Raw genomic sequence first — 136,196 nt, 5'->3', positions numbered from 1 at the left:
TCAAATCAAACCAACTGTAACCTAATACATAATAGGTCTTTTTGATCTTTGTAAATAATGCCAAATTTCGTAGTAGGCATTACTTCTTTAAGGTCGAAATGAAAAAGGATTCCACACATTAAGCTGTAGGTTTTCATACCTTGATTTACACACAGAAATTGGCAATGAATTTTGGTTGAAAACTTACCGTGAAATGAATGACCAATGCTTCATATTTAAACTGATAGATATATACCAAAATAAGCATATCTTTCATTTGAGACACTATTACACAGCTTGTGGTTCCTATCGAGCATGTTTATCCTATTTCATTGATAATGCGTTTCACAGGTAATCAGAAAGCTTTTAAACCAAGGCTTATGGTCAAGCTGATGTCATCTATTAGATTTTGAAGATGTTATCATGACTTGGTTAATAATTTAGGCCGTATATATATAACTCAGACCACTAATACGTTTTTTGGTCCTAATGCAACATTTCTGTTGTCTTTTAATTGTTATTGACATGAAATACGACAAGTTTGTAAAGTTTTACTAGTCACAAATAAAGGCAACAGTAGAATATCGCTGTGCAAAAGTCATAAATCGAATTTTAGAAGACGAATCCAGGTTACAAATTAAAACCGAGGGAAGTATTAAAAGACATTCCAAACGACTACAATATGTGACACTTGTCAATCAGTACAAACCTCAAATAATCCACATGGAAACATTATAAATACTACCCCCTAGTTTTATTAAGGTTAGAGACCGGACAACGTGTTTGTTGAGGGCTACTAAGAGTGAAGTGCTAAATGCAATATAAGGAAATAACTTTGCATATAGTACACATTAGAATGAATAAGTCCCTGTAATCAGACCAGACAATGACATTGCATCATAAGAACAGTTAGACTAATCAGTAAATATATATAATTTCTCATTACCATTGACTACCAAACTATTACTTAAATACAGGAGAATTCAAGGATCCAGACGTTTCCTAGGATAACAAAGGAGAAAAAGACCAAAATCAAAGCCACAGTCAAAATTAAAGAATAAGCTATTACATATAAGATCACAAATAAAGGCGACAGTAGTATACTGCAGTTCAAAAGTCATAAATCGATGGAGAGAAAACAAACCCGGGTTTCAAACTAAAACCGCAAAACAACATTATATGTCTAGTATTTATCACAAATACATATATAATGACGAAAATATTGACTGAAAATGGAATGAATGACCACTAGGAGTAAAAGATGAATTGAAAGAATGATACAAAGAATGTATATAAACTAAACGCTTAAAAACTTGACATATGTTCGATACCTATTCATATCCGTTTAAGCAGTTTATGAATGAACAATACTTTAAAAGATGTTCAGAAGAAGATGGAATAAAACATGGCTGATTAAAGTTGTAAAAGGCATGTATTTTGGTTGTAAATGGGTTTTAGTCCAGAAATCGAAATGAACACTACACAGAAAGAATTAGAAACACTGAAAACGACTTTATTGACAAATAAATACAAAATTCATACCACAAGCGATAAGACATCGAACAGTGATTACTAAAGAAACATCATAACTAAATACATGAATGTTGAATTATATATACCAAGATACGTCGTATATATAGCAAATTATTATGGGAATTCACATTCTAGAATAGGTCACGTTTGGTACTTAGCAGATAGACGCCGTAGGTGGTAAATCTCAATCTAAAACGTGGTAAAAATCTCGTTAGTTAGTAAAGACAATTACACATCGTAAAGATCAACCAATTCGTGCCCATTAGATTTACAAATATGTTGTCGATTAAAACGTCAAATATTTTGATAATATCATCTTCCGTGTGGTTCTTCACAAAATTAGAATTCTTATAACCCAAAACCAAGAAATTTATATCAACGATTCCCATTTTTATAGAAAGAGCTTTAATGTGATGGTTAAGTCAATCTTTCAATAGAGCATTGGGAATAGTAGTGTGAAGCGTAGAAAATTCAAAGGATTTAATGTTGCTGCAAAATTGCAGAGATTGTGATATAAGACTTAACAGAAGACCTTAAGAGTTTTTGAGAATCTGATTGACACTACTGGTTGAAAATAAAGTCACAAAAATACTGAACTCCGATCAAAATTTCAAACGGATTGAAGGTCCCTAATCAAGTGGCAAATTCAACAGCTAAAATGAATGAATAACAACCGTCATATTCCTGACTTGGTGCAGGCATTTTCTTATGTAGAAATTGGTGGATTAAACCTGGTTTTATAGCTAGCCAAACCTCTCACTTGTTTGACAGTCGCATCAAATTCTATTATGTTGACAACGATGTGTGAACAAAACAAACAAAGCCTGATAATAGGTAAAAATATGAAAAATAGGGGTACAGTGTCAACGTTGTGTTATAATCTCAATCACATTAAAACAAAAATATGCAACAAAGAAGCACAAAAAGGCAAAAAGACAAAAGACTTAAGCAAAAATGAATGACAAGAATAAACCAAAATTAACATGAGCTTTTTGTATTTTTAAGTTATCTATTTCCATCTTAGTTTTGAATATGTATGTCTGTTGCATTCGTTTGCGAGTTCTGTTCATGGACAAATGGCAAAACCGAGCATATATATAGACAAATGGTGTATACAATCCACTTAAAGTACATAAATAATTATCGTAGGTACCAGGCTTATAATTTTGATACGTCAGACGCATTAGACTCATCAGTGACGCTCAGATTAAAATAGTTAAAAAGCCAAACAAGTATAAAGTTGAAGAGCATTGAGGACCCTAAATTTCAAAAAGCTGTGCCAAATACGGCTAAGGTAAGATATGCCTGGGATAAGAAAATCCTTAGTGATGTAAATAGTTATCAAAGGTACTAGGCTTATAATTTTGATACGCCTGACGCGCGTTCGTCTACATCGACTCATCAGTGACGCTCAGATCAAAATACATGTAGCTAAAAGCCAAACAACTATAAAGTTGAAAACCATTGAGGACCCAAAATTCTTAAATTTGCCAAATACGGCTAAGGTAATTTATCCCTGGGATAAGAAAATCCTTAGTGACCTTAGTATTTCCAATAATTCTTCTTTTGCAAACAGTTTATTTATAAAAATGACCATATACTAGTAATCGATATTCATGTCAACACCGAAGTGCTGACAACTGAGCTGGTGAAACCCTCGGGGACGAAACGTCCCATAGCAGTGGTATCGACCCAGTGGTGTAAATAGTTATCAAAGGTACCAGACTTAAATTTTGATACGCGAGACGCGCTGTTTCGTCTACATAAGACTCATCAGTGGCGCCCAGATCAAAAAAGTGAAAAAACCGAACAAGTATAAAGTTAAAAAGCATTGAGGACCCAAAATTCCAAAAAGCTGTGCCAAATACGGCTTAAGTAATATATGCCGGGGATAAGAACGACTAATTCTTACTTTTGCAAACCGTTAATTTATAAAAACAAAAATTACCATATTATTATTGATATTCATGTCAACACCGAAGTGCTGACTACTGGGCTGGTGATACTCTAGGGAACACATGAACACTAGCCTGATCTCAGAGTGAACTCGTGTGCATTTCCTGCTTTTTGCAAGACAACCACTGTTTTATTATGAAAACTCCTCTTATTCGGATAGAACAATCACACGGGTGTCATTCGGTTTAACGAGAGAAATAATCGTGAAAGAATATCTAACGGGGGTCAAGTATTGCGAGACGATCGTGAAAGCTCTGGTACCGGATCGTGAAAGAATTTTAACGTAAATTCTAGTTCAGAATTTGTGAAAAAATCGCTCAATTTTCAAAACGCGGAACAAATCCCAACAAAATTTATGTCTGTCAAAATGGTTCAATTTCCTCAATATTACTGTGTTATGAGATAAAGAAAATATGGAGTACTTTATGAAAAAACACAAAAGGCGCAATGCATGTCTATGGATTTAATTTTAAAAAACACGATATTTGTACCTATAATGGTCATATTTCAATATATCATAACATATTTGAAATTTAATCTTTGGTGTATCTGATAGTACAGTAAAATTAAAGTATGATCTTCCCTTAAATGTGTTAATCTGTTTATGAAAACCTTGATTTTTGTTGAATTTTCATCAAACTTGATCGTGAAAGATCAGGCAACGCATTATTTTGATCGTGAAAGATAATGCGTGACCAGACTTAATACTAGTAAATAGAAATCAATATTTCTATTACCATTTGATATACCTGTAACTGGTTGAAGCCTGTAACTATTTTGATAAGAATGAACATTAAAGCTATTATTTGTTTTATAATTTAACTCTTTACCTCGAAAGTTAAAAAAAAAAAAAAACTAAAAACGTATCTAAATCAGTGTGAAAATTTCAGCTCTGAGAATCGGTCTCGAACATATCAGGCAGACTGCCACTGTTTGGCCCATGATATGGGTATGCAACGTTTAAATCAAAATGTTAAAGTTTAACATCAATCAAAAACTTATAGCAAAAACAGCTAGCATCTTTCTTAACAATTTGAGATAACCAACATTTTGTGCAACAGTAATTTCTTAAGTTCTATTTATCTTTATATACAACGAAGCAGATGTGGATTGATTTCCAATGAGATAACTATATACTACAGACAAATGAATACCAGAACGCAAATGCTTAAATGTCTCTTCTGCTTTACTTATGATAGTATATATAGTTGTTGACGGTCTGTAATATACTTAACGACTTTAAAAGCGCAACACTCATTTTTTTTAATTTTATTTTAACAAATCTTGTTTGATTCTTTTACAACTACTTTTCATGCTTACCATACTTCTTTCTCTTTACAAAAAACCAAAATCTGACTTACCTGTGGTTATTGAATATACCGAATTTTTGAAGTCGCACGAATTTCTTAAAGCGAAATAACCCATGAAAGATTGTTTCAGTTTTTTTTTGTTGCTTTGTTCAACAGTTCTTTCAATCATTCGCCTCACTTAAACTAGCTAAAAAATATTGCATATCCATATTGCCAAGACTCAGTTATGGGGGTTAAAAATCATGTGGAGCTTATTTTTCACGGACACTGTCGAATTCAGAGGTCATGAACCCATTACCGGTATGGCTGGTTTGCAGCAACGACTGGTTATGTAATAGGTTAAAAAGATTTGTAAAGCAAACGTTGTCAAATGGAAAAGGGTTTTTTAAAATGACTTTATCTAGCAATCCATGCTATGCAACATGCAACTTTCGAGTCTGAATAGAAACCAAACGCGAATGTATCAATTTGATTGTAAACTACGAAATGAATACTTTTTAACTTTTAAAGTAATTCTATATTATCGTTACAATACAGCAGTACTCGAGTTATTTGCGATGAAATAATAATTACTGTTTTACGTCTTATTTTGTACTTCTTAAAAGGGGGATGCTGATTGCGTAAGTCAAAATAAAAGCACGTGGTCGACTTGTTAGACTTTGTAACTGGATTATTAATTTTATTATTTATTTAATCTGAATTATCATAAGCATTTGCGGAAACTTAGTTAAATAATTCGACAAATGAATCGTCTATCTTCAGATAATATTCTCCTGTCTGGTTTGTTGATCTACGTGAACAAGCTCAGGTACAAGTGATTAGCGATCTTTATCTGGATTTGCCTCAGGCGTTTGAACTGTATTGAATTATACTATAAAAAACCTGAGGGTTATGCAATTACATGCATTTAATTATAATTGCTAAAAAAATTGCGTCAGGCTATAAAAACGATCACAGTTTTGAACGATGGCGGAAGACAATTGAACGATGGCGCGAGTCATTTGATGATGACGCAAGACATTTGAACGATGGCGGAGCGCCATCGTTAGACAGGCCATGGAGATCCCTGGACTGAGAAATAAAAAACTGAATCAGCCCTTAAGAATACTGCAAACAAGAAAATAAAAACGTGCTGCAACCATACTGTATGACTTCAGAAATTCGTCTTACTGTCATTCCGACAACGATACAAGTAGACAAGATTTGTTGCTGGCCATCAATAAACAAATCAACGTGTAGTAACAATGAAACGTCAACAGAATTTGATTACGCAACATCATTTGTCAGATATGTTTACGGCCGCAACGTCAACCGCTGATCAAATTGCTGAATGCCATTGCGTACAGATTCATGTCATAAATGTTTCCCGTCAACTGAATTACCAAAGATGCGACTGAGGGAAAACCTTTTCAGCCCTCAAGTTCCAACAGCATAATTGCCAAAAGCAACTAAATGGTTGAACAAATGCAAAACCAGAAGACTTAAAACAGAACCCAAAACATGTCAGACAGAATTTGTTGACCTTTCTGGCAATCATTTAGGCGTTTGTAACAGGCAGTCATCGCTTTTGACGGTGACACATTCATTCAAAAATAACCAAAAAAAAAATAATCTAGTGTTGCGTTTCTAAAGTCGGTCAGTATATTAATGGTTTTGCTAGAAGTGTCAAATACGCTTAAGATTGTGAATGGTTCATAAAAAGAGGTCAAGGTAAGATAACCATGACATATGGATCTCTACACACATCTCGTACACCAAATATAGGTGTTCCAATCCTTACAGTACCTTAGACACTGACAAATGTAAAAGTTATGTTTGGCCAACTAATTCGGAACATAAGGTCGAAAGTATATGAACCCTGACCGACAGTCAGACATAGACATCTTACTATCATTCAATATATCAAATACAATTGGTGTCATATATGAAACATGCAGACAGACATGTACACCATACACCAAATACCGTGGCGCTATATCATACAGGTACAATGTATATAAGCAAAAGTCCAAACAACATAACGACCATTGCCAAATGATGCATGATAAGAAGGTCAATGTTGTTTGAAACCTTGCAGAAGCCGAAAACGTACACCTTACAATCATAACAACAGACAGTTATCATAAAGCGTAACGAATCCGCGATACTGACTTGACCACAACAGTAAATCTTCATCCATGAAATGAGGCAAAGTCGAGGTCAGATGAAAATGTTAATACTTTAAAATGCTTAAATCTATTGAGGATCTTGGCTAATCTAGTTTTTCTCACTAACAATAGCAAATATTAATTATCATATAATTGTAGAATAATTTGAACGTCATCGTAGCATCAGATCTTTCACGATCCTTTTCACGATCTTCAAAAAAGCGGTACGTGATCTTTCACGATCCGAAAAATCAATTGTGTGTTAATATTTCTTTTTCACCTAGTTTCAGATTATGTTTATACAAAATAACTATCAGAACCATTTGTATCATTCAAATAGAATGCCCTTATTCGGATAAAAGTAGTCTATTCTATTCGAATTTGTGAAAAAATCATGTTTGTTTACATTGTTTATTTCATTGAAATGTCAAGAAGCAATCTGTTTTGTGATAACTATGTACTTTGAAAACTGGATTATCTCACATACTGATCATAATGTTGGACCATTTTGACAGACAGTTTTATTTTGTTGTAAATTTGTCTGTGTAATGAATTAAATTACATTATTTAATGACCTTTGATATGTCTTCTCGATTAAATGTCTTTCACGATCCGTTACCAGAGATTTCACGATCGTCTCGCAATACTTGACCCCCGTTAGATATTCTTTCACGATCATTTCTCTCGTTAAACCGAATGACACCCGTGAATCAAATACCTTAACATTGTTTGATTTTTTTCAATGTGGTGGCTAAGTGTTATCGAAGTTTTTACACAACTGGATATTTAATATTCAGTTAAAATTGGTTTTAACTGTTATCAGCCTTTTTGTTGTTAACTGTTTTTGCCAAAATTGAGGTGTTATTAACATATTAACGGACCCCTAGCTAGTGCCCCGTCTTTATAACATGGTTATTGTTAATGTGAATGTATACTAAAACATGTTTGATTGGATATTAAACTCAGGTAAATTTCAATTTTGTTGTTAACTGTTTTTGCCAAAATTGAGGTGTTGTTAACATATTAATGGACCCACCATTTTCCCCCTTTTATAACATGGTTATTGTTAATGTGAATGTATATATACTAACACATTTTTGATTGGATATTAAACTCAGGTACAATTATTAATATGTTATACATGTAAAGTATCATGCAAAACTAGGTGCGTCAAGCGGAAGACAACGACACGCACAGCATGAATTACGCAATTATCCTTGTGTTTGTGACGTAACAGTGATATCCCCATTGATCGTCATTATTGATATTGTTCAATTATTTATAACTTAAATCATATATTTAGAACAATGAATACTTTCAAAACTGATTCCTAAATAAGAAAGTGAAATATAGCTTGTTTTAAATATCCTTTTTGGAAATTACCATATGAAGTGGCTTAAATTTAGAATTTGATTTAAATAATTATAATTTTTGAATAAGTGACATTTTACATCATATTGAACACTGACGGTGAGTGCAGTTGCATAATATTTTTTATCATATACTTAGACTAAATAACATATAAATTTTACAGTATGATAATAGCATTAAATTGACGTAAATTCCATATTTTTATGAATTGGTGCTTAGCGGGCTGATATGAAAAGTTTATCACATGCTTCGATTGTTATCACATGCCTTTCCGTAACGTTATCACATGGCATTCCGGTAATACTCGGCTAATTCCGGAAAATACACCTTATTAATGCTACGTTTTCAGTGAAAAACATTACAAAGTAGTGTACAAAACAATTATTTGAATACTGGAAAGTATATTGTTTAAAATAATAAAAAAATTAAAATTAAAAAAACAAACAAACAAATTATTTAATAAATGCATTTTTAAAGTTTTTCTGAAACATAATTTAGAAAGTTTCTTTAGAAAGTTGACTTTTCCAAACAATGATCATTATGTATATTGTTGTATTATTTTTTTGTCGATTCGTCCATATCAAAATGTTTTTTCTCTCTCTCTGTTGAGGCATATGATAGAAAGATTTCATATTGAATGTATCAATTTTGGGTCCGACATCCGTGAACATTTTTACTCTTTAATCTTCGGGAACCACGTAAAAGGATCAATATATAATCTGTTATTTTTCTCTACTGTTGAAGCATATGATAAAAAGATCATAACATGCCATTTTTCATATCGCATGTATTATCAGCCCTCGGTCAATATCAGCCCTCGAGCCATGCGGCTCTTGGGCTGATATTGAACCTAGGGCTGATAATACATGCGATATGAAAAATGCCATGTAATAATCTGATATAACTTTTCCGCATAGGATATCATTCATGATAAAATAAGAGATAAAATGAAAAAAAAATCGCTTACGAAAAAAATGAATATAAAGGGTTGCCATACGCCTGACAGTTTTAATTCAAGACGCAATTTGTTCCATCAGCTGTATAGAAGCAATACCGGAACTTATTTGTACATATTCTTTCCATGGAATATTTATATAACTTTATAATGACCAATATGAAAATTATTTCAAAGGATTTTATAGGTTATTATTTTCTGAAAGTCTGAAGCCCCGTTGTGATTTGAACGAATCATTCCTTGCAATACACAAATGTACTTTAATTTGATCATGTAACATTGATCTTAATCTTATTACGTAAGAATGTCGGTACTGTATTAGGGAATCCCCATAAAATTGAAATAACACAATACAAAGTAATATTGGAGTTTTAAGACAATGCTGTACACGGCACACATATTTCTATTTCTAGTTTTTTTTCTAAATGATATACATCGAAAGTATGCTAAACAGCTGTTGAAAGAAATTAAATAATGGATATTTTCTAACCCATGTCTGTAGCAGCGTGCATAATTACCCTGACGTATGGTTGTACATTCCCTTTGTGGTTTTTTATGGGGAATTCCTCCCCTAAAGCTGAAAACCCCATTGTAATAATTCTTGAAAGGAAGTCACCACTACAATAACAACAAGAAGACAAAGTGTGTCATAACTTGCAGTCAACATCAGCGCATTTCTAAATATGTAAAACCTGTCGGAAAACATAGTTATTTAACTCGCATTTCGGTACATAATGACTCAATTAAATATAACAGCAGAGCAAAGAGTATTTGGGAATTTTAAAAGATATACAAATTCAATACCTAAGGTAATGTCGAAAGTGGACAACTAAGTTGTCGGTGTATGGTGGTTTCATTTTTAAAAAAATATTCTCGTTGATAATTCAGTCCTTCTCAATGATAAAAAGTAGGCCGTTTGAAAAGTTACAGACAACAAGTATACTATCAAAGATGTCCAAGGCATTTCTCTAAGCGATTACAAATCCCAATATTTTTTCAGATAAAATTATTCAAGATAAGAGAAAAGTTTAGAAGAAAGGAATAGATATAGAGCAAGCTTTGAGATTGTAAGTAACGTCAAGAATATACTTTTTAATATGTATACATAATAGTGCATAGTCAACTCAATTGTTTCGTCGCACTAACTTTTGTATCGTCGCACTAACCATTGAAAAAACATCCAATCCCTTCCGAGGGAGGACCTTCAATTGGAATGTAAGACTATTACAAGTCTTAGACCGATTTCTTTGTCAAATATGCTACATAAAACTTTCAACTTAGTTATGTAAAGGGTATTTCATTACTATGAAAACATATTTTTTTTCTGAAGTTAATATGATTTTATCATATCAAGAAAACAAGTTTAATGAAGCTAATGTGATTTCAGTATATCAAGAAACAAAATTTAGATCATCTGGTCTTAAATCATAATTTCTAAAAAAGACCAAAAGGGTTGACGGTATTATAATGGTGTTTTTTTTTTTAGGAAAATAGGGCCTTTAATTAGCATACATTTTTTTAAAGTTACCCTTTTCTGATGGATATTTGTATTATATTCATTTTTTTAACAAATATTGAAGTAAGATACACAATTTAAGGATTAAGTTTTCTTCAACTTTGGTTAGTACTTGCAGAGACATATACATGTCTCTGGTACTTGTAACAGAATTTTAATATTTGTATTTTAACAATAGTTAAAATGAGTTTAACTATGTTCATAGGAGTAACTTTATGGGGAATAAACCATTGTACTTGTATTCTAACAATAGTTAAAAAGGTTTTTTACATTATCATAGCAGGCAGTTTATGAGGGAAGAAAATTAAGAAATCTTACTTGAACTTGTTGAACAAAGTGGCTTAACTCACTTCAATATTCTAAAGGAATAGGTCCGGTAAAGGCCAATTTTGACCTCAAATTTCAAGTTCATCTAACGAAAGATTTTAGACACTTTTTAAACACTTAAGTGTCTATTTCAATTTATTCAATATGTATATATAAAATATTTTGACTGTTTTACTCATGAAAAACGCTCCGATTCTAGCTTAAATATGAAAAATATATCAAATACATGTATGCCCAAAAATGTCACTTTTCAGTTGGTTTTTGTCAAAAATGAAAGTGGCCGCATCCGTGTTCATCCTCAACCTTTATATATGTTATTTCTTATCATCAAATACAACTTAAATTTCAATATTAAGAATGAACACGAATGCGGCCACTTTCATTTAAGACGGAAACCGTCTAAAATTTAACTAAAATGCTAAAATTGTGAAGATTTCAGTAATTTAGCATGACTAAATGATGCTAGTACTCGATATTTGTGCATTTTATTGTCAAAAACAGCCCATATTTATGTAGCAGAAGCATTCTACTGTCAAATAAATAACTAAAAGTATACATTTTTACAATTTTGTAAAACCGCTATATTTTGGGGCCAAAAAGGGGTCTTACTGAACCTACTCCTTTATCATGAAAAACTAGCTGTATTATAACTTCATGCTACAATATTTTTATAGTGCCCTTTTTTGTAAAAGTAGATTTAAATCAAACAAAAAAATGCAACAGGAAAAAAAAGTTCATCTATTTAAAGAACATTATATTTCAATAAAATGTACATTTCCCAGAAATCAGCACTGGTTCCTCTCGGCAATGAGCCCTATATCGAGGAAATGACGAGGACATAGGTTTACCCGGCTCCAGCCACTCTGACTTAATTATAATCCTGGTACCTTTGATAACTATTAACCACATATTTCACTCTAACAGGAATATTTTTCAACATAAATTACATATTGGGACCATTAACATAGTTTGCTTTTCTAGAGAAAACAGCAAAAAGAATCATAGAGGAAATAAAATCCGAACAAAACTATTTTCGTCAGACCAGTAAAAATGGGATTAACAGGTATATGGACCTTAAGATATACAGGCTGTAAAAAATGAACATTGTGGGATTTAAAATGTTTTCATCCAGACCACGAAATGTATCGAAAAGGTCTATAAATTAATTAACTTCCTAATGAAACAATTTCTGGAATTTTGTGACGATACTTTTCTTGGATTAATACATCATATAAAAGAGGGACAAAAGATACCAGAGGGATAGTCAAACTCATATATTGAAAATAAACTGACAATGCTATGGCTTAAAATAAAAAGACCAACAGACGCATAGTAGTACAGATGACACAACATAGATAACTAAAATCTAAGTAACACGAACCCAACCAAAAGCTGGAGATGATCTCAGGTGTTCCGGATGGGTAAGCAGATCCTGCTCCACACGTGGCACCCTTCGTGTTGCTTGTGTTATTACAAATAAATAGTCTAATTCGGTAGATTATATCCGTGAAAAGGGAAGGGTATTGTAGTTACGCCATAAGGAACATATACGATATCGTCTGTAAAATTTACGAAGGGATGATTTCAACTTCACAATTTGGAACTCTTGGTTTAATAGCTTCCCTGTGAGCAGCAATCCTCTATCAAGGAAATCATGATAAGAAACACAAGCCAGGGAATATGGTATCAATTGGGAGATATATTCTCCATATGCAGGCGCTGCTGGAATGTTGCTACATATAAATGGAAAGTTCACAATTTGAAATCATCTCTTTTGTCGTAAAGTTTTGTTTTCAACCGACCCTCATTGTAAATTTCTAGATGTAAGTCAAGATTTGAGACAGACTTAACTGTATCTGTAGTGTCTTTTATCTCCAGTTCGATGGGATTCGTTCAATATAGTCACCAACTTTTGTATTATTTAGTAAGAGAACATCGTCTATATAAAGGATATATTGCTAATTTCTTATCATTTTCCCTAATAATAAGTTCCTGTATGAGAATCAGTCTCATAATAATAAAGCAACAAGTCGGTAAGAAGAGGAGGCGCACTTAGTTCCCAATGGAATTCCGACAGCCTGTTAAAAAAACGTAACAAATGTGTTGTCAATCAAGAAAGGGTTTCAGATACCGTTTTTTGGTGTTTTTTTTTTTTTTATCATTTTTCAACATTTTCATACTGAACACAGTATTTCCTTATCAGTAGAATAAAGTGTGCAATATCAGTTTTAATACTATTTCTGCAGATGGAATGATATTCCATTATATATTTCTATATTTGTAATAAAGTTGGTAAATAGTAATAATGACATCTTTCTCCCTGATGTATACATTTTTTTTGAGAAAATGCCAACATTTCATTACTTTCAATCAGATAAAATTTATTCTTTTGTTTCTGTTAAATGTGTCTCAATCGCTCCTGCTCTGTCATGGAAGAGCTGCACACGCAAATAAATATATATTTGACTTCTTGAACACACGTAAAAATCGCATTGACACAAAGTATTTTTTTTGCTGGCAAACAAATTTATTTATTCTTTGCAAAACAAATGTAAAAAGTATAAACTTGTTTTTAAAATCAAACAAAAAACAAGAACTAAGTCACTCTGAATAAACCACAAATTTCACCCCAAAATAATTTTTCAATATGTTTTTACATATTTCAATATAACGTATTAGTTTAAGTTTTAGGACAAAACCAAAATAATGAAATTAATTGGTATATGAGGCCTTTCAACCTAAGTATCCTTACAAACAACGGTATTTTGCTCGGTCTTCCAAGTGCTTCACGAAACCTATTTCTAAATTATTATTATCTACTTTATCAGCAATCAAAGCCGGGCTTCAATTTTTTTGTGAAACTGCCTATTCTGGAGGTGGCGAGAACCAGATGTGGATACTGAAGTAATCCAAAGATCTTTAAGAGTACATACAATGATGAATCTAAAAAGTAAAATCACAAAAAATACTGAACTTAGAGGAAAATCTAATCGGAAAGTCCTCAATCACATGGCAAAATCAAATAACAAAACACATCAAAAACGAAAGGACAAGAACTGTCATATTCCTGACTTGGTACAGACATTTTCAAATGTAGAAAAATGTAGATTAAACCTGGTTTTATAGCGCTGACCCCCTCACTTGACAGTCTCATCAAATTCCGTTATATTTACAATAAGACTATTTCATCTTGCAATAGTATTAAAAATTTTGACTTTTCTACACTTTACACAAGTATTTCCCATTCCCAACGAAAAGACAAAGTGAAAGAGTTGGTATTGCTTTGTTTCATATAAAAGAATGGCAACATAGATACAAGTATCTTGTCTAGGGAGGGATATATCTTACTAGTACTTCCTAAAGAATCACTTTGATTCAACAAAAAATTCTCTGAAACTGACATTATCAAAATGCTTAATTTCTGTGTTGACAACATATTTGTTACGTTTGGAGGACGTTTTTTTCAACGAACTATTGGCATTCCCATTGGAACCAATATTGTCCCTCTTCTTGCCGACTTGTTCCTTTATTATTATGAGGCAGACTTCATACAGAAACTTCTTAAAAGAAAGATAAGAAGTTGGCAATATCCTTCAACTTTTCTTTCCGCTATATAGATGGATGTTCTCTCACTAAATAATTCAAATTTGGTGACTATGTTAAATGCATCTATCCTATCAAACTATAGTGATAACGAATAAAAGAGATACATTTAAGTCTGCCTCATGTCTTGACTTACATCTAGATATTGACAATGAGGGTCGGATGAAAACAAAACTTTACGACAAAAGAGATGTTTTCAGCTTCCCAATGGGGAACTTTCCATTTCTATGTAGCAACTTGCATACCAGCAGCGCCTGCATACGTAGTATGTATATATATATATCTCCCAATTGATACGATATTCCCGGGGCTATATTTCCTATCACGAATTTCTTGATAGATGGTTTCTGCTCACAAGGAAGCTTTTAACCCAAGACTTCCAAATGGTTAAGTTGAAATCATCCCTTCGTAAATTTAACGGACGCCATCTTGAGTTGTTGACTGTTATGGAATATCCGTTTCACAAATGATATCGGATATGTTCCTTATGTCGTAACTACAACCCCGTTCCCTTTTCACGAATGCGACCTACCGAATTTGAATATTTACCGGGTTTTAAATAACATGAGCAACCCGACGGGTGCCACATGTTGAGCAGGATCTTCTTACCCTTCCGGAGCACCTTATATCATCCCCAGTTTTTGGTGGGGTTCCTGTTGCTTAGTTTTTACTTTTTAGTTTTCTATGTTGTTTCTTGTGTACTATTATTTGTCTGTTTGTCTTTTTCTTTTTTAACATGGCATAGTCAGTTTATTTTCAATCTATGAGTTTGACTGTACCTCTGGTATATTTCGTCTTCCTTTAAGGTATTAAGGCTGTATACATATAAAATAAACATTAGAGGATTCAAAATGTTTTCATTCGGATCAAGAAATGTATTTGAAATATTGTAAAATTGGTTCGTGACTTCGTGAACACACGAAAATATCGCGTTGAAATAAAGTTTTTTTTTCTGTCGAAAAAAGAAAACATACAGTATTCTTGGCAAAATAAATGAAGAACTTACAGAAACTTTTTGTTCGATAAAATATACATTTCCCTAAAAGAAATCTACAGTTTTCTCACCTTTGATCCAAACACTGGGGAAATGCCGAATGACGAAGGCCATTTTCCACCCGGCATTAGTCATTCTGACTAAACCACAAAAATCACCCCAACAATAATATTTTTCAATATAAAGTATTAGTATGACGACTTTTAAAATAGGTTGCTTTTCTAGAAAAAAGCACAAAGAATTATAAAGGAAATAAAAACAAAGCATAACTATTTTGATCAGACCAGGAACAAAGGGAATAACTGGTATATGCAAACTGTAAGATATACAGGCTGTATAAAATAAATATTATGGAATTCAAAGCGTTTTCATTCAGACCATGGAAGTAAAAGTCATAATAATATACTATACTTCCATGTTTAGACTAAGAGATGTGTCAAAATTTATGAAAAATTAGTTCAATCTTTAAAGAAACAATTTGCGGTATTTTGTGGCGATACTTTGCTGACATTAACACATCATACAATGGCCCAAGTATCACTGTGCTTAAACGGTTGTGTGGAACTTAAGTTACCCACAGTCCAAGATGGCGGACTCTAAACTCCTTGATATTTAATTCATACAAAATGTACCTTTTGCGACGTTTTTCATGCAGAATGTAAATATTTATAGGATTATTATTAACTAACAATTACCATAATTTGTTAATATAGAGTTCACTAAAGTGCAAGGCCAACTTTAAAAATGCATAACCTATTTATTACTGGTAAATTATTAAACCAGGGATATCGTTACCATAAATTACTTAAAACCTTTACTAAATTTTTCCATAGATATAAAGATTTGGTTTTGAGGTTTGGTTGTACCTGTAGAAAGCTTATTTCAAGTGGGATAGCACATCCTCATTTTTACGGAAATGTTGTTAACCGTGCCCGGAAATTTAGAAAACTAGCTGTCGGATAACTGCGAGTACTCTCAGATCTGTTCTTGGGGTCTTTTTGTGTCGGGATGTATAAGTACCGGGCCACGTCCACTTGTATTTTTGTCCATCTGGTGAGTTAAGCCTTTTTCAACTGATTTTTATAGTTCGTTCTTATGTTGTACTGTTATACCACTGTCCCAGGTTAGGGGAGGGTTGGGATCCCGCTAACATGTTTAACCCCGCCACATCATTTATGTATGTCCCTGTCCCAAGGCAGGAGCCTGTCATTCAGTGGTTGTCGTTTGTTTATGTGTTACATATTTGTTTTTCGTTCAATTCTTTTTTTTTACACAAATAAAGCTGTTAGTTTTCTCGTTTGAATTGTTTTACATTGTCTTATCGGGGCCTTTTATAGCTCACTATGCGGTATGGACTTTGCTCATTGTTGAAGGCCGTACGGTGACCTATAGTTGTTAATGTCAGTGTCATTTTGGTCTTTTGTGGATAGTTGTCTCATTGGCAATCATACCACATCTTCTTTTTTATATAAAACGTCCGTAACTTTTTGATCGAAACTAAGCAGACTGTCCGTAACTTTATTTTCAGATATGTGTTACTTTTGATTTAAAATTTTAAGAATTATAATTTCAACAATTAGAAGACAATTAACATCATCAAAACAATAACGGTAAATCCGTCAAACTCGGGTCTGATTTTTTATAACGTCGGGATACCAAAATAGTCCAGTTCGGAGGGGGGTTTCCTACCATTGCAGATAATCTGTTGAAACATCATTGTTGATTTTTATTTTTGAACAAATAGACTACACAAGTACTTTTTACACATACATGTGGCGTGTATGCACTAACTGATTTGAGGGGGGACCAAAATTGCCCAATCACATGACAATTATCAAAGGTTCAGCCAAAAACGATTATATTCAAAAGACATTCATTTCCATTGACTTAAAAAAAATCACTTAATTCTAAGTCCAATGACATAACGATTTGATTAGAATTTATAGTGGCCTGTTGCATTCAATGCTCGAACTTTATAGATTTGCAGTAATTGAGAAAACTTGAAGAAAGTACATTTTGTAAAAATGTATAAAACCTAGTTTTACAGCTAGTTGCATATTTCACTTGTATACAAGTTGCATTAAATATCATTTAATAGAACTAAACTAAAAGATACAATAGTTAAAAGTCAGACCCGAGTTTATCGGATTTATCGTTATTTTTTTCATATTATTCCCAATTTTTCTTCCATTCTTATTCAAATGAATTATATCATACTAGAGATCTACTGCATTTCTGATTATATATTCGATGCAATCTCTATCAAAAGTAAAACATTACATCCACGTATGTCGATTCTTTGAAAGTTACGGACATTCCTATTGGTATAATGAAAAAAGTCACGGACAAGTTGTTTTTAAGTTACGGACAGCCTAAGCGTTTTTTCAAATCGTTCTGTGATCGTTTATTTTGTAGAGTTTAATCACCTGTTAAGTTTAGGGGGTTCCCTAAACAATTAATAAAACTTTTTAATTCAGTGGTTTAATTGATGCATCCATGGTATTGTTATTCTATAGAAGAGAAGGCCCTAACCGATGCAAGGCGGCTCCATCTTGGGCTGTGGGTAACTTAAGCCGTTTTAGCACAGTGAAGTATACAGTTTTGCGATAATTGTAGTTAAACATCTTCACATTTCTTCTTTCTTTTCATTTGGCGGAGGCTTCTAGCTACGAGATTTTTAAAGTTTAAAGCATGAATGAAAGTGAAATAGTGTAATCATAATTTATTTTTTTATTTAGACTTTCTATAATTTAGATACACGTTTTAGTATACAATTATTCAACTATGAGAATTTGAGCCAAATCGGTGAACATAAATTTGACAGCCTCATAATAGTAAAGGATGTGTTAATATACAGCTTAAAGAATATGTTCTTTGAATTATTAATCTTTCTTCACAGAGCACAGTATTTCTTAATCAGTAGAAAAAAGTTTGAAATGCCAGTTTCAATATTAATTATGTAGATCGAACTATATTTCAATATTTATCTCTATGTTTGTAATCAATCTATCACATTGAACTGGCCGATAGCATTTATCACATTGAAGTTTCAAAACTATAGCATCTAAATAGCTTTCAGTAAATGGAAATACTCTCTGATCTGTACTTCTAGTCTATGGTGTTTTAAATTTAATAAGTTTTTTTTAACCGATCTGATGAGTTATATATAACCTAAACTTGCAAGAAGATGTGGTATGACTGCAAATGAGACAATTGTACCTTTTTATATTCACCATCACGTGAAGAGGGTCATAGTATGGTGGCCTGTTAAGGTCATTTCGCGTTTTCGCCGTTCATATTGTATAGGGCAAAAACACGAAATCGCAAAGTCGACAATGCGAAGTCAAAAACGCAGTTTCCGTCAATTCTTTTTTATATGATTTCTCAATAAAAAAAAGCTTGCATTATTTTTTGGAAGAATTTCTAAGCGAAAACGCGAAGTCGAGAAATGCAAACGCGAAGGCGAAAACGCGAAATATTTTGCGATTTCACGTTTTCAGCTTGGCATTTTCATATGGTTTTGACTTTACATTTTCGCGTTTTCGGATTCGCGTTTCTAGTTTATTCGACTTCGTCATTGTGCGTTTACGACCTATTTAATACGAAGAGCCGGCCACCATAGAATTGGAACATCTCGATTTCGAAGTTAGTTATTCCTTTAATTATATTTCATAATATAGTTTACTCTATTCTTCATTTACTCATTTTGTCAATCATTCTATATTCTTTATTTATTTTGTCCATTTTGTCCAATTCTTAATATTTCATTTCGTTCCTAATTTTTCCACTTTATAATATAATAATGGGCTCATTTTGTGCTTTTTCTATTACAAAAAATAAAATAAGTAAAATCACAAAAATACTTTACTCCGACGGAAGAAAGTACAATTAAGACGGAAAGTCCCCATGACAAAATCAAAACTCAAACACATCCATCCGACTTTCTTATGTATAATCAAGTCAATATTAAAAATTACACCTCGTTTGATGAACTAATTTCAAAAAGTTTGGATTTAAAACCCACATATTTAAAATTAGAACAAACCTAAATTTCCATATTTTATTCGAAATCCCTTTCATTCAGCATCTTTGGAGACTGAAACACACACGGGGGGGTCTCTTCCTATATAAAGGTATATACATATGTGCCGCTGGAATGGGTCCCTTTTTTGATCTGTCAAATATATCAATGGAGTGCAATTTTACCGAGGAAATATATCAATAGGTAGTAATTGACCGATATAGGTACTATTTGAGCTGATAAATATATGAATGGGTTATGATTTCGCTGTGAAATATATGTATCGGTAGGGATTTCACAATTATTCAATATATGAATGGGGGTGTTTTTAAAATCCCAGCTGCACACCTGTACCCAAAATCCCATGTTGAGACCCCCCCGTGGAAACACACATACGAATTATAATCTCAACTTCACCTTATATTCCTTGAAATTGAGCTTCTTAATAAAAATTAATTCTATGCGCACAGATTCTAACCTTCGTGACAATATTTTTTATTGTGTACGTCAAAACAGTATATGAAGTTATTAATAACATTTCTGCATGTGGTTTTGTCAGTTTGTTTACAGTAAACAACGCATGTTCCGTTCGCAATGTTATTTACTTCAAATTTTACCTTGAATCTAACGATAAAGTATAACGCGTTCCGGATAAATGTCAAAAGAACATTCCCACAATGCACAGCAGCACATCCTAAAATCATATTCAAAATGGCGCTATAGATGAGCAGGTAATGATCCTCATCCCTAGTAATCGTCGAATATGTACGACATTCAATGAATTTTACCCTGTAACACTCCCAACTTTCAGTTGAAATATTTTTGCAGCTGAGACATGTCTTCCGTCGTAATTCCCGCTTTTCGCAAAAATCTTCTGCAGATTTTAAGTGCAAAAATGCAATATGCTGACACGTAGACCTAAAAAAATATTAATTCAAAGTAATATAATGCATGTTGTAAAACGCATTGCACAACTTTGTTGTAACACGATGATACAATCCACGAATTTATGGTAAGGGTTGATTGCTATATAGCTTAAATGGGCAAGTCATACTGCTGATAAAAGGACTACCCTGGAGCACAGACGTGATTGTAAACAACATATGTTTTTAGAGTTTGTACAAATTTGTCTAATTAACTTTACTTTTACAAATGACTATGTGTTTATTTTCACTTGTAAAGCATATATTTTTAAAGTTTGCAAACAATTTTATAAACCATATATACGATATATTTAACCAATTTTATTGATAAATTATATTGATTATAATTAATTATAAAGGACTGTCATTTAAAGAAAATGTGTGGGTGAATATAGTTGTAAGATGTATGATAATTTGATCAAATAGTTTGTGTAAGGGATATAGAATAACGTGTAAATTTATTGGTGGAAAAAAATGTTGAAATGACAAAAGGAGCAGGTTTGTTGAAATTAATTTTATTGTCTATCATAAGTCTACATTGTATATTGCATATGTGACAAATTTTAAGATAAAATAATAAATACAATATGTTTATTACCATTTAAAACTTAACTTTAATCTTGTATGATAATGTCTATAAAGTCACACATATATATTTAAAAAAACACTTGATGATACATGTATTTAAATAAATCGCATTTGTCTGACAAGGAAAAGTTATTCTGATTTCACTCCTTAGACCAGGTTGGTTTATATTTTTTTACTGAAAAAATTGGGTTGCAAAAGATTAATCAAAATATTTTCCAAGAAATAAATAATAATAACATTATTTTAATGTTTGTGATCTCCTGTTTATTTTCATTCTTAAAAAAATTAGGTTATTTTTTTCTGTGCTCTTTTAAACATAGTATGTGAGTTCGTGGTGTAGTGGTTAAGACCAATGGCTACAGTGCTGAAGGTCCTGAGTTCGATCCTCCCTCGGTACTAAAAATTTCAGTACATCAGAAGGGTGATTTTCACCCTATCACACACATCTCTGGTACCCAGACTGGAGTTTAAACTAGCATGGGTATTATGGGGGCCTCGGTTGGTCAAAGTTGTTCCCGACTTTGACCTGGAGATCAATCTGCTGATATCTCTTCGGTTTGTCTGTTCCCGCCGAGCTGCCCGGTGGTTTTCTCCGAGTACTACGGCTTCCTCCACCATAATAACAGACACTGCCGGTGTCCTAACACTCCTTGTTGATGGGGTGGGGATGGTCATTGTAAATATTAACCATTGTAAATACGTTAGTGACACATCTCCATTAATTCCGATAGGGAGTGTACATTGATTCCACTGTACCCTCGCAGCTCTCGAAGGGTTTTTCGGTATCAGAGGAATCTACAAGTACATACATTACATACATATATACATGAACATACCTACATAGAATGCTGCAGGTCATCATCATTTAAGTTATACAAAAAATCAGGGGTTTGTGCATTTACAAACAGGAAATAAATGATTATTTCTTTTTTCATAGTGAAGGAAAAATAAAAAAAAAAATATTATGCTTTTGCCATCTGGTTTGATATTTAAATTGAATTTTTTTTCCTACAAATATTCTGAAACTATTCAGTGTTCTCCCCAGGATTTTTGGATAGCGCTGTGGTAAGCGCGTAATTTTCGAAAATTCTCAGTAACTTTATTGCGGCGCGCGTTTTGTTTGTAATTGATTTGATGTGTTTTTATTATATTATGCTATTGATGTTTTCTCTTGTAATGATGTCCTCATCATGCTCATGATAGTTACAATGTACCCCTTTGTTTGTTAATGTTTTTGTCTGGATACACATGATATAGAAGAAGAGTCTTTTTTTTGCTCCGTTGTAAATTCATATATTAAATCCTCATACTATCAGTGTATAAAACTGAAGGAGAAGTCTTTTTCCATGATGGGTCTACACCAGACTACCTATGTGAAGATTTCTTAGCACTAACAGGTAATGTTGCAGAACATGTAGGACCAACAATAAAGTCATTGTCAGCTTCTGTTTGGTTTTGTAACCCACTGTAGCAGTGTACAGTTTACCTTACGACGTTTGACAGGAATTGACATTTTTTTAGCATAAAGATTTCTCATTTTTCTGACCTTAACGTTTTATAATATTTAAATGGCCTCATCCAAGCTGAACATGGAGAAAGTGAAATTTCTCAAGTCGTATCAGCTTGGGGTTTGTTTTTCTAATCATATCTTCTCAATTGTTTTCAAATGGTAGAATTTCTGACTAAACAATTATAAGTTTGAATCTAGGTGATAATTAATACTTCAAAGACTTGCTCATTTTCGGGGTTCGTATGGATAGTAAACCCGGCAAATAATTTGTAACAAACCCCGGTGTTTGATCATAGAAACAAGTGCCTGTGTGTTTGATCGTTTTTAAAATCATCGTTTGTTCAAAGTTCGTAAAACAAGTTTGTGAGTGTCGTCGGGAAATGTGGTCAATTCATTTCATCTCATTTCATTCATATATGCCTCTATATATTCTTTTAATTGAAAAAATAGATGTCAATGTCGAAATCTTTGTTTATTTTGATCTTTCAAAGACGCCATTTTTATTAGACTGGTCCCGCGGAGTTACTTTAATACAGCGGAAATAATTTATTCAAAAATCGTAAACCAGTCAATCATGTGATCCGAAGAGTAAAATAAGCGGGAAATTTGAAAAAATGCGAAAAAAAATATAGCGACGCGGTTGAGTGGGATAGCGCTGCGGTAAGTGCAATAGGACAGCGGGAAATTGAAATAGCGCTGAAAATCGCGGCGCTAAAACGGCCTGGGGAGAACACTGCTATTTTGTTAATTTTTAGCTCACCTGGTCCGAAGGGCCAAGTGAGCTTTTCCCATCACTTTGCGTCCGTCGTTGTCTGTTGTTGTTAACTTTTACAAAAATCTTCTACTCTGAAACTACTGGGCCAAATTAAACCAAACTTGGCCACAATCATCATTTGGGTATCTTCATGTACTTTAAAAAATGTGTCAGGTGACCTGGCCTACCAACCAATAATGTTCAGCAAAGTAAGATTTACAAATAAGTCAATGTGACCGAAATGGTCAGTTGACCCCTTTAGGAGTTATTGCCCTTTATAGTCAATTTTTAACCTTTTTTTTTAAATCTTAGTTATCGTTTACCAAAATCTTCTCCAGGGGTTTCATTATCTTTCATGTTGACTGGTACTTTCCACGTTTCTAGGTGGTACTTTTCAATTTATTCCATGAATATCTTATATAAAAATTCCTACATTTAGGCAGTACTTGTCAATAGCATAGGAGGGTAAAAATAACGGGTACCGCCTCCTAATGAATGGCCTGGTCTCCTCTGAAACTACTGGGTCAAATTAATCCAAACTTGGCCACAATCATCTTTGGGGTATCTAGTTTAAAAAATGAGTCCGATGAATTTGATGGCCGCCACAGCTAAAAATAGAACATAGGGGTAAAATGCAGTTTTTGGCTTATAACTCAAAAACCAAAGCATTTAGAGCAAATCTGACATGGGGGTAAAATTGTTTATCAGGTCAAGATCTATCTGCCCTGAAATTTTCAGATGAATCGGACAACCCGTTGTTGGGTTGCTGTCCCTGAATTGGTAATTTTAAGGAAATTTTGCTGTTTTTGGTTATCTTGAATATTATAATAGATAGAGATAAACTGTAAACAGCAATAATGTTCAGCAATGTAAGATTTACAAATAAGTCAACATGACGGAAATGGTCAATTGACCCCTGAAGGAGTTATTGTCCTTTATAGTTAATTTTTAACAATTTTCATAAAATTTGTAAATTTTTATTAACATTTTCCACTGAAACTACTGGGCCAAGTTCATTATAGATAAAGATAATTGTAAGCAGCAAGACTGTTTAGTAAAGTAAGATGTACAAACACATCACAATAACCATAACACAATTTTGTCATGAATCGATCTGCTTTGTTAAATATTCACATAGACAAAAGTGAGCGACACAGACTCTTTAGAGCCTCTAGTTATTAACCATCTTTCCTGTTTGGACGGGTTCATTTCATGTATGAGGATGAAACAGCTTTTTCCTGAAAGAATGGTGCAAAAGAAAATCTTACAGAATTATGCCTTAAAACTAAAACTAACTTATTGTAAAATGCTTTTGACATAAATTCGGATAATGCATATGCTTCAAAGGAGATAGATAAATTTATATTTCAGAGATAATTAAATTGGTAGAGACTAGAGTAGCATGAAAAATCAGCGTTTTCATAAACCAATGAATTAAAAAAAAACCTAGATAATATTTAACTGGGAATCCTAATTATAACAACACCTCTACATCATGTACATATATGTATCAATCTTAACAACACTTTTACCTAGTAAAGCTGTGTGCTTAGCATAAGAACCAAAATGTTTTTTTTGTTTTTGACAAATTTTGATCAGATCCAAAAATTTAATGATTTTGTAGGTATAAATGTAGGTACATCATATGTACATGTACAAGGATCCGGAAATTTTTTCACATAATTTCGGTCATTTTGGGATAACTTAAAAGTTGGTGCCCTTTTTCAAACAAAGATTGTGTGTATGCTCATACAGTCATACTCGTAGCATTGTTGCATCGCATTTACTTCAGAAATTTCCCTACCATTTCCCTTAAAATCGATCTTGAGCAATAAAAGGAAGGCAACAGTTTAAAAATAAAATGATTTTAATGACTCAAAACGATAAATTTCTCAAACTTCGCTTACGTTTCTTTCGATTTTGAAGCCAAAATTATAACCGGATGTTTTACGACAATAGTAAAACGACCAATTCCGGACTCATTTCCGGGATTAGTTTTGTTTATCAAATTCACAGGAAATCGTCGGCTTTTTAACTGTTTTACCTTTAATAGTGTTTGAATATTAATTATAATAGTTGGACTTGTTTAATTTAGCATGAAATCATTTTTAATTTACGATTTAGTGTCTAATTTGCGGAATAGAATTTCAAGCATGCATATTAGTAAACAAAGCACGTGTGTTTGTAGTGAAACAATATTTTGTTCTACGTAAATTAATTTAATTTTAATTTAATTTTAAATCAGAATTGACAATTGTCTAAGCTGAGAAAAGTAATAAAATAATGCAGACAGTTGTTATGAACTTTTAATTTCTTTAAAATATTAGTTCTGAGCTCGTGATCAATAAAAAAATTAATTAAAAACACAGGTAAAGAGATTAGCGATTATTAGCCAATATTTCCCAGAGGCATTACTATAGTTATTAGGAGGGCCCTCAGGATTATAACACTTTACCTGAGTGGCAGTTTTATTACAGGAAAAGGATAACAAACAAAAAATAAGTTCAAAATGGCGATTTAGACAATGTTAGAAACTCGATCTCAACGAAATGACATTGAATGACCGAAATTATTTCTGTAAAAAAATAAAATTTGTCCTAAATCCCAATTACTCATTTAGGACAAAATACTTTCAGTTTAGGTCAAGACTGGCATATATGACCGTTTCCGGACCCTTGTACATGTATCAAATGTTGTCCATCACCACATGATCTGAAGGTCCCAAATTGCTTGTTCTGATTGTCCCAAATTGCATGTTCTGATTACCGATCCCACATCACATGTCTTGTTTGTCCCACATCACATGTTCTGATGGTCCCACATCATATGTTCTGATGGTTCCAAGTCACATTTTTTAATGGTCCCACGTCACATGTTCTAATGATCCCACATCACACCTTCTGACTGTCCCACATCACATGTTCTAATGGTCCCACATCACATGTTCTGATGGTCCCACATCACATAACTTTTTCTGACCAATCATTCATTTCAGACAGTGTCATAGATATTAGACATGTTCATTAATTCTTTGTTTTGTTTTTGACTAATAAGTTGTAATTGTATTTGATAACTTTTATAAGTGTTGATATTAATTGATTGAAAATCACATTTACATCCTATGTTAATCATTGACCTCAATGTCAGACAGAGGACCATGTTATTGTAAAACAACAAGAAGAATTATGTAAGTTTATAATACAAACATAAGAATGTAACTTGAAAAGAAAAAAATATGACATGCATAAACAGTACAAACATGAACATGTAACAGTGACAAATTAAATAAAAAATGAAAACGTGACTACATGCATCTTCTCAAAATAGTGTTAAAATATATTTAGAACGGAGATTAAGAAGGAAATACTGCAGGCCACTTTATATTTTTGTTCATTTGCTGATTCAGCAAAAAGAAGAAAAAAAGATTAAATATTTTAGAACATGATAAGAATATTGACCAATAGCTTTTGTTTTTGTATCATCCTTGATATCTCTTTCACTTGTGAGTTGTGACTCCCTGCCTCTTTCACTTAGGAGTTGTGACTCCCTGCCTCTTTTTTTAAACAATTCTAAAATATTGCATGTGCATTGCATACATTTGAATGTAGGAGCATGATTATTTCATGGATTAAATGAAGGATAATGGACTTCCACTGATCTGAAAAAAGAAGAAAAAAGAATATATAATTTTAAAAAAATCAAATTCATTTATACAAATGTAACTCTTTTTGGGTCTATTTTGCCCTTCTTAAAAGATAGCCTTGGAAATATTGAAATAACTTAAATGAATTGAAGTAATACATTTGCATAAATAAATATTGTGTAAATCAAAATATATTTACATGTTATTAAAAAAAACTTCTAAATAATTAATATGAGTTTTGTTTTTGCATACTTAATTTTTAACTTGGGACTCAATATTTTTGTGTATGCTGATCATACATTGTACGTGATATATATGTGTGTGCCACTGTTAATAGCTCTATTTGAGTGACAAGTAGATCAATAACTTTGTTAATAGGTACATTTGTACTGTAATGAACTTAAAACAGTTGGTGAGGACTCCTGTTCTTTAACTGGAAGAAGAAGCATGGCATCCAGCTTTCTGTTTCAAGAAAAAGGTCATGTGACCTAGATTACAAGGTTCAATAACTTTGGTTTATGTTTAGGTCCAAGTTACTGTTAATGTCAGAGTTCATATTGCAGTAATTTGGAGTAACAGTGGTTCCTAAGGCTTCCAGAAATCAATTGGACATTTGGTCCAGTAAGCTATTACAGATATGAGTTGAACGAAATTTTACTGGACTTTGTCAAATGTCCAGCGGCCTTGGGAATGACTAGTTCATACATTGTATATCAGTACATGCATACATTGTAGATAATTATATATGAGCATTTACCTGTATAGGTTGCACCAGTATCCAAGAAAAATAAGGTCACTGTGACCAACATTTCATTCTTAATTTACTTTGGTTATATTTAATTTATATTATAGTCAGATTAGTTTGGTATCCGTAACTTTACTTTTAGAAGTTCTAGTTACATGTACATGTAATAAGATTTGTGAAAACGTGCATTTTTCAGAAATTTTTCAGAATCTAGAAGTAAGAGTCATTGTGGACTATATTTTACAATTTTCTTTTAGTTTGGATCAATTTTATATTCATGTTTTGGTACATTTGTACATGTAAGTAGACAAAATATGATACATGTATTTCAAACTTGAGTTAATCTGAACTTTGGTTTGAACAGTAGTTTAGCTGAAAATGCCTTCACTACTTAAATTGTCTACTCTTTAGTTTATTATAAAGTTTATCAATAAAATTTTACTAGCAATACCACCCTACCATTTACTTGTCAGTTGGCTACTTAAAAATGTAGGGTAAACACTGATATATATTATTATCTTTGTTGTGTTATATGTTATCTGGCTGACTGGAACTGCATGTACATGTATTAGAATTTGTAAACTCAGAATTTAAAAATGCACTAATTTAAACTTTTGAATGTTCAGTAGCTCCCCTGAAGCAGATATTTACATGTATTTTGGTATATATTCAATACATATTCATGAAAGGAGAAAATAGTGAATTGACTTTCTGATTCCTGTCTAATTTCACTTATTGATTGACGTCATTGAAACAGCTGTGTACATTGTTTTCGTCATGCATGTTTAGTAAAAAGAGAAATATAAGGAAAAATATTGGATGTTCATTTACACCTGAAAATGTCAGGTATACTGTACACATGCTACAGGGTCAAGATTTCCTCTAATCTGTTATTAAATAAACTCAAATCAAATGTATGACATTTTTTTTGTACATGTACAGTGTGGCAATACGGTCATGATGAAAGCCTTCTGTTGTATAAAAGTTTTTTTTTGTTCTTTCCTTAAATGTATATTAAAGAAACAACCTGTTACAGTGTTTTTATATACTTTTTATGTACTTATTAATACAATATAAATTAAACATCTTTATTAGTTTGTGTAAGGAATACAAAGCGTATGAAGGATAATTTATCACTTGAAATTCTTAACAATGGCATGCAAATTTTACTTTAGTTGACATGTGACTGTCACTATTCTTGTTAACATAGACAAAAGATGTGGTAAGAATCATTAATTAGTTATTGCTTAATTGATTTTCTTTATTGATTAACTTGGTTAATTTTTGTATTCAAGTTTCGTGGTTTATATTAGAAATGCTAATAGCTACACCTACAGTAAACATGTACATTTCATGTTCATTCAAGTAAATGCATAGTTAACACTACAACATATTCTGTGTACTGAATTTGCACTGCATTGCATTTTTGATTGATATAAAATGTATAGAATTGTTCTAAAAAAGCTAACGAGTGTACAATATTGACAGTGATGTCTGTCTTATACTTACATGTACATGGATCTTTTTCATTTAAATTATCTTAATATGACATATGTTATTTATATAGTTCAATGAGTTTATGATATTGAATTATCATATATTGTGACGTTCATATGGCTTTTTTTTTCATTAAATGTATCCAGATTTTACTTCCCTTATATAGCTGAATGAGCGGATAATATTGAAATTATCACATTCTTGTGATGTCTGACGTGGCTTTTCTTTCTTTAATTCATCCAAATTTGACTTACAATATTATATGAATGGATTAGTTTAACAATGATGTATTATGAATAAATGGCCATATTTTGATGTTCACAGTTTTGCAGTTAGTGGTTAGAAAATTTTGATTTTTTAGGTCACCTGCAATTTGATGAGCAGTAAATTATTTCATAAACCATATAACATTTTGAAGCAAGATTTGTCTTCCTGGATTTCCTGTCTAAGTCATTAAAACATGAAATCAGGGTACATGTACCTACAAACATTGTATTTTTCCATTAAAATAGATAGGTTGAAATTTTTTAAAGAATAACTGTTACTCAACCATATTATTATACAATGTATACATGAACATGTACGCGTAGCATTGGAAATAATTTGCTTTCCATAACATAGTGATATCAGTAGAATAAGCATGATGTTATATAATTACATGTTGTGTCAGTAATCATGCTTTAGAACTGCTGATAAGTTCTATAATCATGCTATGGAACTGTTGAAAGTGTCAGTAAATAATGCACTAGAACTGTTGAATGTTTCTATGATCATGCTATGGAACTGTTGAACATGTCAGTAATCATGCTCTGGAACTGATGAAAGTGTTAGTAATCATGCTCTGGAACTGTTGAAAGTGTCCGTAATCATGCGTAATAACTGTTAATAGTTTCTATAATCATGCTAAAGCCTATAGAACTGTTGAATGTGTTGGTACTAATGCTCTATAACTGTTGAATATTTCTACAATGTATATTCATGCTCTGGAGCTGTTGAGTGTGTCAGTAATAGTACTTGATAACTGTTGAATGGTTCTATAATCATGCTAAAGCCTATAGAACTGTTGAATGTGTCAGTAATAATGCTCTTTAACTATTGAATGTTTCTATAATCATGCTCTGGACCTGGAACTGTACTTGAGTGTGTCTGTAGTTTTAATCTGGAACAGTTGAATTTCAATAATTATGCCTGGAACTGATGCTATCTAACTTTTCTATAAAACACACTAGTGTATTTTTCAGCTGTCCACAATCTAACCTAATATAATCAATATTTTCTCAGATACTGTAAGCAATAGGTCAACTACATTTAGTGTAAGAAAATATTGAATGTCTGTCTTACAAGGTTTATCTGACCTTGATCATGGATCATTGGGTATACAATGTATTAATGTATGTGATACTGTGGATTCAGTAGTATTTGTTGGATACCAGTTTTCATTGGTACAGGTGAACCGTGAATTTAAATGTTCAACGAATATCATATTTTCAATAGGCTTTGTATACAGAGATTGGCAAAACCACTAAATCAAATATCCATGCAAATGCAAGTTTTCAGCAATCCACTAAAATTGGTATCCATGAAAAATGAATGAATCCACAGTATTAAATTTACAGTAAAACATTTATTATAAAGACTTTCTGCATAAATATTATGAACATTCTGTAAACAAGTTAATTGCAAGATATTGCAAAGTGTGAACAGTTGTTTTATATTTATTTGTTTTTTTCTCCAGAATTTGCTAGATTGATGCCAGTACAGACAATGGATGATGGTACTGAGAAAGGTAAAGAGATGCCTGAAGTAAACATAAACCAGAATAATGCCAAAACTAATGGACATATCAGTCCTGTAGAATCTCTTAAGAATGGACTAGACAGTGAAACAAGTAGTAACAGTGATACACCATGTGTCATTCAAAATGGTGGTGCGGGTTCGTCCATTACATTTTCCTCTATCCCTGTTATAAATCATGAGTCTGCATCACCTGAAGTCGATCCATCAACACCAAATTGTAACAGTCATCAGCATAATCATGAACCAGGGAGCTCACCCAGTCAAATTTCACCTAACACCCCACAGCAGCTGTCGAGAGGAGAAAGTCCGCATGATCCACAGAATAACAGTAGTTCTCCCCCTAACCACCAGCATGTTGTTCATGTTCATGTTAATCCTGGAGAGACATTTTCAGTACGAGTAGGAGACCAGATTCAGCATATACAAGGTATGTGATTTGGACACTCATTCACAAAACATTTGTATGCCCCTTTATAAATATCTAAGACCAGTTTCTATGAGGTGTAATGTAAACTTGTCAATACATTGTACTATTCTTTCTATTGATAATGGTAAGTTTTATGATACCTGTATAAGACCTTGGTTCTAAAGACTAAATTTAATCAAAATTAGTTAGACATGCAAGATATTTTAGGTACATGTCGTTCATTGTCTTAATATATGTAAGAACTTGGTTAAGAATCAGCTGTTCCCCTAGAGGTACACAAATATTGTGAATCATCCAATAAAAAGATCTGGTATAAGTGCCAATGATACTACTTGCAGGGCAAATAACAAAATACTCTTCATTTAAATTCATTACCCTTAGACATTGTTTGTGCTTCCATTTTAATTCCCTATTAAAGTCCCTGCTCATATTTGTCTGATTCTGTTATTTGTTGATATTCCTGAGATTTTCATGCTATACTACAGTGTGGTAACAGATGTTACCTTACTCTGCATAGTTTCCAAGCTATAGTTTGGTAATTTATAACTGATGCATACATTTCCTTATTCCTTACAGTTCCCAATGTACAATTCGCTATTGAAAGGGACTGAAAATCACAGTTTTCCTAGACCATATATAGTGTCAAATTACTATGAGGTCCAGTATTCACTTTTGATAGACACATACAGGTCATATTAAAGACCTAATTGATTTAACATGATTGTTTGTTGTTGAAATGACTGGTAATTATGATAAATTTTTTTTTTTTCAAGATAAAAACAAAAGTATCATTGCAAAGAATTTACATTGTCTTGACATTCATGAGAGCTAATTAAAATTTTTGATGTACTTAATAGAATGAAATTATTATAATTTCTTCTAAAATGTGTCATTTGTAAATCTTAATACATATAATTTACCAAAACAAAGGAATTTATAACAATGTATAAATAAAAAAACTATTTAAATAAAAAAGCAATAAAACACTATTATATAAATGTGTATGCTATTCAGGTGTATATTTTTTCTAGGACCTAAATATTGTACAACATGTCTTTTAGTTTTCACAGCATAGAAGAAAATCCAGTATACAAAAATAATTGCAACAAAGTGCTGCAGTTGAGTCTTGTTAATCCTATTTAAATTCAACATTTAATTTAAACATCATTCGGTATATCATGTTTATAAAGTACATGTACATATTAATACTAAGGTTCCCCTAATTATCATTATCCAGCAGTTTTATATCAGTATTACTAATTGACTTTAAAATTTAATGTTCATGTCTGATATTGTAAGGCTGCAGATTTTTTTTTTAACATTTTAATGTATACAGTACTTTTTAAATGTATTGTAAAGATTCTAGGGCATGGAACTGAATGTGTTAATTTTTAATGAATAAATGTTGATTATAATGTATATAGTTACATCTGTTTCACAGGTGCTTTTTTTTTATTGATTTAATATCTATAGAACTGTATATTGATATATTTGTATTTATTTGTCCATTTAATTTGGAACATTTTATATATGACATGTACATGTGTATATCTTAGATATGCCAGTAAAACTGTGAGTCTTGCCGGAATAAGTTATATGTCTTAGATATGCCAGTAAAACTCTCAGCCTTGCCGGAATAAGTTATATGTCTTTGGACAATAGATGGAGGATCTTCTTGTCTTCAATTTTTCACAGGATTTCCAAAGGAAAAATTAGTTATTGATTTGGGTATATAGGGTGGGCAACTGGGCAGCAGCCACCAAACAGTGTCTGTGCGATTACTCATGAACAATTCAACTAAATTTAATATGTTGTTACTGATATAAGATTGGAGGTCGAGTTCAAATTGTTCAATATTAACAGTTTGACTGTTCAGGAGTTATGGTTCTTGAAAGATTGAAAAATGGTGTTTCCAGTGGTGTTCATGCTTTAACTCATGAACCTTTTTAACTAAAGGTGTTCAAGCTTTAACTCATGAACCTTTTTAACTAAAGGTGTTCAAGCTTTAACTCATGAACCTTTTAACTAAAGGTGTTCAAGCTTTAACTCATGAACCTTTTTAACTAAAGGTGTTCAAGCTTTAACTCATGAACCTTTTAACTAAAGGTGTTCAAGCTTTAACTCATGAACCTTTTAACTAAAGGTGTTCAAGCTTTAACTCATGAACCTTTTTAACTAAAAGTGTTCAAGCTTTAACTCATGAACCTTTTTAACTAAAGGTGTTCAAGCTTTAACTCATGAACCTTTTAACTAAAGGTGTTCAAGCTTTAACTCATGAACCTTTTTAACTAAAGGTGTTCAACTTATAATATAGTGTTACTGATGACAAAATAGAGGTCAAGTTCAATATTGATGCTTTTCACTCTCACCGTTCAGGAGTAAAGGTTCTTGCAAGATTGAAAAATGGTGTTTCCGCCAATAAATGTTAAAACATCTGGTTTCCTGTCACTCTGATACACTCTTGTTCTGTATGATTTTAGGAACAACATGATCAGTTTGACCTAAATTTCATGCTTCAACAATTTGTTACACAATTTAATATAAAAAGGATAGACACTGTGTTGTTGAGGCATCTCTTTGAATTTTTTATACATTTGTTTATCTTTTTCTTTTGATGTTGTCTGTCCTTTCATATTACAAAGTACATGTACAAATTGTATAAATTTCAAAGTTGTTTCTCCTAATTTTTAAATTTTTTTTTGCCACTTGGCATCTTTTATATTTCAGTAGAATGGTTTTAAAAGGTTAGGAATTATACATTTACAGCTTGACGTATTTGATAATGACATCATTAGAAATTCACACTTTTGTCAGATGACGTACAATTTCATGTAGGTTTTTGTTAATATGCTTAAAATACATAAAGGGTCATCCATACAGTATATACCATTGTTATATTTTGTACATTTTGCATATACAATGATTTTCTAAGGGTTTGTTCGAGGGGTTTGAAATGATGACAAGGCACCATACATCTCATACTTGTGAGTTTTGTGGTAAGTTTACTATTTGAAATTTGAATACAGTCAGTCTAATACTTAATATGTCTGGTTACAAAATACAATGTATTTATTAGACTACTGCCAGTTATTCTAAGGGACGACATCAAAAGTTCAATGTAGGATAAAAAAATTAATTCACATAGATTTTTCACTGACCCCCCCCACCCCCCTCTTAACTTAATTTGGGAAAAATTGATTTACCTATATGGATATATGTAAAATCGATTTTGGATTAACAAAACTTTCAGCAATGTTGACCCCCCCACCCCCAAACTATTTGATTTAAGTTTTTTATCCTACATCGATCTTTTGATGTCGTCCCTAATTCTGTCGGGTTTACAATGTATTTATTAGACATGGACATTTGGTTTAGAATTTTAAAGCACTAAATAGTAATTTTTGGGCAGTAATGGACTTTCTTTAGGTCATTTGATTTGTAGTATGTAAATATAATTAAAACATGACTAAACTACAAGTAGAGAAATATTTTGATCAGACCAAACCATGCAAACCATATATTAAAGTAAACTTCCTCAAAATAAAGGTTAGTCTGTTACAGATTCTCTTGTGGGGAATAGTTGTTTTGTTTCCACTAATGAATTTCAGACTTACATTTTAATATACATGTATGTTTGAATATTTGAATATTTTGCTTCAGGCAGCACCAGTTTTCAAGATTTTTACTTTTGTCAATTTATCTGAACTTAATTCAGAAATAACCTTAGATTCAACATTTTGTGTACATTCTGTTTTGTTAATGCAGAATAATCTTGCAGATTTGACATTTGGAGATCTATATGTATCAACACCCAAAACCCCCCAAAAAATATAGAGAAATAGCTGGAAAATATAAGCTTGTAATAGGAAAGCCATGAAAACCTTTTAAAACATTGGTGAGTTGATTGTTGAATATCGATGTAACCTATTCTGGATGGCACTAAACAATATTGTCTAAGATTTCATTTCCTGTATTGGTATTGCATGTCACCACTTTTTGTTCTTGTGTCAGAAACTGGATATATTTCAAACTGTCTAATTGTTGATTAACATGTATGGATTCAAATTTGTATCTATAGCTATACTTTGAAAAAATCATTTAAAGATGGCCCTTCGGTTATTGATGAAATGTTGGATTTAAAATGTCTTTAAGGCGTACCCGTAGACCCCTTATCTTATTTTATCATATGGGTTTCAACTATTTTCTCTGTGGACTACAGTTTTAATGTAATGAGTCGTCACATCATTAAATGCATGTTTACAAAAGGTTTTGAGTGTTGAAGTTCAATACATTGCCCCCTCAACAAATGGTAGACATGTTTTGTATGTCTCATATTAGATTTTAAGAATAGTTTAAATTCTGTCCCTTTGGTTCAGGTTTACAAGTTTTAAGTATATTATTATTATATATTCCGAAAAAACTAGACTATAAACATCTATGTCATTTTATCTTTATTAGATAGTTGTCTCATTTGAAATCACACCATATCTCCTTTTTTGTTTGGATTATCCCTTCCACAAGTCACTTTACCTATCAATGAACATTGTTCATTAAATTTTAGACCTACGTGTATGAACAATTCATGTTGTTTAATGTATTCCCATTTTCTCAAGCTTGTATTGATTGCTTGGTGTTAATGATATAGTCAGTGAGTCACTCTCAACACCATTGAGCTGTTTTCTGGTGGTTTGTTTTTATTGGCGGAGGAAGTCGTAGTGCAAGGAGAGAACCAATAACCTTGTCGGTTGTCAGCAGGTAAACTCACCATCCTACACTTGCCACAGCTTGTATAGAAACATGTCTATGGTGCAGTATGTTAACATACATGTCTTATCTTGTCTACTGTGATGCTGGGTTACTGTATCATTGCTAATGACATCTAAACTGAATCGATCAGCTTTATGCATATACACATGAACATAAAGCATTTTGATAACTAAGCTTAGTCTTCTTGAGATAAAATATTAAGAATTGGTAGAAATTTATACATTTATGAATTCTTGTAACCTGTCCAATATACATTCTACATCATATTTGAATTTTACCATATTTTTTCTTTATGTGGTCTTATTCAAAGAAGGGTTCCAATCAAACTAGTGTCCTACATGTAAGTTATGTGCTTAAAAATCATTAGAATCAGTCTATTCATCTGTATAGAACTTCACTGAATGTTTTCTAGCTTCAGCAATTGAAATTCTACAGGAAATTTGTCTGGAATATTCTCATATTGATAATTACGTAAAATATAATTTTCTCAGATTGTCTTCAAGTTCAGTGTTGCAATAAAATCACTTAGTAAGAGATCAGATTGCCAGTAGTTTAATAGCTGTATTTGCCACATGTAGAAGGCTAATTGTGTTTGTTAATGTTAGTCATATATCTTATTATGGACATATATAGAATAATATGAAGAGGTCATCCACGCTTTATTGATTTTACTATTTGTAGTAATTCCGCAGGTGTCGTCAGTAAAGACCTAATTTTCATTGATAATCTAGTGTTTATAAACAGGGAGTGGATTAAACGTTATTTTGATTTCTCCTTAATATTGAAATGTACGTGTTGCTGCCTTGTTTGATATTGATTAGCAAACTGTAGAAGTGAGTCCTCTATAATGTAACGGTTTTCTCAGTAACGATACCACATAACTGACGTCACTTACTAAGCTGTATTCTGTTTCATTACTAAATGCATTGGTTGTCAGAAACAGAAGAAATAAATGATTGAAGAACAGTTTGTTTTGTTTCAGTTTGTACATATACAAATATTTTATACAATTATTGAAGTAAAATCTTTGCAGAAACTAACAATATTTATCCTTCGATGTCAATTTTAGAATTCACATCAGAAAAAATGAGATCTGTTTGGAAGATATACAGATAAAGATTCTTATAGAATAACATTAGACCACTCAGTTGGTCTGGACCAAACTTGACAACAATTAATATTATTCTTTGGGTGTTCGTGTTTAAAATATGTAAGTTATTCCTATATATAGCTCTGAGTTTTGTATTAAAAATTTTACTAGAAATTTGAATGAAAAAATATACAAAACATGGCTGTTTCTAATTCCTCCTTATACATCAGTCACTGTAGGCAATTTAATACTGAGCAAGAGCTCCGTTCAGCAGGATTTTTGCTTTTGATGAAATTTAAATAGAAATACCCATGAATTGAAATTCTACTTTGATAAGGTATCAGGATTCAGTTATCTCAGCTATATAATCTTGCTTCAGTATAAGATAATTAGTCCTGCAATCCAACCTTAAAAGAAATGCCTTTGAAAGTGTTAATACTCAAAACTGTTTCTGCTTATCTTGCAGATTTTACAGATCCTATTCAGTATGTTGCATAATAAGAGATTTGATCTTTCTTCTAAAAAAGCCTGGATGAAAGTGTATTATTTTATCTTATTTAATTGCAATGTATACATGTCTAAGACAAGGTCACTTGAAACAATGTCTGTTGTGTGATTCATATGCATACATCAAAATTTAACTAATTTCAATCTCACTTGTTGTTAAATGCATGAATTATCAGACAGGATTCCAACATGTTAGTGTCTATCAGGTCAGTATGTCAAATTAGGTCGATTCCGTTAAGGTGTTTCCCTCGTATATCAACATTGTGACGGTATTCATGATAGATTGTGACCTGTTATAGCACAAGTTTACTTTTCATGGTAGCCCAAGGCACATTGTTAGGGTGACATTGTTTCTGTTTCTATATTTAAACTAGTCATTTACATTGAAGTTGAGTTAACCAAATGAAATTGTCAAGTTAGCAGTGTAAAATTGTGTATTTTTCATTTGTTTCAGAGATCACCACCTTTTTTACCTGCCTTTGGCCCTCAACATGCATATCATATTAGCTACTGAAAGTTAAGAAAATAACATTTCACCTTGAGATGTTACATGTATTTAATTAGATTCGTTTGTTCAACTATAAAAGTTAACTGTTCATGATTTTGGTGTGCACACAAAAATGAATATATACTTTTGTCTAAGATTACTTTGCTGTTGTGTTCCATCTAGGGTTGGAAGATTTCATGTTTGTGAACAAGTCTGCTTTTGGCAGTTTCTATTGTTTACTGTGTTCCATATGCTGGTTGTGTACAAGTCTGTTATTGTCAAAGTTTCTATTGTTATTGTGTTACATATGCTATTCAAGATATCATACATTGTAGTTGTGTACAAGTATGTTATTGTAAAAGTTTCTATTGTTTATTGTGTTCAGTATGCTGTTTTAAATTTTGTGTTTGTTTACAAAGCTGTAATATTATCAAAATTTCTATTGTTTATTGTGTTCCATAAGTTGTTTTAGATTTCATAATTGTGTACAAGTCTGTTTATGTCAAAGTTTCTATTGTTTATTGTGTTCCATAAGCTGTTTTAGATTTCATAATTGTGTACAAGTCTGTTTATGTCAAAGTTTCTATTGTTTATTGTGTTCCATAAGTTGTTTTAGATTTCATAATTGTGTACAAGTCTGTTTATGTCAAAGTTTCTATTGTTTATTGTGTTCCATAAGTTGTTTTAGATTTCATAATTGTGTACAAGTCTGTTTATGTCAAAGTTTCTATTGTTTATTGTGTTCCATAAGCTGTTTTAGATTTCATAATTGTGTACAAGTCTGTTTATGTCAAAGTTTCTATTGTTTATTGTGTTCCATAAGCTGTTTTAGATTTCATAATTGTGTACAAATTGGCTGCCAGTAAATTTGTCTCTATTAAAAGAGTGATTTGGCTCCTTTTTCTAACAATTTATTTACAGTGAACATGTATAGTGTCGGTCAGGCAAGACTTGAAGTCATGTGAAATATTTATGATTATGAAGACTTTCTGGGGCGTTTTTTATATATAATAAAACAAGAAATGCAGACATGAAAACAATAAAAAAGAAAAACTAAATATGGCTACATAAGTCTTAAGGTTAATTATATATAATAGTTACTTCCGTTTAACATTTTACAGTAGACATGACAATATTTCAGGTATGACAAAGAGGAAATGAGAAAATTTGATACATGATATTTAATCTAGAAGTACTTTTAGAGGTATTATATTACAACCTACAGTAAGATCTATTAAAAACAATAATATCTATTCTTTAACAAGTTTTGTAGTTAAATAGGACATTTTCAAGTTGGTAGATCTAATGTCAAATGACAAATATTTCATGCAATTCAGGATGAAATAAAAATGTACATATCACTCTGCAATATCTTGTTAATGCTCTATAAGTATAAACATGATAAAGGCATTAGTCTTACTTTGCTTCATGAACCAAGCTAATATTTACACTGTAATTATAACTTGTAAATGCAGATCAGTTCAAATTTGGATGGGGTCACTTTCGCACTGTTCTCAAGTTATGTTCCGTTATATATGGAAAAATTGCTGAATTTTCCTTATATTACCAAGCAGGGGCATCTGTGTTCCTTGGGCATGTTCTTCTTTTTTTATACGACTGCAAAAATTGAAAAATTTTTTGGTCGTATATTGGTATCACGTTGTCGTCGTCGTCTGTAGTCGTCGGCGGCGTCCTCCGAAGACATTTGGTTTTTGCACTCTAACTTTAGTAAAAGTAAATAGAAATCTATGAAATTTAAACACAAGGTTTATGACCATATAAGGAACGTTAAGATTGATTTTGGGAATTTTGGTCCCAACAGTTTAGGAATTAGGGGCCAAAAAGGGCCCAAATAAGCATTTTCTTGGTTTTCGCACAATAACTTTAGTATAAGTAAATAGAAATCAATGAAATTTAAACACAAGGTTTATGACAACAAAAGGAAGGTTGGGATTGATTTTGGGAGTTGAGGTCCCAACAGTTTAGGAATTAGGGGCCAAAAAAGGGGCCCAAATAAGCATTATTTTTGGTTTTCGCACAATAACTTTAGTATAAGTAAATAGAAATCAATGAAATTTAAACACAAGGTTTATGACAACAAAAGGAAGGTTGGGATTGATTTTGGGAGTTGAGGTCCCAACAGTTTAGGAATTAGGGGCCAAAAAAGGGGCCCAAATAAGCATTATTTTTGGTTTTCGCACCATAACTTTAGTATAAGTAAATAGAAATCTATGAAATTTAGACACAAGGTTTATGACCATAAAAGGAAGGTTGGGTTTGATTTTGGGAGTTTTGGTCCCAACCGTTTCGGAATAAGGGGCCCAAAGGGTCCAAAATTGAACTTTGTTTGATTTCATCAAAAATTGAATAATTGGGGTTCTTTGATATGCCGAATCTAACTGTGTATGTAGATTCTTAATTTTTGGTCCCGTTTTCAAATTGGTCTACATTAAAGTCCAAAGGGTCCAAAATTAAACTAAGTTTGATTTTAACAAAAATTGAATTCTTGGGGCTTTTTTTATATGCTGAATCTAAACAGGTACTTAGATTTTTATACGACCGCAAAATTTGAAAAATTTTTCGTCGTATATTGCTATCACGTTGGCGTCGTCGTCTGCGTCGTCGTCGTCGTCGTCGTCCGAATACTTTTAGTTTTCGCACTCTAACTTTAGTAAAAGTGAATGGAAATCTATAAAATTTTAACACAAGGTTTATGACCACAAAAGGAAGGTTGGTATTGATTTTGGGAGTTTTGGTCCCAACATTTTAGGAATTAGGGGCCAAAAAGGGCCCAAATAAACATTTTCTTGGTTTTCGCACTATAACTTTAGTTTAAGTTAATAGAAATCTATGAAATTTTGACACAAGGTTTATGACCACAAAAGAACGGTTGGGATTGATTTTGGGAGTTTTGGTTTCAACAGTTTAGGAATTAGGGGCCAAAAAAGGGCCCAAATAAGCATTATTCTTGGTTTTCGCACAATAACTTTAGTTTAAGTAAATAGAAATCAATGAAATTTAAACACAATGTTAATGACTACAAAAGGAAGGTTGGTATTGATTTTGGGAGTTTAGGTCCCAACAGTTTAGGAATTAGGGGCCAAAAAGGGACCCAAATAAGGATTTTTCTTGGTTTTCGCACCATAACGTTAGTATAAGTAAATAGAAATCTATGAAATTTAAACACAAGGTTTATGACCATAAAAGGAAGGTTGGTATTGATTTTGGGAGTTTTGGTCCCAACAGAATAAGGGGCCCAAAGGGTCCAAAATTAAACTTTGTTTGATTTCATCAAAATTGAATAATTGGGGTTCTTTGATATGCCGAATCTAACTGTCATGACTGTGTATGTAGATTCTTAACTTTTGGTCCCGTTTTCAAATTGGTCTACATTAAGGTCCAAAGGGTCCAAAATTAAACTCAGTTTGATTTTGACAAAAAATGAATCAGTTAGGTTCTTTGATATGCTGAATCTAAAAATGTACTTAGATTCTTGATTATTGGCCCAGTTTTCAAGTTGGTCCAAATCGGGGTCCAAAATTAAACTTTGTTTGATTTCATCAAAAATTGAATAAATGGGGTTCTTTGATATACCAAATCTAACAGTGTATGTAGATTCTTCATTTTTGGTCCTGTTTTCAAATTGGTCTACACTAAAGTCCAAAGGGTCCAAAATTAAACTTAGTCTTAACAAAAATTGAAATCTTGGGGTTCTTTGATATGCTGAATCCAAAAATGTACTTAGATTTTTTATTATGGGCCCAGTTTTCAAGTTGGTCCAAATCAGGATCTAAAATTATTATATTAAGTATTGTGCAATAGCAAGTCTTTTCAATTGCACAGTATTGCGCAATGGCAAGAAATATCTAATTGCACAATATTGTGAAATAGCAAATTTTTTTTTAATTAGAGTTATCTTTCTTTGTCCAGAATAGTAAGCAAGAAATATCTAATTGCAAAATATTGTGCAATAGCAAGATTTTTTTTTAATTGGAGTTATCTTTCTTTGTCCAGAATCAACTTAAATCTTCGTTATATACAATATACAATGTATATTCACTTTTTACTACCAACTGATAAATTAAAATAATCTTTACCATTCAGTGATAACAAGCAGTTTTTTTACATCTTAATATTTTATGATGTATTTAAATGAGTAGTTATTGTTGCAAACTCCATTAGAAATTTTAATTGAGATTAGTTTTGGAATAAGGGAAAGGGGGATGTGATTAAAAAAATTGGGTTCAATTTTTCTCATTTGAAATTTCATAAATAAAAAAGAAAATTTCTTCAAACATTTTTTTTGAGAGGATTAATATTCAACAGCATAGTGAATTGCTCTAAGAGAAAACAAAAATTTTAAGTTCATTAGAACACATTCATTCTGTGTCAGAAACCTATGCTGTGTCAACTATTTAATCACAATCCAAATTTAGAGCTGAATCCAGCTTGAATGTTGTGTCCATACTTGCCCCAACCGTTCAGGGTTCAACCTCTGCGGTCGTATAAAGCTACGCCCTGCGGAGCATCTGGTTGATTATTGGCCCAGTTTTCAAGTTGGTTCAAATCAGGATCCAAAATTATTAAATTAAGTATTGTGCAATAGCAAGAAATCTTCAATTGCACTGTATTGTGCAATAGCAAGAAATCTTCAACTGCACAGTTTTTATGAAATATTCTTTGAAAATTGGAGTTATCTTTCTTTGTCCAGAATAGTAGTTGAATCAACTTCAATCATTGTTTTAAACAATATACAATGTATATTCACTTTTTACTACCAACTAATAAATTAAAATAATCTACCATTCAGTGATTATAAGCACTTTTTTACATTTTAATATTTTATGATGCATTCAAACGGATAGTATCTACGATTTTCATTAAAATTACTTTTTTAATCTATATGCCGGATTTTGTACAAAAAGTAAAATAATTATGATTAAAACAATTACTGGTTACGTTCCATTAAGCATTTAGAAGCTTTTTAACGTTTAACACCTACATTTATTTATTGTCTACAAATAATAATTCGATGTTAAGCCCAACCGTTATTCATATGACCTTTACTCTTCAGTTCCCAATGCGCAATCGCACATTGTGCCTTGAAGGGAAAATGGTCGAACAGGTGATTGTTATCGTGGAAATGGTACGCGAATTAACAGATTCAGCCAGAAAAGAAACAAAAAAGAGGTGCAGAAAAAATATTGTAAATGAAAAATAAAAAACGTCGATGAGATTGGTCATTAAAGTTACTCAAAAACACCTGCGACGCAGGCAAAGTCAAACAGAAGTAGCCGACGGTTTGCGTAATGTTTACATTTCTTAAATTTTCCAGTTGACATGAAAAAAAAATCTCAACGTGTGTCAAAAATATGTTTATAAATTTACGGGCAGTAATCTCCCACCTTAGAAGAAATTAGAAATCAACTTCCTGAACTGTAGTATTATTCTTCAAGTGTATCCTTCATGGAGGCCCCGATTTAACACACAAACACGTGTATACAATATTTGCATGGTTTAGTCATACAAATGTAATAACAAGTGTATGATATCGCCATTGTTGGAGAATCTTGGGTTGGAATAATATGCCGGTATTTGTTATAATTTTTATTTACATAATTTGATAAATGGCGTCATATATGTACGTTTAATAAAGAGTAATTATCAAATATGTAAGAAAACAAAAAGCACGTGTTCGTATCTATTTATATCTTGGAAGTAAACCCAATGCATTATTAATGAGATGAATTGGCACACAACACGATATGAATTATCAATTATTAACACTTCTGTAGTTTATGAAAACATTCTAGCGATCTTATTGCTTATATTTAGTACATATCTTTGATTTTAACAGCTTTAAAACGTGTTCATAATTTTGTCAAAATTGTAGCTACTATCCCTTTAAATGAGTAGTTATTGTTGCAAACTCCATTAGAAATTTGAATAGAGATCAGTTTTGGAATAAGGGAAAGGGGATGTGAAAAAAAATTGGCAGGGGGGAGGGAAAATTTCTTCAAACATTTTTTTGGGAGGATTAATATTCAACAGCATAGTAAATTGCTCATACATGTAGGCAAAAAAAAATTTTAAGTTCATTAGACCACATTCATTCTGTGTCAGAAACCTATGCTGTGTCAACTTTTTAATCACAATCCAAATTTAGAGCTGAATCAAGCTTGAATGTTGTGTCCATACTTGCCCCAACCCTTCAAGGTTCAACCTCTGCACTCGTACAAAGCTTCGCCCTGCGGAGCATCTGGTTTTTATCTGTGTTCATTTGAACTTGTAATTTAAGATACTTGTTTTATACACATGTTCAATATTTTTGGTAAATACTGCTTCTTTTTGCTGTAAAATGTAAATTGCGAGATTAAAAAAAGGCTAGGTTTGATTTGCATTTCTTGATTAACTTTGCATATCTAATTTGCATATCCTTTATCCTTTGTATGAACTTTTGTATTAATCCTTGTTGAAATATCAGAATCAAAGAGGAATATACACATATATATCAATATTGACCTTAAAATAACTAGCCCTTTTCCCAGAGGGAGCTTCATTACTCTTAAGAGTTTTAAGTTTGATTTTCAAAAATGATCAACTATTGAATAAAGAATTTCTTCAATATACATGTAACCTTATCAGAAATGCTCAATTACTTTTTTTTCCATTCTAAATGTTAGTGTAAAGATTTCCCAATGGTGAATGACAGTTAAACTTGTTAGTTTTGAAGAAGGGAGTTAAATGATTGCTGTTTTGAATTAATGCATGTATAGTGGGAATGGTGAATGCTAATATAAAATGCCAGAATGTCTGTTTGGACAAAGTACATGTTAATTGTTAATGTCTTAGTTGTTGAAATCATGTTGAGGTCAATTAAAGAACAAGCCTATCAGGACTCTATAATAATGAAAACACTTCATATTCTCCTTTTATTTCCGTTGTGCCACACACATACAAAATATTTAATAGATGATCATGAAATTCAGAGTTTCTTGAGAAAGGTTTTTGTCGAGCCTGCAACTTTTGTTGCAGAAAGCTCGACATAGGGATAGTGATCCGGCGGCGGCGGCGGCTACGGCGGCGGCGGCGGCTACGGCGGCGGCGTTAGCTCACTTCTTAAAAGCTTTATATTTTAGAAGGTGGAAGACCTGGATGCTTCATACTTTGTATATAGATGCTTCATGTTACGAAGTTTCCGTCAGTCACATGTCCAATGTCCTTGACCTCATTTTCATGGTTCAGTGACCACTTGAAAAAAAAGTTCAAATTTTTTGTAATGTTGAATTCTCTCTTATTATAAGTAATAGGATAACTATATTTGATATGTGTGTACCTTGCAAAGTCCTCGTGTCTGTCAGACAGTTTTCACTTGACCTCGACCTCATTTCATGGATCAGTGAACAAGGTTAAGTTTTGGTGGTCAAGTCCATATCTCAGATACTATAAGTAATAGGGCTAGTATATTCGGTGTATGGAAGGACTGTAAGGTGTACATGTCCAACTGTCAGGTGTCATCTGACCTTGACCTCAATTTCATGGTTCAGTGGTTATAGTTAAATTTTTGTGTTTTGGTCTGTTTTTCTCATACCATATGCAATAGGTCTACTATATTTGTTGTATGGAATGATTGTTAAGTGTACATGTCTAGCGGGCAGATGTCATGTGACCTTGACCTCATTTTCATGGTTCAGTGGTCAAAGTTAAGTTTTTGAGTTTTGGTCTTTTTATCTAATGCTATATGCCATAGGTCAACTATATTTGGTGTATGGAAATATTTTATGATCTTTATGTCAGTCGAGCAGGTTTTATTTAACCGTGACCTCATTTTCATGGTTCATTGCACAGTGTTAAGTTTTTGTGTTTTGGTCTATTTTTCTTAAACTATAAGTAATGTGTCAACTATATATGTTGTATAGAAGCATTGTTAGCTGTACCTGTCTGCCTGGCATGGTTCATCTGACCTGGACCTCTTTTTCAAGGTTCATTGGTCTTTGTTTAGTTATCTTGGTTAATGTTAAGTTTATGTGACAGTTGTAATAAAGCTTAGCTTTATACTTAGGACTATCAACATAATATCAATGATTAGTATAGAAGGCGAGACATTTCAGCGTGTGCACTCTTGTTTTAATTTTGTTGGCTTTTCTTGGTCACAGATTTCAACTTTGAACAGTTTAGACAGGATTTGATAGATATGGCTGAAAGTTATGCTGATGAATATTATGATGTAAATTTGTGCAATCTAATTGAAAACAGCTCTCGTTTTTCAATGCTGTAAAAGACTTAAAGTAAACTTATAAACTAAATTTACCCAGTTACATCCATTTAACTTTTTGAGTATAAAAAAAGTCAAACTGGCCAATGATTGTGTTGAGCCTGAGTGTTCATTCAGCACCAAACAACAGTCAGTTATATTAATACAAATTTGTCTTGACTCTGTTTTGGTTAACATCAGTAAAGGAAAATGCCAGTCATTGAGTGAATTTTATTTCTTTCAAGACGTAATTGAGTAGGTGGTGTCTTTTATACAGTGATGACAACAAAATTATCACAGAAAATGAAATTAGATTTCAAAATAAGTGTTACTAGTCTTTTAGATATATTGATAATAAAAGTTCCATGATATTGCTGTTTAATTTTCTTATTGTTCTATTTAGAATATTAGTAATAAAATATAGACATTATTTAGTTCATATGGAAGTATAAAGGTTTCTCTATTTTGAGCAACTTTGACATTACCTGTAACTTCAGAAGTATTGTATTTTTAATTAGATATTGATAAGTTAGAGACCAGTAAATAATTGATAAATTTATCAAAAAATACCGCAAATCTTGAGGGCGGATGGGAAGAGAATTTTTATATGTAAAAAAATTGGTGGGATGCACACAAAATTGGAGCTATGTTTATTGAGTTATTTTCAAATAAAGACATTTTTTTCCATCTGATTAGTTAAGCCTTTTTCAACTGATTTATATGATTTTTATACGACCGCAAAAATTGAAAATTTTTTGGTCGTATATTGGTATCACATTGGCGACGTCGTCTGCTTTGTCGTCGTCCGAATACTTTTAGTTTTTGCACTCTAACTTTAGTAAAAGTGAAAAGAAATCTATGAAATTTTAACACAAGGTGTATGACCACAAAAGGAAGGTTGGGATTGATTTTGGGAGTTTTGGTCCCAACAGTTTAGGAATTAGCGGCCAAAAAGGGCCCAAATAAGCATTTTCTTGGTTTTCGCACTATAACTTTAGTTTAAGTAAATAGAAATCTATGAAATTTTGACACAAGGTTTATGACCACAAAAGGAAGGTTGGGATTGATTTTGGGAGTTTTGGTTCCAACTGTTTAGGAATTAGGGGCCAAAAAAGGGCCCAAATAAGCATTATTCTTGGTTTTCGCACAATAACTTTTGTATAAGTAAATAGAAATCAATGAAATTTAAACACAAGGTTTATGACAACAAAAGGAAGGTTGGGATTGATTTTGGGAGTTGAGGTCCCAACAGTTTAGGAATTGGGGGCCAAAAAGGGCCCAAATAAGCATTATTCTTGGTTTTCGCACCATAACTTTAGTATAAGTAAATAGAAATCTATGAATTTAAACACAAGGTTTATGACCATAAAAGGAAGGTTGGGTTTGATTTTGGGAGTTTTGGTCCCAACAGTTTAGGAAGAAAGGGCCCAAAGGGTCCAAAATTGAACTTTGTTTGATTTCATCAAAAATTGAATAATTGGGGTTCTTTGTAATGCTGAATCTAACTGTGTATGTAGATTCTTAGTTTTTGGTCCCATTTTCAAATTGGTCTACATTAAGGTCCAAAGGGTCCAAAATTAAACTTAGTTTGATTTTAACAAAATATGAATCCTTGGGCTTTTTTGATATGCTGAATCTAAAAATGTATTTAGATTTTTGATTATTGGCCCAGTTTTCAAGTTGGTTCAAATCAGGATCCAAAATTATTATATTAAGTATTGTGCAATAGCAAGAAATTTTCAATTGCACAGTATTCAGCAATAACAAAAAATCTTCAATTGCACAGTATTGTGCAATAGCAAGAAATTTTCAATTGCACAGTATTGCGCAATAGCAAGAAATCTTCAATTGCACAGTATTGTGCAATAGCAAATATTTTCAATTGCACAGTATTGCGCAATAGCAAGAAATATCTAATTGCACAATATTGTGCAATAGCAAGAAATTTTCAATTGGAGTTATCTTTCTTTGTCCAGAATAGTAGTTGAATCAACTTAAATCATTGTTTTATACAATATACAATGTATATTCACTTTTACTACCAACTGATAAATTAAAACAATCTTTACCATTCAGTGATAACAAGCACTTAATTTATTTTACATTTTAATATTTTATGATGTATTTAAATGAGTAGTTATTGTTGCAAACTCCATTAGAAATTTGAATTGAGATCAGTTTTGGAAAAAGGGAAAGGGGGATGTGAAAAAAAAGGGGGGGGGGTTAAATTTTTCTCATTTCAGATTTCATAAATAAAAAGAAAATTACTTCTAACATTTTTTTGAGAGGATTAATATTCAACAGCATAGTAAATTGCTCAAAGACAAAAAAAATATTTTACGTTCATTAGACCACATTCATTCTGTGTCAGAAACCTATGCTGTGTCAACTATTTAATCACAATCCAAATTTAGAGCTGAATCCAGCTTGAATGTTGTGTCCATACTTGCCCCAACCGTTCAGGGTTCAACCTCTGCGGTCGTATAAAGTTGTGCCCTGCGGAGCATCTGGTTATAGTTTGTTCTTATGTTATACTGTTATAACACTGTCCCAGGTTAGGGGGAGGGTTTGGATCCCGCTAACATGTTTAACCCCGCCACATTATTGATGTATGTGCCTGTCCCAAGTCAGGAGCCTGTAATTCAGTGGTTGTCGTTTGTTTATGTGTTACATATTTGTTTTTCATTCATTTTTTTATATAAATAAGGCCATTAGTTGTCTCATTTGAATTGTTTTACAGTGTCTTATTGGGGCCTTTTATAGCTGACTATGTGGTATGAGCTTTGCACATTGTTGAAGGCCGTACGGTGACCTATAGTTGTTAATGTCTGTGTCATTTTGGTTTCTGGTGGACAGTTGTCTCATTGGCAATCATACCACATCTTCTTTTTTATATTTAGCGTGTCACCTAAATCTCATTCATTTAAGGATATCCTTGTCAGGAGAGAATGGATTGGTGTGAACAGAAAATCAATTCTCTGTGTGAATGAGGAAGCATAAAACGCAACAATCAACATCTGCCTCCACAGATTTATATACAGAAAAAAACTAGAATCTTCATATTCCAGGGGGAAAACAAGAATTTTGAAAGATGATTGAAGAAATGGGATGAACTTAAAATTGTGAGATTTTACTACATAATCTGTGGTATTGATAGGACTTCCATACTCAGGGTCCAATTTGGGAAGAGACAAAATATACAGTTTCATAGAATAATAAAAAAAAAAATAATTGCCCCACCAAAAAAGCCAGAAAATGAAACAAATGTGTGCATTTTGTGTAGGATACCTTAGATAGAAACCATAGTCTGAAAATTCTCAGAAACTAACATCTCCGAGATGCTGGATTTTTGAATTGACAGCATATTCCTTATGGTGGATGACATAATTTTCCTTTTTAAGATTTTATACAAATATATGGTTTATTTCCCACCTTTTTTTGGAAGCTACATAAACAATGTTTAACTGATTCCTCAATATCAATTCAAAGCTTGCCCAGTTAGAATATAAATAAAGCAATTGTAATCATTCAGATTGTTTCCAGTTTACCTATTTGCCTATCATTAAAAGGCATTCGAAATTTGGGATTAGTCACACTGATATAAAACATAGATTTATTGAAATACTTTTATTTGTCTGAAAGCTTAAAACATGAAATGAAAGTTAAATTGAGAATGTTTCAAATGATCTATTATCTCCCTTTGATTATTTCAACAGTTTATGAAATGTGACTTTGTTGTAGACGATGAGAGTTATAAATTTTGTAGAATACCCTTCATCGTTAATGACTCTTCAGCTCCAAACTGATGTGTTATTATTATCTCCACCATTATCTGAAACCAACTAAGACCAGGAACACAGCTCAATCACTTTTAGCTGAACCAATGGCACTAAGGATTCTTATGAAGACTGCAAAATGAAAGTCACAATTTAGTGCAAGAAATATAAATTTACTTGGCTTGAAATGGCGATCATAGTGTTTACCGTAATCTGCCGTGTATAGTATGCAGTTATGTAAACACAAGACCCAATTAATATAACATTTGAAATCTTCAAAATTCTTTAGTTTGTATTTTTGTATGAATGAATTTTTAAGATGTATATGTTATACAAGTGTTTGTTTTTGTTTTCCTCCTCTGTAGATTTTCAGATTTATTTGTTATAGATTGATATTTGATCAAAAAGGAAATAAGTTTTATGGAAAGCCAAAAGTAGGTGTTCAGGAAACCTGATCTTGAAAGACCTGTGTTGATATTTGACAACCTTTGTAGATGGACTTCTTAGCCTTAACCTTGCAAAGGGAAAGGATAAAGCAGATAAGTTAATAAATCGCTAAAGCAAGGTTTAAAACCTAAAAAAAATAGAGACTTCTATTGTATTTTTTGGTTAAAAGCCCAAGAGATGTTTAGATATTTTTCTGAAGCTCTCCTTGTCTAAAGGTTTTTCAGTATGACTGCCTTATCATTGTTTTTAACATTGTTTGGTTTATGTAATTCCCTGCCCTTAAAAGAGTGGGAGTATACATTAGTCATTTTGACGTAAATAGTAGTATCAATGTATGAATTAATAAGTCTGTTAAAGTCTTTTATAGTTATCGTCCTTAACATCTGTTTAAAAGGCAATATGTACAGTATGTGATATCAAGTATAGAAATCATATGTGACAAACCTTTTAGGTGTTGACGTGATAAGTCATAATGGAAGACCTAAAAACCAACAAATTATCTCACCTTTTAAAGCATCAAACTTTTTTTTCACTGAAATGCCACCAAGTCTTGTCCAATAGGTGATGTATTTGAGATGTATGTTAGATCAATAATGTTACATTAAATTCTGTCTACATTATCCTGCAGGTTAAATAGTATATGGAGTGTCTTCATTGAGTCTTTCCTTATCTGGTATCAGGCTACAACTTTTAATAGAAAATTCATAACAATGTTCTAAGAAATTAGTGGGGGAGTATTTGACTAAGTTCATTCATTAATCAGAGTCAATACAGTTTTCATTGTAATATTAAGGAGATTTTAATGGAGACATAAGGTAATTGTATTGATTAAATTTTATAATTAATAAAAAAACGATAGTAAACACAATTTGAAGAGCCTTATATTATTGGAAATTAATTTTGAAGAATCATGATCATTGTTGTCTTGATTATAAATGCCATATTAGAGGGCAATAGCTGCTTTGGCAACATGAAGAAATATCAAAACACATCAGGTAAAAAAATGAAAATAGTCTTTAAGGATTTCTTATACAGAAAAGAACAAATCACCTGGTAATCAAATGCCAATGATTAAAACCAATCCTATTTAAATATAACAATGGATTTAAGCATTTCATTGACAATTAATTTTCAGTTATCTAAATTTGAATGTCAGAATTAAAGAGGATTAAATATCTTTAAATGTTCAGCAGAAAAGGGGGGAGATGTCTTCTAGTAAGAATTTGGTTTTCTAACTAGTGATAATGATTTTGTATTCAATTAATGTATTGTATTAATGCTTTACATTTCACCTTAACATGTAAGCATTATTTCTGTGATGACATATTATACATTAAAAAAAAAGATGCAGGGCCAGGAGTAAAAATAATACATAATATAGGGTTTGTCTAAAAAAAACAGAATTTTGACAAGTAGATCCCATCATGGAGCCTGAAATAAGAATCATATAACTTAGTCCAGTAAGATTTGCTTTCATCCCTGATAAAGTCAGAATAACTTCTCCAACAAATGTACTTCAGTAAGCAGTAAACAATGAAATATGATAGCAATTACCAGGAAAATGGTTAAATATTTGAGAGTAAAATCAATAGATTGTTCATGTCAGGACTAAATAAAACTGTCCAAATATCAACTAATCAAGTCATATTTGTGTTAAGATCATCATATAATGAGTCAGCTAACATGATGAATAGTGCACCATGCAAGTTATGCAGTTGAAATGAAAAAAAAAAATACAGGTATTGACTTAATTCTTTGTTCATCTCAGAAGGTTAGGTCAGTTTTACAATAAATTGATCTCATCATATAACAAAAGATACTGAAAGCTAGTTCAAAGCCAATTGTAACTAATAAATGAACCCTGTTCTCCCAGACTCAAGTATAATATCTGGTATTATGTCCCTGAACTTACAAAATTCATGTTTTTCATTATGCACTTCATGCTTAAAGACAGGTCATTCTAAATACTTCATCAGATGTTTATGAAACTTTGTACATTGTTCAATGTAAGATCCAAATATATATATAAGTTATAATAGGAAAGGCATAATGGTCAGTGGTCAAATCCTAGAGTTATGCCTTTTGCACATCTGATACTATATAGTATTCTTTTTGTGGACTCATTTCCTATTACATATTTCAGCAGATGTTCATGAGACTTTGTACATTGTAATTACTTATCCAATGTTGATATTAGTTGGACCTTCTGGTCAGAAATATGTCCCTTTTTTGGCTTAATAACTATTTTGATTTGTGTGTCACTGATGAGTCTTATGTAGATGAAACGCGTGTCTGGCGTGTTAAATTATAATCCTGATACCTTTGATAAGTATTTTTGTGCTATGAATTTTTTTAAATAATATTCAGTATGCACTTTGTGGACCCATATTCGCCTACTTATTTATTTATTATGATAACATCCCAACTAGTTGAGAAGTTGACAAATACAAGAGTTATGACCCTTTGAACACATTAAGTGTTTTATACCAACAAATTATAATAGAAATCTGCTTTAAATTATATGGCAATCATTGCTCTAAAACTAAACTGTTATAAATAAAATCTATATTTTAGACTGACAAAAAAAAGGAGTGGGAAGGTATTTATTTTGCTGTGCTGTGCATGTTTCAAAAATAAATTCCTGTATACTCCATAACAAAATCTAAATACATGCTAGACATTATAGACAGATATATCTTATATATCATGTTCTTCAATATAGCAGTAGCATTACTGATAATGAAAGTAGATTATCCTTTTTACACTAATCTTTAGATATTGTTATTATACGACCGCAAAATTTGAAAAATTTTTCGTCGTATATTGCTATCACGTTGGCGTTGTCGTCTGCGTCGTCGTCGTCGTCGTCGTCGTCGTCGTCGTCGTCGGAATACTTTTAGTTTTCGCACTCTAACTTTAGTAAAAGTGAATAGAAATCTATGAAATTTTAACACAAGGTTTATGACCACAAAAGGAAGGTTGGGATTGATTTTGGGAGTTTTAGTCCCAACATTTTAGGAATTAGGGGCCAAAAAGGGCCCAAATAAGCATTTTCTTGGTTTTCGCACTATAACTTTAGTTTAAGTAAATAGAAATCTATGAAATTTTGACATAAGGTTTATGACCACAAAAGAAAGGTTGGGATTGATTTTGGGAGTTTTGGTTCCAACAGTTTAGGAATTAGGGGCCAAAAAAGGGCCCAAATAAGCATTATTCTTGGTTTTCGCACAATAACTTTAGTTTAAGTAAATAGAAATCAATGAAATTTAAACACAATGTTTATGACCACAAAAGGAAGGTTGGTATTGATTTTGGGAGTTTAGGTCCCAACAGTTTAGGAATTAGGGGCCAAAAAGGGACCCAAATAAGCATTTTTCTTGGTTTTCGCACCATAACTTTAGTATAAGTAGATAGAAATCTATGAAATTTAAACACAAGGTTAATGACCATAAAAGGAAGGTTGGTATTGATTTTGGGAGTTTTGGTCCCAACAGTTTACGAATAAAGGGCCCAAAGGGTCCAGATTTAAACTTTGTTTGATTTTATCAAAAATTGAATAATTGGGGTTCTTTGATATGCCGAATCTAACTGTGTATGTAGATTCTTAATTTTTGGTCCCGTTTTCAAATTGGTCTACATTAAGGTCCAAAGGGTCCAAAATTAAACTTAGTTTGATTTTAACAAAAATTGAATCCTTGGGGTTCTTTGATATGCTGAATCTAAAAATGTACTTAGATTTTTTATTATGGGCCCAGTTTTCAAGTTGGTCCAAATCGGGGTCCAAAATTAAACTTTGTTTGATTTCATCAAAAATTGAATAATTGGGGTTCTTTGATATGCCAAATCTAACTGTGTATGTAGATTCTTAATTTTTGGTCCCGTTTTAAAATTGGTTTACATTAAGGTCCAAAGGGTCCAAAATTAAACTAAGTTTGATTTTAACAAAAATTGAATTCTTGGGCCTCTTTGATATGCTGAATCTAAACATGTACTTAGATTTTTGATTATGGGCCCAGTTTTCAAGTTGGTCCAAATCAGGATCCAAAATTATTATATTAAGTATTGTGCAATAGCAAGAAATTTTCAATTGCACAGTATTCAGCAATAGCAAGAAATCTTCAATTGCACAGTATTGTGCAATAGCAAGAAATCTTCAATTGCACAGTATTGTGCAATAGCAAATATTTTCAATTGCACAGTATTGCACAATAGCAAGAAATATCTAATTGCACAATATTGTGCAATAGCAAGAAATTCCAATTGGATTTCAATTGGAGTTATCTTTCTTTGTCCAGAATAGTAGTTGAATCAACTTAAATCATTGTTTTATACAATATACAATGTATATTCACTTTTACTACCAACTGATAGATTAAAACAATCTTTACCATTCAGTGATAACAAGCACTTTTTTTACATTTTAATATTTTATGATGTATTTAAATGAGTAGTTATTGTTGCAAACTTCATTAGAAATTTGAATTGAGATCAGTTTTGAAATAAGGGAAAGGGGGATGTGAAAAAAAAATTGGAGGGTCAATTTTTTTCATTTCAGATTTCATAAATAAAAAGAAAATTTCTTCAAACATTTTTTTGAGAGGATTAATATTCAACAGCATAGTGAATTGCTCAAAGGCAAACATTTTTTTTAAAGTTCATTAGACCACATTCATTCTGTGTCAGAAACCTATGCTGTGTCAACTATTTAATCACAATCCAAATTTAGAGCTGAATCCAGCTTGAATGTTGTGTCCATACTTGCCCCAACCGTTCAGGGTTCAACCTCTGCGGTCGTATAAAGCTGCGCCCTGCGGAGCATCTGGTGAAATATGTGAGGATGGTCATATGAAATATCATCTTTTGTGGTTGTTTTAATTCTGCAAAGCTTGCAAAAATAATACAATAACCAAGGATTGTCTGTCAGTATAGTAGTTGACCATCAAACTGATTCAGTATTGTCTGTCAGTATAGTAGTTGACCATCAAACTGATTAGGATTGTCTGTCAGTCTAGTAGTTGACCATCAAACTGATTAGGATTGTCTGTCAGTATAGTAGTTGACCATCAAACTGATTAGGATTGTCTGTCAGTATAGTAGTTGACCATCAAACTGATTCAGTATTGTCTGTCAGTATAGTAGTTGACCATCAAACTGATTAGGATTGTCTGTCAGTATAGTAGTTGACCATCATACTGATTCAGTATTTGTAGGTTAATATTGAATATCTTGTTAAATTATGAAGGAATGGTATTGGTAATATTCTGATTAAAGTCTGTGTCAAAGTTTTTTTTAGTGTCTACATCATTGCTCTGAACTCCAAGACTGTGAATTATTATAAACTAAGCATTTAAGCAAGTAAACTAAATTATGAGATATGTAAATGTGAACATTATAATTGATACAATGTTAATTGTTTATTTAAAAGATCAATCATAATCAATGTTTTCTATATTAAAGATATTTTTTGTATTATATGTTTGGATTTAAGTATACACAATGATATGTATTCAATCTTCTATTGACAAATGATTTAATATAAACTTGTTTTGTGATGATGTTTTTAGTACAAAACTATATATCAACAGTAATTAAGAAACTGATATAAATTTTGAACATTTTAAAAGATGCATACATGCCTTTTGTTTTTTCAGAAGGAAAAATTAATAAGAAAATTCATTTGCATAATAGTCTGTGTCTGGGACGAAATAAAGTTCAAATTTCAGATATTCACAGAAATTAAAACATAAGGATTTGAAAATTGTTAGTTCTAAGAGATAGAAATCCATATAAACAAAAAGAGGTTCAAATTTCATGGAATTTGCAGAAACGAACATGAAGCAATAATTCAGTTGGTCAGAAATACTTAAAGGGAAATTCCGCGATTTTTTACTTATCATCTAATTATGTTCATCTTAACATAAAAAACACATTTGCAAAGTTTTAAATTTATATTCCTTCTAATAACGGAGAAAATCAAGTATTTGTAACTTTTTTGGTTGAATTCTCGAGTGGGTCGTGACGTATTAGCCCGATTTATTGAATTCTGGGAAAAAATAAAATCTGTTTAACTCTTATAGCTTATCGACAATATACGTAATTAAAAGCGCACAGCTGACGAATGGTCGTAGTTATTAACCACAATATAATAATGAACGAAAATGAATATGCATATACCGTTTTGTATTCATCGAATTAAACTCCTATAAAATTATATGTCTCTGTCTCTAGTAAATGTTTTTGAATAAATTTAATTAATTATTGTTGAGATTTTATTCATAAAATATTTATTGAACATTTTTACTATTTACTTGTCTATTTACCGTTATTGTTTTGATAATCATTTCAATGCAACTAATGTGTGAGCAGAGTGTGTATATTATTTTGTAAAGGTCACTGTATATTTCTCGGCTTGAGGTCAATTCGTTTACCTTGTAGCTATTTAGCCGCAGGTGTGAGTTCAAGCGTACACAGGTATAAATGTTGTTATTTGGAAAGGATATACAGAAAGGATTAGAAAGAGTATGATGTCACGATGTTAATACACTAAGATTTAATACACGATGAGAATAAAGATTCAATAATTAAATTGTGTAAATTAATTGAAAATAAAATTCAGATTCGTAAATCCGAAAATGTATAAAAATAAAAGGAAACAATTTTTGATTACTTTCTTAGCGGCAATTGGCGTAAAGATTCAAATATGAAGTAAAAAATAGTAGTTTTAATCTTTAATAAAAACTAAATGCAATATTACCCAATTTGATATACCATTGTACATCTGTTTGATATCATTGACTTTACCGGAATTTCTTAACTTGTATTCAAATCTGGCTGTGTTTAAATGCTAATGAAACTATTGCAATTTTAAAGTTTTTAATTGACAAAAAAATACAACATACATGGTTTTTTTTTTAGTTTCTTTTTAACATTTTATTCTTACATAATTAAATTCATTTGACAATCATTTACACGAACTTTTTGTGAAAAAATACCAATTATCTAAGCTAAGGCATTATTTTTTTTAAAGGATTTTTGAGGATTTTTTTTTAATTCTATGATAATAGTTGTGCAATGTTGAACATGATAGCCGTCATTAATCCAAATAAGTAATACAGTAGTTGTAATAAAAGTTATATTTTAGTCATGCATAACTGATATTGACGAATTTAGAATAGTTCATCCATACATCGTTGTTCTTAAAACAATCATTATTAGTATACATGTAAGTTTCCTGACGTATAAGAGCCATTGAGGATGAGCTCCAGAGAAAGCAGACTAGTAGCGTTTCGTTCGTTTGTTTGTTGGGAAAGGAGAGGAAATGCAACCGCTTGTACAGATAAACAACAGAATTACCATACAAGCATTTATAGTCAACACAATCAGAAACAGTTCCCATCGTTAGACGGGGAATACGAAGGCTTTCAAGAATGAACAAGTGACATGTCTAACTCGAACAGTTAGAAAACGGACTATCGACATCGACCGCTTGTTCTTGATAGTTGAAATTGTATGCATATATACGTATACGTTTATGATAGTGATGAGTTCTTGTGTCTGACAAAAACTAAATTCCTTCATGGTTATATCTTGCCATACGTTTATATTGGTTTGTAAGGTGATTACTCAAAATCGTTATTTGAAAATCCTGTTTGTGAGATGTATATTCATTTCAATACAGAAATTTCGTCTATATATTTCACAAGTGTATAACACGGAGAAGCTTTGAAGGTCCATTACTCCCATTGTGTTTGGGTGTGAACCATCGATGTTGACAGCAATATCAAAGAATAAGATGATGATGGTAGAAAGAACTATGGGCGTCATGTGGCAAATATTACATGCATATCGGACAATGAGTTGTCAATCTGTATGAAAAGATTTCCAATACAACCATATTATTGAGAAGGAATGTTTACATGCTATACTCTCGTACTAGTATTACAGGGTTCTTGTGGCGTTCACCTTAGACACACATCTTTTTAACGATGTTTAAAAAAAAGACAGAACCAATTTAATGTCATATTTCCCTATTTTTTTAAATATAACTAAAAGTCTTTCATCTGACAAGAATACCCCTATTTAGCGGACAAGTAATTTTTTCTTTTTTCTGTTATTGAATACCAAGAAAAAAAATAAATCCCGAAATTAATTTGAAACTTTGATACTCAAAAGTTTCCCAGCAAAATATTCACATCCCTTCGGGATAATTAGTGTTCGTCCAGTGGCATATATAACAATTGTGATGACGAATTCCTTCCTTTGTTCGAGAACAATCTTATTGAAATATAAATCTGTGATTTTACTATGTCCACAACTTCAATGTACCAAAGCAAAAGTTATACATCGACCTGTATTTAAATCAAATTGGTTTTCTTCTTGTTCTTCTGGTATACAATAGTCTATCGACATTCGATGATTACATACTGTTGGCATACGTGGACTAGTCTATTTACAACACTTTTACCCCTATTTATTCAAAATATATGTTTTTTTCTTATGTTCAATGTATACATGTATATATTTTAAATTGCGCTATAGTTCCGTAACTTTCTATTCAGTTGTATAAACGAATCGTCGGCAAGTGCGTACATATTTTTAAATCAGTATTTCTGGTATGTTCCAATCTGTCCTTCACTTTTGACAATGAGTATATATTACATTTTCCCAAATTCACCCTGGGAAAAAATATTTAAATAGATTTTAATTTCCTCAAATCTTATTTTTTGGGTATTATTTATATTTTTATGAATAATATTCTTTACACCAGAAATGTTATTTATAAACAAGCGTATGAGTTTGGTAATGACAAGTAAGACAGAGTTGTATATTATACATCTGATAGTTCAAAATGGAAAGTTAAATGTTATCAGCCGTGTACACTGATCAATACCTGCAGAAGTGAAACGATGCGTGAACTTGCAAGCCCGACAGGAAATCGCTTGAATACCTGGACGTGTCACCTCACACCCCTCACAATACCTTTGGAAGTAATACCTTTAGCCATGCTGGTAATCAGAAGAGGGAAGATAAAAATTTATTTGAAAACGGTTTATTACTTTAAAGAATTATGAACAAATTAGATTTTCGAAAACAATTTTCACGGAACACTTATTTATGATTTCAACTTTGACTTTTCACCTAATTCCAATATCAAGTTTAAAATCAACAGACCATGGTTAGTTAGTCGGATAAAACAACCGTACGATTGACAAGATATCGACACGCAATTACGACTACATCGGTTACTGTAGTTTTGTTTCTTTGTGGTTTATAGACATATCGTTTCATTAATCGGGAAAGAAGGACAAAATGGCGGAACTCAGAGAATTAATACTCTAAATTTAAAATCGATGGTGATCGCTTATCTCGCGGAATAAGACTTTAATATCTATGAATTTGAGCATTTTTATACAGAATGAACATAATATCAATTTTTGATTTTTTTGCGAAGTTTCCCTTTAACAATATATATAATAATCATCTCTAAATGGGAAATTTAAATTTATTTATTCTGTGATAGAGTGGAATGTAGAACTTTAATGAAACTATTCTGTCAGCTGCCAAGCACTAATTTTTGACATGCCTTGGATCAACTCCCAAATTGTCTTTTTCAACATTCTTTTTGATGTTGAAAGCTTCATGTTTTCTAGATTTTGTTATGGATATACATTGGAAAGGATACATGTATTTGATTGGTAGGAATATGATTTTAATTTCTTTCATTTTATCAGTAGATATAGTAAATAGATGGGATGAGCAGTCTTTTGACATATACTGTACAGGGAACTAGTTTTAATGGTGATTATTGCCTGTCCCTTTCATTGACATATACTGTACAGGGAACTAGTTTTAATGGTGATTATTGCCTGTCCTTTTCATTGACATATACTGTACAGGGAACTAGTTTTAATGGTGATTATTGCCTGTCCCTTTCATTGACATATACTGTACAGGGAACTAGTTTTAATGGTGATTATTGCCTGTCCCTTTCATTGACATAATGGCTGTATTTGTGTCATTATTCATTGGGTTGGTTTCTTTTGATGAACTCTTTCAAATCTTTCAAATATTTCAATACAGATTTATGATATATTTTTTTTTTTTTTAGTAAATCATGGTACTATTTTTTCTGACTGACCTTATGAACTATTGTTGCACTTCTTGTGGGACAAGATAGCCTTTTGCAATTTGATATTTCCAGTGACATATTTGAGGGGATGTTTGAATACAAAAAAAACTATTCCTGTGGACCCTTACAAGTGTCTTTTACAGTGGGCTGTTGACACCTGCTCATGGTTAGGGCTATGTGTAATCCTGTTACATTTTCTTTTAAAATGTGTCTGTATAAAGCTCAAATCATATAATCCAGCTGAATATGGTTGGTGTCTGTCACAACCTTCTAATGCCCCTGTCATAGCAGAGGGGGCATTAAGTTTTACTCATGTTCATCTGTGTCCATATGTCCTGCAATTGTCTCATCTCTAACTTTAGTTTGCCTCAACCAAATGCTATGAAACTTGTACACAATGCTTATTACCACAAAGAGTTATGCCCTGTACAAATGAAAAAAAAAAATGTTAAATTTCTCGTTTCCTCTCTTTTACTTAAGTTTGTCTCAACTAAATGTTATGAAACGTATGAACACACAATGCTTTAATTACCACAAATACACAGGTCAAGTTTGAACTTTTGTGGCATGACTTTTACCAATTTAGTGTTATACCCTGTTACAGTTTCCTTTTCTCTTTTCAATTATTTCCCATTTTGTCATCCACATGCGGCATAATTAATGTCATGCCTTAAAAATAAGATTGAGAATGTCTCAAAAAACAACAACCTGATCAATGAGCAGAAAGCAGCCCAAGGCCACCAATAGTCTTCAATGCAGCTAGAAAATTCTGCACCTGAAGGCTAATTCTTCAAGGTGTTAGATTTGCACAGTACAGTGAGTGACTTGTAGTTGTTCTGGATTTTGTATTGTTTTGAAAAGATGTGAATAATTTCCTTGTACCAGTATAACGTAGATATCATTTAGAAACAGGTGTTTGTAGAAACCATGAGAAAGGCTGATTACATTATCTTGTAGGTTTGATAAAGGTGAAGTTGATTAAGATAAAAATATGTCTATCCTTTAATCTACATGCTTGATAAGCAACAAGTCAGTTACAACCAGTAGATTAGGGGAGGTGATTGGACATACCTTTTATACCTTAATCTCCTTCCTTTGTAATTGTTTATTTATTGGAACTTTGCATTTATTTTTCACCTGTCTCGATTTCAGATGTTTCAATTTTTCTTTTATTAGAAGAAGCTCAATCTTTGTTTTTATACCAGTTGGACCTCAGAATAGGAAATAAGAAGTGTACTGATACTTATTTGTTCCTCAAAAAAGTGTCATATATATACTGTCTTGTAACACTTGGGGGAAAATGTCTCCATAATTGTAGGAATTTTTGCAGCCCGATATAATAAGAAAATATGTCATGTTGAAATGGGAATAAATATACATTTCTGAAATGTTCATAATCGAAATGCTTGGTTGTTCAGGAAGAAACTCTTTTTAAAAGAAGATACCACTATAATTTTCTACAAGAAATAAGCTATAAATTGAAGAGTTTATTATTATATATATACATGCTTTATATTTCTTTTACTTAAGTGAAACATTGGTCCTCTTTTTAACAATACTTAGGATACAGTTTGACAGCTGAAATGTGTAGAAGTGTCAGTGTGTTGTCTTCTTGTACTTTAAATGACAGTTTTAAACACACTTAGCTTTTCTTGTCCTTTCGTTCCAGTGCTGAAAATTGATTAAATCTTTGTCAAGGAAAATCAATTTTCATATCAACTTGATTATTGCTGTATCCATGTATAAAGGAAATAGATATTCCCAACTTAGACCTGATCAGAATAGACTTAATAAACAAGTGACTAATTGTCTACAGTCATGTGACTACCATTTCTATTATTATTGTCAGTATCTTTATTCCTTTTGAATGCAAATTGATAATTTGAAGAGGTAGTGGTTACCTGATAAGGTTAAGATTTAAGAGGTTATATGTTCTAAAATTATTACAGAAAAAAAAGAGAAAATTATATTTCTTTAAAAAATAAAAAAAAAAAATAAAAGCATAAGACCTTTTAATGTCTTGACAACTGTAAATAGGAAGAAAGGTTAATAGCAAAAGAGATCAGGAAAACAAGAGCTGCAAAACTGCCAAAATGTGAGAAATTGTTGGATTATTCCTTATTTGAGTTATAGCTGATGTGAACAAATAATGATATTTTACTTTTTTCAAAGTTCTTGCCTTTTATCCCAAATACTCTAAAAGACATTTTGAGTAGTGAGAGATTCAGGCACTTATGAGTCTCTGGTCATTGTTTGTAATTCTTTGAGAGAACCAGCAACCCATGTTACCTCATGAAAACTGACAATCCTGTTCTTTTTCATACCCTACCAAGAGATTTTTTCTAAGAGTTATGCCTCTTTGAACTCTAAATTTGGCCTTGTGATAGTGCAACAGATTTCATTGCAACTCTGTGAATCCACACAGATTTTCAGGAAACTTTGTAGATAATAAGAACATATTATGTAGATATCAACAGGAAATTATTATTCATTTTTTTCTTGAAGTTAAGCCCATTCAAATATAATATTTTAAGGCCTTAATATACTGCTGCAACAGCTTTTCATCGCAACTTCTCTGAAACCACAACATAGTTTCATTGCACTTTGTAGATAATAAGGCCACATTATGCAGATCTGCATGTTCACAAGAATTTTTATCAGTTGACTTTGTTGGAGTTTTAAGTCTCTAAAACTTAAAAATCTGGGGTTATTTTGTTTGTCAAGTTGCAATGTTGGGGCATGGGGTATGTAAGAGTGCTCATAAAGGATCTTTAATTTCTAATAAGCTGAAGGACAGGCAATTGGTGAATCTTTAGTCTTTTATATTAACTTATAGCAGAAGTAGGAGCCTCTAGATCTTGTATTTAAAACTAAATATATGTTGGTAAATCATCTTATGAATGAAAATATGTATGTCAATGGAATACTTCTGGCGTACTTTCAACAAATCTTAATTGTTGTATTAAGTTGGTAAATCCGGATAAGGCATGAAAGGTCAATGTCATTTTAATGCTTGTCTAAACTGCCTTAACTGGATTATGTAACGGAAATGCATTGTGGTCACAAGACATATTTGAAAATTCTATAAGCCTGGGTCATGATTATTCATATTACAGAAGGGAAATATAAAGTAAATAATTCATATTAGTGACTATGACTAAGGTATTGATTCAAGATACAAGCATACATAGTAAGGGAGATAATTCCTCCTGGCTTGTACCTAGAGAACTTTAGTTGGCTCATAATTCAGACATTTTAATATTAATGTAGAAGCAGTAAACTTCTGATCTTGGCTATAAAAATATAATTTATATGTTTTATAGTCCTTTTACAGGAAATTAAAGTATCAGTAAAGTGATAAAATGTCTAGCCTCTAGATAATGGTTTCAGCATAATGTGTGGAATAGAGAGTATTTGTCACCTCATCATTTTGTTCACATTTATATTGTGTTCAAACATTAATAACTTAAATGAAAATATGGAAACCTAGACTAAAACCAGAAAATATGGCTGAGAATGCAATTCTATGAAAACATTTCTTAAATCTGTAATAATTTACTTAGAAACCTGAGAACTGAACACAAATATAAGGGATGGATTTTGACAGTAATTTCTTGCCTGTTTAGAGTTTTATAAAGAGACAAAGATCTACAAATAATTTAATTTAATGAAATTCATGCACATAAATGTGTTGTGTTTCTGTGTTTTGTTTTATAGACTTATGAGTTTCATAATTCCACAAATGTTCATAAATAATTGCTATTTTGATTTCAGATTTTTGATGACTTCAAGGCTTTAGGATAAATCCTGACTAAGATTAATGTTTTATAATGAGGAGCATATTTACTAGATGAAAGCTATTATATATTTACTTGATAAATTGATAAATATGTAAACATAACCTGAGGTCAAAGATTATATCAATGTTGGTAAACATGTTTTGATTTTTATGTAAGCAATATGTAAATTAAGGCAGCGACTGCAGAAAGAAATGAAAATGACCTCTTTTGGCTGAGAAAATGGTTGATTAAGCAGACTACATACATAAGTTAATAATAAAATATATCAGGGACAAATTGGGTTATAATTATCATTTAGATAGTCTTTAAGTTTATTTATAACTGTATGGTATCACGATGTTCACACTCTGTTCACAGTTGACTGACATGGAATGTAAGATATTTAATTCTTGACCAGATTTCTCTCCATCTGTGGTTTTAAGGTCTAGTGGATGTGAAATAAGTTTTAAGTTTTATAATAATAGCCATCATTATCAGATATTAAAAGATCATAGAGTGTTATGTAAGGTGATTAGACAACTGACCAGGTGTAACCCTCAAGTTTTAGGGCAGGAGGACAAGTTCTTAATCAAAACTGTCAGTGACATTTTTAGTGGAGTTTTTGGATGATTAATGGGACTTTAGAGTGACATATCTACACATATTGTTTTTATATTGCTTTAACAATTTTGATAGCTGTGATTTATATGGGTATTATATATTTATATGGTGTGTGATCTGATCACTGTGTTCTCATTTTGTCCACTTGGTAATAGTCATATAATTCAGACAGGAAAAGGTCAGCTGACCTTATGCTTCATGATGTACCTTGGAACTATATATAATTAATATATACCAAAGTGTAATTATACAATGTGGTGATAAATTAACATACAATTATTATCTTGGACATATAACTTGGGATTTTATTGTGATAAATACAGGAACTTTTTTTTGGGGTTTTCAGAAAATAACATTTATTGAGTGGTTAATTTGTTGAAGAAAAAAATCTAGCCTAGTGGTTTGTCATATTGTGTAATAGGATTACCTTAATATACTTCAAGGTTCTCTGCAGTAAAGAAGTGTGTAATCTGACTCCAAGCAAAATAAGTATAATTCTCAATCTGTATATCTATTCAGATAAACACACAGAGGGCAAATTATTGGCAGAATATTTGTGAATTTATTATAAGTGAGCTCTTGGTTTTGAAGGGATCCAGTGTTGTTGATTAAGAAGTCAGTGGTTCTTTAGGAAGTACAATTAGTTAAAAATAAGAGAGTGAGTTTTGTAGACAGTTTATAAACAACAAAGTATAAATATTCTCAAGTTAATTAGAAGTAAATTATTACTCCAGACATAAGGAACACTGTTGAGAGGCAGAATAGAAGTTTCACACCTCTAGTTCAAGTACCTTGTGAAAAATTGAATATTTTATGAGGATAATAAGCCTGAGATGGCTAAGACATGAATGTCTACATGAACTTACATGAGAAAGACAAATTTTCTCATGTTTATAGGCTAATAAATTACATCTGTCAGATCGAGGGAATTTTACCAGGAGTCAAAAATCTAGGTTGCGTTTAATAGTGCAGTATTGTAAATAACATTATATTTTCATTCATAGCGAATTAAGTGGAACATTTACAGTGACAATCATTTATAAAACTTTTCATTAAGGATATACTTGTACATTAAACCACAACAATTTGGCAAAGGTGTGCCATTTTTAAAGGAAGTTGGCTAAAGTGTCATATGTTTGTTTTTTGAGGACGAGATTGACTTTAGTTCTAAATGAAGTGTTCTGATGTGAATTACTTTGCTCCAAAAGTGATGTGCAGCATTTGTATTGAAGAAACTTATGCAGGTTATGGAGGTGGGTAACTGGTTTTTCTTTTTGTTTATTAATATATTTATTTGTTTGTAAACAGTTCCAAATGAACAGATGCTATTAGTTCTGAATGTTGTGTACATTCCTCGCATATTTCCCATTGGGGTAAATTGGGAAATTATAATTTCCTTTTGGCAAGCTTGCATGAAAATTCTTAGTAATCAATTACATAATAATGCAGATCTATTTGAGTACACTAGGGAATCTCCCCTGGTAAGTTTTAACAGAATTAGCAACTCATTACGTAATTGGCTTTACCCTTAAAAAATAAACAAAAAAGTCAAAAATAAAATAACCGACGGCTTTTATAAGATGCAAAGTGCATTTGAGATATTTTAGAAAATTGTTTTGTCATTTTTAAAAATGTTAAGATAGTAATTTTATCCTGAATTTAGGTTATTTTTCATTATTTTTTTTAAACTTTCAAAAGATAACTGCAGGAAGCAAATCTTAATAATATTTTACATTATTGCAGTTTATTAGTTCATCTATTAGGTAACAGTTCAATGCATCTATTAGGTAACAGTTCAATGCATTTGGTATTAGGCATAAAGTACTCTCATTTTCGGTATTTATATGTTATTACTCATCCAAAAATACTTAAATGCTTAGAATTAATGTATATTTTGTTTAATTCTGTATTTTCTGGTTGAAAAATAAATATATATCCACTTGAGGAAATCTATTTAACAAAGAAAAATTCAAGAATTAATAACCACCTTTTAACTCCTGCCTACGTAAGACAAATGTAAGATTCTGAGATATTTCTCTGCAGACTAATTAATATTCTTGTATAAAAGCTCTGTAAATGACCAACTAACAGGGAAATATATGTATTCTTTTTACCTGAACAAAATCATGGTTGCTATAGATGTATAGATCTATTGATAGAAGGAACTGAATAGGACAGTTATTTCCTAGATCTGTAAGTTTGAGTGTACTGCTTCACCTCAATACAGTTGAACATCTTTGTCATAAAAAGCTTATACAAGAACATCCAGATTATGCAAAAATTGTATGTAAGAGTTAAGTGTATCTGGACTTAGTTAACGAAAGGTGTGTCTGTATACCTACCTATATCAATTAACTGTAAAACAGATAAAACTTCAAAGGCTCAATCTGTAACATTGGCCAACTACCAAAAAATGTGGCACCATTTTTTGTTTTGCAATATTAGTATAGGAAGTATGATTCAGTATAAAATTGTGTGGTTTTGCTTGTCTGTATTGAAAATTATTTGAAATAGAAGATTGCAGTTTTACATTGATGGTGTAAACTTTCAAGATACAAAAATTAAACCCTATAGAAAGATTCTGAGTATCGACAGCAGTATTACAGTGACTTTTGTGGAGGTTGCAGTTGGACAGTTACAAAGTTTTTTTTATTAAGGTCTTGTGCAAGAAAATCCCTCTCTTAAAACTTTGAGAACAGTGTTTTAAGGAAGAAAAATTAAGAAATTCCTCATATGTAATTATTAAAATTCTCAGTGCATTTAGGCTTTTCGTTGAAAATTGTCTTAAATAGTTTTTGCTGAATTAACATTTTTTTTTGATAATATAACTTTATTGCAAAAAGTGAAACCCTAATGGGTTAAAATGCAAACATAATATACACAAGTGACAAGAAACATATAATACATGATAAATGTTTTAAACATGTCAAGTTAATAAAGATTACTAAATTTATTTTATTTTTTCTCTTGAAGTAGATAGAGTGAGTGATGGTCAATCATCAAAATTGTCTATAATATCAAAGGAAATACTTGAACTTTAGTCTGGTTTGACCTACTTATTATTTTAGTATAAGTGTACCTATAATTACTGACTCCGTGACCTCACTTGAACTCTGATGGATAGTTGTCTCATTATATATATCTTTATTGCAAAATTACACCCATAAGGGTCGAATACATACAATCAAACAATTATACATTTTAAATACAAATAACATAATAAGTTCACCAGATGGTGAATCAGAAAGCAAATTTCATTTCGAAATCAACTTGATATGATCTTGTCAGTTTTCATTGTGGTCAGGGGTTATAGTAATCATGAGTATTACTTTGGTCAGGGTTGTAATCAGGAGGATTTTTTATGTTCTCAGATCTGAGGTTTGTTTGTGAGATTTGATATGGTCAAGACTCTTCAATGTGAGTTTTGATGGTAGTAATGAGCTTTTATAGCTGACTATGTAGTGTGGGTTTTACTCATCATTGAAGGTTGTATAATGACCTACAGTTGGTAATTTTTGTGTCACTTGGTCTCTGGAGAGTCGTCTCATTGGCAATCAATATAATACCAGTCATCTTCCTAATTTTATATAAAGGGTCTGTGACCAAGAGTTCTGCTGTGTCTGTCAAAAGTCAGGAAAAATAGAAAGAGTTAGGAATAGTAATTTCTTGGGACCACTGCATGTATGACAAATGCATGATTGACATAGAGTTCAAAATCTTACACTGGATGACTGGAAGTCTATTATAAGAATATTCCCTGTATGAAACTTTTTTTTTTAGGTTATATGCAACTTTTTATAGGTTCTATTATGGAAATTTAAGTGTTGAAGGAAACCTCTTTTAGGAAGGTGTCAATGGTTTACATATATCACCTGTCAGCATAAGAGCCCCTAAAGCTCCTTGTACCTGTGAAAAAGAGATATCACAGCTGAGTTAAACAGCACACATTCATAACCTTATAATCTTGTCAACACCAACTATCATTCACTGTAAACTTAAAGCTTTAAAAAACAAATGCAATAATTATCTTATAGAATGACAGATTTATAAACAAAGGCATAGTTTACTCATATACTAACTCTGTGATCAGCAATGCATGCAACTAAATTTCCCACCTTTTTCATAAATAAATTTCACATCAGTACTAAAATATCAAACTCAGTAACATTTGTACTGATAATTTGCATTCTGACCTGCTCTCTTCTGCAAATGTCTAAAGTTTTTTAACTGATCACCCCAAGTACAAAAACTTATATTTAATATGTAAAGACGATTGGATTGAAATCTAAGAATTACCTATGGTGTGGCCTTAATAAAAGGATTGGAATGAAATCTAAGAATTACCTATTGTGTGGCCTTAATTAAAGGATTGGAAAAAATCTAAGAATTACCTATAGTGTGGCCTTAATAAAAGGATTGGAATCAAATGTAAGAATTACCTATGGTGTGGCCTTAATAAAAGGATTGGAATCAAATTTAAAAATTACCTATGGTGTGGCCTTAATAAAAGGAAGCTCTGTAGACAGACATGATGATCTATATACATCCTGATAACTAGTGACATGATAATTATAATAGGCCTGTATACCAGTCACTACTACAGCTCATTAAATTTTACAACATATTGGCTTTTTATAAGTCTTTCTTGGAGTATGCTAACAGTAGTGACCAGATGATCAGGATCATAGTAGGAGTAATTTATATAATATAGGAACTCCTAAGAGGCTTTAGGGAGTTACATACAGGGAATAACCTGTACATAAAGGGAAACAACCTGTACATAAAAGGAAATAATCTGTACAGGAAATACCTTTTACATAAAGGGAAATAACTTGTACATAAAGGGAAATAACCTGTACATAAAGGGAAATAACTTTTACATAACAGGAAATAACTTGTACATAAAGGGAAATAACATGTACATAAAGGAAAATAACTGGTACATAAAAAGCAGAAAAACTATACTCAGGTATTATGTTGTCAGAATATACCAATGCTGAAAACATTATTAGTAAACTGGAGTCACAACATGACAATGCTTAAAACTGTGATACTGGTTTTATGGTGTCACAACATAACAATGTTGGTGTTATGATGTTAAATTGGTACTATGACTTCAAAATATACCAATGCTAAAAACAATACTGAAATTATGATGTCCAATACTGGAATTATGATGCCAAAAAGGGGCCAAAACAAGCATTTTTCTAGTTTCCAGACAATAACTTGTGTGTATTGTATGGTTCTCTCTAAAATTGTACCACAATGGACCATATAACAAAGGGGATGCTGGGATTAACTTTTGGGTTAATTGCCCAAAATATGTAGGAATTAGGGACCAAAAAAGGGCCAAAAAGAAGCATGTTTCTAGTTTCCAAACAATCATGACAATAACTTGTGTTTAAGTGTATGGATCTCTCTGAAATTGTACTACAAGTTTCAATACTTACAAAGGAAAGCATGGGATTGAGTTTAAGGGTTATTGCTCCAAGGGGGGTTTCAAAACATTGAGGGGGGTATTTTTTGTTTACCATTTTTTTAAAGGATTCCTTTTTTTCAAAATTTTCAAATTTCAAATTTTGAAAAAGTTTTAAGAAGAAATCTTCAATTGCACAGTATTGTGCAATAGATTTGTTAGATCTTTGACCACATTAATTTTGTGACAAAAACCTATATTATGTCAAAAACTTGATCACAATCCAAATTCAAACAGTATCAAGCTTGAATATTGTGACCAAATTTGCCCCAACTGTTCAGGGTTCAACCACTGGGGTCGTATAAAGCTGCGCCATGCGGAGCATCTAGTTTTTATATGTGAAACAAGTACCTAGAGGTACTAATTATCAGTGCTACAGACATAGATAATATATTTTGATTATAGATATACATGGAGGATGTTGAAATGTATAAAGAAAGTAGACATCTTTTGTTGGGTGGTATTTATTTCTGACCGGTACATCCTGGCAATACTAACAATACAGTCATCATCATCAGTGTGTGGACAAGGTTTATTTCTGACCAGTACATCTTGGCACTGCTAAGGCACTGCTGAAAATACAGTCATCATCATCAGTGTGCTTACAAGGTTTATTTCTGACCAGTACATCTTGGCACTGCTAAGGCACTGCTGAAAATACAGTCATCATCATCAGTGTGCTTACAAGGTTTATTTCTGACCAGTACATCTTGGCACTGCTAAGGCACTGCTGAAAATACAGTCATCATCATCAGTGTGCTTACAAGGTTTATTTCTGACCAGTACATCTTGGCACTGCTAAGGCACTGCTGACAATACAGTCATCATCATCAGTGTGCTTACAAGGTTTATTTCTGACCAGTACATCTTGGCACTGCTAAGGCACTGCTGACAATACAGTCATCATCATCAGTCTGCTTACAAGGTTTATTTCTGACCAGTACATCTTGGCACTGCTAAGGCACTGCTGAAAATACAGTCATCATCATCAGTGTGCTTACAAGGTTTATTTCTGACCAGTACATCTTGGCACTGCCAAGGCACTGCTGACAATACAGTCATCATCATCAGTGTGCTTACAAAGTTTATTTCTGACCAGTACATCTTGGCACTGCTAAGGCACTGCTGACAATACAGTCATCATCATCAGTCTGCTTACAAGGTTTATTTCTCAGTACATCCTGACACTGCTAAGGCACTGCTGACAGTACAGTAATCATCATCTGTATGCTTACAAGGTTTATCCAGTGTACATGTCTCATTATTTAGCATGTAAACTGATATCAGTACCGGTATAAATTGTTTTATTACAATTTTGTATGGGAAACATTGATGACCTCCAGACAAAGTAAATGTTTTTCTTTAAAAGGAATATTTAACAGATGACATGTTGTTTAAAAAGGTATATATACAATCCATGGTCATTAATCTTTTCTTCTCTTTATAGATATTGCATTCTTTTTATACATGTTTGTAAAAGGTAAATACAATCTGGGCTCATTAATCTAATGTCTTTTGCAGTCGTTTTTTTACATGACATGGGATCTTGTAGTTTTTCTTGGGGGTATACTAAGGACAAGGCTAAGTGTCATACCATAAATGTCTAACTTTAGCCAACCAGATCAAAAGGATTAAGTAGTAGAAACCTGCTATACAATTCTTCAAAGATTAACTCATAGTGAGTTTGTCAAAAATATCACAATGCATATTATGTGCTGTTTCCATCTCCTTCATTATGTAGAATTCGAAATAATATATTTGAAATATTATACATTACAAAAGTGAGACTGTTTGTAAAGAGTACATTTTTGTACATTGAATATGTACTTTACTTTATGTCTGTGACCTAAAAAATGTATGGCTCAGATTTTATTTTATTAGAATAAAAGAACATATGTTTCACAAGTACCTGTTGAGTTTAATTGAAGGATAATCCAACAGAGAAAGTGTGTTAAACATCAAATGTAACTTGCAGTAAAAAACATTTTCTAAGATCATTATACAGGTTAAAGTTGTCGGAGGTTAAAGGTGAATGGCCACAGTGGGTGCAGTGAACTTACATTAAACAAAGAAGTGATATACTGGTCTGCTAATTCAATCTGATTTAAACAGAGCTAGTTAATTACATGGAAAGGAAAATGGGCTTGCTGATAAAATTGAACTTTAAAAAAAAATATAGGCATATAATCATGTGCTCATCGCCCATTTTCATTTTGAATTCAAAAGGTGGCCAATCTCAGCTCTGAGAAGTAAAAGATATTTAGTATGATTGTATCTAGCTGAGTGCTGTTCTTTAACAAAACAAAGTCCTGTAATAAAAGACATGTTGTCAGCGTTTATATTTGTGAATTTTTAGTATTGAATGCTGATAGTGTATTCACAAGGTTTTTTTATAAGTCTGCATTTTCCCATCTTTGGATCTAGTTGGAGATTACTCTGATGTCCAATGTCCAACAGCTGTTTTGCCAGACAAGCTGGGGCCATAATCTTGGACAACTTTGGATCAAGGTGCTTCCAAGTCATTTTCTTTCCATCCTGTAATTGTGTCAGATATTACTCAGTCACAAAATAAGAAAAGAATTAAAACTTTGTAAGAATTAAAAAAAACTTAGAAAAGAGAGCATTTTAAGGAATCACACAATGTGTATTATAAGACTCAGGAAAACTATTGTGAACAAAAAAAATAATTATATACATAAAGAGTAGTAGTGTGCAGAAATTGTTTGGGTTTTGTGAGATATTCTATGCTTTGGAAAGATATTCTTTATCAGCAATTGTGTAACATCAGAAGTCCCAGTCAAAACAAGCATTGATTTGACAACCATCAAACACTAGAACTAGGAGAATGGATGAAAGGAATTGTCACTAGAAACTCGGCAGTAATTGTCACTAGAAACTCGGCAGTAATTGTCAATTCTGATGCTGTGCTAATAGGTCCAAATGAACATCGATTGTATTTTTATGTTTATTTCCACAACAAGTTTACCATCTTTTTTTAATCGATAGTTCTTCAAATAATAAAGAGGAAAAATCAATATTTACATTCAACATGTTGCATTATTTTAACAAGAGAAATATGACCCAGTAAAATTAAAGGCAATATTAATGATTTTTAGACTTGGAGGGAAATTAATTTTAATAAAGACAGAGTAATTTGTTATTATTTCTATTGCAAGAAATTTTAATGTCATTGGAGTCTTAAAGTATTGTGTATACAATGCAGAAAACACCATATATTTTAGTTTTAAAAAGATATAATGGTATAGTGGTGGTACAACAATGCTGGAGACAATACTGGTATACTAAATGGTGTTACAACATACCAATGCTGAAAACATGGCCCCCACAAGATACCAATGCCGAAAACATAGCCCCACAAGATACCAATGCCGAAAACATAGCCCAAACAACATACCAATGCTGAAAACATAGCCTGCACAAGGTACCAATGCCAAAAAAATAGCCCACACAGCATACCAATGCTGAAAACATAGTCCATACAACATACCAATGCCGAAAGCATAGCCCACTCAACATACCAATGCCGAAAACATAGCCCACACAAGATACCAATGCTTTTAACATAGCCCACACAACATACCAATGCTGAAAACATAGCCCACACAAGATACCAAAGCTGAAAACATAGCCCACACAGGATACCAATGCTGAAAACATAGCCCACACAACATACCAATGCTGAAACATAGCCCACACAACATACCAATGCTGAAAACAGTACTGGAATTATGGTGTCACAACATAACAATGTAGATAACTATATTTTGTACTTGTATTTTTTGTGTTACAACATAACACTGCAGAAAACTATACTGGTATTATGTTGTCAGAATATACCAATGCTGAAAACATTATTAGTAAACTGGAGTCACAACATGACAATGCTCAAAACTGTGATATTGGTTTTATGGTGTCACAACATGACAATGCTTGTGTTATGACGTTAAACTAGTACTATGAGGTTAAACTGGTAATATGACTTCAAAATATACCAATGCTGAAAAAAATACTGGAATTTTGATGTGATAAGAATGGTGAAATATGACTGGTATTTCAGACATTTACAGAAAGCATGATCATGATGTCACATGTGTCAAGTTATATAGTCCAAGTAACAAAAAATCTGTTGGGGGTCATGCACAGTTCGGTAAGATAAACTTTGAAGCAGTTATAGTTGATCAATTATGATCATATTATTAAGATAGTATGCATTTAGACAACCACACCAGATTAAGGAGTATTATGCTTTGGGTATAGAATTCTTTTTTTTTATTGTAAATTTAAAGAAAGGTTTTATTGTGATGAAACCTTTTGAAGTTAAAGACCCATTAAAGTAGAAAGTTGCATGTTAATAAAACATTGATGTAACACGTTTGACTCAGAGCTGTCCATAAAAAGGGGGTCCAACCCCCAGACATTTAATTAGATACATATAACATTCATAATTCCCTGTTCTCTGCAAAATGTACAGTCTTATTTAGGAGACAAAAATCTTTTAAAAATATTTTTCAGATTTGTCATGCAATAAAGAATGTAAACAGACATCTGTATGCACATATACACAGCATGGAAATAATAACATGCAAAATTTCCAAAATATTTTAGCAACAGAAATGATAAGTAGTAACAGCTGGTGATTTATAAATAACATGAAATGTCAGTGACACACAAACCAAATTCTTGTGAATATACAGCAAATATATCTATATGTCTATGAATAATTTACAGTGCCAGTTTTTATCAACAAATACTTGTAAGTTAATGTGTCTGATCAATCACTTGTCACCATTTTGCAAAGTGAAATTTTTGCAATGTTTGCAAAACCCAAATCTCTACAGATATTAAACAGCTATTCTTTACAGCCAAACATCAAATTTTGGAATTAGTTGATTTATTTATTAAATAAATGCATATTTATACACAGAGATGTTGAAGGCATATGAACAGTACTTATATTTACACAATGCTAAAATTGTATACAGGTATTAAAAAAGGTAACTTAGTAACTTCGTGTCTTTTCCTGTATGCTTGTATGTGCTTTATTTTTACTGATTTAGATATTTTAAAAAATTTGCTCATTGTTAAAGCACCAATGCTGCCATTTGTATGTCTAAGGATAGCATCTTTTGCAAGGTATTCATTATTCATGTTATACTACTAGGCAATGTTATTTCAAGTTACATGAAATAAATGTCTTGAAACTATAGGAAATTTCGAAAAAGGGCATTGACTTTAAAAAGCAGTAAGTCAAATGGGTGTGTTGGTGAAACTGACAGTTACTGTGGTTATTAGCCAAAACCTTGAATCCTCTATGTGCTGGATTTTATGTTAAAGATATAGGAATTATCAAGATTGTAGACATCTGAGCGCTTCTGGGAGGCAGCTGACTGCATTTTATGATTAAGATTTATTGCAAAATCAATTCCATTTCTCTGTTTATTTGCAACATCATGGGAAATAGATTCATTCAATCTTATTTGTTTAACATAAATTCAAAAAATATTTGCTTCTAGAAATAAGGAACCGTTGACAAGAAGAATTTTATAATAATATATGTTTTTCCGGTTTGAAAAAAGATTTTTGGCAACTGATTCTGCGGATCAGCAGGTGTTTTAGTATTTGTTATTTGCAGTGCAGCTCTAATTGAAGGCTGCAATATCTTGATATGTGTGTGAGACAGCTAATCACTGAGTCTGTAGACCAACATACATACTGACTAGACATTGGTCATAATTGATTTATCAAGAACCAATGTAATTGTTCACTTCTTTGATTTTTTTCTGTCATATCTAGAAATTGTAATGTCACTTATCTAAACCATGATGAAGTTAGTCTGGGAGAGAAGTATGACTCAGCAGAATAATAAGTCATGACATTAGAAATGGTGCAGTAGATTATGTAACTCATTGTTTTTCTTTGCCATTTTATTTTGTACTGATGGACATATATGATTTATTTTATAGAATGAGGCTTAGTGTCTTTAACTTCTTCCAATATTGGCTCCAACTTTGATGGATCTATTATATAATGAAGGTCTAGGTTCCATTAGTCATGAACTTTAATATTAAACATATGGCAATCTTGTCAAAGAAAAAATCAACCTGATATTATTATTGAAGTAAGACAAGTTTCTGTTTTATCGGTTATGGGAATTCTGCAACATGCTTACATTAACATTATTTTTCTGACTGTGGGATGTAGAAACTTTTTGATTTCTACATAATTTATTAGGTCACATTAGAATATTTGTTGATCACAATTTTTCTTCTATAAGTGTCTTCCTCCACTTCAAATAACCATCACATCGACAACATTTGTTTCCTGTTCATGGTCATTGAAAAGCTTGAAGTCATGCCATTGATGAATGAAACAATTTGATTGTTCTTTAAAAAGTTTAACTTCGTGACTTAGAAATACAATTGACAGCTCCACTCCATGACTATTTCAAATTAAAAATAATGAATCATGGGATGCAATTTTAAAAGCATTATAAAATTTAATACCATATATAAATTGAAAGTATTAAATAATTGTTACAGAAGATATCATAAAATCACAGCACACTTAATTTTGAAATATTGATATAACAAACTTTACAATGATTTTTATACGACCGCAAAATTTGAAAATTTTTTCGTCGTATATTGCTATCACGTTGGCGTCGGCGTCGTCGTCGTCGTCGTCGTCGTCGTCGTCGTCGTCGTCGTTGTCCGAATACTTTTAGTTTTCGCACTCTAACTTTAGTAAAAGTGAATGGAAATCTATGAAATTTTAACACAAGGTTTATGACCACAAAAGGAAGGTTGGTATTGATTTTGGGAGTTTTGGTCCCAGCATTTTAGGAATTAGGGGCCAAAAAGGGCCCAAATAAGCATTTTCTTGGTTTTCGCACTATAACTTTAGTTTAAGTTAATAGAAATCTATGAAATTTTGACACAAGGTTTATGACCACAAAAGAACGGTTGGGATTGATTTTGGGAGTTTTGGTTTCAACAGTTTAGGAATTAGGGGCCAAAAAAGGGCCCAAATAAGCATTATTCTTGGTTTTCGCACAATAACTTTAGTTTAAGTAAATAGAAATCAATGAAATTTAAACACAATGTTAATGACTACAAAAGGAAGGTTGGTATTGATTTTGGGAGTTTAGGTCCCAACAGTTTAGGAATTAGGGGCCAAAAAGGGACCCAAATAAGCATTTTTCTTGGTTTTCGCACCATAACGTTAGTATAAGTAAATAGAAATCTATGAAATTTAAACACAAGATTTATGACCATAAAAGGAAGGTTGGTATTGATTTTGGGAGTTTTGGTCCCAACAGAATAAGGGGCCCAAAGGGTCCAAAATTAAACTTTGTTTGATTTCATCAAAATTGAATAATTGGGGTTCTTTGATATGCCGAATCTAACTATGTATGTAGATTCTTAATTTTTGGTCCCTTTTTCAAATTGGTCTACATTAAGGTCCACAGGGTCCAAAATTAAACTTAGTTTGATTTTAACAAAAATTGAATCCTTGGGGTTCTTTGATATGCTGTATTTAAAAATGTACTTAGATTTTTAATTATTGGCCTAGTTTTCAAGTTGGTCCAAATGGGGGTCCAAAATTAAACTTTGTTTGATTTCATCAAAAATTGAATAAATGGGTTCTTTGATATGCCAAATCTAACTGTGTATGTAGATTCTTAATTTTTGGTCCAGTTTTCAAATTGGTCTACATTAAGGTCCAAAGGGTCCAAAATTAAACTAAGTTTGATTTTAACAAAAATTAAATTCTTGGGCTTATTTGATATGCTTTATCTAAATATGTACTTTGATTTTTGATTATGGGCCCAGTTTTCAAGTTGGTCCAAATCAGGATTCCATATCAAGTATTGTGCAATAGCAAGAAATTTTCAATTGCACAGTATTGCACAATAGCAAGAAATATCTAATTGCACAATATTGTGCAATAGCAATTAATTTTCAATTGGAGTTATCTTTCTTTGTATAGAATAGTAGTTGATAATATATGTTAGAAATTTGCCAGACATGACTATGATGTCATTTTCTATTTTTATTTGCCAATAACTTTATGTAAATAACTACATTGGAAATTTGCCAATATAAAATGTTGCTGATGAAGCTTTTTTTCCTTATCTTATCTAAAATGTTCTTAGATAATGTATGTTGGACATTTGCCAGACATGACTATGATGTCATTTTCTATTTTTATTTGCCAATAACTTTATGTAAATAACTTCATTGGAAATTTGCCAATATAAAATGTTGCGGATGAAGTTTTTTTTATTGTTTTATACAATAAACAATGTATATTCACTTTTACTACCAACCAATCTTTACCATTCAGTGATAACAAGCACTTTATTTTACATTTTAATATTTTATGATGTATTTAAAAGAGTAGTTATTGTTGCAAACTCCATTAGAAATTTGAATTGATATCAGTTTTGGAAAAAGGGAAACAGGGATGTGAAAAAAGGGGGGGGGGATTTAAATTTTTCTCATTTCAGATTTCATAAATAAAAAGAAAATTTCTTCAAACATTTTTTTGAGAGGATTAATATTCAACAGCATAGTGAATTGCTCAAAGGCAAAAGAAAAAAAGTTCATTAGACCACATTCATTCTGTGTCAGAAACCTATGCTGTGTCAACTATTTAATTTTAGATTTAAAAAGTTTGAAGAAGAAATCTTTAATTGATTTGTAAAATCTTGACATTTGTTTTGTGTAAAAAAAACCCATGTAATGTCAAAAATTTGATCACAATCCAAATTCAGAGCTGTATCACGCTTGAATTTTTTGTCCATACTTGCCCCAACTGTTCAGGGTTCGACCTCTGCAGTCGTATAAAGCTGCGCCCTGCGGAGCACCTGGTTTTTTTTATACTCTTAAACAGTAATTAATTTTATTTATACAGTTTACAAGATTTCCAAAACTGACACCATATAAAAATTCTGTAGAAGTATTATTCATCATATTATTCCACCATGAGGAACAATTTATGTGGGTAGTTTAATCTAAAGGAAAGTTGGATTTTTTAATTACTGACAGGTCATTAACATGAAATCTGATGCCAGAATTGTTATAGTATTCAATTACTGAAAGTAATTAGTCTAGATTGCCTTTTTACAAAGAGTCAACAGCTTAACCTTGTAATTAACAAATACGCACTTTTAGAGAGGTGAAGATGAAGATGGAGTGCATTAAGATAAATCTTCTTATACTGGTGCAAGAGAAGATCAAAAGAAATAGATGCACAGGAGAGAATGGGCTTTCCTTTCATCTATTTTACAATATCTTTCCATGCAACATGTCTTCAAATGATAGCCAAAACCAATACAAATATTGTCTTCTCAGCATCTCATTTTCTGATTTGTAAGTCTTCATGTTTGGTTAAAAAATAAAAACTTCTTAGAGAACTAATTTGTGTATATTAGATGTAATTATCAGTAGAAAGAACAATTGTTTCGGAATACTACATTTACAAAGTGTTGCCTCAGTGTCCTCTGGAATGGTAAGGGCCAAATTTTTCTCAATTTTCAACTCAATCTGAATCAAAGGTCTGATATATGTTAAATGAAAGATGGAGAATTTGCCAATCACCTTGGCGAGACGTCTGACCTCCTTTTACCCCTGATTAACTTAGAAATACAATGACTGATTATAAAATAGTCAGTTATGAAATGAGTGACTTATTGATCATTAGGGTAATGTCATTTGACAATGTTATAAGTCTGCTGTTCCAGCAATTAGGTAGTATAATCAATTGTTTTCTGTGGGAATACTATAAACATATTTTCTCAATATGTAAATATTTGTTGTTATACAGTTCCAGGAACTGATTTCACAAAATTCGTTCAAAAAATGAACAATTCAGCATGAAAAATAAGGAAATATGGTATGATTGCCAATAAGAAAACTCTCTGTAAGACTGACCAAATGACATAGAAGTTAACATTTATAGGTCATTGTACAGCCTTCAACAATGAGCAAAACAAAGATTGCATAACTTCACTATAAAAACTCTACATCAATTATTGTCACAATAATTTTTTGTGAAAAGAGACCCAGGTATGGTCTTTTCAAAGTTTGCATACAATTCTAAGAGAGATGTATACTTTGTTGAACAATTAACCTAATGGTTCATTGCAGTTTACCCATCAAATCATCGAAAATACTAAGGTACCCAATAAATATAAAATAGGTACCCAATAAGTATAAAATAGGTACCCAATAAGTATAAAATAGGTACTCAATAAGTATAAAACAGGTACCCATTAAGTATAAAATAGGAACCCAATAAGTATAAAATAGGTACCCAATAAGTATAATTTATCGGTAATTTGTACATTTTTCCTTTGATGTGTACTCGCTGATAATGTCAGTATCAGTGGACTGGTCGTGATATAAAAATTATTGGGTTAGTACGCAAATGACATGCGCGAATGCAACGGGTAATGATCTACTTTCCCCTTTTAATCCCCAAATTGCGCATGATTTTTGTTCGCAGAAACGCATGAGATTTTTGGCGAATGAAACACTTGACATTGTTTGAAACTTTCACAAAGTCCATTTAGCGTTTTTGAACGATTGTTGTGAAAATGTGAACAACCCGATAGACTTTTTAAAAAAATGTGTTACATGAAGTACAACTAACATTCATCATCCATCCTGAGTTTTTATTCATACAATACCAATACCAATACATAGCCTTGTGCTGTTCCAAGTAGTTTTCTTTTTCTGTTTCTTGACATGTATTTGTTTTACCTGTTCAGTCACTATAAAGTGTTACAATTCATATTTAAACGCAACACATAAATAGTAACCAAAAAGGTACTGCTATCACATGAGAGAAGCTAGAAAGAAAGAAAAAATGAAATTAACTCAATTTCGACATTTTTGTGAGACCATCATATACAATTTTAAAAGATGTGGTTTCATTGTCAATATGACTGATATTCATAGAACAAAGAACAAAAAAGTGAACCGTGATATTTATATGCGGATCTATGGATAAATTTTAAAAAGGGGGATAACTGGGGGCACCAAACTATAAAAGTCTTCTTTGACCAGAATTGTAGCCTGTATAAGGGGTGACTGTGACCCGGGTTGCCTACCCCTAAATTCGCTTCTGAAATATTAAAGGTATCCGCAGGGCCTTTTAACTCCAAGTTTCATATTTCTGGTCCGTGTTGAAAATAAATGAACATGACTTTAGCAAAAATTATAAGCTAAAAGTTTAGTGACGTCTATTAAAATGTTTGAAATAATTATGAAGTCAACAGGAAATGAGCTTGTTGCAGATGTATAAATGTCTCCTCACAGTGCTTTCTTAAAATTATTTGAAATCAATGTGATCGTTTTCATGATGAACACTGAGCGAATAATGACAAAATAAATGTAATTTTATCCACTAAACTAAGTAGAAATATAATTATAACTTGTCGTTGAACTCAAAATGATGATCGATGAAAACTCTGCAGATTCATATCGTATCATTCTTATTTCTGACTATCACTATGCTGATGCTTTGTGAAAAATAAAGAAATTTGACTTACCGGTATGCTACCATTATATTTGCCATTGATAGTGTCATGTCCAAAGCAGAATATTAATGAAACGCATTCAATAATTCCTTTTTACTTCTTTGTGCAAGAGAACGCCATGTTTACTGCACTGTGACAAAATTTCAAATGACGTAATGCAGCCTGTGACGTCAAGTGTGATTCGCCGCGATTCAACACAAAAAAGAAGTTCCTTTTTTATTTTCTCTATTATTGTAGTGATTTTTTTTTTTTTTTTAAATTACCGATAAACAGAATAAAGGACTTTTTGTTTTTGATACTGACTTTATCACAGTAAAATATCAGGTGAGCCAGAAAAGCGAGCCTGATATTTTTCTGTGATAAAGTCAGTATCAACAAACAAAAAGTCCTTTATTCTATATATAGGTACCCAATAAGTATAAAATAGGTACCCAATAAGTATAAAATAGGTAGCCAATAAGTATAGGTAATAGGTACCCAATAAGTATAAAATAGGTACCCAATAAGTATAAAATAGGTACCCAAAAAGTATAAAATAGGTACTCAATAAGTATAAAATAGGTAGCCAATAAGTATAGGTAATAGGTACCAAATAAGTATAAAATAGGTACCCAATAAGTATAAAATAGGTACTCAATAAGTATAAAATAGGTAGCCAATAAGTATAAAATAGGTACTCAATAAGTATAAAATAGGTACTCAATAAGTATAAAATAGGAACCCAATAAGTATAAAATAGGTACTCAATAAGTATAAAATAGGTACTCAATAAGTATAAAATAGGAACTCAATAAGTATAAAATAGGTACTCAATAAGTATAAAATAGGTAGCCAATAAGTATAAAATAGGTAGCCAATAAGTATAAAATAGGTACCCAATAAGTATAGGTAATAGGTACCCAATAAGTATAAAATAGGTACCCAATAAGTATAAAATAGGTACCCAATAAGTATAATAGTGTAACTACAGTATGACAAACTACTATTAAAAGTTGTTATAGAAAATCAGGATAGGATAAATAAAATGCTGCATCATGATTACATGAAAATGATCATAATAATATAGTTTCTGGCAATTTATTATGTATATATTATCCTGAATATATCTATAAAAGTCACTTGATCTGAAGGCCCAGATGGGATCATGAGATGAGACACATCTATAAAATACTTGAATTTCTGTATAGTGCAATCAGATAATAGTGTTCAAAACTTTGTCATAAAAAAAACTTGGACCCGTACATAATTTATGGAAACTATATTGGCATCAAGTTGTGTAAAAAAAATCTGTTTTGAGATCCCCCAAGAGGAATTTAAACTATCTACAGATTATTCATCCATCTAGAAATTAAATTATATTTAAATTATACGATAAATGTAGATTAAGTATTTATGAAATATGATAAGTGAATTATATAACTGATTATAGTATCCTTAATAGACAAATGTTAATGTCAACTAGTCAGAAATCGATTTGTATGTCTCCATATAAAATAGTTGTTACATGACTATTTGTGTCTTGACTATTTAGTCCCCCCAGGTTAATACATAAGTTACATATTTTTTGTTTGTTCAGTAAGTAAGGACACTCTTAGGATGGATAAATACTCATTCATTTATTGAAGATCTATTGTTTTATTGTTCAAATATATTTTTTTTCATTGTAAGTAAGATACAACATTTTTCTTTTTTTTATAATTTTGACTGATTGAACAACATTGTATTTGTCATAATACATTTGTATTTTATAATTTGTTATATTTTTTTTTTCATTCCCAGTAGTTTTTAATGATCCTCTACATTAAAAAGGTTTATTGTATGTGCTGGTCACAGTTTTGAAACATTTTTTTGTAGGTAAATGTTTAGTTTGCAACAGTAGCCACTTCGGCACTTGATGTAATAATTATTTCATTATATACCTAATCATATTGACAAATGAAATGTGACGAGTATAATGCAAGCTGTAAGTAATGCATGTTTGAGTGTTAACGACCACTGAAAGCTTAATTTTATGTAATTTAGGTGGTAAAGTGGTCCAAGACACTGGACATGGCGCAGGCATTGTTCCTGCAATGTCACAGAAGCAAGGGTTTGAATCCGGCTGAGAATAAAACATTCATTAGATCTAACATTGTTGGTCTAAATTTGAGATGAATTATATATATTTTTTTTTATTACAGGTCCTGCTACAGTAAGAATGGTATCTAATAACGGGCCTCCATTACCCATGCCCATGCAGGTGCCACCAGGTCACATGGTTCAACAGATCGTTGACGAACATGGGATCCTAACCCATGTCATCTTATCACCAAATCCACCAGGCATGCCCAATCAACCAATGACGGTAGGATATTATGTATGTATTTATTGTTTTTCTCCCTTCCCACCCTCAGCTGACCTTGGAATGCTGGGATTGAATGCCTAGCTTTATTGAACATGCATGTGCCTGGTTGAGAATGAGGCTATGTCTCTTGGTATACATGTATTTGTTTGTTATGGCAGAAAAGAGGTATATTTAATATGTATTGTATATATTTTGTCTTTTAATGAATGTACCACCTAGACCATCTCACAATGCTCTAAAATTAGATACAGGAAAAAGGAAGATTTTGGATATGATGTAGTTTTCTTTGTATTATAAATGTATTGAATGTTTGTCTGTTGTAATTGCTTGGAATTTATTAAAATTATTTGTCCCATTTCAAGTGAGTCAATAAAACAATAGTCTTTTGTTGTTCTATATTTGTAAAACCCTGTAACACCTTAGTCAGGTGGTGCTGTAAGGGTGATGTTAAATCCTGACTATTGAAAAAATAAATAAAAAAAATTTCAAGTGCAAAAGAGTAACACATAACTGAGTTGAGGTGGTTTCATTCTATCTTAGATTGTATTCTCTCTCCTGTTAAGATGAACTAAGAGTGCCATAAAAATCCTACATCTTCCCAAATTTTTCAAAGTTGAATCGCAGTCCATATCAACCCACAGCAACCTTCGTAACCCTTAGTGTGCTTTACAATTTTTCGTTGTCTTCAACTTTCCAATGTAAAGGTTTGACCAAAAAAAACTTTCATACCTGACGGTTGATTTAACTTTTATTTCTTGTCTCATGATTAACCCTGTGTCCATTCACATTCCTTGTGGGATCATGTTGAAATATACTTTTATCTAAAATCAATTTTTGATTGCCAAAGGAAAAATAGTGTCTCAACATTGTACTGTATCATGCCTAAATTAAGAAATTCTCATATTACTGGAAATGGCAATCCTAGAACACTGCTAAGATTTCTCAGATTTCAGACCAAAAACGCATTGTACTTTAAGTAGGCAATTTGTTGAGACATGAATTGAATGCTGCTCACCAGGAAGATTCTGTTTGTAAACACCATGTGGCAGCCATTACCATGTTAACCACTTGCATAGATGTCTGGTTATGTAATTTGGTTTTCAAAGAAAAAAGAATGTTCCAATATTTATGTAATCTTCTAAATCTTGGTGAAATCTCAGTCAGGCTTATAGATTTGTCTGGAATTTCCACTTCACTTCAAGGCTATTTAAGAAAAGATATTTATTTGTGTTCAAAATATACTGCAGACGGTAGTGCAGTCTGTATTATGAAAATTTAAACTTTTGTGTAATTTTGAGGTTCAACTTTAGTTTTTTAGCTACAATAATAAATTAGAAGATGTGGTATTATTGTCAATGCGCTCTTATGTCCATCAGATATCAATCAATGGGGTAGGATGTAAACAACTAAATAGGTCACTACAGTCTGCTTTGAATGATGAAAAACTCTATACTGTATAAGTAAGTTATATAAACACCCAGAAGGACAAAACTGTAAAACAAATCAAAAGAGAAAACAAATTGGCATGATTAATGCTTAAATCTTTTATTAAACAAAACAAAAATGTGGCAAAAAGAAATCAATGACAACCACTGAATGAAAAAAAGTCCGGAGTTATTGATATACATGTTTTTAACCCCTCATTCTGTTAATTTAAATATAAGTAAAAATATATGTTCAAATCACTTTAGCCTCTGAGAACACAGGCATACAATGCTGCATTGAAAACAGAAACTGTCTTTTTTTCAAAGCATAATAATAAAATGCACAAAGTAAGAAAATAATGACTTGAATTTGTGGTAAGTTCAATAACTCTCCTAATGCACCGATCAATTGTAGTAAATCATCAACATGCATCTTCAAAAATTGATGTTTGCTGTGTTCTTAAATTCAAGTTTACATTCTTTATTTAGTAAACAATAAATTAAAAATAAAAATTTAATCTGTTCTTTTGTCAGGATGATCTCACTATAAATTAAAAATAAAAATTTAATCTATTCTTTTGTCAGAATGATCTAAAAATGAATGATAACTTGTGATAAGCATATAAATAGGCCATTGTTTATATTTATTAGATCAAAGAACTATATGATAAACATGATTTTAGTTTTCAGATAGTCAATTTTTCTTTTCTGTCTTATCTTTGTCTCTAAAATCCCTTTGTTTTATCTTATTATAGTAGACTTATTGATAAAGATTATAATTAAAGTCTTTTAGTTAGATAACTGAACTGCTTACAGTATTTTTGGGGATTAATGTTATCAGATAACTGTATGTTCACCTCCAAATGTCCTCATCTTCATTTATTGAATTTATTTACATAATTTTCTTCTGTTCATAACTTACAACTTAAACTGATACAAGATGCCACATACACTCTTCCACAGACTTAACATACTGAAAGGAAGATAACAAGATGCCACATACACTCTTCCACAGACTTAACATACTGAAAGGAAGATAACAAGATGCCACATACACTCTTCCACAGACTTAACATACTGAAAGGAAGATAACAAGATGCCACATACACTCTTCCACGGACTTAACATACTGAAAGGAAGATAACAAGATGCCACATACACTCTTCCACAGACTTAACATACTGAAAGGAAGATACAAGATGCCACATACACTCTTCCACGGACTTAACATACTGAAAGGAAGATAACAAGATGCCACATACACTCTTCCACGGACTTAACATACTGAAAGGAAGATAACAAGATGCCACATACACTCTTCCACAGACTTAACATACTGAAAGGAAGATACAAGATGCCACATACACTCTTCCACAGACTTAACATACTGAAAGGAAGATACAAGATGCCACATACACTCTTCCACAGACTTAACATACTGAAAGGAAGATAACAAGATGCCACATACACTCTTCCACAGACTTAACATACTGAAAGGAAGATACAAGATGCCACATACACTCTTCCACAGACTTAACATACTGAAAGGAAGATACAAGATGCCACATACACTCTTCCACAGACTTAACATACTGAAAGGAAGATAACAAGATGCCACATACACTCTTCCACAGACTTAACATACTGAAAGGAAGATAACAAGATGCCACATACACTCTTCCACGGACTTAACATACTGAAAGGAAGATAACAAGATGCCACATACACTCTTCCACGGACTTAACATACTGAAAGGAAGATAACAAGATGCCACATACACTCTTCCACAGACTTAACATACTGAAAGGAAGATAACAAGATGCCACATACACTCTTCCATGGACTTAACATACTGAAAGGAAGATAACAAGATGCCACATACACTCTTCCACGGACTTAACATACTGAAAGGAAGATAACAAGATGCCACATACACTCTTCCACGGACTTAACATACTGAAAGGAAGATACAAGATGCCACATACACTCTTCCACAGACTTAACATACTGAAAGGAAGATAACAAGATGCCACATACACTCTTCCACAGACTTAACATACTGAAAGGAAGATACAAGATGCCACATACACTCTTCCACAGACTTAACATACTGAAAGGAAGATAACAAGATGCCACATACACTCTTCCACAGACTTAACATACTGAAAGGAAGATAACAAGATGCCACATACACTCTTCCACAGACTTAACATACTGAAAGGAAGATACAAGATGCCACATACACTCTTCCACAGACTTAACATACTGAAAGGAAGATACAAGATGCCACATACACTCTTCCACGGACTTAACATACTGAAAGGAAGAAACAAGATGCCACATACACTCTTCCACAGACTTAACATACTGAAAGGAAGATAACAAGATGCCACATACACTCTTCCACGGACTTAACATACTGAAAGGAAGATACAAGATGCCACATACACTCTTCCACAGACTTAACATACTGAAAGGAAGATACAAGATGCCACATACACTCTTCCACAGACTTAACATACTGAAAGGAAGATACAAGATGCCACATACACTCTTCCACAGACTTAACATACTGAAAGGAAGAAACAAGATGCCACATACACTCTTCCACGGACTTAACATACTGAAAGGAAGATAACAAGATGCCACATACACTCTTCCACAGACTTAACATACTGAAAGGAAGATACAAGATGCCACATACACTCTTCCACAGACTTAACATACTGAAAGGAAGATAACAAGATGCCACATACACTCTTCCACAGACTTAACATACTGAAAGGAAGATAACAAGATGCCACATACACTCTTCCACAGACTTAACATACTGAAAGGAAGATACAAGATGCCACATACACTCTTCCACAGACTTAACATACTGAAAGGAAGATAACAAGATGCCACATACACTCTTCCACAGACTTAACATACTGAAAGGAAGATACAAGATGCCACATACACTCTTCCACAGACTTAACATACTGAAAGGAAGATAACAAGATGCCACATACACTCTTCCACAGACTTAACATACTGAAAGGAAGATAACAAGATGCCACATACACTCTTCCACAGACTTAACATACTGAAAGGAAGATACAAGATGCCACATACACTCTTCCACAGACTTAACATACTGAAAGGAAGATAACAAGATGCCACATACACTCTTCCACAGACTTAACATACTGAAAGGAAGATACAAGATGCCACATACACTCTTCCACAGACTTAACATACTGAAAGGAAGATAACAAGATGCCACATACACTCTTCCACAGACTTAACATACTGAAAGGAAGATAACAAGATGCCACATACACTCTTCCACAGACTTAACATACTGAAAGGAAGATAACAAGATGCCACATACACTCTTCCACAGACTTAACATACTGAAAGGAAGATACAAGATGCCACATACACTCTTCCACAGACTTAACATACTGAAAGGAAGATACAAGATGCCACATACACTCTTCCACAGACTTAACATACTGAAAGGAAGATAACAAGATGCCACATACACTCTTCCACAGACTTAACATACTGAAAGGAAGATAACAAGATGCCACATACACTCTTCCACAGACTTAACATACTGAAAGGAAGATACAAGATGCCACATACACTCTTCCACAGACTTAACATACTGAAAGGAAGATAACAAGATGCCACATACACTCTTCCACAGACTTAACATACTGAAAGGAAGATACAAGATGCCACATACACTCTTCCACAGACTTAACATACTGAAAGGAAGAAACAAGATGCCACATACACTCTTCCACAGACTTAACATACTGAAAGGAAGATAACAAGATGCCACATACACTCTTCCACGGACTTAACATACTGAAAGGAAGATAACAAGATGCCACATACACTCTTCCACGGACTTAACATACTGAAAGGAAGATACAAGATGCCACATACACTCTTCCACAGACTTAACATACTGAAAGGAAGATAACAAGATGCCACATACACTCTTCCACAGACTTAACATACTGAAAGGAAGATACAAGATGCCACATACACTCTTCCACAGACTTAACATACTGAAAGGAAGATAACAAGATGCCACATACACTCTTCCACGGACTTAACATACTGAAAGGAAGATAACAAGATGCCACATACACTCTTCCACGGACTTAACATACTGAAAGGAAGATAACAAGATGCCACATACACTCTTCCATGGACTTAACATACTGAAAGGAAGATAACAAGATGCCACATACACTCTTCCACAGACTTAACATACTGAAAGGAAGATACAAGATGCCACATACACTCTTCCACAGACTTAACATACTGAAAGGAAGATACAAGATGCCACATACACTCTTCCACAGACTTAACATACTGAAAGGAAGATAACAAGATGCCACATACACTCTTCCACAGACTTAACATACTGAAAGGAAGATAACAAGATGCCACATACACTCTTCCACAGACTTAACATACTGAAAGGAAGATAACAAGATGCCACATACACTCTTCCACAGACTTAACATACTGAAAGGAAGATACAAGATGCCACATACACTCTTCCACAGACTTAACATACTGAAAGGAAGATAACAAGATGCCACATACACTCTTCCATGGACTTAACATACTGAAAGGAAGATAACAAGATGCCACATACACTCTTCCACGGACTTAACATACTGAAAGGAAGATAACAAGATGCCACATACACTCTTCCATGGACTTAACATACTGAAAGGAAGATACAAGATGCCACATACACTCTTCCACAGACTTAACATACTGAAAGGAAGATACAAGATGCCACATACACTCTTCCACAGACTTAACATACTGAAAGGAAGATAACAAGATGCCACATACACTCTTCCACAGACTTAACATACTGAAAGGAAGATAACAAGATGCCACATACACTCTTCCACAGACTTAACATACTGAAAGGAAGATAACAAGATGCCACATACACTCTTCCACAGACTTAACATACTGAAAGGAAGATACAAGATGCCACATACACTCTTCCACAGACTTAACATACTGAAAGGAAGATAACAAGATGCCACATACACTCTTCCACAGACTTAACATACTGAAAGGAAGATATTTTATTTTTCTTAGCCTTAAAAGAAATTATAAAGTCTTCTTTAAACTGTGACCAGACATTTCTTTTTAATTTTTTTTTTAACAAAATTGGGCATGGCCAGGGTACTGTGTCCTCTGCTTTTTTATACGACCGCAAACATTTTAATTTTTTGGTCGTTTATTGCTATCACGTTGGCGTCGTCGTCGTCGTCTGCGTCGTCGTCGTCCGAATACTTTTAGTTTTCGCACTCTAACTTTAGTAAAAGTGAATAGAAATCAATGAAATTTTAACACAAGGTTTATGACCACAAAAGGAAGGTTGGGATTGATTTTGGGAGTTTTGGTCCCAACATTTTAGGAATTAGGGGCCAAAAAGGGGCCAAATAAGCATTTTCTTGGTTTTCGCACTATAACTTTAGTTTAAGTGAATAGAAATCTATGAAATTTTGACACAAGGTTTATGACCACAAAAGGAAGGTTGGGATTGATTTTGGGAGTTTTGGTTCCAACAGTTTAGGAATTAAGGGCCAAAAAAGGGCCCAAATAAGCATTATTCTTGGTTTTCGCACAATAACTTTAGTATAAGTAAATAGAAATCAATGAAATTTTAACACAAGGTTTTTGACCACAAAAGGAAGGTTGGGATTGATTTTTGGAGTTGAGGTCACGACAGTTTATGAATAAGGGGCCAAAAAGGGGCCCAAATAAGCATTATTTTTGATTTTTGCACCATAACTTTAGTATAAGTAAATAGAAATCTATGAAATTTAAACACAAGGTATATGACCATAAAAGGAAGGTTGGGTTTGATTTTGGGAGTTTTGGTCCTAACAGTTAAGGAATAAGGGGCCCAAAGGGTCCAAAATTGAACTTTCAGTGATTTCATCAAAAATTGAATAATTGGGGTTCTTTGATATGCCGAATCTAACTATGTATGTAGATTCTTAATTTTTGGTCCCGTTTTCAAATTGGTCTACATTAAGGTCCAAAGGGTCCAAAATTAAATTTAGTTTGATTTTAACAAAAATTGAATCCTTGGGGTTCTTTGATATGCTGAATTTAAAAATGTACTTAGATTTTTAATTATTGGCCTAGTTTTCAAGTTGGTCCAAATGGGGGTCCAAATGGGGGTCCAAAATTAAACTTTGTTTGATTTCATCAAAAATTGAATAAATGGCTTCTTTGATATGCCAAATCTAACTGTGTATGTAGATTCTTAATTTTTGGTCCAGTTTTCAAATTGGTCTACATTAAGGTCCAAAGGGTCCAAAATTAAACTAAGTTTGATTTTAACAAAAATTAAATTCTTGGGATTATTTGATATGCTTTATCTAAATATGTACTTTGATTTTTGATTATGGGCCCAGTTTTCAAGTTGGTCCAAATCAGGATTCCATATCAAGTATTGTGCAATAGCAAGAAATTTTCAATTGCACAGTATTGCACAATAGCAAGAAATATCTAATTGCACAATATTGTGCAATAGCAATTAATTTTCAATTGGAGTTATCTTTCTTTGTATAGAATAGTAGTTGATAATATATGTTGGAAATTTGCCAGACATGACTATGATGTCGTTTTCTATTTTTATTTGCCAATAACTTTATGTAAATAACTTCATGGGAAATTTGCCAATATAAAATGTTGCTGATGAAGCTTTTTTTCCTTATCTTATCTAAAACGTTTTTAGATAATGTATGTTGGACATTTGCCAGACATGACTATGATGTCATTTTCTATTTTTATTTGCCAATAACTTTATGTAAATAACTTCATTGGAAATTTGCCAATATAAAATGTTGATGATGAAGTTTTTTTTATTGTTTTATACAATAAACAATGTATATTCACTTTTACTACCAACCAATCTTTACCATTCAGAGATAACAAGCACTTTATTTTACATTTAAATATTTTATGATGTATTTAAAAGAGTAGTTATTGTTGCAAACTCCATTAGAAATTTGAATTGATATCAGTTTTGGAAAAAGGGAAACGGGGATGTGAAAAAAAAGGGGGGGGTTAAATTTTTCTCATTTCAGATTTCATAAATAAAAAGAAAATTTCTTCAAACATTTTTTTGAGAGGATTAATATTCAACAGCATAGTGAATTGCTCAAAGGCAAAAAAAACAACTTTTAAGTTCATTAGACCACATTCATTCTGTGTCAAAACCTATGCTGTGTCAACTATTTAATTTTAGATTTAAAAAGTTTGAAGAAGAAATCTTTAATTGATTTGTAAAATCTTGACATTTGTTTTGTGTAAAAAAAACCCCATGTAATGTCAAAAATTTGATCACAATCCAAATTCAGAGCTGTATCACGCTTGAATGTTTTGTCCATACTTGCCCCAACTGTTCAGGGTTCGACCTCTGCGGTCGTATAAAGCTGCGCCCTGCAGAGCACCTGGTTTTTGTTTTCTCTAAGATGTCCTAAAATTTAAGCACTCAAATGTACATTACTTGCTACTATATTGGCTCCTGGGGTAAACAATTGTTTTTGTCAATCAATATTCACTGTGATGACTGTTATCAGATGAGTATTCACAAATGACTGAAGACATTTACCAGTTGTAATAAAGATTGTATCTTCTACCTGTTATAAGACAGCAAGTTCATTTTTTCATATAAAAACATCAATAAAGGTTAAATGCTACACTATAGATTTCTAGTAAAAATTGTCCTCAAAACTTAACGTCTGCCACTTACTCCTGTTGGAGCAAACATGTCTGATCATTAAATCTTACCTTAAACATACTGGCCAAAACCTTTAAATTCTACACTTTTACTTTATAATTGTTATAACAAAGTCTACCATCTTTAAACACTGGCCAGCATAGGGCATAATGTTGTATTCTGAAGTTTTGGAGACAGCCCAAGTTATTCAAGTACTCATTATGTGTAATTGCTATAATGTTTGTATGGTAAAATTAAAGAAGCAAACTGGGATAATTGAGTTCTTTAAAATCTGAGTACATGTATACATATATCATATGTAAAACTTGTGTATAAATTGTCAAAGTTACTGTTATTATTTGTTGGATAACAATTTTCGTGGGTTTCTTGGGTACATGTGAACCACAAATTCAAATGTTCAATGTATATCATATTTTTAATAGGTTTTGTATACAGAAATTGGCAAAACCACGAAATCAAATATCAACAAAATATGGATATGTTCAGCAATCCACGAAAACAAATGAATCTGTAGTAACTGATTATTGGCCTGCAATTATCACCCCCTTTGATGAAAAAAAAAAAATCAGTTTTGTAGCCCAAGTCTTTATGTATATGTAGTCCCTATATAAATATATATATGTGGCTTTGTTGTATATGAATATTTAACTGATGTCTGTATCAAAAGTGCTTTAAATAGATACTTATATACAGTTATGGAGTCTGCATGTTTTAGTTAATTGTAATTTATCAAATTATGAACTTACATACATGTAAACAGTAATTGCACTTGTGTATTTGTAATGTCAGTGTTGTACATATATGTGAAATTAACACGTAGAGGCAAAGTTAATGAAAGTATAATCAAGTAAAGAAAATTTGTCCTTTTATAAGCAATAACAGAACCTTAGAAAAACCCTGATATAGTGGAGCTTGAACTGCCCCATGCATGCTCAAAGGATGCTATTTGTATCTTGCAACAATAATTTAATTACTTTATTTAGAAAGGAAAATGAAACTATGATAGTTAATACATGGTAATAATTATAAAACAAACAAAATAATTAGAGGTCAAGGCATGAGGCCAGTAGTCAACATTATATAGATAAACAAAAGTAAAAAACCTGAGAATTCTCGTCTTTCTATCATTATTGTTATGCTGAGTCAATTGTATAAACAAAATATTTTAGGTGAATCTGTTGTCCTTTTTTTTATATACCAAATGTTTGAATTTTGTTTAATATAATTTGAATCATTTATATTTTGAACTAATTTGTTTAGTTATTTTTTTCAGGGAGGACCAAACAACACAGCACCTCAGTATTATCCGTACGGACCACACTACCCAACACCTCCATACCCTCCTCATCATCATCCCACCCAACATCCATCACACATACATCCTAGTGGCCCTACCCATGGGACACCACCACCACCACCACCACCACAGAACAGTTGTAACAGTCATCCCAGTGGACCAGTTCACCCTCAAGGTAATTAGTTCTTACATGTCATTTCAACTATAGTGCCTAACAAGATTTTGTGAGGTAGACGAAATTGACTTTAAAACGATCGTATTGACTTTTGATGTGCAGAAATAGGCAGATCGGACATATTTTGACTTTAGTTACTTACTTCTTAAGTTTGAGATTAATTGTAATCAACATATTCCAATGAGACTGAAAAATGCTTTTTTTTATTATGATAAATAATAATTTTACCTGCCGTAGTCGTGCGTAAAATATATTTTGGTATTTCTCTTACGAAAATGACTTGTTTAATGGAACAAAACGTATTATTTGTAAACTTTCTCTTTACTCTTCACAATAGGCTTTTAAAAAATAACCTTTCAACTGTATATTCCGAAAATTTTGTGAAAATCGAATAAGTGGCAATTCTTACCTTTCATACCTTAACTTTCATTGATAAAACATAATATTGACTCGTCCAGTGTCCAGTTTGAAGGTCATTTTAGTTACCGTACACATTCATGCACGTTCTAATTAATCAATAGTCATGTATGAAAAGCATAAACAAGTTTGAAGGTAAACTGATAACAACTTAATCCAATCAAATTGCCTACGATTCAATAACAATGACCAGTCCACATCATAAAAATGTATAGGGGTATACTGGGTAGGGAGAAAATGTCAGATATATTAAGTTCATTATTTTGCAATAACGAGTAAAAATTTGTTAACCAATAGATTTGTTATAATTTCATAAACATGTCGTTATGTATTGGTATAGTTTTTGGATCTTTCATTAGCGTATTTAAGGCTGTAGAAAGTTTGGCCTTCAAAAGTCAACATAATCATTGACTTTATAAAGAAAATTCGCCTTTTTAAAACATTGAATGTTTCACAAATAATACGCGACAACAAAGCAAAATCATTTCTTAAAACACTGCAAAAAAAATAATTCTGATTGATGCAGTGGTATTGTCATAAATTGCACTGGAGTGAACAGTGGTACATCAAACGTCGAATTCCCTCACACAATGTTATCACACACTATAGGTACCATGGAACACCAGAAATAAATGCATTCATTCAATTTAAATCCTATAGTACTTAGTAAATCTAATTAATGTACTAGTAATTGTAAAAAAATTATGGAGGAAAATGACTACTAAAATATAAATGTGAGTTATTATTTTTGCCTTAGTACTTAAGACTGTTGCAAATTTTGGTGTAGATTAAAAAGATTGCAATAATTTAAGGATTTACAGTACATTATTCAAATCCTGGAGGGAAGCACATAATGTCTGTTTATACTGGAGAAGAAGAATATTTGAGATATGCATGATTACATGTAGATGAATCATAGACCTTTTGGTACCCATTTATATTCACAGCTTTTTGATTCTAATCTGGATTTGGTTTCACTAAAAAACTTTATAATATGACTAAGATTAATTCTTAGTAAACTGAATTGGTTATGACTTTTGATCTTAGTCATATTTTTTTTGGTGAAACTCACTCCTAATTCAATACATAAAAAGATTTTTTTGTTATAATTAGCATATACTTGACTGAAGTACATTGTTATTTATTTTCAAGATATTTGCCCCCTAGTGCCATGTATTCATCTTTGTAAATTACATAGTCAATTGGTTGAAATATATTGAAAAGTGTAAATATTAAACTTTTTGTAATAATAAATTAAGGTATGCATGAATGAATTAACAAGTTTCTTAAAAATTCATTTTACACATTCCTGCATAGTTTATATCTTGAGCACATGATATTGTCAACCCAATTTTTGACCTTTTGTTAGTCTGTAGCAGTCACGATTGTGGTCAGGTATTTAAATTTAATTCTTTTGTCAACTGGGATCACTGTATATCTTTTCTACCTGTACGAAATGAACTTTGTGTCACAGGTGTTTGGAGATCTTCTAAGTGGAGGTAGAGAAGGTTTAATCCTGTGATGTAACTTCCTGTATCTGGAGGGAATACACAACAACTTTCAGTTTGACACATCAGCAGTTTTAGTTCTAAAACAGTCTGGTGACCTTTGCAATAAAGGTGACAGGTAGACACATTTTATGAATGCTTAAAAATTGATTAACTGACAAAGCTGGTTTTATGTTGATTAAAGTGCTGCTGAATATTTATTGACTTTCACTTTAGCAGCATATGGTGGCAAATTTCTACTGCTATCTTGAAAGGTTCTTGATTGGTTTTATAAAGCATATTTTTGGGGGGGCAAACATCACTTTAGTTCAAAATCCTTTGAACTCCAGCTAAGAGCTCTGATAAGGCAGGCCAAAGTTAGAGGCTTCAGCATTTATGCTACTCTATTAAAAAAATATGTACAGGGATACTCACTTAAATTTCTGTCAGTTACTCAGGCCATTCATTAGGAGACGGTACCCGGTACTTTTACCCTCCTATGCTATTGACAAGTACCGCCTAAATGTAGAAATTTTTATATAAGATATTCATGGAATAAATTGAAAAGTACCACCTAGAAACGTGGAAAGTACCAGTCAACATGAAAGATAATGAAACCCCTGGTTACTTTACTTCTCAGTTCTGAGGCATTAATGGTAGAAAAGTCAATTTTTTGTTTATTTAGGCCATGGTGATGTAAAACCGGTACCGAAAAACCTTCATCAAAATGACAGTGACCTTTTCTAGTTTATAATGTGTGGATTTTTTATAAAACTTGACACGTGTACAGGAGCTTATGATTTCCTGTAGATTTATAATTAATTTAATATGATAACTCAAAATTTGTATAATTTGTATGTACATTTAATTCTTTTTTGAATGAAAATGAATATTTTCTAGATGCTATGGTCCCTAAAAAAAAATAAAGAATTGGTGTCTATAAATTTGATATTGATCATTGTGGAATAACTTATTTTTCTGACAGCACTAATTTTCCTACTGTTTATTTGTAAGTGCTGCTTACAAATTTAATACATGTATGTCAGTATGTCAGCTTCATTAAACCATTGTGACCCAGTGAAACATGTTTTGGAGAGGTGTATGATGTTTGGATGAGATCCAGTCTGTTAACAGATGTTTAGTTCTGCCTGAAGTAGTTCATTATCCATTTTCAGGATTTATTGTTTGAATGTTTGACAGTTCATTCAAAGCTCCACTATATTCATCACAGAATTATGTTATTGAAGTTAGGTACAAGTACTTAAACCTTCCATACATAAATCTTCCTTTTGGCACTATCAAGCTTACAAGGAAATGATTATTTTGGAACCATAGATGTGTTCAAAGACAGACGGCTTCAAAAAGAACTGTCACAATCCAAATAGAAAAATTAATATTGGTTGAATGAATGAATGAATGATTCAATGAATACTTTATTTGCAAGAGCATATACATGCTATGGCAAACAAAAATATATACACTATATATGACAAACAAAAGACTCATTTAAATATATTCAAAGAAAATACAATAATTTAGAATGTCAATCATGGACCCACAGTTTGCAATATGACCAACAAAAATGTAAGCTATTGTAGAAAGTTTTGCATAGTTTTGCAGTATCAAAAAAATAAAAATTTGCATTTTATAATTTAGATAGCATTACTTGTATGCCCCATTTACTTTTATAATTAGATAGCATTACTTGTATGCCCCATTTACTGAAATCACAATAATTAACCTTGCATTTTAAAATCACACCAATATAAATAAATAATGAAATTTCTGATATCATTGTTTTAAATCTAGATCATTCAAGGTATAATAAATAAAGGCAACAGTCGTATACCGCTGTTCAAAACTCATAAATCTATGGACAAAAAACAAAATCGGGGTAACAAACTAAAACTGAGGGAAACGCATCAAATATTAGAGGAGAACAACGACACAACATTAAAATGTAACACACACAGCAACGGACTAAGCATTAGACAAAATCTGATGAGAATAACCAATATAACATCAAAACCAAAGACATGAATTTGGGATAGAAAAGTACTGTGACAGGTCTTATAGTAATGTGAATTCACACTCAAAAATAGGAGAAAACAAACGACACAATGGAAACACAACGTAACACAAAATAACATTTTGTAAAGCAAAATTGTGCTGATATGAGCTGGGAATTCAGCCTTTGGGTTAATAAAGACTATAGAGATATATATATAGGGTGGCCCAGTAGCAAACTTTAGTGGCTCTGTCAATCAATTGCAATACTGCAAGAGACACCAGAGGACTTTGTTTTAGAATCCTATATTGACAACCAAAAATAGAGATTGAAAAGTATAATAGATGATATTCAAATAAAATAAAAACAACATGCATTTCTTTTTCATATTGAACAAAAGCTTGTTTTAGAAAAAAAAAAGTGTTGACATACTAACCTGCAGAATCAAAGCAATGGTCATGTGCTTCATTTTACAAGTTGAAACTTTTGGAAAAATTAAAGATGTTCAAATATATCTGGTTGGTTTATGCGACAAATGCTTCCAAAATAACTAAGACTTTGTTAATTAGCACATAATACCATTCTGAAAAAATCTTTGTTTCATCAGTTAGATTAGTTAGATTTGGTACTATAACCACTAACTGAAACAAATATATATTTTATCCATAAGGTAGATCAATTTGGTCTCTTGATGTTCTACATTTACTATTTTTTTTGCAAGGCCCCTTGTGTAGCCAAAACATATAATTTTACCCATCCTTTCATTCCCCAAAAGGATCTCTTGTTTGGACTTCTTTTCGTTGAATAATGGTAGATACATCCACATAAAAGCTGTCTTGCATTTATAAGCGATTGAGGATGTAACAAATGCTACTGTTAGTTAAATTGCCTTTGTATTCAGTACAGCTGTTTCAGTATTAGACATTAACATATGGAGACTTTTTTTTACCTTCTTATTTTAAAAGTAATTTAACATCATGGAAAATGTAAATATCCTTTAGATAGATCTAACACACCTGTAGATAAATCTGGTTTATAGACAGATCATCAATCAGCTGATCAGATGGTGAAACCAACATTCTCAAATAGATAAGTATAGGTATAAGATTTCAGAGACTGACTTTAATGTGCTGTGAGCTTTAGAATAGGGTGTGTCAATCCTTACTTGACTTTAATTTACCTGCTGTTTAGCTTTGATCTCTCAGAGGTTTGTCTTTGATCCCCAGACATGTCTTTTACCTGTAAAATGATCATGTACTCTAAGTTAAATTTGTTTTGGTTTAAATCTGTGATTGTCAGTCGAACTTGAAAGGTTTCTTATGTTTATTGGATAATCTGAAAGATTCTCAAGAAAAGGTTACGAAGCAGATTTACGTTTAATCACATGGTTATTTTGATCGATTAATTGACACCATATCTGTTTGTTTAACTAACTGTGTTTATTCCTTTATTGCATCACTCTTTGCTGCATTTTATTGTTTTTGTTTGAATAAAGGATGACTAATTTAAGTAGAATGTGACAAATTTGAAATTGTTCTTTACAAATAAAAATGCACAATTAATGCTGATCTGTTCTTAAATAATAGCTCCTGTACAAAATTAAATAATATTCATCCACTTGGGCTGAAATTCTTAGGACTGCGACTTAATTTAAGACTTCCTTTGATACATAAATCTTTATTGTCAAAATAAATCACCTGTTAATTGACTTACATGATGGATACATGGACCGAAGAATTGTCTTGTAAACTGTCAACTAGACATTTTATCTTAATCTACTTTCAGTTTAAACATGTCTTTTCAGAAATTTACTTCACAAAAACCAAATTAAATTAGGAGTTCTGGTAGATGCTCATTGGATTCCAATAACTTGATTTACAACAGTTAGAAATGTGGCCTAAATACTGTCTTGTATTGAGAGGCTCAGAAAAAATACAGTCCTTGCTGAATTCACTGTTGTTTAATTTTAAGAATTATTTATCATTATGCAAATGAGAAATATATTTGATTATTTGGTTGACCACAATTCCCAGGGGTAAGGAAATTTACTGGAATGCAATGATGTTAATTAAAAACTATAATTTAGCATAACACCAGGAACAGTATGGTTAAAAACTTTGACATAATATATTTGCATTTGAAAAATTCATATTCTAAAACTTGAAATAACCTGTATGACACATTTTCTGTTTACAGGACCAACAAGGCCAAATTCAATGGAGGGTCGAGCGAGTAGACAGAGGGAGAAGATCCAGAGGAAATACCTACAGAGGCTGGAAGAGGGACATTATCAAAATCAAAACAGACCTCCACCTCGTAGTCGAGTCAATAAACAAAAAGGTACATTCAAATATATACTTTAATTTACTTGGTGGGTAAAAATCCTATTCAAGGATTTATTCTTATTTAGTTGTGAGTCTGGTATACTTTAAAGGCAAAGGAAGGTATGTCTATCCCCCAACATCTATAATTCCATTTAAAAATTAGGGTTAATTAATGAGTTTATATCATTTTCAATGTATTTTCTGAGTCTTAATTCAAGTTCACATTTACCTTAAGTCACCATTATCTAATCAATGGGATATTATACAGTTGTATTTAATTAGAGAACACACAAGTATGTTGTGTTTGGCATGTTTTATCACCACCTGCTTCATAAAGACAACCTTAATTATTACATATTAGCTGTCAGTGTAACCACATCTCACTTTTATTACTACTTGATTTTAACATGGAATTTTAATATGATACATGTTTATACACTATCATATCTGCATTTATGGTTGATCACTAAAAGCATGACATTCTAAGTTTCAATCATGGTAATGAATTATTCAGCAGATTATTGAAAAAAAGACCAAACATATGTCCTGGCATTAAAATGTTTGAGTGAATATTTATAGACAGACTGCATGATTGTAACACTATTCAGTTTTTGTCCCCCAGGAGGAGAGAATATTATATCATTTATTATTTCTGTTAAAGCTTTTTAATATTGAATGTAATTATTTTTTAATTTAAGCGCTTTGGAAGAAAAGTTTCAATTATTAAAACAACTTTTGTTAGTGAAATTAATATTTATAATGTTATTTAAAGCACCAGACAGTATATTGTATTTTCGTCCTGTATGGGCAAAGCAGGGCTCAGCAGAACTCTGTGAAATTGTTTGCCCCCATAGCTTGAGAAAGGATGGATATTTGTCTCTCCATCTGTCTTAATGTATGTTCTGAAATTTGCTGTTTACACATTCTAACTCAACTTTGCCTCAAACAAATGTATTGAATTTTATAAACTATGATCAAACAAAGATCAAGTTGAGTGGAGTCACTTTTACTGTTCTTCAGTTATTTCCCTTTACAAAAAAAAAGTATGGATTTGTCATATATAATTTACAACCTGGGTATTTGGATTCCACGGACACCTTATTCTATACTTTTATTAATTTTAATTCATGAAGGTTCATCTCAAAAGAGGTGAAAGTTTTAAGAAAAAGTAATTCAAACCATCATTTTTCATTGGCAATTATGCATTGGTGATTGATCTATGATAACATGTACATATATCAAAAGCATAGTACCTCAGTACAGTAATGTGAAATATGTACATACAAATTGTCATGAGTATTTTAAGGCAAATTTAACTTAAGTCTGTTTAAGGATAAAGTTGTAAAATTGATTAATTTTAAAGGCCTTAAGAAATGACTTTTTCACAGCCTTTAACATGTATTTCATTTACAATTGTTAAATCTGCCAAATAGGTGACAAACAAAATAAAAGAAGGGAAAGTATTGTATATGATCCCTTGAAGTATTTTCAGGTACATTTATCTGTATTTGTATTTAGGGCGGGTCTGGAACTCTTCCAACCACTAATGATTTTGATTATTTGTGTCTGATGGGTTTTACCTATTAAAGATGACCTTGATACTGGACACCTATATAAACATGGTTACCTCTCAGGGTTACCTGCGTTTCTCTCTCTTTCTCTAGAGCTGGCTTTTGTCCAGCTCTGTATGGAATGAATTTACAGATTTATCATGTTTTTCTTTGAAATGTTAACTTAAAGTTAATATCTTGCTTTTGAGGTTTTCATGCACAAGTATGATTCATAGTTTTGATGAACAAAATGGTTAAGTACTCATGCACTTAGATGGCTTCTTGTCCCAATGGGAATAATTATATGCTGAAAGAATGTTAAGTCATTTTGAAATGGCAAAAATGACACTAACTTAATTGAAATATAATGAGACTTATTACATAATTGGCCATTGAAAAACAAATAGAATATAATTTGTTTTGAATTACATAATAGTTAGTTTGTGATTGACTGTCACTGGTTTTGTTCATGTTAATAAAAAGTGACTTATTTACCTACGGACCCCTCAAAGAGTTGTTGCAAGAGTTCTTAAAGTGCAAAGAGCGTGGCACTCTCTTTACACAAGATATTGGATTTAATGTCCCCATTCTGACCAGACTTGGCTGCAAACTTGATACATTCTGCACAGCCAAAAAGACGCTTCATTTTGGCAAGCCTTTTACTGAAGCTTTTTACTGCCGATTGGAAGAAGACCAAGTGACCATATTTCTATTCCCAAAAAGGGGGCGGTGGGGGTAATGTTAAATATTTTGCTGTAAGCCTTGTATGAATTGCATAGCTGACTGTAGAAGGTGTGTTACAGCTGTTTTTATAGCTATTTGTCTATTGTTGAAGACAACAATATGACCCTTAGACTTTAATTGTTGTTGGATACCTGTCTTGTTAGTGTTTATCATTTTTTTGTTTATTCACAATCAGAAATCAGACAAATATAGATTGCCATCTGCATAAGAATAAAAGTTCAAGGTCACTATTGAGAAAGAAATAAGATTTTCATAAATATTTTAGTTTTGAACTTGTACTTTCTAGCTCAACAATAATGCTTTAAAAGTTAGTTATATTTAATAATGTACTATTAAATTCAGCATATAGTTCAGTCTCTGATTTGTAATTCTGTAAAATTCTTCATGAGAGTACATTTTCCCACACATTTGCTAGTGAAATCGTTAGTTAAGTCTTAAGTTTATGCTGCAGGTTATAATTGTGGGATTTTAACACATTTTTTGTGTCACTTTACTCCTACAGAGTTAATCATACTGGAAAATAGGGTATGATTATTTTTTGTCTCACTGGATCAACTTGGAGTTGTAGAAAAAGATTATTGTCCCTCCATTACAGACACATTAAATGGACGTCTTTTACTGTCCTTTTATGGAAAGAGATTTAATCAATTATAGACTGTGTTGGTAAATCTTGCAGACATCCTGTTGCATAGTCTTTCTTTATAGGATTTATAGTTAGAAACTGTCACTTTCATAGGAAATAAGTTGCCTGCCAATAGATTGAAGATAAATCTCACAAAATGAAAGTTTTGTTAAAAGAGGGAAGATATTTATTTTATTGGAAAGGATTTGTACTTTCAAGTGTAAAACAGTTGTCAATTGAAAAATAAAAAAATGATACATAATACATTGTATGAATGTATGGCCTTCTATCTATTCATATATCTATTATAAACTATATACAAGTCATAACAACATAATATGTTAAATTTCCCACCAAAAGTTTTGAATTTAAGGAAAAAGGTCTTTAAAAAGAAGAATGATGTTGTAGTGGTCCAAATAAGAAACAATCTTTGCATTTAAAAAGACCAGTCTCTTTCTACAATGGACTTTGCTTTCCACTCTGGTAGTATTCATGGATGTCTTGATAATTGAAACTATTTGTCGTTTTACCAATTCTTTCAGTTTGTTTTGCTGACTAGTGTTTATTATTGAAAAGAAAGAGAAATTTCACCTATTTAAAAAAGTGTCTACAGCTTTCAAAATATACCTAATGAAAAATGGGAAATGGTAAAGTATGTATTAATTGGTGGCCTTAAAGAAGTCTTTCCTTTAAAAATCAGACAGGAAAAGGGGGATACAATATTACCAACTCTATCTTTTCTATTGATTGACTGGGGTTCTGCTAAACACTGGCATTGGATGATTAAAGAATGTGTTAAGGAGAAAGGTGCATTAATAAAGGATTTCTTAAAATTGCTGAATCAGCATATCTGATGGGAAAATTTCAGCAGTGTAGACTGTACTGAATATTGTTAACCTATCATAACGTTGTAAGGCATCAAAAAGGAAGTTTGTGTAACATGATGGATAATTTACATGATCTACACGGTGAAAACTAATTTAGGAAACATGCATGTGTATGAGTTCCTGACATATTCATTAATTTTATAGGTTTATGTAATTTTCATAAAAGAAAATGTAACCAGAGTATCTTTAGTCTAGATTTTAGTATCTTAAAGTGATTCTAGTTATTGCTGACTTGCAAGTATTTGATGGAGAAGAAATGAAAAAATCGCCTTAATCAGCAGATTTTTACCACACATGACAAGTACTGTGTAGGAGTGAAACTTTCTTTCATTTTTATTTCATTACAAGAATTTCTGAGTTTTTTGAATTAGGAAATTAAGTTTGTTTATTATGTGCTTTTATGTCTTTATCTAACTGTAGACTTGATAAAATGTCTTTCATAAGAGATATTTGACCCATTTTAAATTTCTCAATTGATATGTTGAAAACAAGATATAAATCTTTCACCCAGACATATTATTACATTTCAGTCTTTTACAATGCAATGTTAAAAATATGTCCAAGTTGTTTACTTCCATAAGAAAGCATACAAAAATGCATCAATAATGAGAAAAAACTTTTTGTCTTGATTGATACACAGCAAAAGTTTTGTCTTGTGCTTGCAATGCTTAAAGTGAATCACTTTTTATATCTTTTTCTCTGACATGTCACAAACTTGATGGGTTGCTGTATGTAAGATTCTCAATGTGAATTTTGCCTTATATTGGTAATCTAATAAGCTATTTGAGTCAGAAATTTCAGGAAGTTACTTTCTCATGAGCAGACATCAGAGCTTATGGAAAGTAAAATCATTAAATTTGATATGCTTCATCTTTACTTTTATTTTCAAATAGAGAAAGAAATGAGCTTTGGAAAATTATAGAACAATGCACAATTTTGTTCACTGTACACTCGATAATCAGTTAAGACGAAATATTTAGCATACTGCTGGTATAGTTAATAGGTACAGATGATATCTTTCTTGGTGCTCCTTTCTTACCTGTATCAATTAATCTGGTTTCTAAAGGTACATATAAACACATGGAACCAGTGCAGAGTTTGTTGTACAAAATAATTTTTATATCATTCCAGACAGAGGGTTTTGAAACAATCAAAACACTTATAATTTTGACCTCGCCACTTGTTAAAATGTCTGTTACAAACTTGAATTTATCATAATTTCATCTTGATAACAGTACATGGCAAGTGAGAGGAATATGTCAATTAGACAGTAACCCAACAACAACAAAACTAAAACAGATTGTAACACTGCATTATGTGTGAAATGATACTTCTCCACTGGGTGAGGGGCCTCAGTGGCCAAGTGGTCTAAGTAGTTCCACTACTGTAATCACTTGCCAGTCAACAGTGAGGTTGTGAGTTCGAAACCCCATTTGTGAGGGAGCACTCAACTCCAATCTCAATTGACTATGATTGTCAGTTTTCCAATTGAAGGTAGTGGTTTAATCCGGGCAATCCGGCTTCCTCCACAAATAAAAAAACTGGTTACCACAAAATAGCCCAAAAGTGGCACTTACAAGTGGTGTTAAAACACATCAATCAGTCCACTGGCATTATGTAGCATACATATATGATACAAGTTATACTGTACCTTATATTATAAAACTTTATATGCAGGTATGAATGGAGATATACACAGTAACAGTACTCCATGTCCTGCCGCTCCAGATACAGGACAGATCCAGGAACTGGAAGAAGAAAGAAAAATTCTACAACAACAATTATCTAACATGCCAGAACCTGCCGTAAGTATAACAACAAGTATCTAACATGCCAGAACCTGCCATAAGTATAACAACAGTTATCTAACATGCCAGAACCTGCCATAAGTATAACAACAGTTATCTAACATACCAGAACCTGCCATAAGTATAACAACAATTATCTAACATGCCAGAATATATGCACTTTCATTGTGATTGTTATAGATTTTGGAACCAGTATTTCTTTGTATGATACCATCTGAAATTTACACAGAAAGGGGTATAATATTTTGAATAACAAAAAAATAAAGATAAGGGGATGTGGTATAATTGCCAATGAGACAACAATCCATCAGAGTTCATAGACCATAAATATTTGGTTTGTCCTTATAAAAAAAACCAAAAACAACTTGATATTGTTGGTTGAAAAAAAAAACATTTTTTTTCATTGATTTTAGGTAAGCGAAGTTGAATCAAGAAGTGCCTTGATACAGTTGGCACCTCCAGAATATGACCAAAGTGAATTCGAGATTGACCCTGGAGAATTTCGTTATGAATTGTTATTATCAGATAAAGGCAAAGAGGGAAAATATAAACTAGTGTATAGGTAAGATTTATAATATTTGAGAATACATTACACATATATATAGTTAGTTGTATCTTTCATGATCAAAATTTCATTTGGATAATCAATCTTTTCATCTGTATATATATATATTAACTTTGTGCTTGTTCCAGCTTTGTCTGTGTTTCTGTTGCTGTTATAGCAACTTAATCTAAATCTTCTGTTGCTATAAGCTTGGATGCTGGTTTTCATCAGAGCTATTCAATTCTTAATTTTTCAGTTATGTTGTGTTTCTTGTCTGTCTGTACTTTACCTATAAGAACAGAAAACTGGCTTGTGCACCAAAAAAGGAACAAAACCTAGAGAGTTATTTCTACAGTAAAAGGGAAAGACCAAATAAGTGGTTCACTCACAAAAGTTTTCATTGTATTATGATGGAAGGATACTTGTCTTTTGATATGCCCAAACTAACCAATACATATTAGTTTATTTACAGCTATGATAACTTTTAATCTGACTCATGTGCACTTCTTTACATGACCATAATTTTGACCCCTACAGTTTCCCAGTCACTTTAATAAGTAGATTTAACCAGTTTATTTAAGGTCTTCTGACTCCCAAAATATTACCATAGATCAGACCTTTGAGAGATAATTACATAACAAAAATAATTTATTTTCTTTGCAAAATAAAAGGGTCATTGTAGTATGAAGACATTAAATAGGTTAACTTTAAAATTCCAAAATAATTAAAGTTTAAATGTGAATCGGTTTAATGCATTTCAAAAGTATGACATAATCGGATATTTATTTTGGTTTTTGTGAATGAAACATTCTTTCTGTTGTTAATATTAATCTTGGTTTATATGGTATGTCTCATTATGAAGGACACCTATTTTAAAAAGTGAATTTAGATTAACATAATCACCAGTTTTTCAAGTGCAGAATGATGGTTCTCTTTGTATAAAGCTTCATATTTCCATAAGTAAAAGAGCGGAATATTTGAAATTTAGTACAAAGTTGCATTTTGGTCTGAGGTTTCTGTCTGGCATTTTTACTTTGCCCTTGACTTCATTTTTATGGTCCAATAAATATTTAAAAAATCTATAGTTTTTTATCACTTTAGATTTTTCAGTTGTAATTAGTAAAAGGACAACTATATTTGATACTATATAAATAACACTTAGCTGAGAGGGTGATAGAACAGATTGGTACGCTGAGAAAACATTGTCAACTGGGGCGAAGCCAAGGTTGACACTGCTTTTTCGAGGGGTATCAATCTGCTCTATCACCCACTCAGCTATGTGTTATTTAATTTATTATACAGAATGTCCTATCATTATTGTCTGTTACAGATTAATTTTAGTTTTAAAAGTATTTACTGTAATGTCACGTACTTAACAATGTTATGAGTATAAGAAAAAACAACAACAGTTAGGCAAGATGGTGTATTTTTTTTTATTTTGACAGTCAATAAAATCTGAGCCAAATGTAGAACTTAAGCATTGTATTTAATTACTTGATGTAAATTCAATTTATTGTTCTTTAAATTATCGATTTTTGATTGGTCTAGACGAGAGGGTAACATTTAAAAAAAATTGTCACCCGCTCAGCCATGTGATAGAGTTAATTAACACCCTCGTATTAGCCAATCAAAATATGGCATTTTATGTGAAAATGATTTATTGCATGTCTGTCAGACATATTGCATGTCCATCAGACATGATTCATCTGTCCTTGAACTCATTTCATGGTTCAGTGATCAACATTATAATTAGGTCCATTTCTCAGGTACTATGATTGTCAACTCTATTGGGTATTTAGACAGATTCTAAGGTGAACTTTTCTGTCTGATATGGTTTATCTGACCTTGACCTCATATGCATGGTTCATTGGTCAGTCTTGAAATTTTGTGATTGATATGGGGACGAAGTCCCCAATAACAGTAGAAAATTCAATAAAAAAAAAAATTCGGGAAAATTTCCCGAATTTTTCATTGTACTAATGAACTCAAAATCGTTCAATTTTTTTTATGTCATGTTTTGAAATCCCGGACCTGCGCAGAAATGTACAATATACTTCCTTTTTCCGGTCTCGTTTGTATGAAACTTTGAGTAAAATATATATTTATCAGTCTAGTTTAAAATAGGAAGGAACGCGCAATACTTATTTCATTTTTAATAATTCCTTGATATGAAAAAACGTTACCTAATGATAGCGTTTCTTGTTTACATTGCATATGACGTCATAATTTAAATAACGTCACAACTAAAATCCCTAACAACAGAACCAAAATCGGAAACGTTACTGTATTTCCGTGTCCTTTTTTTTTTGACAAATAATTGAGTTACAAAAAAATAATTCATACAGACTTCGTCCCCATTTACAGGTAATGCCTGCCTCATATTAAAGGAAGCTGGAGTGCTGATTATAATAACCTACCCTTATAATATATGATATCATAATAGGCAATATAATATATTCTTTGTTTTCAGTGGTGATGCCACAGAAATAACATTGAAAGATTTAAAACCTGCTACAGATTACTTCCTAAGGTAGGTTACCTATTTATATCTTCACAGTCGTCTGAATGATTGAATTAAATGCAAATGGCATACTAGCAAAAAGGGAATTGATAATTTTTTTTTATATTTAATGAAAAATTAGTAAGTGGAATATGAACTATAAACAGACTAACATTATAACCTTATTTAATCATGTGATTTGTTATTTTTACAGAGTGTGTACTTCACTGGAAGATTTGAAGGGTAAACCTACAAAAGCTGTCCAGTTTACAACGGGTACTTGTGAACCTGATGCTCCTGTACCTCCTAAACTGTCATCTAAAACTAAAACTTCTATCACACTCAAGTGGAATGTAAGTTTGGGACTAGTTTCTTAAAAATTATTATACCAGCCAAGAAACTGTAAGACAGAAAATTGTCATCTTTACAAAATCTACAAATATGTCTATTTTATTTATACCCTTTCCTTAAATGCTAATTTTATTTTCATGATATAGGTTTTCAATATATATATTTATTTATTTATAGAAACAACAATTCTTCATTAAGTTTAGATTAGAGTAATTGAACAATTATGCTATATACCAAAAATAGCCTAGATTAAGCTAGAGCGTGTCTGTGTTATAATCAAAGGGAGATAATTTATTTATGACCTGTACTCATTACATTAATATTTAAGAGCAAAGCTAGATTTAGATTGTAGTACACTAGATCTGACTCATACATGCCTTTTTCTGTGTAATGCTTTGTAACATTCATTTTCTGTCAATATTGAGGTTTTTATTTTCATTATTTCAATTGTTCCATATAGAAATTTGAGGTAGAAACCGTAAGGGAAAACAAATTTATCAGATTTAACTGTTAGATGTGTTTAACCTTGCAGTCATTAATTTCTGGTATTTCCATCTTATTCAGCAAAAATTAATCAAATTTTGTTTTTTTGTTCTAAATGCCACCATCAATATCAATAAAGAAACCACAAAAAGTTCAAAATTATCATTGAAATGGTGAAGTTTTTTGTTAACTTTATCTGCAGATGAGAAGTCCAGAGAACTGATGATATTATTTCTCTTTATAATTGGTTCAGACTAGCAGGTTGGTGATAGGTAAACTGATAGGTATCATTGAGGGGGGTCCTAGATTGGCACTCTGCCAGTTTCTTGTAATTTTCTTACTTATAATGCAGGCATACTCTTGAAAATGGTAGCCCTGGTTAGATTCCATTTATCATGTTTTAGTCACTTAATTGCTCTGAACTTACATTAGGGTGGGATTGGACTCAGAAAATAAAGATTTAGTATGTAAGAGATTAGACAGTCATTGTTGTATAATCCATATAATATTCATTGTTTATTTCAGGCAACCTGTGAGAATGGGTCGAAGGTCACTACTTATATGCTAGATTATGATAAGGTATGATATTATCTATTCCAATGCCTTTAATCACATGCCCCTTTTAGAGTTCTACACAGTTGTTACATAACTGTTAATGATTTTATCTTTTAAGGTTTTGTGACAGTCAGTCATGTCAAAATTACAAAAAGAAAAAAAAAAACTTTTTGTTATTTCTTAACGTAAAAATTGTCAAAACACCTGTGGATAACCATATATGTCATTAAAGATTGAACAAAAGATGCAATAATGAAAATTAATATGTTAAACAAACTAAAATAAACAAGGATTAATTAGTTTTCAAGATGAAATAGAGATAAATAAAGAGAACAAACTAAAGAGAATGTTGTGGTTTATTTACGCAGTTCAAATACATGCAGCTGAAGGAGGAAATATTTTGATTAAGAATAGCTTTGGGAATTTTTGACACTGTATGGTTGGGTGCAGCTATTATACAATTATGATAGCGATGCCAAGTTTTAGTGCAAACATAACTTTAAGGGATGGTTTTAGTAGATGGTGTTAATTTGTATTGTCAAATTTCACTTGCCCTTGTTCATAATTTTTTTATTTCTGTAGACTTAGCTATATTTAGATCAGACAGGTGAAGTTTAATGTGTAATGGTTATAAATTATAAACAAAGTATAAGGAAGGCACATGAAAAAACTTAATAACCAGTTAACTGCTGAAAAATCTTTTCCTGATAAGGGCAAGTGCCATATATATATCTAATTGCATTGTGTACCAAAAGTTATAAAAACTTTAATGATTCTTGTTCAACATTTCTGTTTAAAATAAGTACGTTTTCTCATTTAGCCTATAGGAAAAAGTTATTTATTTCATGTGTATAAATGTCAATAAATTTTATGAAATAGGGTACAACTTTAAAAGTGTGATATGGTATGTTTTCTTTCTTCATCTTTAAATGATAGTGTCACTATTAAATCAAAAGAGGATGTAACTTAGTAATTTACATCAGGAATTGTATTGTACAGAGATGAATAAAGAGTAATGTAACACTCAATCTGTCAAACTGGAATCTTTTTAATGTTAAACCAATTATAGAAATTTTAATCAAATCATCCTAAAAAGCGTGGGATAAAAGTACACATATGCAGCTGATTTTAATTTAGGATTTCACACATTAAGTCAATTTGTTTTGAATTAATTTTGATTTTGAATCCCATATGACCTTTGCTAATGACATCAGAACATTGCTACATTAATTCCTAGTGTACATTTTTATAAGGTGCTGCAGAACTTCTTAGACTAAGTTAAACTTTTACAGTAGGAATCCTTGGTTGATTCCATGTGATAACTTGAAAATTATTAATTTCCTATAAAAAGAAAAGTCAGGTCGAGATTGTTTATTATTTTCACTGTTGCTGTTCATGAATTATAACCCCTTAATTGATTTTTCAAGGATAAAAATAGATGCAAGGTAAATCCAGTTTGCTGTTTACTGACCGTGCAAGGGCTGTATAGCCAGTCAAGGTCTTTAAACACTTCCATTTGTTGTCAGTTTGCAGTCATTTTGACAGCCTCTAGTTTATATAAAAATAAATAGATGTGTTATGATTGCCAATAAAACAATTATCCACCACAGATTTAAGCAAGTATGTCTTGTGAACAGCCAAATCCACATTGTAAAGAAAGCTATAAAATGCCAAAAATGACAAAATATAAAACTTATCAAAGGAAAAAACAAATGGCATGTTTTTTTTAAACTTATTTGGGGGGGAATTTGACTCGGAAAAAAAAGATCGTACTAAAAAAATGAAACTTATTTCTAGTTAAAACATTTGTCTTGTTTTATAGGGTCTAGGAGATGGTTTTGTGGAGGTATATAATGATTTAGTCTTGTTTTATAGGGTCTAGGAGATGGTTTTGTGGAGGTATATAATGGTTTAGTCTTGTTTTATAGGGTCTAGGAGATGGTTTTGTGGAGGTATATAATGGTTTACAGAGACAACACAGAGTGTCAAAGTTACAAGCTTCTACTAAATATATGTTTAGGGTAGCTGCAATAAATAATGTTGGCAAAAGGTTAGTACATTATCATGCTGAAATTTAATCTTGAATATTGCCTATCTATGCTTAACATTTAACCTGCAATCAGGTAAGTGCAAGGTGCATTTTAAAACTGATATGAATGGAAAATTAAAGAGATCACCATTCCTATTTAGGACTTCTGAAATTTTCAGATAATGTTATAGTCATTAGATAAATAAATTATTCCAACTCATAGCTGTCAGATATAAATTGTAGTTATGCCTCGCTAAACAATTCCAGTACAAAAAAATATTGGTATAGAAATGTATCTTGATGAATAATTTTTTATTCCTTACAATTTACAAATAATGAGAATGAAAAATATTAAATTTCTATTCCAGTCAATACAGTGAGCCAGTGGCATTTTACACCAGCGGTAGTGTTCCTAACCTACCAGATCCTCCCATGTTGTCAGAAGCTTTTGTCAATTCTCTTCTCATATCATGGATCAAAAGGTCAAATGAAGATTCATTCCTTTTACAGATGGAAGATGAACTAACAGTAAGATTTGACGTAGATAGAAAAAAAAAAATGCCAAAAAAAACCCAACCAGACAAAAAAATTCTGATAGTAAACTTATTCTCCAAAATTGAAATTATTTTGATCAATCTGATAACTTGATTTGTAAGTGTTTTCTATTTAGATTATTTCAATGTTTTTATTTTTTCGCACCTTATACAGATTCTTTGTCATGTTGGTTTTAAAACACTTGATATTAAATATTATCTTAGTTTTACATCATTAGCTCTGGTTAACCTGAAGACAACTCTATAAATAGAACACTTAGTTGTGGAGTGGTACAACATCCGTAATAGGTACAATGTTTAAGGACTGTCATTGACCCATTACAAGTACTACATGCTACCATATACTGCGTACAATAAATTATGGACAAGAAGTATTTATGTTTCATATTTTGAGTCAGAAAGCACTTATACATGTAAATATATGTAATGTTCCATTCTGAGAATTAATTTTCTGTGTTTATTTTTCAGGGCCATGGTTTTATTCCAGTATATAATGGTACAAACTTATCATACAAAATAAAAAATCTACGTCGAAATACAGATTATAAATATCGGGTAGGTAATATAACAAACCAAAAATTACAAATGCACATTATTCATTAATTTTGATTAATTAATAGAACTTTGGCCTAACTTTATATTTTATATGAGTAAATAAGTATTATTTCCTTTAATTTTCATTATCAAAGTTCAAAACTTGATTTATTTATTGATAATGTTTCAATGACACTCAGTCTGTAGAATATTGTAAAATTTCTCTAATTATTTGCCTAAATCATTTAATTGTAAATTCTAATGCTACTTACTTTACATGATTAGGGTGCACTTCATAATAAAACAATACACATTTATGTTCACAGCTAGCAGCAATAAATGATGAGGGCCAAAGTAAATGGAGTGATGCTGTGTCATATAAAACATTGCCTGATAGACCTGCTGCACCCCCAAAACCCCAGATTAAAGGCAAAATACATGCTCACAGTTTTAAAGTTGTGTGGGGTAAGTACACAGTTTGTATAGATTATTAAGAAGGTAAATGGAGGGCAAAATATATTATGAAAGGCCCATGGTTACACAATTCACTTATATACTTATATTCCTTGAATTAAGGCAAAAAACATAATTGTCTTTGTATTACTGTGAAAGTACTTTTATTCCTTGGAAACCAATTTTCATGGTTTTCGTGGATGACTTTATCCACGAATTTAAGTGTCCAACGAAATAAAACAACTGTTGTCTAAATTAAGACATGGTAAGATTCCCATGTAGATTTGACTACTGATATGATGTAGAGAATATATTGAATATGGCCAAATCTGAGAATACTATCATAGTAGTCACATGTGAAACAAATATAAACTTCAACTGCAGGCAGGAGTATACCTATTTAATCTTTAGAAACCTAAACTGTAAAACTTTTGATCTTTTAATTCTCATAAACAAATATTTTTTATGAATGAAAGTCAGATTTCCGGTATTGAGATGCTATGATAAAGTGTTCATTTTATATCCGTATAATTCTTGTATGTATGGGAAATAAAAATTTCTTGCTGGGCATGCTTTTGATAAGAGTTACTTTTAAATTAAAGATACGTTTATAGCATGTTCTTTAGGTGACATGTTTATGGCCTAATTAACACCTTTGATGGTATTAATCTGTTGACCATTCTATCTCGGATTAATTAGGTGATCACTACGAATTTTTTATTTTTTTTTTAAAGAAAACTAAAATCCATGAATTTAAAAACCCACAACATGCAAATGTTGCTCAAACCACGAAAATTGATACCCACGAACTAAAGTACTTTTACAGTATGAAAAGTGAAAGGGCTTTTTAGTTAGATTTATACTAAAACAAACTGAATTAAAGAAGAAAAAATGTAACATAATTCACCATTATATTTGACTACAGTCACCAAGAAGACTAAAAAACTAGGTGTATTTGTTCAGTAAAGTGTCATACAACTGTTATCCATGTTTACTAAGTCTGATTCAACTTTTAATATTAAAAATCACAAGAAAGGCTAGCTGTTTTCTTAATCATAACCATTAATTTTATGTTATTTCCATAATAAGAATATCACAATGTAAAGATTATCCAGTTGGTATTTAACCAATCTTACTTTCTTTGAAAATAATGATGATAAATTTTGTTTCAGAACCTCCTAAAGATAATGGTGGCTCAGAAATTACAAAATATATGGTCGAATTGGACGATGGAAAAGGTATGTTACGATTATTTGATCGTTTCACAGTGATTCCAACATGCCATTAATAGAATATAAATCAGTGCAAAAAAAGATCTACAAACAGTTAGTGCAACCTGTCACATGTACATAAGAAAATGATTAAGTGTAAGTTACGGGAGTAATAAGTAAAACAAGAAAAGCTATAAATGACATAAATAAAATTCTAATGATAGAAAAATGAAGAATTTAATTTAAAATTGTTGTTTTTATATTTTGTTAATGAGTAAGACTACATTACATATTAAACACACTTTCGATTTATGTGAAATTTTAATTACATATTGATTTTAAAATGCTTATAAAAGGAGGAGGTAAAATGGATGTTATAATTATGCAGTTTCATTTTTTTTATAATTGTTTACTTTAAACACATTTCTTCTCAGTCTGTGTTTTGCTCATTTTACTCAATAATTTCATTTATACTGGTGTTGTACTTATGTTATCACTTTTCTGTAAAATGAAATGTTGTTGAAAATTGTCCTTTCAAATTCTCTTTATTTTAATTTTAATTGCATGTCCTCTAATTCTTTCGTTATTATATGCTGAAGAATAGACCACTAAGTTTTCCCCATCTGAATCAAGTTAACATTTTAATTTAGATGCATGTCTAGCAGACATAAATATTATGTGAAATATTTTCAATGTTAGTACTATTTACATGCAACTTAAAGAAGTTATAAAAATTTTAAAGGTTATTTGCTGCATTTAATCTTTTTAATATTCTTAATTTGGTATTTGATAAGCCAATTAAAAGTGATGTTTGAAATCATGAAATTCTTTATACAGAAAATTAAAGTTTTATCCTGCCTTTAATGTTGTGTCAATGTCTTTTTTTCCCTTAAGATTGCAGTGAGTATCATCAACATATTGATGTTGAGTTTTATGAATATGTCAGTTTCAGAATAAGTGTTAGTGATACATTCTTTGTATTTGGTATACAATTGCCTCTGAGCATTTTAATTGAATGCAGTTTTCAAAGTCCAGATGTCTCTTTCTTGCTCAAGTGACTTGAAAATTATTTTGTAAATTAAATTTTTGGAAACAGCTTTTTTTCTGTCAAATTGAGAAATATTACAGATATAGTAACATTTCCGTTCTAACTTTAATACAATTGCTTATAAAATGGCATTTCTCTTGCAAGACAATTAACTATGGTCATCAAGCAACAAAAGTAAAAAAATGCTACTGTATAGTTATCTTGTATGATTTGATATTGCAGGTTATGAAATGTTGTATGAAGGTAGTGAACGAGAACATATCTGTGATCATCTTATTCCGGGACATACATACCATGTACGAGTAGCGTGTTGTAGTGCTGGTGGACGCAGTGAGGTAAATCTGCCTCATATTTAAATTTTACGATCTATATATTACTGGACTTTCTCTGTTAAGGGAGTTTGCTTCTCAGTTTCAAAATAATAAGCTTTTCAAAAAACTAGTTTATATTGATAGAGAATTGATAAAGGAATCAATAGAGCAAAAAAAAAAAAAGAATTTTTGACAGGAAAATGTTCTCTCTTGACTTTTCATAGCTTTATAATTGACAAGTTTAAGTTCTCAAAAACTATTAAAAAATAATTAAAATTTTTATAAGACTTTAACAGATGGCTTATCATTCATTATACATGTAAAAGATTTTTTAAAAGAAAAATGGGGGTCAAATGGGCAATTTTTTTAAATGGATAAACCAGAGGATTCAAAAAATCTTAACAAAAATTCCAAAACATGATAAGCAGACATCCTTAATACATGTACTACTTAATTCAACACTGAATATTTCATTTATCAAATGAATAAAAAGATATAAAAGTGTTGGAGGAAATTTAAATTGGAGAATTAATTTTAACAGGAATCTTATCATGAGAGCAGAAAAGGATACAAAATGATTATTAGTTTTTTGAATTGTTGAATTTGACTGGAAATTTGCTTTGAAAAGCCTATATTTTTCCCTTTGTTTGTTTTTGTTAATTAATTTTTTAAAGATACAAACAAATATTTATTGTTAATGAGTAGTCTGAATTTGTTTTGAATTTTATTACCTCTGATAAATACATATTCAAGATGCATGAAACTCTCAACTTCAGTAATTTTGTGTCCAAAATAATCCCTTATATTACACAAAAAAATCTTCACTTAAAAGGATATAATTTAAACATTATACTTCATCTCCAGTTACCATGCTATATCAGATTCACACAGAAATAACATGAAGCACACGATCACATGTTTTCTTTGTTTCAGTTTTCAGATCAATGTATAGCAACAACACAGGCTGTACCGCCAGGACAATGTCAAGCTCCAAAGTTACAAGGCAAACCTAAAGCTACGTCTCTACATCTACGATGGAGTAAGTATTGTGACCTAGTAGATTATAGGATGGTCTCTGTAAAATAATTGACCATTAGAATATAGATAATATTTTTATGCCTCCATAGCAAACTGGGGCATTAAGTATCAACATTGACCATCTTTCTGTCCTTCCGTCCGTCTGTCCAATTTTAGATTCTGCACCATAATTTAAGTTTTACTTTGACATTCATATTCATAAAACTCATACATTATGCTAAGAACCAAACTTGGCAGTGTTCATATTTAGGCAGTGAGTCATATGCACAAATCGTTCCAGAGTAATGCCCTTTTCAACTTTTTGGGAAATTACAAAGCTTGATCTTATTGCTGTAAACTCATTATTTTGAAGTTTGATATTTGGAGCATTATTGGAATAAAAAAACTTAAAAAGCATTTTATAACAATTGTCCCCCAAGGAATTCACCACATATACCATCTCCAGATGTTTGTCAAGTGAATAATAAACTAAAATTGTGGTATGTACTAAGAAACACAGGAACCAAAAGTATTTTTTTTTCGGTTTACATTGATCTACCACTTCCCTATATGTGTATATCTTTTTATGACAAAAGAGGATATGAACCAGCCCTCTGACCTTCCTATGAGTATGTTCTTGTGGTATCAAAATTATCAGTTATTGTTATGTGGTTTACTTGACAAGATCTTTCTTAACATTTGAATATTATTGAATTTTTTTTTTTAACCTAAATTTTTAATTACGACTACTTTCAGATCTGAATATAAGGAGATGTGAGGGAAATATCATTTGGACACTTAACTGAGCGACCCATTGGCAAAATTTAACAAAATATGTCATGTGCTGACTATTTAAATTTTAACAGTTTAACCACTTTTAAATGTTCATTGACAATACTCACACCGATTAACGTTCCCAGGTGAACCATTGAAACTCATTCATAAAAAATCAGCTCAAGATTGTTCTACGAGAAAATTTATTAAAAAAAGAAAAGACATGAAATTAACTTATTACTTGTTTGTTCCATGTGAGAGTTGATCATTTGATTGCCATGCAGATTTCTTGACCGGTTTACAATCAATGCTATTATTAAAATTAAAAAGACTTTTATATCCCTAGTGGTTAGCAACAAAAGATATACAAGAAAAGGATTTATTTTTCTGCAAAAACTAAAAAAAACTAAAAAATGTTTTGATAATTCAAAAACACTTCTTTCTAAGTATAGAAAAATATTTTAAAATGGTGTTATAATTTTCTAGGTTGCCCAGAATACGAAGGTGGGGCCTCCATAACAGAATTCGCTGCACAGTTGATCTCACCTGATAACACTAGTCGTGAGGTGTATAAAGGTCGTGACCTTGACTGTATAGTTGCTGGTCTGTCTCCAGGTCGACCATATCTCTTCCAAGTTCGAGCCATTAATCGTGTTGGGGTAAGTGGAAGCATGTACCGGTATAAAATCAGAATTATGATATTTCAAACTATTGTTTACATTAGCTTCTTTGTGAAGGAATCAAACAATTCTTTAAGACTGAGATTATTTTCATTTTTGTTTATTTCTAGAATTTTAAAGAAGGATCATATGAGATACATGTACTGTTTACCATCTATAATAACCAATTATTTGATTGTATTATATGTAAGAAACTAAACTTCCATTAGAATTTTATTTCAATATAATAAAATTGTTTTGTTTAAATGTATTCTTATACTTATATATTGCATTGATAACATATGATAACATTTTTAGGGAGGACCATGGTCTGACCCTTTAGAGGTTGTAAGTGGTGCAGGGGTCCCAGACCCACCTAAAGCCCCTATGGTTATATGTCGGTCTCCACACAGTGCAATGGTTAATTGGGAAGCCCCTGTCAATAATGGTGCTACAATAACAGAATATCGAGTGGAATGGCAACACAAGTCAGATCTAGATTTCATGCAGGTATAGTTTGTCTAAGAATTATATTTATTAGTAGATCTCTTTTTGGGAGTTTTCTTGTAAAATATTATGAAGTATTTTCTTAATTAAACGTCAAATGTTCATTTAAACAGATGGATTGTACAAGGGTAAAGCCTATATAAATCCTTTTTCATACAATATGGATTGAATAATCTTATATACTATTTACACATTTTTGTACATTCATTATTGCAGTGAGTCAGGGGAGGCAATCCAACCTTCTTAAAATTTTAATTTGTGTATTTATAAACTATTACAAATAGTTAAAGGTGTATTCACTGCAACGATTTTCTTTTAATAGATTAACTTTACTTTCAAGTTGTATATTTAGCAACCCTGGTAACATTTAAGTATTTTTAGATTGATAATGATGAACTTTATTTGATGAGTGACAATTCTTTTGCTATGTCATCAGTGTAAAAGTGTTTCATATACTTGTAAATTCAGAAATTATTGCGAGGTTTTTATTATTGCGAATAATGCGTCTAAGTTGTAAACGCAATAATTAAAACTCGCATTTTGTAATATTTTAACTGAATTAAGCATGACTTTTCTCAAAATCGTAAAAATTAAAATCGCACTTAAGTGTAAATTGACAGAATCGCAATAATAAATGCACGCAATAATTTCTGAATTTACAGTATTATAATCTACAATAATAAGTATTTTTTTATTGTTTATATTATGATGACTTTGTTTATTGTTTTAGTTATATCTTGGTCCAAATCTGGGTCATGAGGTCAAAGGTCTGACTGCTGCTTCACTTTATAGTTTTAGAGTTCAGGTAAGAAACTATAATTAGAAAGTATGTTCTTAAATGTCAAATGCTGCTATATATTTGATAAATTATACATTTACCATTAACTAGGAATTATTGTATGAACAAGTTCTGCTCTTAGGTTACAGCTCATAAGAAAATGGGCATTGTTGAATAATTTTTTGGTTCTGTGATTTTTTATATAGAACACATGTATAACTTTACCGACTCACTTTTACTCTATTAGACATTTATATTTAATTTTTCTGATGAATTCCTCTAACACTATGTATTTATTGTATACTAAAGATGTGTTTTATTCATTATACAGGCAATCAACAGTGCTGGGGCTGGTCCCTTCAGTCCTGTAGCCACAACGGTCACGCCCCCCTCTAGTCCTTCACCTGTAATACACATACGTTCTAGTGCTACTGCCACCACAATTAATCTCACCTGGAAAGATCCTAACTGTAACGGAAGTGACATTATAGGATATAACCTAGACATTGGGGAGAAACAACTGATATCTATTGGTGCCATTACAGAATATACTATTGAGGAGCTGGCTCCTGAAACTTCATATAAGTAAGTGAGGTGTATTTAACTTAAAGCTGTTCATTAATAGTATGCCCAGTTAGTTCGTTTGACTACTGAGATGAAGTGTTGTAGTTAAAATCAACACTTTCAGACTAAAACATAGATTGAGTGTAAGTCTGGTCATAGAGATCGTAATACATCCAAAAGGGTTAATTTTAACCTTACTTCATGGTTTATTGATTGACAACAAATATCATGATATGTTGAGTTTCTCTTATTCTTAAAGTAATGTATTAACTATAGTTAGCAGTTAAAATGGTTGTTAGGGTTACAGGCTTGTCTGACTGGGTTCATCTGGTCATGACCTCATTATTATGGTTCATTAATTAGTTATAGGTTTCCTGATAAGTCAGTTCCTATTATACTAATATGAATAGAACATCTGTGTTTGGCAATGAGAATGAATGTATGAATAAATTAATAAATGTCAATTATGAAACAGTTATATATATATATTATTTTCATTCTTACATTTACAGAATAAGAGTACAAGCTGTAAATGGAATTGGTGTAGGTGCTTTCAGTTCTCCAGTAAAGGTTACTACTCGACCTCTGCCTCCTAATCCATCAAGATTAGAATGCGTATCATACGCACCTAACAGTCTCAAGTTAAAATGGGGTGATGGTCGTAACCTGGATCTACTCACTTACACCTTAGAGATGGAAAAAGAAGATGGAAAGTAAGAAATGGGTCTTTTTAAACAGTACTGGAATCTGCTTAATTCTTTTGTACAATTTCATTAATGCCAAAGTGTCAAACCCTTTCATTTTAAATGCAGAAAATGTATTGATTGTTATGTTTATATGCACTATCTTTATTATTGTGAAAAGTACATCAAAGTCATTTAAAAATAATAACTTAATTGTATAATAAATAAAATGATTTAAAATAAAAATCAACTGAAAATTCAAGAAAATAGATTAAAATTTTCACTGATCTCCCGTTTGCTTTATTGTTCCATTAAAGTATTTTTGTTTTCTTTTAGCTTCCAAATGGTATACCAAGGCACATCTAATTCCTACAAAATAAACAAATTACAAGAGATGACAAGTTATGACTTGCGATTATTTGCCAGTAATGCTGCTGGTAGTGGACCATACTCAGAAGTGTATACATTTACCACATTAAAAGCACCACCTCCTGCTCCCAAAGGTATTAATCATTATTTTAACCAATCATTGAAGACCCATTGGTAGCCTTGGGCTGTTGTTATCTGCTCTTTGGTTGGTGTGTTATGACATATTCCCAATTTCAATTCTCAATTTTATTGTTACAAATTTTGAATTGCTTTTAATGAAGTTATTGCTTGCTTAATAAAATGCCAAACCAAGGAAGCAGCATTTTTATATTGTTGTACTTTTGTATATGAAAACAATGACATTCTTTTTTTGAACTGTTCAAAAGTATGTTTAAAAATGTTATTGTAAAAATATTCTTTATGGAAATTCTCAATAATTTGTAAATATAAAGAATAAATGAATCTATAATTTAACATAAGTGGTAAACTATACCTTTTAATAAGAAGATGAAATGTTGTAAAAAATTGTGCATCAAAGGTAGTACTAATTAAATACATTAGTTTTTAAACTTTATCTTTACAAATGATGAAATGTGGTAAAAAAAATGTTCATTAAGAACATTAGTTGTTAACTATACCTTTATAAAAAATGAAATATTTTAAGAATTCCTGCATCAAGGGTAATATTATTTAGATATTAGTTTGTCTTATGTTAGTAAATTTAAAGTATCGCTGTTAAGTCTTTTCGAATGACAAACAACAAATTTGATATACAAATAGGCAACTTAAAGAGTAAACAACTAACCAAAAGTTCATAGCAAATCAGCTTGAAATATAATGCAAAAGATTTAGAGACTCTTATAAAGAAAGGCCCTTTGGTTATGTTAGTTATAAAAAATATGTGTTGCTTACTAGTGACATAAAACACAAGTTTGTCATACACAAGAATAGGAACATGAAAGATAACATTTGATGCATTACAGTAAAAGTAAAGAAATCAAATAAAAGAATTAAAATTACACCATGAAACAAAGTTGATATGCAGATTCAGCATTTAGGTGATAACTGTATTGTTTTTTAAGCTCTGACGTCATCAGTTGGTGATTTGATGATCTCAAGTTAAGTTCACTGGCGACACATTACTTGTGAATTGATGCCATGAAAATTAGTGACGTTACCCAATCAGAATGAAAGTTACAAACGATGTTGCATTAGATTAAATAATATTATGTCCAGAGAAGTTATTCTTTCTGTAAAAATCACTAAAATACAAAAGAAATTGCAAAAAAATCAGCATTATTCATTTGTGGAATGCAGGATAAAGAGAAATACATAAAAGTAACCATGTAATTAATAGAACATAGAACCTGTTATAATATATTAATAATATTAATTTCAGCTCCCACAGTAGAGGATGTTCAGTTACATAGCTGTTTTGTACAATGGCAAGGATGTAAACCCATGGGTTCTGATACCATATCATACATATTACAGTTATATTGTAGAGATCAAGACTTTAAACAGGTAAATACACAATAATAAGCAAACAATGTGCCAGGTATGTAACACATACAATACTAAATAATTAATGTGCCTGGTATATAACATATACAATGTTAAGGAATGCATATTATGCCCCATTTATGGGCATTATGTTTTCTGGTCTGTGTGTCCGTTTGTCCGTCAGTTTGTTCGTTCATGAGTCCGTTCGTCTGTTTGTCTGTCCCGCTCCAGGTTGAAGTTTTTAGTCGAAGTTGTTTTTGAAGAAGTTGAATTCCAATCAACTTGAAACTTAGTACAGATGTTCCCTATGATATGATCTTTCTTATTTCAATGCCAAATTAGAGACTGTACCCAATTTTCACGGTCCACTGAACATAGAAAGTGATAGTGCAGATGGGGCATCCATGTACTATGGACACATTCTTGTTTAAGATATATTACACATACAATATATATATTACATATAAAATATGTTTTCTAAGAAAAAATATGTGTAATATATTTTACATACAGTACTAGGCAACAAATACACAAGGTATATTACACATACCATGCTTAGCAACAAATATGCGAGGCTTATGACACTTACAATTCTTAGCAAACAATATGTCTACTTTATTACAGATACAATAGTTATTAAAAATGTGACAGGTATATTATACATACAATACCTTAAAAAAATTAAAGATATCTTTCACATACAATATCTAGCAAAAGAATGTAGACATTTAGATCTGACATACTACTATATTATAATTACTTTTGTAGGTGTATTGTGGACCTGAATCACAGTTCTTTTTGACTAATTTAAACCCTAAGACAGACTACATGTTGAGAGTTTGTGCAATAAGACATTGTTCCGATGGTTCAGGGGACGTCATAGGTGCATTCAGTCCTAGTCACACATTTATGACACGAGGTCATGAACCTTTATCTTCCTCGGATACACGTGTGTCAGAAACAAAATTTGTGGAACCAAAGCAATTGACAGATCAACAGTGTGCTGTGATTATTTTGTGTGCATTTGTGTTTTTAGCCATTCTTGTAGCTATTTTGCTGCAACAGATTATTTCATGGTCAAGTGGGCATTCAAATAGAGAGGACGATATATTGTGAAAGGAGTCTGCTTCATTGTCTCCAAACTAATAGGATATTGCATCAGCATTTGGGTGAGGAATTGGTGCCACAGAGGCATCAAAGTATACTTGTGTTCATTGCATTACTACATGGTTGGAGTGGAATACAGTCATTCATTTTACAATTTTTAACCTCACCGGTGGAAGGAAATATTTGTTGTATTCCACAGTGGGTATTTTTTCTGCCTTTACACTTGTTAAATTGCTATTGTCAAGTCAAATCCATTTTGTTAAAACTTTTTGTTGGTGGATTCATTCTACTGGGTATTTATTATATTTCATGTTACATGATTGGCTGATTTTAAAAAAAATTGTTGTTTACCTGTTAAATGTGATTCGATTGGCTGACTGACAGTTGTTATGAGCTCATTGTTGTAGCTTTCTGTGAATAGATTATAAATATTGACCAATCATAATCATTGTAACAAATTTTAATGTTTTTTGACATTTAAAACTGCTTCCATGACATGGTTTCCCCAGACCAGATTGTTAGAATAACTGCTTCTGTAGTATAAAAGGTAGAATAAAGTAGTCAATGTGAAATTTTTGCCAAAAAAAAAAATCAATAATATATTTTATTTGTGGTATTTATTGAACAGATTATTTGTTTGAAGTTTTATATATGTTGCATGCATCTCTCACTGTATTGTATATAGGGTCCGCACGGACATTCAAACATGAATACATTTATTATTTAAGGTAATGGAAATATATATCATATTAAATTTTTATTTACAATACTGAAGAAATTTCTTATCTTAAATTTTGCCTAAAAAATGTGTAATCTATTACTCAAATAATCAATTCGAAAAACATTGATTAATAAATAATATAAATAAACATTTTCACATAGTAAACATAGACAAGAAAAGTAAATGTATGCAGGAACCTGAAGATTATCTATTTAGAATTAGTATGCCATATCTTCTCAGCTTATTTTATACAGTAGATAGTGCAATGAGCACAATCAACAATACAACCAATCCCACCAGAGAACTATTTATATAATGGTAATATTACCAGTGAGAGATGCATCAATACTTGTGTGGGAGAACTACTGAATTCATGTGATACATTATATAAGCTTGTTACATATCTTTTTATCTACAATCATATATACAACGCTATTACACAAACTATTTCTTAATCAAACCAATTAATACATTGTTAAAGGTATGAAATGAGAAGTATAATGAATTAAATCATTTTAAACCATAGCAATACTATATTCATGTGTGCTTTTCACAAACAAAGTACTCTTAGATATGTTCGATTCTGTACAGCATCAGTCGAATAGCAAACTTTCCTTATTTCAGCTGAAATGGTGAAGTAATGTTTTACAGATCAACTTGATAATATTCATATATTTGAATCAAAGTTAAAATTCATTTATACATTTAGCAACTGTGATAATTAAAGGATAATATATTGTATATATGATTGCAATAAAAAGTATAAAATAAGCATAAATCATTCTTACTTGTATGTTTTGCTGTAACTGTTTTCAATATTTCTTGGGTAAGAAAGGATTTATGGAAGTTTACAAATCTGCTGTGGTTACCTCCCTTTATACAAGATAAACTTATATTGCTCAAGCTCTGTAAAGTACAATACTGTGTCTACTGTTACTTTTGATATCAATGGTCCTGAGATGATGGAAGTTTTTAGAGACCTCAAGTTGACATCCTGTTGTATTGTGCAGTACTTATTATTAAAACATAGCACTGTATTATATATTCTACTTTGGTTATGATTGAAAGAAATTTGTCTGCATATAAAATGGTTTTTCATGGGACCAAAATACCTTGAAACTAAATGATAAAAATTTTGGAATTTATTTTGTTGTGAAATTTTTGAGTATCATAGACCAATTCCACTAACAGAAAATTTTAAAATAAGAAGCAATTTCTGAAGAAAAAAAAATTGAAATTAAATCAAAGCCTGATAATAAATGCTAGTAATGTGTAAGTTTCAATTATGTATCATCAGAAAGAAAGCTTACTATTATACAGTAATGCTGATAGCTTTTGATTTATATTTTCCAAATGTGCATGTGAGAAATGTGTATACAGTTACAGCAATATATTATAACTTACCATGTGATTATTCATAAATACAGAGGCATTTTTAGGGGTAAATGTCATTTTAAGATTTTGACCGTCAAGTCCAGTCTCATTAAAACATTTTTTCTTTTAAGAGTTGGTTAAGAGGGATCAGCTAAATTCATTTTCATAAATTCATGCATTGTAAATTTATTGATAAAAGATAGAGAACAATCATTTGGAACAAATTAAGATAGGGGATATGTTTTGCTTCTTGTAAAACTGTGTGACAAACATTCAGCACTTCAGTGTATAATGTTGTACCTGATTAAATATCATAATATATGAAAGCTATATGTGGTATAAGAACCATTTAAAAAAACTTATCAATCATTCTTAATAGGAAAAAAAGTAGGTTTATACTTTTGTAAATTAATAAATTGTAGTGAGGTTTTTCGTACCACTTTTTACCATGTATTTGTTCATGGTATATTGTTAGATTTAAGGCGTATTTACATGAGATATGTATAATTTTACAACAGTTTAAAATTTGTACAAAAGAATACTTCTTTTGTAAAGTTTGAAAATAAAACTTGCTATCATATTCTGGATAATGTACACTGGGCTGTTAGATTGTTTGTCACACTGTTAGTATCTTTGACAGAGGTCTGCTTTATTATAATTCATAATGCATAATTGATCATATTCATCTTATTTATTTATAGGTTGTATTTTTGGGATTGAAATCTTAAAATGACATGGAGCTATACTACACTAGTCAAACATAAATGCTAATAGTATTTGTATTATATTTTCAAATTATTTGTAAACTTTGTGATTATATAATGCAAAACAATCAGGAGATTTATTTTCTGCATGTAAATGTTCAATGCATCATTATCAAACAGACATTTTCAAAATTCTGGAGACATAAATGTATCTCTCTTTCTCTCTTTCTCTCTCTGTGAACAAAAGAACATGAAGGACAGAAATATACTTGGAAATTTGTAATAGAGCTAGTCAAAATTTGGTAATAAAGTATTGATGAAATAAAATGTTACTAGACTGAAAAGGGGCATAACTAAGTAGGACAGACCAGTTTTAGGAGTAGAGGCAAAAGAAGAAGCAAAGAAAATTTAAATTTGTGCCTTAGACAAGGTGATATATATACACTGGAACGGTTGCCAATATATATAATTTTTAATATAAAATTAAGATTATTAATTCTATGGCAATAAAATGTTCTATTAGACAATATAAGGTGTAACTAATAGTATGTGTAAAAAAAGAATGCAGGGTATTGTTATACTCTAGAATTTACAGTTTTTGCGAACTTCATATAAATATAATATGTTTTGTTCAACTGTCCATATATGCATCTGCATATCTTCCTTTATATCCGTTCATTTTTCCAATATTATACTGATATTTTACAGAAAAGGGAGTTTATTTCCCAATGACAAGGGACCACACCATTTTACAAGTGATATTAATGATTTTGCTTATAGGTTTCTACATGCAATGATTTGTTTTTGATGAAATGAATTTTTGCTCCCCATATTTTAAATTTTTTTTATCTTAAAATCTATAATTGATATTATTATGTTCCTCCATTTTCAACCTTGACATTAATTTACATTGGGTTGGAAAACAATGAAGATATGGGTTCGACTAAAAACTGAAAAACAGTATCATGCTGCAGTGCATGTGATTGCATGCTAAGGCATGGGATAGGCTTGCTACCCAAACAAATAATAAATGCTTATCAATGGTTTAAAATGCATTTGGGGCAAGCAACTATGACTTTTTTTAAAACTTTTACTTAAACATTGGCAGGTAGCATATTTTAACATTGGGTTAACCTTAGAGGTAGAATAAATATGCTGCAGCAGTCTGAACAGAAACATAAGTGTGAAATTTATTGTCTCCAGGTTATTTTGAAATATGATCTGTAAATGAAGTTGTGCATAATGTACAAAAATAAATTGGCAAATAATGTACAATTGTGAATATTGTGTTTGTGACCCAAATTTCTTTATGTGTATTAATATAGCCCAGATCTTTTTATTTCCTGTAAACACGGTGCTGAACAACAAAAATCACATGTTTATCATGTGGTCATTAGTGTAGAGAAACCATTCATCTAGGATTGGGGTTTATTCATTATTAAATGTTTTCTGGTTTTCATGTCTCTTCAAAACTTAATCAATTGTTTATTAGATGTAAATTATTGTTAACTGCTTTATCAATGGTAATATCAGACAGATTACACTGTAGAACAACCATTTATGTGGTGCATTGTTAATAACCAAGTCTCTCTTTACAAAACTTACTGCATTATCTTCTATAAACCCTCATCTAAATAGTAAACCAATCTTTGGTTGTAAGATAATGGCCAGTATTGAGTGCAATAAGAAGTTTTATCTTTTCCTTGAAAAGCAACTAAAAATTTAATGTTATTTATAGATATTATGTGAATTAGAAGTAAAAATTAGGCAGATCCAGATGTATTAAGGAGTGCAGTTTCCAGGAAAAAAATAAAACTATAAATAGTTAATAAAGAATGATCTGAAATAGTGAGCACTCTTATACAAGACTCTGGATGTATTTAACCTGTAGTGAATGTTTTTTCTTGCCAGATTAGGTTGTCTCACAGATGGTTCCAATTTCTTTGGGCTTACATAAATTGGAAAAACTTAGAACTGTATTTCTCATATTTACAAGTTAATGATAAAAGTTTTATTTTGTCAAATTTGAAGATATACAAAGGTTAATATTGTTTTATTTCATCAAAAAAATTTACGATTTAGTTAATTTGTTATTAGATGAAAATTTTTAACATTAGAAAAGACTTATTTAAGAATCCACCAAACAAATCTTTTTCCACTAGTAAACAAAAATATATATAGAGATTATTTGTTTGGTATTATACATTGTACCTTTGTCTTTCTTATATATTTGTTCATTAAGCATGACATTTATTCTATATCTCTTGCATATCTATATTTTGTTTATATATTGATCACTTTTAATGTTCACACAATAGAACTGTCTCCACAAATTGTTATTAGGTAGGGCAAGTCTTGCATGAGGAATCTCTAGGATATTTTTGTGATTTGTTTTAAGTGTGTTTATCTGATAATAACTGAATCAAATATTTTTGCATAGTGTTTAATTTATAGAAACTCACAAATTTTTGATACAGATGAATTTAATTTCAAATATGATTTGCATTGGTTGTATTTCAAAATGTTTAGTATTAGATAACCTTTTCTTAGTGTGTAGGTCTCTTTCCAGAACTTCTTGAACAAATTAATTGTTGTCTTTTAATTGCACATTATGAAGGCAGAGGTCAGAGATAGTTGAAAATAAGTTATTTTATAAATAGATAAAATCTTAGTTATCTTTTTCAATCTGACTACATAAATGCATATCAGTAATTTCTGCTTTTATTTTTATATAATTAATATTTTTCTTAAGCTTAAAAACTATTTATTGAGATATTATACACTTCTTGATATTTTGTTTTTAATGTCTAAGTTTAGCAAGGAACTATTCAAAATAAGTAAAAATTACACATTAATTACATATAAGTACAAGATTAAATAAAATAATTGCTGTAGAACATCTTTGATGACCTTGATATTTGTTTAAAATCAGCAATTGATGAATTAGTAACGATTTGTGTATCTTACATTATGAAACCTACATATTCTGTTGATTCACTGCCTTTAAATACATGTGTTGTGAAATATTGGCCCAGTTACCTTACACATCTCCTTCTAAGACAATGGTTTATCTGTCATGTTGTTCGTACCTGAAGCTTTAAACGATATCCAAAACAAATGAATAATTATGGATTGGTCTATTGATGAAATAGTTAACAATTTATGCCCGTCTTTGTTCAAAATAGTTGTTAATATATTTATTATGCTGTAATGTTGGGTCATAAGTAAATATATATTATATATATTCTATCAATAAAACTTTCAAATCTTATGTTATTTACTTAATTTTGTTATTTTTTTGCTGCTTTGAACATATCTGTGGTCAATAGAACAAATGATACCAAGGGAGCTATCAGAAATATTATGTTGAAAGAAGGGCATATATTATATACCTAAAAAAGCAGGCACAAATCCCAGAATTCTACAAAGTATACCCAGAAAATAGATTGACTTTAAGAATCCAAACTAAAATCACCGAAATCTACAAAGTATACCCATAAACTAGATGGAGCGGTATGAATCCAAACTAAAATCCCAGAAATCTGTAAAGTATACCCAGAAAATAGATTGAGCATCAGGAATCCAAACATAAATCTCAGAATTCTACAATGTATAACCAGAAAATAGATTGAGCATCAGGAATCCAAACAAAAATCTCGTTATTCTACAATGTATACCCAGAAAATAGATTGAGCATCAGGAATCCAAACAAAAATCTCAGAATTCTACAATGTATACCCAGCAATAGATTGAGCAGGAATCCAAACCAAAATCTCAGAATTCTATAATGTACACCCAGAAAATAGATTGAGCATTAGGAATCCAAATTAACTATTGATTAACTCAAACATCCAAAAGAAGTTCCTGCCTCACCAATGTCACCCTTGCTGTCACTCAAGATGATACAACAAACAGGAATATATATCTGTAGTCACCTGTGATGTAGATATTCCACATAGGGTTTACAATGTCTTAATGACGTCTATTTAACTTTTAAAAGACTTCACATTTTTCAATCAGTAACCTTTTGTTCTGAAGATTCTTTAATTTTTAAGCAGCACCTTCTAAGGAACAGTCTGATGTTCTGAAATATTAAATCATATGAGAGATAATGCTCCCTTAAGGGTAACTGATGGAATGGTGCTGTATAAAAATAGTTTTCAGCTGACTAGATTTAGTATGAAGCAAACGTAGCTGAGTCACGGGTCTGAATATCACGAATTCTATGGCTAAAAAATGCGACAGATGCCAAAAGGACATTCGAACTCATGAGTCGAAAATAAACAAAAAACGCTGTGACAAAAAAGTAAACGACCAAATTTTGTCAAATGATATATGAAAATTAATTCATACCTTACTAACAGTGCATTTTATTTTTTACACACATCCTTTTAACTGGAGAAATATAAATACAGCTCTAGCAACAGTGAAGTTAATAACAGAAATAATCATGACATTAAAAATAAGAATTATTTTACACAACAGAAAACTAGATTGATAATCAGGAACCCCATTTAAACCAGGGGTGAACTCTTGCTCTGAAAAGGTCACATGTACTACACCACTGTTGACCTGTGAGCTAATAACCTTTTATGAAATACGTCTTGTTATAAGACAGTACTTTATATATGTATCTATCGGTACATATGATTTCTCTCACGCTCTCATGACCAAATTCAGTAGGTTTCAATGGATAAAGTCTTTTAGACAGAATTAACCTGAACGTTACAGATATAAACAACACAGATTTTGGAAAGAGAAATATCAACTATACAATACACAAAACTAAATAAAAAATAATAGACCATTTAAAAAAACTAAAAAACTTCGTTGTATTGCTTATGGGAAATAAAAATCCGACTTCACTAAATGCAAAGCGGTCATATGTGGAAAGAAAATAAACAAAATATACAAAAAATCAAGTGAAATTCAAAACGGAAAGACCTTTATAAAATGACGAAATCAAAAGCTCAATCACATCTAAAAAAGACACATTTATGACATGGTGCAGGCTTTTCCTTACGTAGAAAATGATGGATTAAACCTGGTTTTATGGCTAAGTTAACCTCTCACTTATATGCCAGTCACATTGCATTCCATTTTATTGACAATATGTGATAATAACAAATGGACATAATAGGTAAGATATAAGGCGATGTCTTGATGGAAAAAGGAGTTGTAGTTAATAACTGATGTGAGTATCTATTAACAGTCGGGCAATAATGTCAAACAAAATGAAATTGTCTCCGTTAAACTGGAAAGACATATTCAGGTTTACTACGATTAATATGTGGTGCAATAACTGTCTTTTAAGCAGCAACTCTCGATCAAGAAAACACAAGTCATGGGATCTCGTAATAAAGTGGAGATCTAATATACTCAATGTGCAGTAGTTTTTGGAATGTTGCTTCATAGAAATCGATAGTTCATAATGAGAAAATGAAAACAAATATCTGTTGATAAGTTGAGATCTCAACTAACAAATATTTTGAGAACTAGAGAAGATATAAAGCAGATTTAATTCTAACGTAATATCAATGTACACCACGTATGATTGAGGCAGATAATATGTTACTGCTATAATTGGGAAGTTCTACCACTTTATACCCTCTTCGAAAAACATGCGTTATTTATATACAAATCCTTATTTTTGTAAAGTCTGTGGCATTATGTATCAAAAGCGAAATTAGCGATCCCTGATTCCGTTATTGGCGGCGTTTACATTTAGGTTTAGTCTGCGTTTTAAGTTTTTTAAACATCAAATATTTTGTCAACATCTTGAAGTGAAGCGCCGTTATGACCAAAACGACAGTTTCCAGAGTATGATTTAAAAATACTAATGTCCCATTTTCGTATTATACTATTTAATGGAGCTTTACAGTGAAGCAGTTTGACAAATCATTTTAAGGATCAAAAGACAATATCCAGAGAAAAGGGATATAATTATTTTTTGTCGTTTTTTTCCGTATTTTACTGATAAAAGAACATAGTTTTTTTCAGTTTACGAATAGATACAGTCTGGGTGAAAGGTTGTTACACCTCTATTTATATGTCAAACTATCAAAGAATATTATGTATTTAGGCAACAGTAGAATACCGCTGTTCAATAGTCATTTATAATCGATTAAGTGTATCCGGATCACACAACAAAACCGAGTGAATAACCATCAACTATAAGAGATAGAAACATTGAACTGCTACAAAAACAAACGTCAGCATACATAGGAACGGACTATCTGATGACAACTGCCTGATTTCTGACTTGGTAAGGATATTTAAAGAACAAATGGTGGATTGAACATGGTTTTATGGTTAGACAAACCCCCCCGCTTATATGACAATGTTTAAAATACCATTAAAACGACAGTGACAGAAATACAGTACAAATAAACGCAAGAACACTCAGGACAGAGAAATATATAAATAGATTATATAATAGTACATTACATCATATAAACCATAATATAATAACAGACGCCCTCAATTGTATCAACGCCACAAAAAGTGACGTCAGAGGTGTAGTTTTAAAAACAGAATAGGAAATAGGGATTAAGTTCTAAGGTGTTATTTTGAATATTTTCTAACTTTTACAGATTCATTATAAGCATATTAGTATAGTGCTGTGTTAGTATTATGGTGTAATTACTTGTATTTTCTTATCATGTCGACATTATTTCCTTAAACAGAACTGTGCAAAAACAAATGAATCCTGCGCATATATAGACACTAAACAGTTGTTGTCTTTATCCTGCAATTAATTCTGTATATTATTTGTTTTTTGAAAGACACAAAAAACACATGTTTTGCATTTATTTTTGATTAGAAATCCCTTGAGGCCTGTGTAGTAATACGATTCAGTAATCACACATTCAGCTGAAGACGAGTTCGCAAAAAAAGAATCTCGAATGGTCAACAATAATACATCGCTCAAAGTGATTAATTATCTATTTTAACAAAACAACTAATTTCAACAGTAAAAACAAATAACAAAACATTGTCCAGTTTGAAACAGGCGTGTACGAGTTGTCCTACGCTTCAGACTCGACATTCATTAGACATGCATTCTGAAATTGACATGGTTATTTTGTTTCACAATCATACACATTCAAGTTTTGAAATCGATAGTTGTCATCGTAGAAAAGACTGCTGTTCATGTTTGTATATTATCAGAAAATTGGTGTGATTCTTATTGCTCTAAAGAAATGTTTGAAAACATACAGAACGTATACAGGTAATCATTAATTCGCAGTTGATACGTCATTGGAATGCGATTGCAATACACATTCTGAGGTCGCGCAAGTTCATACAATACCCAGTCCGGCAGTTGGCGGAGCTTTTAAGCGATACCTGTATAGTATACAGATACAGCATAGTGATATCTGTAGGACTGTATCTGTATAGTAGAACACCCAATTGCAGGATAAATATGATTAAAACTAAAAATCATATAAATGAACTACCTTATTAATCATTCTGACTTTTACATGCA

The 136,196-nt window shown here is 31.5% G+C and overlaps 1 protein-coding gene across 6 annotated transcripts; it reads left to right on the top strand.

Moving 5' to 3' along the window:
- The first annotated feature begins 20,359 nt into the window (after positions 1–20,359).
- On the top strand, positions 20,360–131,978 carry LOC143067284 (fibronectin type-III domain-containing protein 3a-like). 6 transcript variants are annotated; one of them, XM_076240414.1, is made up of 25 exons: positions 20,360–20,443; positions 31,108–31,596; positions 84,676–84,851; positions 95,329–95,527; positions 101,636–101,779; positions 107,244–107,371; positions 107,788–107,936; positions 110,389–110,448; positions 110,633–110,771; positions 111,778–111,831; positions 113,736–113,857; positions 114,205–114,364; positions 114,859–114,945; positions 115,251–115,389; positions 116,550–116,615; positions 117,859–117,971; positions 118,881–118,986; positions 120,225–120,397; positions 120,716–120,907; positions 121,635–121,709; positions 122,014–122,267; positions 122,759–122,959; positions 123,266–123,432; positions 124,698–124,822; positions 125,570–131,978. In XM_076240414.1, the coding sequence occupies exons 2-25, from the start codon at positions 31,122–31,124 to the stop codon at positions 125,915–125,917; spliced, it is 3,852 nt and encodes a 1,283-aa protein (XP_076096529.1). In that variant the 5' UTR covers positions 20,360–20,443; positions 31,108–31,121; the 3' UTR covers positions 125,918–131,978. The 6 variants fall into 6 exon arrangements, with proteins under 6 accessions (XP_076096529.1, XP_076096528.1, XP_076096527.1 ...); XM_076240413.1 differs by lacking the exon at positions 20,360–20,443 and adding an exon at positions 21,103–21,133 and having other exon boundaries at positions 84,676–84,839; XM_076240412.1 differs by lacking the exon at positions 20,360–20,443 and adding an exon at positions 21,103–21,133.
- The last annotated feature ends 4,218 nt before the right edge of the window (positions 131,979–136,196 follow it).

Source organism: Mytilus galloprovincialis, chromosome 3 (genome assembly GCF_965363235.1).
Source record: "Mytilus galloprovincialis chromosome 3, xbMytGall1.hap1.1, whole genome shotgun sequence".
Taxonomy (NCBI): Eukaryota; Metazoa; Mollusca; class Bivalvia; order Mytilida; family Mytilidae; genus Mytilus; species Mytilus galloprovincialis.
Note: the sequence above shows the minus strand (reverse complement) of the source record. Positions and strands in the feature narration are given on the sequence as shown.

Coding starts and splice junctions, on each gene's coding strand:
- LOC143067284 (XM_076240412.1), top strand. Junction 84,852..95,328: donor CAATGACGGTAGGATATTAT/GTATGTATTTAT, acceptor TATTTTTTTCAG/GGAGGACCAAACAACACAGC. Junction 110,449..110,632: donor GCTACAGATTACTTCCTAAG/GTAGGTTACCTA, acceptor TTATTTTTACAG/AGTGTGTACTTCACTGGAAG.